This window comes from Bufo gargarizans, chromosome 4 (assembly GCF_014858855.1).
Source record: "Bufo gargarizans isolate SCDJY-AF-19 chromosome 4, ASM1485885v1, whole genome shotgun sequence".
Classification (NCBI taxonomy): domain Eukaryota; kingdom Metazoa; phylum Chordata; class Amphibia; order Anura; family Bufonidae; genus Bufo; species Bufo gargarizans.
This window is the reverse complement of record NC_058083.1, coordinates 189,540,838-189,685,016: the sequence shown is the minus strand read 5'-3', so window position 1 is coordinate 189,685,016 and position 144,179 is coordinate 189,540,838. Positions and strand designations below refer to the sequence as shown.

The 144,179-nt window shown below is 42.5% G+C and overlaps 2 protein-coding genes across 2 annotated transcripts in view; one reads left to right on the top strand and one right to left on the bottom strand.

The window, feature by feature from the left end:
* Positions 1-31,461: 31,461 nt before the first annotated feature.
* LOC122935305 (anosmin-1-like) lies at positions 31,462-79,290 on the bottom strand. The gene is made up of 12 exons (XM_044291070.1): positions 79,102-79,290; positions 63,382-63,589; positions 56,859-57,043; positions 55,759-55,888; positions 53,033-53,238; positions 52,807-52,942; positions 52,242-52,388; positions 40,297-40,391; positions 39,478-39,646; positions 34,177-34,379; positions 32,290-32,416; positions 31,462-31,653 (listed from the first exon to the last, which is right to left on the bottom strand). Exons 1-11 carry the CDS (start codon positions 79,288-79,290, stop codon positions 32,300-32,302), a joined length of 1,785 nt encoding a protein of 594 aa, XP_044147005.1. The 3' UTR covers positions 31,462-31,653; positions 32,290-32,299.
* A 59,824-nt stretch (positions 79,291-139,114) lies between these two features.
* Positions 139,115-144,179, top strand: part of AHSG (alpha 2-HS glycoprotein) — a 16,304-nt gene continuing 11,239 nt past the window's right edge. Inside the window, exons 1-3 of the mRNA XM_044291412.1 lie at positions 139,115-139,363; positions 139,769-139,876; positions 140,238-140,322. Of these exons, the coding sequence (XP_044147347.1) occupies positions 139,157-139,363; positions 139,769-139,876; positions 140,238-140,322 (400 nt within the window). The 5' untranslated portion in view covers positions 139,115-139,156. The remainder of the gene's footprint in view (positions 139,364-139,768; positions 139,877-140,237; positions 140,323-144,179) is intronic.

The following is a 144,179-nucleotide window of genomic DNA, read 5'->3' as shown; positions in this document are numbered from 1 at the left end:
CCTGATAAGGACGATCCCGTGTTCTGGAACCTCCTACTGGGTCCTGGATATACCCTATGATGTAGGTAACTACCTAAATCGGGACCTACTCTAGGTATACAGAACAAATAAAAAGGAAAATTACAGTATATTGAGTGATTGATCCCCCACAGTCGTAAATACTGCGTATTGTGGGTGGGCAATAACTCACAGAGATAATATTATGCCAGGTTCACAGAAGACCCCAGGTGTGGTTGCCTGTGAGTCTAAATATCATCAAAACAATAATATCAAAATTGCCGTACACATTTGTACATGCAAATGTACCATCAATATGAATACATGTACTGAACACCAGAAATACTGCCTCCTAAGTTGGTGGCGTAGGGTCAGGTGTCAGAGTCCCAACGCGTTTCACCCTAGTAGATTATCGGGTTCCTCAGGGGACATATTATAGTACAATGCTCTAATTTGGCATCGGTAAGAGGTGGCGAGACAGTCAGCAGGCCCCTCAATTGTGATGACACTGTTTGACCAAATTATTCACCAGTCAATTTAGTTCATTCATTAAATAGCTTGTAAAGGTCTGATATTGTGACCCTATGTACATGGATCATTGGAAAGCACAAGATAGGTGCATATAAAGTGGATGTATAACATGAAGTACGGGCTCCCAAATGGGTATATAGGTTCTTGTGAACATAGGAGGTTACCTCAAGATACAGTCTCATCTGTGCCATCACATGTGTAATAAACAGTGAGATACAAATAACAAGATACTACTTGCATGCCAGGATGAGACCAAGGAGGCCCCGAGCTATTGATGCGGTTCGCAGTGTGTTCACTCGCATATTCAGCAACAGCCCATGTACATGCTGTTGGGAGCAAAAGAGAAACAGATAATCAACCTATTGTGCCAGATGAGGCTATAGGTACTAACCTGATGTAAATGATCATCAAGGCCCCCAGTTCACAGAGACACTCACCGATAGTGGTGCCTCACTGATCCTGTGTGTGAGGACGCCATACTGAAACGCCTATCCAGTTTAAATTACCCACACTTCATTAATAGTGGGAGGGGCCATAGATATGCACCCTATCCCTGTCTAGGCCAGAGTTGGGCGTAGACCAGTGACGTAGTGAGCCCCATCACACCCACACTGGGTGTGTCCAGCTCACTGGACGACGCCGGATCAGTCCCCGACCCGCTGCACGTATATATCATATATCACACACGTCTCCCGTTCCCACCATAACATATGCCACCCATTCGAAAGGACATTAGTGTTGGTCACGTTGTGGCCGCCGGACGACTTCCGGGCGCTTGTTGATGACGTCACCCGGGATGTCCGATCACATGGCCAGGCTGACGTAGCATAATGAGCTCAGTGCCAGAGCCCAATCTAGTGACGTGGACGATCGTGTCCGATCATGTGACCAGGCGAGTGTACTAGAATACAACACGGTTACATGTAAGCAGCGCTCTTAATCGTGTCATGATGTCAATCTAATTATATCATGATATTAATCATGATGGCTAAGAAAGAACATATCTGCTTATAATATAAAAGGACCTATGTTGCATCTGATTTATATAGCAGAGGTGCAGTGATCATGATTATGAATACAAGTCGCTATATATCTGCGTCAACCACAGTGTGATGTTGTGGTGGAAAATGGATGAAGGAAACAATGGCATATCAGAGACAGTATAACTGATATATATTAATGGGAGTGATATGTGGGATAGGTACTGGAAGAGATGATCCGCATAGGATAGGTGTCCTGTAGACGTAAAGAGAGCTATTAATGAATTCTTAGTTATGTTATAGTGGATCAGAATACTAGCACGCATAAATATAAATTGATACGTGTGTGGGGTGAATATAAGCAAATCAGTGTCACAGGGGTGGCCACTAATCCCCCCTTTTATAGATAAACACTGTGCTCAAGATTATATATCCACCCCATGTATTATAATATCTGGCTGACTCAGAGAAAGCAGGAGTAGTCGATATTTTCATTCAATCCTGCAGGTGACATGGTATTCAATATATGTATCCATCTTGACTCCTTTTGTCTCAGGATGATGTCAATGTCACCTCCCCTGATAGAGTGTTTTATTGTTTCAACCATGGAAAAACTAACTACTTTTGGGTCTCCACCATGTTTTAGAACCACATGCCTGGACAGAGGTTTATCACGTTTGTGGCGAATATCGCCAATGTGTTCCAGAATCCTCTTTTTGAATGCTCTACAGGTCTTTCCAACATACCTGAGGCCACATACACACTGAGCCATATAAACTACGCCAGTTGTGTTACAGTTTGCGAAGCTGCGGGCCATATATGTACGATTTTGTGCGGCATTCATGAAGGACTGGCCAACTACTATAAAGGAACAGGCCTTACATTTCCCACATCTATGGGTCCCATTTCTCCTGTCTGTTAGCCAGGAAACTGGAGGGGGGGTTTGTTCAAAATGGATGTGTACCAGTTGATCCCCTATACTACGACCCCGCCTGAAGGTGATTGAGGGGTATTCCGGAAGGAGGTCTGCTAAGTCCGGGTCAGATTTAAGCAAAGACCAGTAGCGTCCAATGATCTGCCGGACTTGATTAGATCCTGTGTCATAAGTACCTATGATTCTAATGACATCGTTTGACGCTTTCTCTTTCACTGCAGAATGGACCAAAGTTGATCTGTCAAGGGACTCCGCATGACTCCAAGCCTCGTAAAGACAATTATCCGAGTATCCCCTCTGTTTGAACCGATGAAACAAGATATTGGCCTGTTTGTCAAACTCGGTTGAATCGGAGCAGTTTCTGCGTATCCGCAGAAACTGACCTTTAGGGATACCTTTCTTGAGAGGCTTGGGGTGGAAGCTCTCCCACCTTAATAAACTATTGGTAGACGTGGACTTAAGGAACAAGGTAGTTGTTAAAGTATTGTTCCTGTCCTTATTGATCTGTAGGTCGAGAAAGTTAATTGATTTAGACTGTAATTCATAGGTAAAGAACAGACCTATATGATTGATGTTGAGATCCTTCATAAATCCATCAAATTCTTCACGGGAGCCTGACCAAAATAGCAGAATATCATCAATGAACCTTGACCAAGATATTATATGGCAGGTCCATTTCTGCATGCCTTCTGTGAAAACAATGGTGTCCTCCCACCAGCCCAGGAGCAAATTAGCGTAGGTTGGCGCACATGGGCTTCCCATCGCCGTGCCCCTGAGGTGGTGGTAGAAACGACCATTGAACACAAAGTAGTTGTGTTTTAAGGCAAAGTCCATAAGTCTGATCACAAAGTGATTATGGTCCCTCATGTCAATTGATCTGGTGTCTAAAAAATATTTGATCGCTGCCAGACCCTTATTGTGTAGAATCGAGGTGTACAGAGCTTCCACGTCAATAGAGGCTAGCCAAACATCCGGATCCAATGAGATGCCATCAATACGTTTTAATAGATCACTGGTGTCACGGAGGTATGAAGGTAAAGATATCACAAATGGACGCAAGATCTTATCTATGTACGTGCCCACGTGTTCTGAGAGGCTACCTATCCCTGATACAATTGGACGACCCTTGAGGGGAACCGTGCCTTTATGGATTTTTGGAAGACAGTAGAACGTGGCCACCCGGGGATTAGATAACCCTAGGTAGTCAAATTCACGTCGGTCAATGAGTTTCCCCTCAAGGGCCTCCTGCAAAATCTGGGACAGTTCTTTAGCATAAATCTGAGTTGGATCCGTCCTCAGTATCTCATAGCTAGACCTATCAGAGAGGAGGGACATGCACATATCACAATACTGTTGACTGGACATAACAACAATGTTCCCCCCTTTGTCCGAGGGTTTAACTACTAGTTGTTTGTTAATGCCCAGATCACGTAGTGTCTCCATTTCCCTCTGAGTATAATTTTTGCCACCTGCTTGTGTAGGTGCCATCATCCCCAAGTCCCTAGTTACTGATTTAAGAAACAGATCTATGTGGGCCTCACCCAAAGTTTTGGGAGGCATCCTCGTGCTCTTATTTCTGAGGCCCGTAAAAGGGCCTTGACCTGGAGGGCGATCATTGTCGTCCAAAAGATCCATTAGGGCATCATAGCCCATAAGGTCACCCGGTTCCAGTCCGAGTTCAAGGCTCCTCTTTTTGTCGGAGGCGCAAAATAACTTGCACCACCTCAGTTTTCTCACAAACAGATTGAGATCCTTGATCCAATCAAATAGACAGAAACGGGTAGTTGGCACAAATGACAGTCCTTTACTTAGCAATTTTTGTTCGACCTCTGATAGATCTATCCCAGATAAATTAAGGATAATAGGTTGGGCCTCCAATCTAGTCAGTGTTTTCTCACTGGTTGGGACTGTATTTGTGTACGGTCCCTCAGAATATAAGTATTGGGCGGAGGTGGGCCTAAAAAAGAATTGTTTGCAGCAGGTGAGATACCAGATGAAGAGGCAATATCTGAGAGGATTGCCCCATTTGGGACCATCGTTTGCCTGTTTGTTGGTTCTAGATCGATAGTGTTCTCTGTCCTCGTGGTTTGAGAAGAGGAGGGCTGTGTCTCCCATGATGTCCCAGATCTTTGACCTGTAGGTGCGTAATTTCTTGTCTGAGGTCTCTGATTGTATTGTCCTCTCCCTCTACCGCGATTCCTACCTCTCCAGTTGCCTCGACGCCTGGAGTATTGATATTGTTGGGGCTGATACTCCAAGTCTGAACTCTCGGCCTCAGAGACCGACCCCTCACTGGCGGAGACTTTTTCAGTGGATTGTGCTACTACGTACGCTGTCTTATTTCTAAAGTCCGACAAGTCCTTAATAAACTGTCGGTGCTTGCGTTCCACCAGGTTGGACTTAAATCTCTCTATATTGGTTTGTAGCTCAGTTTCTTTTTTAAGGAAGTCTGGATAATCCTTGAAACCTAGAGCTACCTCCACCTGAGCATTCAAGGATTTTTCAACCGTTTCTAAGTTAGCCCGTTCTTGTTCCAACAACAGTCGCATGAGCCGTAGAGAACTGTCTATTATCTCACCCTCCCACTTAATCAATAGTTCTGGGGTGCAAATACGCGGTGCTGGCTTAAGGTAGATTCGTAGCCCTTTGGGTATAATTGAATTTCTGATGTAATTGTCCAGGGATTGGACCTCCCACCAGGATTTGTGATATTCCTTATGGATCTCGTAAAGGTCCTTAAAGGTGGTTTTAATTGATGGAGTAACGATATTAGTGCCCGTCAGCGTGCTAGTATTCTGATCCACTATAACATAACTAAGAATTCATTAATAGCTCTCTTTACGTCTACAGGACACCTATCCTATGCGGATCATCTCTTCCAGTACCTATCCCACATATCACTCCCATTAACCACTTCAGCCCCGCTAGGTGAAACCCCCTTCATGACCAGAGCACTTTTTACACTTCGGCACTACACTCCTTTCACCGTTTATCGCTCGGTCATGCAACTTACCACCCAAATGAATTTTACCTCCTTTTCTTCTCACTAATAGAGCTTCCATTTGGTGGTATTTTATTGCTGCTGACATTTTTACTTTTTTTGTTATTAATCAAAATGTAACGATTTTTTTGCAAAAAAATGACATTTTTCACTTTCAGCTGTAAAATTTTGCAAAAAAAACGACATCCATATATACATTTTTCACCAAATTTATTGTTCTACATGTCTTTGATAAAAAAAAAATGTTTGGGCAAAAAAAAAAAAAATGGTTTGGGTAAAAGTTATAGCATTTACAAACTATGGTACAAAAATGTGAATTTCCGCTTTTTGAAACAGCTCTGACTTTCTGAGCACCTGTCATGATTCCTGAGGTTCTACAATGCCCAAACAGTAGAAAACCCCCACAAATGACCCCATTTCGGAAAGTAGACACCCTAAGGTATTCGCTGATGGGCATAGTGAGTTCCTAGAATTTTTTATTTTTTGTCACAAGTTAGCGGAAAATGATGATTTTTTTTTTTTCTCTTTTTTCCTTACAAAGTCTCATATTCCACTAACTTGCGACAAAAAATAAAAAATTCTAGGAACTCGCCGTGCCCCTCACAGAATACCTTGGGGTGTCTTCTTTCCAAAATGGGGTCACTTGTGGCGTAGTTATACTGCCCTGGCAATTTAGGGGCCCAAATGTGTGAGAAGTACTTTGCAATCAAAATCTGTAAAAAAAATGACCGGTGAAATCCGAAAGGTGCACTTTGGAATATGTGCCCCTTTGCCCACCTTGGCATCAAAAAAGTGTCACACATCTGGTATCGCCGTACTCAGGAGAAGTTGGGGAATGTGTTTTGGGGTGTCATTTTACATATACCCATGCTGGGTGAGAGAAATATCTTGGCAAAAGACAACTTTTCCCATTTTTTTATACAAAGTTGGCATTTGACCAAGATATTTTTCTCACCCAGCATGGGTATATGTAAAATGACACCCCAAAACACATTGCCCAACTTCTCCTGAGTACGGCGATACCAGATGTGTCACACTTTTTTGCTGCCAAGGTGGGCAAAGGGGCACATATTCCAAAGTGCACCTTTTGGATTTTGCAGGGCATTTTTTACACATTTTGATTGCAAAGTTCTTCTCACACATTTGGGCCCCTAAATTGCCAGGGCAGTATAACTACGCCACAAGTGACCCCATTTTGGAAAGAAGACACCCCAAGGTATTCCGTGAGGGGCATGGCGAGTTCCTAGAATTTTTTATTTTTTGTCGCAAGTTAGTGGAATATGAGACTTTGTAAGGAAAAAAGAAAAAAAAAAGAAAAATCATCATTTTCCGCTAACTTGTGACAAAAAATAAAAAATTCTAGGAACTCGCCGTGCCCCTCACGGAATACCTTGGGGTGTCTTCTTTCCAAAACGGGGTCACTTGTGGCGTAGTTATACTGCCCTGGCAATTTAGGGGCCCAAATGTGTAAGAAGTACCTTGCAATCAAAATGTGTAAAAAATGGCCTGCGAAATCCGAAAGGTGCACTTTGGAATATGTGCCCCTTTGCCCACCTTGGCTGCAAAAAAGTGTCACACATGTGGTATCGCCGTACTCAGGAGAAGTTGGGCAATGTGTTTTGGGGTGTCATTTTACATATACCCATGCTGGGTGAGAGAAATATCTTGGCAAAAGACAACTTTTCCCATTTTTTTATACAAAGTTGGCATTTGACCAAGATATTTTTCTCACCCAGCATGGGTATATGTAAAATGACACCCCAAAACACATTCCCCAACTTCTCCTGAGTACGGCGATACCACATGTGTGACACTTTTTTGCAGCCTAGATGCGCAAAGGGGCCCAAATTCCTTTTAGGAGGGCATTTTTAGACATTTGGATCCCAGACTTCTTCTCACACTTTCGGGCCCCTAAAAAGCCAGGGCAGTATAAATACCCCACATGTGACCCCACTTTGGAAAGAAGACACCCCAAGGTATTCAATGAGGGGCATAGCGAGTTCCTAGAATTTTTTTTTTTTTTTGCATAAGTTAGCGGATATTGATTTTTTTTTTTTTGTTTTTTTCTCACAAAGTCTCACTTTCCGCTAACTTAGGACAAAAATTTCAATCTTTCATGGACTCAATATGCCCCTCACGGAATACCTTGGGGTGTCTTCTTTCCGAAATGGGGTCACATGTGGGGTATTTATACTGCCCTGGCTTTTTAGGGGCCCTAAAGCGTGAGAAGAAGTCTGGAATATAAATGTCTAAAAATGTTTACCCATTTGGATTCCGTGAGGGGTATGGTGCGTCCATGTGAGATTTTATTTTTTGACACAAGTTAGTGGAATATGAGACTTAGTAAGAAAAAACAAAAACAAAAACAAACAAAAAATTTCCGCTAACTTGTGCCAAAAAAAATGTCTGAATGGAGCCTTACCGGGGGGGGGCGGGGGGTGATCAATGACAGAGGGGTGATCACCCATATAGACTCCCTGATCACCCCCCTGTCATTGATCACCCCCCCTGTAAGGCTCCATTCAGACATCCGCATGATTTTTTACGGATCCATGGATACATGGATCGGATCCACAGAACGCATGCGGACGTCTGACTGGAGCCTTACTGGGGGGTTATCAATGACTGGGGGTGATCAGGGTAATCGGGGTGATCACCCCCCTGTCACTGATCACCCCCCCTGTAAGGCTCCATTCAGACATCCGCATGATTTTTTACGGATCCATGGATACATGGATCGGATCCACAAAACGCATGCGGACGTCTGAATGGAGCCTTACAGGGGGGTTATCAATGACAGGGGGTGATCAGGGTAATCAGGGTGATCACCCCCCTGTCACTGATCACCCCCCCTGTAAGGCTCCATTCAGACATCCGCATGATTTTTTACGGATCCATGGATACATGGATCGGATCCACAAAACGCATGCGGACGTCTGAATGGAGCCTTACAGGGGGGTTATCAATGACAGGGGGTGATCAGGGTAATCACCCCCCTGTCACTGATCACCCCCCCTGTAAGGCTCCATTCAGACATCCGCATGATTTTTTACGGATCCATGGATACATGGATCGGATCCACAAAACGCATGCGGACGTCTGAATGGAGCCTTACAGGGGGGTTATCAATGACAGGGGGGTGATCAGGGAGTGTATATGGGTGATCACCCGCCTGTCATTGATCACCCCCTGTAAGGCTCCATTCAGACGTCCGCATGTGTTTTGCGGATCCGATCCATGTATCCATGGATCCGTAAAAATCATGCGGACGTCTGAACGGAGCCTGACAGGGGGGTGATCAATGACAGGGCGGTGATCAATGACAGGGGGGTGATCAGGGAGTTTATATGGGGTGATCATGGGTGATCAGGGGTTTATAAGGGGTTAATAAGTGACGGGGGGGGGGGGGTGTAGTGTAGTGTAGTGTGGTGTTTGGTGCGACTGTACTGACCTACCTGAGTCCTCTGGTGGTCGATCCTAACAAAAGGGACCACCAGAGGACCAGGTAGGAGGTATATTAGACGCTGTTATGAAAACAGCGTCTAATATACCTGTTAGGGGTTAAAAAATTCGGATCTCCAGCCTGCCAGCGAGCGATCGCCGCTGGCAGGCTGGAGATCCACTCGCTTACCTTCCGTTCCTGTGAGCGCGCGCCTGTGTGCGCGCGTTCACAGGAAATCCCGGCCCTCGCGAGATGACGCGTATATGCGTCGTTGAGCGCAGGGCTGCGACCTCCGGACCGCACATCTGCGTTAGGCGGTCCGGAGGTGGTTAATATATATCAGTTATACTGTCTCTGATATGCCATTGTTTCCTTCATCCATTTTCCACCACAACATCACACTGTGGTTGACGCAGATATATAGCGACTTGTATTCATAATCATGATCACTGCACCTCTGCTATATAAATCAGATGCAACATAGGTCCTTTTATATTATAAGCAGATATGTTCTTTCTTAGCCATCATGATTAATATCATGATATAATTAGATTGACATCATGACACGATTAAGAGCGCTGCTTACATGTAACCGTGTTGTATTCTAGTACACTCGCCTGGTCACATGATCGGACACGATCGTCCACGTCACTAGATTGGGCTCTGGCACTGAGCTCATTATGCTACGTCAGCCTGGCCATGTGATCGGACATCCCGGGTGACGTCATCAACAAGCGCCCGGAAGTCGTCCGGCGGCCACAACGTGACCAACACTAATGTCCTTTCGAATGGGTGGCATATGTTATGGTGGGAACGGGAGACGTGTGTGATATATGATATATACGTGCAGCGGGTCGGGGACTGATCCGGCGTCGTCCAGTGAGCTGGACACACCCAGTGTGGGTGTGATGGGGCTCACTACGTCACTGGTCTACGCCCAACTCTGGCCTAGACAGGGATAGGGTGCATATCTATGGCCCCTCCCACTATTAATGAAGTGTGGGTAATTTAAACTGGATAGGCGTTTCAGTATGGCGTCCTCACACACAGGATCAGTGAGGCACCACTATCGGTGAGTGTCTCTGTGAACTGGGGGCCTTGATGATCATTTACATCAGGTTAGTACCTATAGCCTCATCTGGCACAATAGGTTGATTATCTGTTTCTCTTTTGCTCCCAACAGCATGTACATGGGCTGTTGCTGAATATGCGAGTGAACACACTGCGAACCGCATCAATAGCTCGGGGCCTCCTTGGTCTCATCCTGGCATGCAAGTAGTATCTTGTTATTTGTATCTCACTGTTTATTACACATGTGATGGCACAGATGAGACTGTATCTTGAGGTAACCTCCTATGTTCACAAGAACCTATATACCCATTTGGGAGCCCGTACTTCATGTTATACATCCACTTTATATGCACCTATCTTGTGCTTTCCAATGATCCATGTACATAGGGTCACAATATCAGACCTTTACAAGCTATTTAATGAATGAACTAAATTGACTGGTGAATAATTTGGTCAAACAGTGTCATCACAATTGAGGGGCCTGCTGACTGTCTCGCCACCTCTTACCGATGCCAAATTAGAGCATTGTACTATAATATGTCCCCTGAGGAACCCGATAATCTACTAGGGTGAAACGCGTTGGGACTCTGACACCTGACCCTACGCCACCAACTTAGGAGGCAGTATTTCTGGTGTTCAGTACATGTATTCATATTGATGGTACATTTGCATGTACAAATGTGTACGGCAATTTTGATATTATTGTTTTGATGATATTTAGACTCACAGGCAACCACACCTGGGGTCTTCTGTGAACCTGGCATAATATTATCTCTGTGAGTTATTGCCCACCCACAATACGCAGTATTTACGACTGTGGGGGATCAATCACTCAATATACTGTAATTTTCCTTTTTTTTTGTTCTGTATACCTAGAGTAGGTCCCGATTTAGGTAGTTACCTACATCATAGGGTATATCCAGGACCCAGTAGGAGGTTCCAGAAAACGGGATCGTCCTTATCAGGACGGCTATTCCGTTTATAGGCAGGGGCTTGAGCCTAGGGTTGAGCATAGGGACAGATCAGAATCTATGACTGTCCACCTCGTCCATCATTGAGCCTGCCATCTGGACACCACAGTATCATCCCATGCCATCAAGGTTATACTTTTTCTTTGTTCTTTTTCTATGTATGTTTGTGGGAGTTCGTTAGTTTATGTAAATTAGATTAAAGGCTACGTTTTAGAACAGGTTGTTCCCTGTGATTATTTGACATTTAGAAGCAATTTAGAAATTTTTAAAGAAAATTTCCAAACCCACTTTTTAAAGTACTAATTCAGTTACAATTTCACTTTGCTGGGCTTACATATTAGAAATCGCCCATAAATGACCCCATTTTAGAACCCACTCTCCTCAAATTATTTAAAACTGATTTTAAAAACTTTGTTAACCCTTTAAGTGTTCCCTAAGGATTAAAGAAAAATCAAGGTGAAATGCAGGTCATTAGGGACATAGCAATGCTTAATATATATATATATTTTTTTTTATTTCAGTTTTATACAATAAAAGCATTTCTTTAAAAAAAATCATGTTTTTTGTGTCACCATTTTCTGAAAGCAATATATTTTTTTATTTTTCTGCCGATCGTCTTGTGTAGGGGCTCATTTTTTGGTGGGAAGAGTTGATGTTTTTATACGTACCCTTTTTAGGGACATATGATTTTTTTTATCACTCAGTATTACACCTTATGTGGCATAGTGACCAAAAAATTTGTTTTTTTTGGTACAGTTTTTTTTTACAGAATTCACCTTAGGTGGTAGATAATGTGATTATTTTTATAGAGAAGGTTGTTACAGATGTGGCAATACCTAATATGTCAAATTTTTTTAATTTATAAAAGCATTTTTGAAAAAAAATCATGTTTTAACATCTCCATTTTCTGAAAGCCATCTTTTTTTTTTGGGGGGGGGGGGGGGCGATTGCCTTATGTAGGTGCTCATTTTTTTGCAGAATGAGATGATGGTTTGATTGGTACTATTTCATGGTACATATGTCTTTTAAAAAAGATTTGAATATGGGAAATAGCTCACCCTCTCACAGCCACAGAGAGGTGCTCTAGTCTAAAATGATTCACCCTTCACAATTACAAGAAAATATATAGTACTGGAGGACTGGCACTCTCAACACATGGAACCAGATGGTTTAGTGCAGATCACACTATTAATAAACAATTAGTAACACATTAACACTGAATAGCTATTAAAAGGTTTCACACAATATTGTGCTGATAATGGCAAGATGTCATAAATCGTATATTTAAATGCCCTGTGTCATATACCGATCCTTATGTTGATCTGATAATCGCTGCAAGAGAAAACACAAATGTTCGCAAATGAGTTCCTGTAAGGGAGAAATGAAAAAAGGAATAGAAACACAGGAAGATCCTCCTTATTTTTGTCCTTAGTGAAAAAAGAATGTCCACTAGGATAAAGTCAATATTCCGGTTATAGTTGGCTTCAAACGTGGTTATTTCTTTCTTATGCAAGCTTTGCTTGGCAATTGGTAGTTTGAATATGCCTAGTAAACACCCACTGTGTGGGCTTACCTTTCCTTAGTGCCGGTCATATGTCTTTTTGATCGCTTGGTCTTATAGCATTTTTTTGTTATTTATTTTTACGGCATTCACCTTAGGTGGTAGATCAAGTGATATTTTTATAGAGCTGGTCATTATGGAAGTGACAATACCTAATATCTACTTTTTTAAATTTATTTCAGTTTTACATTATAAAATCATTTTTGAAAAAAAATCATGTGTTAGTGTCTCCATTTTCTGAAAGCCATATTTTTTAATTTTTTTTGGGCAATTGTCTTATGTAGGGGCTAATTTTTTGCGAGATGAGGTGACATTTTATTGGTACTATTTTGGGGTACATATCTTTTTGATCGCTTGGTATTACACTTTTGTGATATAAGGTGATAAAAAATAAAAAATCACTTTTTTTTTTTTGCGACTTTCACCTGAGGTAGATCATGTGAAATTTTTATAGAGATAGTGGAGATACCTAATATGCCTGTGTTTTTTTTTTTTTGTTTTTTTTTAGCTATACCTAATATGTCTGTTTTTTTTATTATACACTATTTTATGGTGAAGGGGCATTTTTTTTCTTTACTTAAAACTTAAATTTTTTTGTTATTAAGAAATACGTTTCTTTCCCCCTTTTTTTTACTTTTTATATTTGTCCCACTGTGGGACTTCAACTTTTCAGGGTTTGATCCCTTTTTCAATACAGTACAAGTATTGCAGGTTTGATACCTTTTAATATCTAACAAAAATAGAAGTAATGATGTTACATAGTGAGCTTTCGAGACATCACTAGTCCTTTCATCACAAGAAGAACAGAGACATGAAGGACTCATTCTCAAGATCTTTGATACGTTGTTCTGTTATTTTTCAAATGTCCATTCATTCCCCCATGTCTCTGTTCTTATTGTATATATATTTTGCTGTTTCTTCATATATTCTTGTAGTACGCCTGATGAAAGGACTGGTGATGTCTCAAAAGCTTGCTATGTAACATCATTACTTCTATTTTTGTTAGCCATTAAAAGGTATCAAGCCTGCAATACTCTTATTTTGTTTCTCTTAATGAGAGCACTCAACTAGTTTTCTATTGGCTAACACGATTTAATACAGTACAATACATGCTGTATTGTACTGCATTAAACTGACAGTTGCCTAAGAGACCTGGGGGCTGGATCTCTTGGGCTTCTGTAGCTAGCAGGCCTAAATGCCTGTGTAAGGCATCAGGGCAGCCATAGCAATGGTGACGGGGCTGTGGTGACAGGGGGCTAACAGACATAGAGGGAGCCCCGTCCATCTGTAAACCCTGCACGTGCCACGGTCAGCTTTGACCGCAGCATGTGAAGGGTTAATCCGCTATCATCACCGGATACAGCGATTCAGGAGGATACAGCAGGATGTAGGCTGTAGGTAAACTGCGCCTGCCCGATCATATCACATTCATGCATGTGAGGATGCGGTAACAGACCGCATTCCCACACGTACATGTATGCATGCATGTGATAATGCTGGAAGGGGTTAAGCAGATATATTATTGGATCCCGCTAATTTTTACAGGATTTAAACTGATCTCATAATCCACCCATTCGGACATGACATACTGCAACTTTAAATACTACAAAAGCAAAGTTAGTTGCAGATCCGATTCTTCATAATCTGATTGTTTAACATCCGTTTCCCTTGACAATGACAGGTATCCAGCAGGTGGCGTCACCATAGAAACATAGAAACATAGAATGTGTCGGCAGATAAGAACCATTTGGCCCATCTAGTCTGCCCAATATACTGAATACTATGAATAGCCCCTGGCCCTATCTTATATGAAGGATGGCCTTATGCCTATCCCATACATGCTTAAACTCCTCCACTGTATTTGCAGCTACCACTTCTGCAGGAAGACTATTCCATGCATCCACTACTCTCTCAGTAAAGTAATACTTCCTGATATTACTTTTAAACCTTTGCCCCTCTAATTTAAAACTATGTCCTCTTGTAGCAGTTTTTCTTCTTTTAAATCTTCTCTCCTCTTTTACCTTGTTGATTACCTTCTATCATATCCCCTCTGTCTCGTCTTTCTTCCACGCTATACATGTTAAGGTCCTTTAATCTTTCCTGGTAAGTTTTATCCTGCAATCCATGTACCAGTTTAGTATCTCTTCTCTGAACTTTCTCCCAAGTATCAATATCCTTCTGGAGATATGGTCTCCAGTACTGCGCACAATACTCCAAATGAGGTCTCACTAGTGCTCTGTAGAGCGACATGAGCACCTCCCTCTTTCTACTGGTAATGCCTCTCCCTATACACCCAAGCATTCTGCTAGCATTTCCTGCTGCTCTATGACATTGTCTGCCTACCTTTTAAGTCTTCTGAAATAATGACCCCTAAATCCCTTTCCTCAGATACTGAGGTTAGGACTGTATCACTGATTTTATATTCTGCTCTTGGGTTTTTACGTCCCAGGTGCATTATCTTGCACTTATCAACATTAAATTTTCGTTTCCAGATTTTTGACCATTCCTCTAGTTTTCCTAAATCCTTTTCCATTCGGTGTATCCCTCCATGAACATCAACCCTGTTACAAATCTTTGTGTCATCAGCAAAAAAGACACACCTTACCATCGAGGCCTTCTGCAATTTTGCTGATTAAAGATATTAAACAATATGGGTCCCAGAACAGATCCCTGAGGTACCCCACTCGTAACAAGACCTTGGTCTGAATATACTCTATTGACTACAACCCTCTGTTGTCTGTCCCTCAGCCACTGCCTAATCCATTCAACAGTTTGAAAACAACAAACCCTGGCTCAGTTAGGGTTATACAAAGACATTTTATTGCTTGGCTAAACATCGCTTGAACATCAGTTTCCATAGAAAAACAATGTTACCAGCCTAGTAGCAATTACTATTTAAATTGCTTTGTATTTCAGAGTGCTGTAAAAGCTGAAGTAGGAGTTGTCAGGCAGCTTTCCTACAGTCCTGAATACAAATTAGCAATTTTGCAGCAGGAAAGTAACGTCAACCCCTCTGTGAGCTGTGAAGTGGCCATTAGTTTTTTCACCCTGCTTTCCATGAAATTAATACCATAAAAAATAGAATACAGGTCCTTCTAAAAAAAATTGCATATTGTGATAAAGTTCATTATTTTCTGTAATGTACTGATAAACATTAGACTTTCATATATTTTAGATTTATTACACACAACTGAAGTAGTTCAGTAGCCTTTTTATTGTTTTAATATTGATGATTTTGGCATACAGCTATGAAATTCCTATCTAAAAAAATTAGCATATCATGAAAAGGTTCTCTAAACGAGCTATTAACCTAATCATCTGAATCAACGAATTAACTCTAAACACCTGCAAAAGGCTTTTAAAAACTCCCAGCCTGGTTCATTACTCAAAACCGCAATCATGGGTAAGACTGCCGACCTGCCTGCTGTCCAGAAGGCCATCATTACACCCTCAAGCAAGAGGGTAAGACACAGAAAGACATTTCTGAACGAATAGGCTGTTCCCAGAGTGCTGTATCAAGGCACCTCAGTGGGAAGTCTGTGGGAAGGAAAAAGTGTGGCAGAAAACGCTGCACAACGAGAAGAGGTGACCGGACCCTGAGGAAGATTGTGGAGAAGGACCGATTCCAGACCTTGGGGGACCTGCGGAAGCAGTGGACTGAGTCTGGAGTAGAAACATCCAGAGCCACCGTGTACAGGCGTGTGCAGGAAATGGGCTACAGGTGCCGCATTCCCCAGGTCAAGCCACTTTTGAACCAGAAACGGCGGCAGAAGCGCCTGACCTGGGCTACAGAGAAGCAGCACTGGACTGTTGCTCAGTGGTCCAAAGTACTTTTTTCGGATGAAAGCAAATTTTGCATGTCATTCGGAAATCAAGGTGCCAGAGTCTGGAGGAAGACTGGGGAGAGGGAAATGCCAAAATGCCTGAAGTCCAGTGTCAAGTACCCACAGTCAGTGATGGTCTGGGGTGCCATGTCAGCTGCTGGTGTTGGTCCACTGTGTTTTATCAAGGGCAGGGTCAATGCAGCTAGCTATCAGGAGATTTTGGAGCACTTCATGCTTCCATCTGCTGAAAAGCTTTATGGAGATGAAGATTTCATTTTTCAGCACGACCTGGCACCTGCTCACAGTGCCAAAACCACTGGTAAATGGTTTACTGACCATGGTATTACTGTGCTCAATTGGCCTGCCAACTCTCCTGACCTGAACCCCATAGAGAATCTGTGGGATATTGGGAAGAGAAAGTTGAGAGACGCAAGACCCAACACTCTGGATGAGCTTAAGGCCGCTATCGAAGCATCCTGGGCCTCCATAACACCTCAGCAGTGCCACAGGCTGATTGCCTCCATGCCACGCCGCATTGAAGCAGTCATTTCTGCAAAAGGATTCCCGACCAAGTATTGAGTGCATAACTGAACATAATTATTTGAAGGTTGACTTTTTTTTGTATTAAAAACACTTTTCTTTTATTGGTCGGATGAAATATGCAAATTTTTTTAGATAGCAATTTTGGGTTTTCATGAGCTGTATACCAAAATCATCAATATTAAAACAATAAAAGGCTTGAACTACTTCAGTTGTGTGTAATGAATCTAAAATATATGAAAGTCTAATGTTTATCAGTACATTACAGAAAATAATGAACTTTATCACAATATGCTAATTGTTTTAGAAGGACCTGTAGATGCTTTTGAATAGCTTTTTCTTAACAATTTGGGGATGCCTGATTTTTATTTTTTATTTTTTTCTTGAAAAATCTAAATAAGCCATGGTTTTCATAAATGTGTCAATGCCTTTACATCACAGCTGTACAAATCCTGACATGACATAGAAATCACCTCTAGCAGGTTTTGCTCTTTGCAGTTTAGGCCTCATGCACACGACTGTATGTATTGTGCAGTCCGCATAAAACTGATCCGCCAAAAATATAGATGACGTCCATGTGCATTCCGTATTTTGCGGAACGGAACAGCTGGACCCTGATAGAACAGTACTACCCTTGTCCACAATGCGGACAATAATAGGACATATTCAATTTTTTTGCAGAATGGACATACGGAAGCGGAATTCACATGGAGTAACTTCAGTTTATTTTTTGAAAACCCATTGAAATGAATTGTTTCATATACGGTCCGGAAAAAAAAAAGGAACGGACACCGACAGAATTTCGTTCGTGTACATGAGTCCTAATAGAACAGTACGATCGTTGTCCGTGATGTGGACAATAATAGGACATGTTCTATCATTTTACGGAACGGACATACGGAAACAGAATGCAAACAGAGTAACTTTAGTTTTTTTTGCAGACCCATTAAAATGAATGGTTCAGCATACGGTCCGCAAAAAACCCCCAACGGAACGGACACGGAAAGAAAATACGTTCGTGTACATGAGCCCTTAAACGGGGTTTCCAGGCTTCTGATATTGATGACCTATGCTGAGGACAGGTCATTAATATCGGCTCATGAGTCTGACACTCCACTCCCCCACTGATCAGCTGTTCCCTGAAGACTCTGAAATCAGGAATTTGAATGAAACAGGAAGTGCAGTGTCGTTTAAAGTGTTGCCGTCATGCTGGGTTACTACAGTTCTGCTCCCATTTACTTTAGCGGGAGCTGAGGTGCAGTAGCCCAGCATGGCCACTATACTTTGATTGGAGCTGTGCCTCCAGCTCTGTGTAGTGCTTCTAATTGGTGGGGGTTGCAGGGTGTTGGACCCTCACCGTCCGGATATTATTGACCCATTCTGAGTATAGGTCATCAGGAGCCTGGAAACCCCTTGTTGTCTCACTTCAACAAATAGCTTTTATTATGTAGAGAAAGTTAAAGGGGTTCTCCAGGCTTTTACTAATAATGACAGCACGTACAGCTAACCAGTGGGGGCGCCAGGTGTCGAATCCCTGCCAATCTGATATTGATGACCTCTCTTGAGGATAGGTCATCAATAGTAAAAGCCCAGACAACCCTTTTAATAAAAGTCACTTACTAATGTATTGTTGTTATTCATAGTTTCCTTTGTTGGCTGGATTCATTTTTCCATCACATTATATACTGCTTGTTTCTATGGTTACGACCACCCTCCAATCCATCAGCGGTGGCCGTGCTTGCACACTATAGAAAAAAGCGCCAGCCTATGTGTGCTCCCGTGTTCCTGGCCACTAGAGAGGCTGGCTCTTTTTCCTATAGTGTGCAGGCACAGCCAATGCTGCTGGATTGGAGGGTGGTTGTAACAATTGAAACGAGCAGTGTATAATGTGATGGAAAAATGAATCCAGCCAGCAAAGGAGGCAATATGGATAATAACAATACATTAGTGTCTTGTATTAACTTTCTCTACATGATAAATGCCATTGCTGAAGTGACACAACCCCTTTAATGAGGACACATCTGTAAGAGAGTTGAAATGCTCTCACCTCCTCTTACAAGAAATGCTAGCCTTTTACAGTTAATGTTCTGTTGCTTGACTCTGTTATGGTGGCAGTGCCACCCACGTTGAACTGTTGTAATGTTAAGTAACTAATTACTGAAGAGAATGCGAGTAATGTAGCTGTTATGTGATATGCTGTCTCATATATATGTGTTGTGCTCTTAAGTGTGCCATGTATGATATGCAATATTGATGTGCTATTGACATACTGTTATTCCGCTGTGAGTTGCCCACATGATATTCAGTAATGTGTGCACCACCATTTGTTCAATACGGTAATACTGCCATGTATAAGGTGTATATTGTGAATGGTGAAGTCACAGGTCGTTAATGCAATCCTGGTATGTCATAAAAAGAGGTAGCCATAAGGATCTTGTGGGAGAAGCACACAGATGGTGGTGAGAAAGTGCTGGGAGACACAGCAGCCACTGTTAGGGCTCATGCACACGAGCCCCGTCCCCCTATTGTGTACTACAAACTTGAATGGGTGTGCACGTTTCAATATATGGAATAGTGGGGAGCGGAAGCATGGATTGGAAGCCCATAGAAGCACTACGAAGCGCTTCTGTGGGATTTCGGTTCATGTCTCTGCATCTAAAAAAAATAGAACATGTCCTATTTTTTTGCGATGCGGACCGTCTCTTGTGGATCACAGGCCCATTCAAGTCATGCACACGGACAGTGCCCATGCATTGCGGACCGCTATTTGTAGGGCATATATGCTCATGTGCATGAGACCTTACAGAGAGGACCATCCACACAATGTGTGGTAGCTAGCTAGCAAGTAGAGCTGAGTGGCACTCATTAATTGGCACACTACCTCTGGGCCTAGTTAGTATAAAGAACTAGTAACTCCTGCAGCAGTAGAGAGTTGAGCAGCAGTAGCTGACTTGTACTTCCTAGCCCTAGCACACATGAGAATCTTGTGGACTTTTGGAAAGCCAGGTCATAAAGAACGAATTAGCAAACTTTTTGTGGTGTAGAGACTGACATACCGTACTCACTACACTCTGTGCTCTGGCACTTTTATATACTACATATTGGTGAGTTTTCCTGTTAGGCTGCTCAGCCATGATTGCATATCATAGGCAGGACCACATTATTAACACCTATTGTAGAGCTGTGTAGTGTGTAGTGAGGAACAGTCCACTCACTCTCCGAGAAAGCTCTGCAAGTGGTGGCAACCAGTCCTTCTAATATTTTATCCATTTTAAATTATTCCAATCCTGAAGAACCCATTTAAATAGACACTATCATCAATTTGTGTCACAACATATTAAAATGATATTGTATATGTGATTTTACTTTTTTTTACAAATAGGTGTATGGACGGCAATACAATTGCATCTAATGCACTGGAAATGCTGAAGGACGTGTGGTGACATCACAGTCATGTGACCAGTAAAACAGGCAGTGGTTGAGAAGGACCTGCGATGATGTGACCATCATGTGACCAATGCAGTAGAGGATGGCAGTGAAGCCCTTAAGTCCTGGGGGAAGAAGCTGTGGTGATGTCTGCTAAATGAGGAAAGGTAAGTAAAGGGAGAGGCAGAGCAATGCTGGGAGTTGTGGTTATTTTACTGGGACTGTATGTTAGGGCTGAAGGGAGGGATGTTATTTACATGGAACTGTGTGTTGGAGGTGGCTGAGGAGGAAGTCATGTTATTTACATGGGACTGTATTTTGGAGGGGGCTGTAGATGGAGAGGGATATTATTTATATGGGACTGTATTTTGGAGGGGGCTGTAGATAGAGAGGGATAATATTTATATGGGACTGTATATTGGGGGGCTGAAGAGATTGTGAGATGTTATTTACATGGGGCTTTATGGGGGAGGGAGGGAAATAGTGTTATTTACATGGGACTGTATGTTGAAGGGGCTGAAGGGAGGGGAGTTATATTATTTACATAGGACTGTATTTTGGAGGGGACAGGAGAAATGGTGTGATGTTATTTACATGGGACTGTATGGTGGAGGGAGGAATATAGCTACAGGGGGCATTGCAAATATTGGCGTTCTTATTGCTACTGGGAGTTCTATAGGAGAGACTTATAGATCTGCTTTATTTCTACTAAGAGCACCATGGGGGGCATTATTACTACTGAGGGGTCTGTAGAGATCTTTATTACCACTAGGGGAACAATGGGGGTCTTATTTCTACTGGGGGATTTGTGAGGGTATTATTAAGGCTACTTTCACACTAGCGTTCGATCGGATCCGTTCTGAACGGATCCGCTCATATAATGCAGACGGTGGCTCAGTTCAGAACGGATCCGTCTGCATTATAACTTAGAAAAATTTTCTTAGTGTGAAAGTAGCCTGAACGGATCCGTTCAGACTTTACATTGAAAGTCAATGGGGGACGGATCCGCTTGAAGATTGAGCCATATGGTGTCATCTTCAAGCGGATCCGTCCCCATTGACTTCCACTATAAGTCGGAACGGATCCGCTCGCCTCCGCACGGCCAGGCGGACACCCGAACGCTGCTTGCAGCGTTCGGGTGTCCGCTCACTGAGCGGAGCGGAGGCTGAGCGCTGGCAGACGGATGCATTCTCAGTGGATCCGCCTCCACTGAGAATGCATTAGGGCCAGATGGCTGTGTTCAGGGCCGCTTGTGAGCCCCTTCAAACGGAGCTCACGAGCGGACACCTGAACGCAGGTGTGAAAGTAGCCTAAGACTGGAGGGCTCTTCTACTAATGGAGGCACTTTTGGGGGCACTGTAGGGGGCAGTATTACTAATGAGAGCATTCTAGAAGGGAATTACTATTGGTGGGACTATGAGGAGCACTATTACTATGGGGGCGGTAATTTTTCTTCAGGATAGTATTTGGGGTATTGGGGAGCACAGCGAGCAGCAGGATAACACTGTGGGGACTCCAGGTTGGGGGATGATGATAGAAACGTGAGGAAGCTAAGATGGCAAGTACAGCAAAATGCGATGTTTGGGGGGAGGGGTCGACCTAGAGAACTGGGCCATATTGACTGGGGCTTGGGCCTTTTGAGACCCTAGCAACACCCCTGCCTTTCTGACTGATATCTCTTTAAGCCAACTGTCCCTTGTGCAAACCCTGTAGCCACCAATCTTGCTGCCCCATGTTAGTGAAGACTGCTAGACAAGTTATAGCCATGTCATCCTGTTTCTTGAGTGGGGAACCACATACACCACTCACACATCAGTGTTTGGTCATTGATTTCCATCAGTAATTGGAGCCAAAACCTGGAGTATTATTAGATACAGTATTATTGAAAGAATCTCCCCTGTTCTGGGTTTCTGACCACACCAGGGTTTGGCTTACAGTCCCCGGTGGAAATCCCTGATCAAAACACTGTACAGTGGATATAAAAAGTCTGTACACCCCTGTTAAAATGTCAGGTTTCTGTGATGTCAAAAATTTGACAAATATAAATCATTTCAGAACTTTTTCCACTTTTAATGTGACCTATAAACTGTACAACTCAATTGAAAATCAAACTGATATCTTTTAGGTAGAGGGAAGAAAAAATATAAAAATAAAATAATATGGTTGCATAAACTAATACTTTGCTGAAGCACCTTTTGATTTTATTACAGCACAGCACTCAGTCTTTTTTGGTATGACTCTATCAGCATGGCACATTTTGACTTGGCAAGATTTGCCCATTCTTTACACTCCAAATCTTACAGATTGCGAGGGCATTTCCTGTGCACAGCCCTCTTCAGATCACCCCACAGATTTTCAATCAGATTCAGGTCTGGGCTCTGGCTGGGCCATTCCAAAACTTTAATCTTCTTCTGGTGAAGCCATTCCTTTGTTGATTTGGATGTATGCTTTGGGTCGTTGTCATGCTAAAAGATGAAGTTCCTCTTCATGTTCAGCTTTCTAGCAGAAGCCTGAAGGTTTGCTGCCACCACAATGCTTCACTGTGGGTATGGTGTTCTTTTAGTAATGTGCAGTGTTGTTTTTGCGCCAATATCTCTTTTGGAATTATGGCCAAAAAGTTCAACCTAGGTTTCATCAGATCATAACACCTTTTCCCACATGCTTTTGGGAGACTTCAGATGTGTTTTTGCAAAATGTAGCCTGGCTTGGATGTTTTTCTTCATAAGAAAGGGCTTTAGTCTTGCCACTCTACCCCATAGCCCAGACATATGAAGAATGCGGGAGATTGTTGTCACATGTACCACACAGCCAATACTTGCCGGATATTCCTGCAGCTCCTTTAATGTTGCTGTAGGCCTCTTGGTAGCCTCCCAGACCAGTTTTCTTCTCGTCTTTTCATCAATTTTGGAGGGACATCCAGTTCTTGGTAATGTCACTGTTGTGCCATATTTTCTCCACTTGATGATGAGTGGTCTTCACTGTGTTCCATGGTATATCTAATGCCTTGGAAATTCTTTTGTACCCTTCTCCACCCAAAAATGTATAGCAAACGGACGTCATCAGTGTGCTGCCCACATCCATGCAGCTATACCACAAATTATAGAACATATCCTATTCTTGTCCATTTTGCAGACAATAGCCATTTCTATTGATGGAAGTGAAAAAAATGTGGAATGTCCACTTCAATGATGCTAGACAACTTGCTAGCAGTTTTTTTCAGAACATTGTAGTAGCCCTAGAAACCTATGTCTGAACCTTTAGGCTAGGTCTACACGACGACATCTGTCACGCAACATTTTGTTTCACCAATGTCGCGTGACAAGTTTTATAATAGCAGTCTATGGTGTTGCACTGCGTCATGCTGCGACTGCGACGCGACAGTCGCAGAAAAATCCATCTCAAATGGATTTTCTGCGACTGTCGCATCGCAGTCGCAGCATGTCGCATGTTGCAGTGTGACACTATAGACCTCCATTATAAAAATTGTCACGCAACATTGGTGAAACAAAATGTCGCGCGACAAATGTCGTTGTGTAGACCTAGCCTTATACAGCAGATGGCAATAGGCTACTTGCATGTAGCTCCCTACATCAGAGGGCAGGTCATGAGAGAGTGCAATAGGCCTTGCTGTGACTACTAGAAGTTGAAATGGTCTGTTAGGAATTCTGCTGTGATTGCTAAGTGGGAGGTTTAGGAATGGTGAGATTGACTATGAGTACCGAGACGAGAGGCTGAAGGAAGTCCTGCTATGTTAACTGGAGAAATAGAAGGGCTGGTATGACTACTAATGAGGATGGTGCCATTACTACTGGGTAAGTATATAGGGGGTTACTGTGATTACTAGTGAAGGAATTAGGTGGAGGCTGCTGTGATTACTGTGAAAGTATGTGAGGGTGGAGTACCACTGTACATGTAACTATCATGGAGAGCTGTATTGTGACTATTTTTTAAATGAGGGGGTCAAATCCTCAAAAGTTTCACATCATTGTTTTGTTCTTGTTTTTTTTTTTTGTAGCTGAAAATTCATTTCGCCCCGAAGTGGGGTTATCTGGATTTGATTAAACAGAATTTAGTTGGGGCTCTTAAAGGGGTTTTCCAAGATATTCGTAAATTAGACAAACCCTAAAATGACTAAATCTCCCCCTCCATATTCAGCATGTTCTCCAGGGCCGTTCTCTGCAGTGCTGGATCGGTTTTCTGACCACTGTTTGTTTACAAACACCAGTGATGATGAGCCTGGATGCAGCGGCGGGCTGGCCATAGACCACACAGTGAAATTCCCCTGTGGGCTGATGCCCAAGGGGCCACCTGAGCCCTCCCCAATTTAAGACTGGCAGCATCGAGTACTCATGTACCTGCCCGGAGGCCACCTGGATACTCTGCTGACCCTTGGTTCAACTGTATTGCCATTCTGAGTGAATTGGAGTAGGGAGACAGAATGTGGCAGCTGATGTTGGCCATAACAAAGGGGCTGCTGGGGTATTATTTTGTGATGCAATCTGGTATTTTCTTCTGCTGGGGCAGTATATTGTGCTGTGGTCACTTTATATTCAATTTAAGGTCCCAATCCACCCCTACCTTCCTGGCATGTCACAATGTCGTTGACGTAAACAATGATATTCCGAGATACATCACGTGACTGCTGCTGTTTGTTGAACCGGTCCAGCACCACATAAAACAGCACTGGAGAACGGGCTGAGTATAACAAAAATTTACTCACCGAAATTTTCATTTCCTGTAGTCCGTAGGCAGCACAATAACAAATGGGATTAGTCCCCTAGATACAACCGAAGATTTATTAGCAATAACAATTAGTCAATTACTCAATTATGCCTCCTATAAAGGTCAGACTCAATGAACCACACATCTTATTTGTATGCAGCAATACAAGGTTTATTAAGGGTGGGAAAGCTGTCCTACGGCAGAACCATAACAAATGGGAGTTGTACAGCAATGAGATCAGGGAGGGAGAGAAGACGCCAGCTCTAACACTTTTTTGCCCAAAAACAGCCCCTTCTGCTTGTAGCATATCCAGTCTGTAGTGCTTCATGAATGTTGAACTTGAAGACGAGGTAGAGCTGCTGAACAGATTTGCTGGATAGATACTTGGCCCAATTCCGCCCAAGATGTGGCGGTAGAGCGAGAAGAGTGTGCCTTTATTTGTAGATTTGTAGAGGGCGCATAGGATCACTGAGAGCATAATATTTTTGGATGGTGGATCGTATCCATCGTGCTAAGGTTGCTTTGCTAGCTTTGCAAACAGACTCTCTGTGGATCTGAAGGGCTTAGTTTTTTTCCCACATACGTAAGAACTGCTCTTCTAACATCCAGAGTGTGCAGAGTCTCTTGCTCCATGTCCTGAGGATCAGGATATAGAAACGGGTAGAGCTATTTCCTGGTTAAGGTTGGCACTGGATGCCACCTTCGGAATAAAACCTGGCATTGTATAAAGTACCAGACAGTCCCTTTGATCTCTCAGATAAGGCTTTTTGTAAGATAATGCATGTACCTCACTAATTCTCCTGGCTGGGGTGATAGCTACTAAAAAGAAAGTTTTTAGAGAGAGCCAGTGTATTTGGGCCTCTTGCAAAGGTTCAAATGGAGGTTTGGTCAATGCTGTAACCACTACAGATATGTCCCAGGATGGAGGAGGAGGTTGGACTGTAGGATTTAGGATGTTCAAGGTTCTGAAGAAAGATCTAATTAGACTGTGATTAGAGAATCTTCCTTGCAGCTGTGCATTAATAGCGGTAAAATGTACCTTCAAGGTGTTTAGTTTGAGACCTTTTTTTACACCATCCTGTAGGAACTGAAGGACACTGTTAATAGTTTGTGTCTGCTGAATTGACCGAGCACCAGTGATTATAAATTTTCCAAAATCTGTTGTAAACTTTTACTGTACTAGGCTTTTTAGCTGATAAGATTGTATAGCTGACCTCTGTGGAGAGGCCTAAGTCGAGTAGTTTTTGCCTCCAGACCGTAAGATGTAATGTTTGCGGACACGCAACCAGACACTAATCAAATCTCAAACACCCAATTGAATATTACTTCATCATTTACCACAGCTGTGCCGACTGCTATGCTCTTGAAAAGGGATTTCAACAGGAGTGCCCCTCAGTAAGTCTACGGTGACAAGGATACAGGTACCAACAATGCACCCTTTTTACTAAGTAACCTGTACACAGTATTTTTTAGATAACGATATCAACTGTCCTTTTTTCCAACAAGGGGTGACAGCACCCTCTGCTAAACGAGAGTAAAATTGTGCATGCACGTATTTATTTATTTATGTATTTAGTCATTTTCAGTTTCATCCAGTCCAAATAATTATATATTTTAAATTATGTATATTGACCAGTTATTACATACACTCATACTTGCTAATATTTATGACATTTCTCATAACTAACACACCTCCAAAAGATAACATTTTTTATACCTATAGATTTTTTATTATACATATATTTTTTGTTTACCCTAAATCTTTTATTTATTGATCCGTTTACATATATAAAAATTTTTAGCCATCCCTCTCCAACTATTAGGGACCTCTCATTAATTATTCATATTATTGTATCAACCTTTGTGTTTTTTTAGACTTGATAAAGGGGTCCTGTGTAACCCGAAACGCGTCGTCTTTGCTAAATAAAAAATACTTTGTATCTACAATTAGGTTGTGAATTGCGCCTTGTGTCCATCCGCTCGCTGCACGAATCCAGTGCAGACAAGCTCTCTTTCATATATCACAATACGCAACAAAGTGGCGGCTTGGCTCCCGTCCATGGTCAACTTGGACAATATTCGGCTGCACCAACCCAGACGGCCCCAACTCTTTCATCTCCACCAGAGCTGCACTACACACAGTGCAACTAAATCAAGGTGAGTAGCAATCACTCACCCGGGTTAGGAGTAAGTAATAGTATCTTGTTCACCATTACCTATGAGCGCCTTCTCTTTTCTCTTTTTCAGCACTTTCATTATCATCATTAATGGGGGAAAAACATAGACCAGATCTTGTTTCCATCTATTCCCACCGACTGGTGAGATTTGTAGAGGGCACAGAACCTTTTTACCTTGCCATTGTGTTGTGTTGCCATAGCATCCAGGGTCGGCTGACCCATCTGCCTTACCACTTGTGTGAAAACCTTGGTGTTCAGACTCCACTCGCCCGGGTGGAGTTTCCCTCTGCTGAGGAAATCTGCCATTATGTTGAGAGTCCCTTTGATGTGTATGTCTGGTATGCCTGCCATATGAGTCTCTGCCCAATTCATCAATTGCCTGCACTCTGCTGTTAACTGGGGACTCCTGATACCGCCTTGTTTGTTGATATAATACACGGTTGTCAGATTGTCTGACTGGACTTGAATGTGTCAACTGCTTAGGTGATCTTGGAAATGTAAGAGAGCCAGTCTGACAGCTCTCATTTCCTTCATATTGGATGACATTGGCATGTCCTCTGCATTCCATCTCTTTTGAATCCACATGTCCTCTACATGGGCACCCCAACCCCAAGAGGAGGCATCTGTTCCACACTTGAGGAATCAGACTCTTCCCACTGGTTAAGTGAGATGGAATGAGCCACCACTTTAGATCTTGTTGAGTGGCTGGAGAGATGAGTAGAGCTTTGTCCAGAGTGTTTTGTGACTTGTTCCATACTGACAAAATATTGTTTTGTAGGGACCTGATATGAGCTTTGGCCCAAGGAACAGCATCTATTGACAGACATTCTTGACAGACATCTTTGGATGAGTAATGAGAAGAGAAATGTCCTGGATAATCTTTTGTATCCTTGGTGTGGACAATCTGATGTTCATCTTACAAGAATCTATCACAAAACCCAAAAAAGTTATTGTTTGAGTCGGCTCCAGGTGGGACTTTTTGTGATTTATCAGGAACCCGTTCTGTTGTATCAGAGAAGTGGTTGCTTGCAGGTCTTTCCTCAGCTGATCTCTGGAGGATGCTCTTATTAGCCAGTCGTCTAGATATGGAACTACTGAAATTCCCCTCAGTCTGAGCGCTGCTGACAGGACTACTGTAATCTTTGTAAACACACAAGGCGCTCATGATATCCCAAAGGGGAGACATGTAAACTGGAGGTGTCTTGTCCCTTTGGGTGAACATAATGCTACTCTCAGATACTTCCGATGCTTGGGGACTATAGGTACATGTAGGTAGGCATCCGTCAGGTCTATCGTTGGTAGGTAGTCTTTTTGTAGGAGGTCTATTACTCTCCAGATTGTCTCCATCTTGAACTTCTGTTTCACGAGGTATTTGTTGAGAAAGGTCAGATCTATGACTAATCTCCATTTGTTTCCTGGCTTCAGAACAGCAAATACTTTTGAGTAGACTCCTTTTCCTTTTTGCCAACTGGGAACATCTTCCAGAGCCCCCTTTGTTACAAATTCTTGAATTAGTATAGTAATAACAAGATCTGGTGTCCTGTTGAGGAAAAAACGATCTGGAGGAAACTTTCTGAATTCTAGAGAATATCCTCTCTGTATGATTGAAGTTACCCAGCCGTCTGATAAGGTTTTTGACCACTGCGGAAAAAACGTTTGTAGTTTTGCGCCTACTCGTACTGGTTTTCTTCTGGCGTCATAGGACAGCAGGTTTCTGGTCAGCACCCTTCTTTTTGAAGGAGGTTCCTTGATCTCTTTCTCTGAATCTTCTCTGATGATCAGCCTCTCCATTTCTTCTGAATCTCGGGGATCTTCTCCTTTGATTTCCCTTTGCTTAGAGATTCCAATATTTTTTCCAGCTGAGGTCTAAACAATGAACCGGACTGAAAAGGTTGGTTGCAGAAGTGATTTTTGGACAGGACATCCCCAGACTACTGTTTTATCCATAAGGCCCTTCTGGCCCCGTTAGACAAGGCCATAGATTTTGAGGCTAATTTTGACACATCTAACGGCGTATCGCACAGGAGACTGATTTGATTAATGGAATATTTGCTAAAATCTTTTCTCTAGAAACCCCTTCCTCCAAATCAAGATTAAGCTGACTGATCCAGATACAAAGTGCTCTGGCCACTGGGATAGAAGCTAATGCTGCTTTACAACTGGCGGCTGCGGAAGTGTAATTTTTTTTCAACATGGACTCTGCCTTTCTATCCATAGGATCTTTTAATAAAGATGCTTCTTCAAAAACTCTTTTTTTTTTTTTTTAAAGCCTTGAAACCGCAAGGTCTACTCTAGGGGTTTTAGCCCAATCCTCTGTGAATTTCTCATCCAATTTAGGCCTCGTGCACACAACTGTAGTTATTGTCCGCATCCGAGCCACAGTTTTTGTGGCTCGGATGTGGATCCATTTACTTCAATGGGGCCGCAAAAAATGCGGACAGCACTCCATGTGCTATCAGCATCTGTTGCTCCGTTCCGAGGCCCCACAAAAAAAAAAATAGCATGTCCTATTCTTGTCCGTTTTGCGGACAAGAATAGGCATGTCTACAATGTGCCACCATTCCGTTCCGCAAACTACGGAAGGCACATGGGCGGCTTCCTTTTTTTGCGGATCCACGGTTTGCGGACTGCAAAAAACAGCACGGTCGTGTGCATGAGGCCTTATACACATTTTTAAGTCTGGCGCCTGTGTCAGATTTCTTTTCAGGCCTATCCCAATCTTGCTGGAGCCATTCCTTCAGCACAGGGTGACTAGGGAAAAACTTGTTACGGCAGTGTGGAAAATAAAAGAGTTTTTCTCTTTTTGTCTTATTATGAACATTTTTGTCTGATTCTTCAGTCTCTTTGACAGCTTTTAATAGAGAATTAACTTTCTCTTTATGCAATAAATAATATTCCTCAGAGTCGTCACAATCCGAATCCTCTGAAACTATTTCCCCTTCAGAGACAGATGAAGGATCAGACTCAGAAACCACATGTGTGGGAGAAACTGCAGATTTTTTTTCTAGATTATTCAGATTTATGTGTACATTTAGCTTGTTCAAAAATGACAGCTAATTGGCCTTGAAACCAGGTGACAAAATCTCCAGCTTGAGACTGTAAAGATGATGATTGGCTTTTACAATCAGTGCATAAATCAGATGAATTATCATCAGGCAGGGGTTGCTGGCACTTTAAACATAGTCTGTGTCAGTTTTTGCTCTTTCTTTTCCTGCTGGCTTCATTAGGAGAAGACATCTGTGCAAGAAAACAGAGGTGAGAACCAGGTATGTAATAATATGCGCAGGAAAGAGCATAGGCAGCACATCACAGTAATGCACTTTACTTACCTCAGTAAGCAGAGGCGATGGCAGGCTGACAGAGTATGCTAGCGGTACAGCATTCAGCAGGCTTATAGCCTGGGAAACCCCAGTGGCATGCAGCGTCTCTCTGCGCACGGCTCCAGCTCTTCTGGCCGTAATGCGCGTGCGTCGGATCGTGTGATCCGTCCCGCCTCCTCCTTGGAGCGCTTGTACAAGCTGTTTACAGGTCGGTATTTTACCAGTAAACTGGAATATAACTACAGGCACAGCTATATTATGTGACCAGGGTGCAAAACAACCACTTGGTACACCTTCAGGTCGAGGGACAACCTGGGAAAAGTTTGAAAAATAAATCGGATGCAAGCACCCAGAGTCCTTGTCTCTTCAGTACCCAGAGAGAAAAACTAAATACAATGTGTGGTTCACTGAGTCTGACCTTTAAAGGAGGTATAATTGAGTAATTGACTAATTAAGTGTTATTGCTAATAAATCTGTCTCTTCGGTTTTATCTAGGGGACTAACATCCCATTTGTTATCGTGCTGCCGTAGGACGTCCAGGAAAACATGTTTTTTTATTATCTGGAAAAATTTCCTCGATTTTCATAGCTGGCTTCTAAACTTGTCAAGGCAATGTTTTACATATACCATATAAATTATGGGTAATGTTTTGAATATTCGCTGACTAATGACTTTTTGAGGTATATGGTATCCTCGTCCATATCATAACTCTTGCCTGTACATTTCATAGCATGAGTATTCGCCGTGTAGACATAAAGGAAATTTACGTACACAATGACAATGAATTCTGTTCTTTAAATATATTTTAATGAAAATAGTATAAATTAAAATGCAAAATGTATAAAGGGCTATATACAAAAAAAGATAATTAAAAAAAAAAAAGATCTGTACAAAAAACCCAGATTATTTGTATATAGTATGATAAACCTACTTACAAACAACTAGATTAGCACAGTTCTGGAGGTAGCTGTTTCATTTAGGCACACTATTATACATCACTTTAGAGATGAGTCTTTCTCCTTGTTTTCTTTGTGTGACTACCGTATAGCCAAATAGCCTATTTTCTATTTGCCTCGTGTGTATAGTGTTATTGCTCATTTCTAGCATGTAAGGTAGTCAATCTTTTTTTTATTAATTTTCTGAAAGGGCCATAAACCTGAAATAGAGAGAAAAATAACATGGATATAAAAGCAGCCGAAAGTATAATTACCTTTCACACATACAATTGTAACCATTATAGGGAGTTACTTTTAAAAGAGAACTAACAAAAAATATATTTATTTTTTTTATGCGTCATTCTCATTGCAAAAGAAAAAATGGCATGTCTACTTGTTCTTGTGATAATGCATTGAGCACATTGCTTTCTTTTGGCATGACAACTGGCTTTTATTCAGATAAGAAATAGGTTGAACCATAGACAGGACTTCACCATCTTCACAAGAATCCATAATGCCAAATCTTCCTACTTATGCACCAACAGAGCTGCAGTAAATGTATCCCAGTCATTGAAGTCATGTAGAAGCCATAATGGCAGCCATATTGGTCACCTAGGCTTTGTAGAAACAACTCTTAATGAAAAGATGAAAGATTTAAACCTGCCACCACAAAGTGCAGAACATTCTGAGGCAGCATGTTATAGACCAGGAGGAGCTGAGCAGATTTATTATATATAGTTTTTTTGGGCTAATTATTTAGTTAGTTATTTAATTATGTAGCCTTGCATCTTCTTTTCTGATTTTAAGGGAGAATTCAATGGAAAGGATTATTGTAGAAGACCCACTCTGTAGCTTACCTTACAGTCCCTATGCAGGAGTGAGGAAGATTTCCTCTGTAGATAAACCATTGAGGGTGACTATTTGGACTTTAACGTGGTAGAACGTTGAAGGCTTCAGGTCATCAATAATCACAAAGTTATGCGTCTTCAACACACATAGGAAGATGATTTAACATGTAGAAAGAAAACACAAGGTTATACAGTAATTATAGGAAATAAATGGAGTGGTGCTGTACTCAGCCTGCCGCTCCATTCAAACTCCTCCTCATCACTGTCATATAGTGAGGACAAATGAGGGCTAAGGACACCTGTTCTATTGAAAGAGCAAGGTCCCAGCAGTGGGGAACCAAGCAACTACATATGCTGTAGGTAGGCAATAAAAGTCAATTTTGACAAAAACCCCTTTAAAAGTTGGAAACTTATCATACCCTGTGCCCCAGAATTCTAGCTTCAAAAAGTCACAAAATAGGGCTTTGTGATTATTTTTTTATTTATTAATTTATTTTTTTTGGGCTCGCTTGTGCAAACATGTTGTGCTTTTTTGCATTTTTACATACTCGCTCCAATATTTTGAAAACGGTGTAGGAAAGTGGGTGTGGTTAGCTATGTTAATTAGTTTCACTCCATATTTATCAGGCCAACTTTAAAATAAATAAATAAAAAATCTTTCAAACTTGCTCCAGTAAGGGGGTGGAGTAAAAACACTGGGGTAGCATCGCTACATTAAGGGGGTCATTTACCAAGACCAGCATTTCACATGCTAGGCTTAGTAAAATCCCTTCTGAAAGAAAATCAGAAAAATGCATGAAGGTACATGCACCAGAAATGAAATCTACTGTCTACTGACAAGGAGGCCAAGGCAGAGAGCCGAGAGGTGACATCATCAGCAGAGGAGCGAAAGCCTCGTCATAAATTAGACACATAGCCAGCATTGCGTGTGCCTGGAGTAAAAACGACTCCAGCTCCTGACTGCTTTCCAGGCGTAAAAGATAGTAGATGTGTCAGGGCCAAAATCAGCCCCCACCACTGGCCCATTACTCCTTCACCACTCCCAAGTAAATGCCCCTGTGACAAAATATTGTTGCACAGGCATTCAAAAAAGGGTCTTGAGACTATTTTTACAGTAAAAGCTGGTGTAAAAATATTCATAAATATTCAAAATATTCATAAATGACCCCCATAGTTTTTCACAAAGCATAGCCAGATACAGATACTGAAAGTGCCCATTAAATCCTTATAATGGGATCCATTGGGTTCTGTAGTGTACTCTATCATTTTGATGGGAAGAATAGCTATTCTTCCTTCCGAATCAGCTGTTTTAAGAGGCTATATTGCTCCAGTGAGTGCTGCAGCCCCATCCTAGGCCAGTGACATCACATTCATCGGTCCCATGGCCTGGGCACAGCTCAGTCCTATTCAAGCCAATGGGCCTGAGCTACATTACCAAGTATATCTGCAATACAATGTACAGCGCTGTGCTTGGTAACCAGTGGTACCAATGCTCTTTGAAGCGCCATAGGCTCTTCAGACTGCTGACTGGCAGTGCCCACCAATCAGATATTGACTTACAGTAGGGTCATCAATATTCTACTCCTGGAAAACCCCTTGTGTATATATTTTATCCAGTTTCCTAAAATGTTAGTGAAATAAAAGTCACATTGTAATAAACCACTGTAAATACACAAAGATCTCGTGTATAATGGTCAGTATTCTGCATTGGTAATTGTCAGCCAAAAATCAGGGGAGGGCCCAAAACACAAAGAGGTGCTCATCTTTCTGTATATTCTGTTTTCACTGTTTATGTTCCACTCCTGGTTTTAGCTTACAAATACTGATGCAAGAAATATCACCAAAACACAAAATGCAACACGTTATTTTATTGCTTCTGGACCACGCTATACTTACAGCTGGAAGTGTGATTGTGTTGTACGATGCAGCAGTTTGTGACATCTCTGCCCAGCTGAACAGAAAGCTTTTGATGGAGAAGAAGTCATCAGTTTGCAAAACTTTCCAGTGAAATTCTCCTTTAATTTTCCCATTCACATTCTGGAAGACTGCTCTTAATTTTACCGATCTATGCATCAGACTTCTGGACAGACGGTGGCGCCCTGGAGTTGCAGATAAGCAGCATGTTTTATGACGGCTTACAAATGCTCTCCATACAGCGGCTTTGTATGTAAGCACACAAGCATTTAATCAGTGCACACTCTGTTCTCCTAATCGTTAAAGTACAATTATATCACCATTCCAAGACATTTATGGGCAAATGGTGAGGATATTCTTGTGACCTGATGTCCACACTTTACCACTGCTCTGGAGGTAATCACATTCTCTGCTAGTTCCTAAATATACTTTACGTTGCATATTTGCTCAAGTTTGAAATTGGAGAAGGGCAACCGATAACTCTAATTCACTGTGGTTGCTTCATTCCTATTAGATAAAATGTCAGGGCCCAGTCTTATAAGTGGGTTGAAAACAGCTTTGCCTCTCTACTCTTACAACCATTTTTCTCCCCCATGTTCTGTTTGTTTTAAAAATGGATGGCACATAGACCCATGCAATGGAAGTCAGTGGGGCTTCTGTTTCTTAAACTGATCTGTGTGCTTGATTCGAGAAACTCTGTGCATGTCCTATTCTGGTCTGCTTTTGTGAATCAGAATAGCAAATTCAAGTGTGGACGGCTTCCGTGCTATCCGTTTTTCATAAATCTGTTTTGTGCAGATGAAAAATCAGACATGACAGTATAAATAAGCCCTGACAAATCTCATACTGTGTCCACGGATTACAGCTGAACCTGTTGTGGTGGTAGCACCACCCAGGTTGAAGTGTTAGGGTACGGCCACATGGTCAGGTTTCTTGATGCAGCTTTGGAAGCCAAAATCAAGAGTGTACCATAAAAGGACAGAAAGTATAAAGGACAGATAGGACTTCTCTTTTTCCAATTCACTCCTGGTTTTGGCTTCCAAAACTGCATGCAGAAATCTGACAGTGTGGTCTTACCCTTACTCTGCTTGTCAATGGTGCCAGAACTACACTTATCTGATGTTATATTATTTATATATGCAAAATCATTATACAATCAGGTCCATCAATATTGGGACATTGACACAATTCTAACATTTTTGGCTCTATACACCACCACAATGGATTTGAAATGTAACAAACAAGATGTGCTTTAACTGCAGACTGTCGGCTTTAATTTGAGGGTATTTACATCCAAATCAAGTGAACGGTGTAGGAATTACAACAGTTGCATATGTGCCTCTCACTTGTTAGGGGACCAAAAGTAATGGGACATAATAATAATCATAAATTAAACTTTCACTTTTTAATACTTGGCTGCAAATCCTTTGAAGTCAATTACAGCCTGAAATCTGGAATGCATAGACATCATCAGACGCTGGCTTTCATCCCTGGTGATGCTCTGCCAGGCCTCTACTGCAACTGTCTTCAGTCCCTGCTTGGTGCATTTTCCCTTCAGATTTGTCTTCAGCAAGTGAAATGCATGTTCAATCAGATTCAGGTCAGGTGATTGACTTGGCCATTCCATAACATTCTACTTCTTTCCCTTAAACTGGTTGCTTTTGCAGTATGCTTTGGGTCATTGTCCATCTGCACTGTGAAGCGCCGTCCAATGAGTTCTGAAGCATTTGGCTGAATATGAGCAGATAATATTGCCCGAAACACTTCAGAATTCATCCTGCTGCTTTTGTCAGCAGTCACATCAATAAATACAAGAGAACCAGTTCTATTAGCAGCCATACATGCCCATGCCATGACACTACCACCACCATGCTTCACTGATGAGGTGGTATGCTTAGGATAATGAGCAGTTCCTTTCCTTCTCCATACTCCTCTCTTCTCATCACTCTGGTACAAGTTGATCTTGGTCTCATCTGTCCATAGGATGTTGTTCCAGAACTGTGAAGGCTTTTTTAGATGTTGTTTGGCAAACTGTAATCTGGCCTTCCTGTTTTTGAAGCTCACCAATGGTTTACATCTTGTGGTGAACCCTCTGTATTCACTCTGGTGAACTCTTCTCTTGATTGTTGACTTTGACACACATACACCTACCTCCTGGAGAGTGTTCTTGATCCACCCAACTGTTGTGAATGGTGTTTTCTTCACCAGGGAAAGAATTCTTCAGTCATCCACCACAGTTGTTTTCCATGGTCTTCCGGGTCTTTTGGTGTTGCTGAGCTCACCGGTGCGTTCTTTTTTTTTTTTTTTAAAGAATGTTCCAAACAGTTGTTTTGGCCACGCCTAATGTTTTTGCTATCTCTCTGATGAGTTTGTTTTGCTTTTTCAGCCTAATGATGGCTTTCTTCACTGATAGTGACAGCTCTTTGGATCTCATCTTGAGAGTTGACAGCAACAGATTCCAAATGCAAATAGCACACTTGAAATGAACTCTGGACCTTTTATCTGCTCATTGTGGGATAATGAGGGAATAACACACACCTGGCCATGGAACAGCTGAGAAGGCAATTGTCCCATTACTTTTGGCCCCTTAACATGTGGGAGGCATATATGCAAACTGTTGTAATTCCTACACCGTTCACCTGATTTGGATGTACATACCCTCAAATTAAAGCTGACAGTCTGCAGTTAAAGCACATCTTGTGCATTTCATTTCAAATCCATTGTGGTGGTGTATAGAGCCAAAAATGTTAGAATTGTGTTGATGTCCCAATATTTATGGACCTGACTGTATCTCCCCTCATTTCATTGTGCAATGTAGCCAGCATCATGTTTCATATGTCATGTGATATACTAGGTGATGTGACATTTGCGCCTTAAAATGACAGCAAGTAAAGGATAAAATGTAATTGCACTGCTGTGGAAGAAGAGCCCTAGGTATATTGTGGCCTTGTGCATGGTGGTATACTATACTGGTGATAAAAAAGGTTGCCTGGGATGTGGTGGTGACACTTTGGGGGTCATTTATCTTGGGCACGATATCAAAGTCACTGCATACTGATGCAGTTATACAGATATTATATAAACTGCACTGTTTATGTTCAGAAATGCATTGTATTATGAGATACTGCACTATAAAGTATTGCATTGGTTTACGGCTAGATACTCAGCAATGCTGGGGTGAGTCTGTGGTTGGTGTAGAGGTCACACGTGATGTGTACCTGCAGCGCAAAGCACACCTCTGTGGGAGGTAAATAGATGTGCCTAATGGGACCTTGTGGTCAGAGCATTCAGGCAGCCTTCACAGGGTATGCAGGAAGATGGGGAGCAAGATGACAAATGCATGATAATGAGTTAACAAGTGGAGGTGGGTGTCACTCAAAAATTGGCTCACTAGCTCAGGGGGTCTAGAGATGGTCAGACAGGTAAGCACCACAGTGGAGAAGGGGTAGCTAACTTGCACTGCCCAGTTCTCTTAGCAGCAGAGGATCTGTGGAGAAGCCAAGTCAGGAATAAAGTACCACCAGCATGCTGCAAGTATCGCTTGAATAGGTAGTGTCACATGGTAAAGGTTGAAAGGAAGGTGATGCTGTAACCTGATAGCGACTATACAGATTGTGCAGAAAAGCACCAGAAGGAGAAAGTGCCATGGCCTAGACAGCAACTACATTCATCCTTATTGCTGCCGTTGGAGAAGATTCGAGGGTGCCAGTACCTAGAAATGTGGGTGCAATGCTTTCCAAGGGAGACTTTTTCTTTGCAACAACATAACCACCTTAACCTTTCAAGTATGACTGCACATACAGAGATAGTTGTTCAGTCATTAGGACCACCCACTGGACTCCTAAGATCAGAGATGGCAGAGATATAATTCATAATATACTGAATCTTTTCACAGAGAACCACATATTAATCTGATCACCTCCTTCTGCCCTATAACATGCTGCCTGCAGAATGGACTACATTTTCAAAGAAATATGTTTCCTTTAACTAACCACCTAACTGTTTTCCCCGAGTCTAGCTTGGGCAGTGGGAAAAGTAGCTAACTGTTCCGCCGCAGCTGGGCTCGTGCAGAAAATGGAGAGGGGAGGGCTGCTTTAGATGCTGCTATCTCCTGAATGCTAGCAGCTGGAAACATGCAGCTGGTCTTGTTTGAAAGATAACATTCCAGGACCAAATTGACAGCATTAGTGAGAAATCACTTTTCGAAATTGAGTTGGGAATAATCGGCGGGTAAAATCTGCTTTTACTTTCACTTTCAGCTGCATTCACAGCATCCCGATTTGTATCAGTGATATATTCTCCTGTACAGAATGTATTGCTTTCATTCTGATATTGTCTGAAAACTTGGAATGCCAGCTTTCAAACAATACAAAATACAAAGCCCATATCTCTAGCTGCTACCAAACCAGAGCAATTAAAGCAGCCCCCCCCCCCTCATCTTCAGTCTAGAGGAGAATGAGGGAGCAGCTGCAGAGCTGACAGGCTGCAGGAGGAGACAAAAAAAAAAACCCTGTAAGAAATATATAGAAATGTGGTATTATCATCAATGTACTGACCAACATAATAAAGTTACATTATTTTTACCGCACAGTGAACACTGTAAAAAAAATTCCACAAAATAATGTCAAAATTGCTGTTTTTTTATCTTTCCCCCTAAAAGAAATAAATAATAAAAGTTATTTAATACACTATATAACCCAAAAAAGGTTCCTAAAAAAACCTAATCCCGCTGAAGAAAAAATCTAAAAGTTATGACTGCTAGAACACAAAGGGGGAAAATATGATTGGTCCTTAAGGCTAAAATTAATGATGTCACTAAGGGGTTAAACATTCAATAGTGTCCCCTGAGTTGTGCGCCAACAAGATTTACTGTAGACACATGTTTAAAATCTACAATAAAAAAGTGACATTTTTAGGAGGGTTTTTCCAATTTTAACGTGACTGTTAGGTTAAGAGTGATACTTGAATATTATATATAGGCTGGGGCTACATCTAGACTCTTTGTACCACTTTTAATTGATTTTAGCCATTGAGGGATAGCTGTAGTCCAAATGCGATCTTTGTGCCTACAGCTGTCATTTGAGTTATAGTTAGGGTGATCAATTGTGCTACAAGATATCTAGGTGTAGCCCCAGCCTAATAAATGAATACTATTACATCAATGTTTAAATGATTTCATTAAGGTTGAAATGCTTTTAGTAAAAGATGAGTCCATATTTTTCTGACAGAGTCGATATATTCTAACCAAACATTCAAACTGCACTTAGTTTGTAGGTCGCTCACCCAGTTTTGGACATCGTGCACCTTTCAGCCTTTTAACTTTCATGTTGTTGCACTTGGGTGTTTTTACAAATATCACCTCTTCAACCAATGGTCCCTGAAGGGTGAATGGCCGTGCTGTTACTTTATATGTGCATGCAAACTGGAGGTCAGTAATTATGTAACTCGGACCCTAGAGTAAAAATTCAGAAGTCCTTATTTAACACCAATAGAGGGAAACAATGCAAGTTGACTGCTCCATAATCATAACGGCAAACAGGATTTTGTAATGTCATCATCATACATTTTTGCCCTTGTTGCAGATTTGTATGCATTTAGTTGTTAGTATGCTTGAGCGAATCGAGCTTCAGTTGAAATGCTGTATCTGTACATTTAACGGTTCTGTTAATACATTGTATTAAAATGTATTGGCTCCATGGAGCCAAACGCCATGTTACCCGAACTCGTGCAAGACTTCGGTGAATTACAACCGTTTCATATGTGTGTATTCAAAAACATTTTAAAATAGGAATTTGAAGTTGGCTTTGGTACTGGCTGGTACCTCGGTACGAAAACCCACTTAGGATTCCTATTTTAAAATTTAGCTCCACAAAGCCAATACATTTTAATGCAGTACAGAAACTGCATTTCAAACTACATTTTTGAACGAACCAACTTCGGATCTATAATCCGAAGCTCGAATCGCTCAAACCTAGTTGTTAGCATCCAGTGAGCCTGGAGGTTGCCCTCAATTATCCAGAACTTGCATAGAGCAGCTCTTGTTCTGGAGGATGTTTCTTTTTCTAGTTGATATATCAATTACAAAATATAGACATTTCTCACCTTCACAACTGCTTTTCCCCCCAAGAAGGTGTCATTATTGTCACACATGACTGGTCTCCACTTTACTAGGTAAGTATAGGGTTTCACGTAACTGTCTGTAGACAAAAGATGATAGATTTAGAAACCCCCATGTAATTACTGTGTATGATTTCAGCTGTATGGTCATGTATCATAATTCTATATCATTATTATTAAAGGTATTTTCTCATGATAAAATTCCCTGTCTGGGAGATGAAATCTATTTAGTCACCCTATTATAATAAAACTTAGCCTTTCATAGTCAAATACTTCATAAAACAGAGCTTCTGGATACTTGCAATAGGGAATTACATAATTACTCTATGGTAGGAAGGAGCGTGCAAGCAATGCCAGTGTTACTTCACACTGTCTTATATACAGTACCCCCTAGGGTTCTGTAGCTGAAGGGTGCCCACCTGGGGGTTATTCCCACCTGGGGATAGGAGTGGTGATGTGGGCTATTAGAATTACCTAGTCCAGGGGTCGCACTAGATTTAATATCCCAGTTGCCTATGTGCTGCCCTAGTGTCTCATAGAAGGAGGGGGAGGGGAGGGAGAGCTATAGGACGGAGAGAGGAGGAGCATGCTATTTATCCTAATGCTATATAGTTGGCTGCTACATTTGTGTCGTCCTGCTTGAATGCAGGTTAAGGGCATATATCACACTCTGTGATAAATTTTCAATCCTCTTATTAGTCCCCAAATTAGTAGCATTTGCCTTTAAATCACTCTCCTGTAATTCATGCCTCCACTCTTAAAGGGAACCTGTCATCTGGATTTGGGGTACAGAGCTGAGGACATGCTTTGCTAGATCGCTGCTAGCACACCCGCAATACCCAGTCCCCATAGCTCTGTGTAAAAACTGATTTGATACATATGCAAATTACCCTGAGATGAGTCAGAGCTTGAAAATATGACTCTTCTCTGGTAACACAAGTAAGATATGACTCTTTTATGTTAATTTGCATATGTATCAAATAGTTTTTTTTTACACAATAAAAGCACACAGAGCTATGGGGACTGGGTATTGCGGATGTGCTAGCGGCCATCTAACAACCCATGTCCTCAGCTCTATACACAAAATACTGGTGACAGGTTCCCTTTAATGTCCTGGTACTCTTGTTCAGTCACTTCAAAGGGCTGTGCTGTACTGCGTCTGTATGAATATGCAAGTCTCACAAAGTACAGTATACATTCACATACCCCCAGGTTGTAATAATCAGCCACTTCGAGGGGCTTTGCTATTTGACTTCTAGCTAAGCAGGAAGTCATACACCATGCACACACTTACAGATCCCCTACTGTAAGTATCAATCACTTAAAGGGGTTGTCTCACTTCAGCAACTTGCATTCATTATGTAGAGAAAGTTAATACAAGGCACTTACTAATGTATGATTATATAGTATATAGTGGGCACTCAATACCTGTAGCTACATATAGGGTACAACACATTTATTTAATAACATTATACAATATTCATATATATAACTCAATAAAATTGTAGAAAAATGGCAATTGATATACTCATAAAAGTTGCAATTAATATACTCCTAAAAATTCATATCCTGTGTTGAAAGTTCATGAATCAAAATCCATATGCTGTGTTAAAAAATTCCTTTGAAAATTTGCCACATCAATTGGCGATGGAAAAAAGTATTAAATTGTTATGCAGTTCATTTGATCTCAATATTCAATGTGCTGTATACCAAAATTGGTACGGATATACGGGGTAATGTTAATAGTTCCAGGGATGATATAATGCAGTATATTGATGGTACTTACTGCGTTAGTCCACTCTTTTTGTATCCCTGACCGTAATGGCGTCCCACTACAGCCCTCTTCTTATGCGCTATGGCGTGTATCGCTCCACAGTTCGTCCCGATGTCAGTTTCCACGTTTATTTAATGGCGCTCTTCCTGCTTGAGTTCAGCGTCCCACGTGTAGTATCACGTGATCGGAGCTTTAAAAAGTTGTCACGTGATCTATGCTTTGTTCCAGAGGCGGTACCAACCTCTATACGGACAATCACTCGCAGGTGCTATGTGCAGTTTTTTTCGAGGCAGTCCTTGTGGAATACTGACAATGACTTTTGAGATGCTGTACAGTTTCTTCTTAACGCTGGGATCTCATCCGCTATCGCCATACGCGTTTCGGGGTTCCGTACCCCTTCATCAGTAGCTGGTTTATGAGATCCTTCTCCCTTCTTTATATACTGTTATAGGTTCCACCCCTTGTTCTAATTGAGGTTCTCTACAAAATCTGGTTAGGAGCCTCTAAGGTTCGGAATAGTTATATCTGCATTTTTTCGCATGTGTATATATTCGCATATAATTTTCCGTGCGATTTTTTTGAGAAATTTTTCGCAATTTTTTCTTTCATTTTAAAAAAAAACTTACTATAAAGGTTATTTAATTATACATGTTCACAGGATATTATTCGCAACATACTAATTTTCTCCAATGTTCATAGGTTTATAAGTATTTCCTATCCTAGTTCTTAATTATCATTTTCAATATCCTATATAATATTATTATACAATATTGAAAAACATCATAAAATAATCATATAAGGAAAATTAAAGGAGAATCCAGAAGATGTAACAATTTAAAACCACACGAAATTCAGGCAATTAAGATATTACAACAAAATGATAATATAACTATACGCCCTGCAGACAAGGGAGGAGCCATAGTTATTTTAGATACTTTTGAATACGACAATGAATGCAAAAAACAATTGGGAGATAAGGAGACATATAAGAAACTGAAAAAAGATACAATAAAGGAATTGAATGTATCTTTGGAAATATATGTAGAGGATGGCTATAAGAAGGGACTTCTTAGTGAGCAGGAGTCCAAATTTATCAAAGGAACACCACAACGTATGCCTGTCTTCTACACTATACCAAAGATACATAAAGACCCATCTGACCCCCCAGGAAGACCTATAATTTCAGGGATAGGATCATACACTTCTAACCTATCCCAATATTTGGATAGGCTATTACAACCAGTAGTCAGAAAAACACTCTCTTATATCAAGGACACAACTCAAATTGTACAGATTATTGAGAGTTTAAAATACAACCCTAAATGGATCCTTGGTACCCTTGACGTTACATCCTTATATACCATAATAAGACATGACCAAGGATTAGAAGCATTATCACAACAGTTAACAAAATATGGAAAGTACGCAACAGAACAAGTTGACTTTATAGCGGAAGGAGTTAACTATATCCTTAATCATAACTATTTTGCATATGACTCCGAATTTTATCTCCAGATCAGAGGAACCGCCATGGGCACCAGGTTCGCCCCCAGCTACGCTAATCTATTTATGGCACAGTGGGAAGATCAACATATAGTGCCAAAGCTGGGGACGACCCTGGTGCTCTGGCGTAGATTTATAGACGATGTGATCTTTATATGGCAGGAAACGGAAGAAGAACTATCATCGTTTCTCAATGAGATAGATACAAATGAAAATAACATAAGATTTAAGTCAAACATTAGTAAAAAGCAGATAGAATTTTTAGATCTAACTATTAAAGTGGAAAAAGAAAAACTAATATGCCACACATATCAAAAGGAGGTATCCAGAAATAGTTTTATTCTATATACGAGCTGCCACCTACCAAGGTGGTTGTTAAATATCCCTAAGGGGCAATTCAGAAGACTAAGGCGAAATTGCACAAATGAAGAAGACTACATTAGAGAAGCTACAGATATGAAAGATCAATTCCTTAACAAACAGTACCCTATTAAACAATTGGAAAAATCCCTTAAAGAAGTACGTGATATGGATAGGAGAATATTCTTTGAAGAAAAAGAACACATAGGGACAGATAAAGATATAGACAATAAAGAGGATGACCTAATTAGGATTATCCTGCCCTATAGTGTGCAACATAAAAGAATTGAAACCATTATAAAGAATCACTGGCATCATGTCATCAAAGATAGACTGATATGACCATATTTAACCAAGGGTCCCCAAATGGTTTATACTAAGGCTCCAAATTTATCCTTAAAGGTAGCACCAACAGTAAGGAATGGGAAGAAAAAGAATATTACGCATAATGTATTTGTCATGGTCTTACCTTCTTGCTGTTCTCCTTCGTTTGACATGTGCTGGCGGCCATCTTGGTTTCTGGGTTTCTTGTAGCCTCCCACCCTGCGGCTTCTCCTTCCCACTGGGAGGAGCTGGATGCCCAGCTCATATATATAGGAGGTCTGTGGCTTCAGTTCCTTGCTTGGTCCTCCTGTGTTCACATGCTTCTAAGACTGCTGCTGCTTCTGGTTCCTGATCCTGGCCTCGTCTGACTACCCCGCTGGTTCCTGATCCTGGCTTCGTCTGACTACCCTGCTGGTTCCTGATCCAGGCTTCGTCTGACTACCCTTCTGGTTCCTGACCTCTGGCTACGCAAGACCCTGCTTCGGTTTAGCCATCCGTTTGGACTTTTTGCTTACGGCTTGATTTTCAATAAAGCCTTCTATTTCCACTTATCTCTTGTTGTACGTCTGGTTCATGGTTCCTTGACATTAGGACCAAGCCATGAATTCTGACGGTACAGGGCCATCCTCGCTACCTACGCTGATTGCCAGACTTGATCAGCTGTGGCGTTGCAAACCCTGCTTGAACGCACGGCTCATTTCGCTTCCGTTGCCGATGGGTCGGTTGTCGCTCCTGGGCCCGCTCCTAGTGCCGCTCCGGTTGTTGCCCCAGAGTCTACCCCGACACCTGTTGCTGCGCCTGCGGTGTCTCGGGGTATGACCGGTTCTGCCCCCCTTCCACAGCGCTTTGGGGGAGAGCCAACTCAGTGCCGAGGTTTCCTTAACCAGGTGGGCATTTATTTCGAGTTGCTGCCACATGCCTTTCCTACTGAGAGATCAAAGGTGGGCTTCTTGATCTCGCTGCTCTCGGACAAGGCCTTGGCCTGGGCCAGCCCTTTATGGGAGAACAACAATCCGGTGGTTGCCGAGTTTTCCGGTTTTGTTGCTTCTCTTCGGAAGGTATTCGATGTGCCGGCTCGTGCTGCCTCTGCTGCGAAGCTCCTTATGTCCATCAGACAGGGTTCACGATCCGTAGCTGAATACGCCATTGAGTTTCGTACCCTGGCAGCAGAGGTGGGCTGGAATAATGAGGCTCTGGTCGCTGCTTTCTCTCATGGTCTCTCGGATGCCTTGAAGGATGAGGTTGCAGCTAAGGACCTACCAGTGGAGCTCGAGTCTCTTATTTCTTTCCTGATTTTGATTGACACCAGACTCAGGGAGAGACCTTCCTTTAAGGAGAGCCTGCGGAGGTCTTCTAACAGATTGGCGCCTACGTTTGCTGTCCCACCCGTGCCTCCCTCTCCTCCCACGCCTCCTGGGGATGACTTGTCTGGGGGTGAACCCATGCAGCTGGGGTTTGCTCGCCTGTCCGAGGGGGAGAGGGTACTCCGGAGACGCGAGGGCCGATGCATGTACTGTGGTCTCGGTGGGCATTTTCGGTTGGCATGTCCGAACCGTCCGGGAAACGCTCGCACCTGAGATCCTGTCGGGGGCAGATCTTGGGTGGAGTCTCCTCGTCCCCGGTTTCCCGTGTTGACAAACCACTGATCACTGTTGTCCTCTCCTGGGTCGGGGGCTCGGTGATGACCCAGGCATTGGTGGACTCTGGTGCTGGTGGTTTGTTCATTGATAGTGTGTTCGCTGCCGCCTATTCCATTCCTCTGCAGCCTCGAGGTTCCCCACTGGCTCTTGAGGCGATAGACGGCAGACCCCTTCTGCCGCCACACGTGACTCATGAGACCCTTCCAGTGGGGATAGCCATTGGTGCCGTTCACAGAGAGTCGGTCTGTCTCCAGGTGATTTCGTCTCCACACTACTCGGTGGTCTTGGGGTACCCCTGGCTCCAGAAGCATAATCCGACTTTCGATTGGAGATCGGCCGAGATCCTCTCGTGGTCACCGCAGTGTGGGGCTAGTTGCATCCATGGGCCTGTCAAGTTGCTGTGTACTTCCTCGGACTCTCTGTTGCCTCCTGAATACGAAGAGTAACGGGATGTATTCGATAAGGTGCGCGCGGTTGCCCTACCTCCGCACCTCCCATACGATTGTGCCATAGAGTTACAGTTACAATCTGGTGCCGTTCCTCCTCGTGGCAAAGTCTATCCACTGTCGGTAGCGGAGAATGAGGCCATGGAGGAGTACGTGAGGGAGGCGCTTTCACGCGGACACATTCGCAAATCCTCGTCCCCGGCAGGGGCTGGATTTTTCTTTGTGAAAAAGAAGGGCGGTGAGTTGAGGCCTTGCATCGATTACAGGGGTCTCAATCGCATCACGATCAAGAACGCTTACCCGATACCCTTGATTTCCGAGCTGTTCGATCGCCTCAAAGGGGTCACGGTCTTTACCAAACTCGACCTGAGGGCGGCATATAACCTGGTAAGGATCAAGGCGGGCGATGAGTGGAAGACCGCGTTTAACACCAGGACCGGTCATTATGAATCCTTGGTTATGCCCTTTGGGTTGTGCAATGCGCCCGCAGTCTTCCAGGAATTCATCAACGATGTTTTCCGTGACCTGTTGCAGCAGTGTGTGGTGGTCTATTTGGATGACATCTTGGTATATTCTGAATCCATGGAGGCCCACATTATGGATGTCAGACGAGTGTTGCAACGGTTACGAGAGAACAGGCTGTTCGGTAAGCTTGAGAAATGCGAATTTCACCGATCCCAGGTAACCTTCTTAGGTTACATCATTTCCGCTGAGGGGTTCTCCATGGATCCTGAGAAGGTTTCGGCTGTCTTACAGTGGCCCCAGCCCAGTGGTCTCCGTGCCCTGCAGCGCTTTTTGGGCTTCGCCAATTATTATCGGAAGTTCATCAGGGACTTTTCTATGCTAGCCAAGCCTCTCACGGATCTGACCAGGAAGGGCAGTAATTTCCAGGTCTGGCCGCTCGAGGCCATCCGAGCTTTTGAGGCTCTAAAGTCCGCCTTTGTGTCGGCTCCGATTCTGTCGCATCCCAACCCTGGGTTGCCCTTTGTCCTCGAGGTGGACGCGTCTGAGACGGGAGTAGGCGCCCTTCTGTCTCAGCGTAGAACACCAGAGGGTCCTCTGCTCCCTTGTGGGTTTTACTCCCGGAAACTGTCTTCCGCGGAGTGCAACTATCAGATTGGTGACAGGGAGTTATTGGCCATCGTGCAGGCCCTTAAAGAATGGAGGCACTTGCTCGAGGGTTCGGTGGTTCCGGTTCTCATCCTGACGGACCACAAGAATCTGACCTACCTTTCTGAGGCCAAGAGATTGACACCACGTCAGGCTAGATGGGCTCTGTTCTTGTCACGTTTTAATTACGTGGTCTCCTACCTACCCGGTTCCAAGAACATCAGAGCGGATGCCTTATCACGGCAGTACTCCGAGCTGTCCGGGGAGGAGTCGATTCCGACTTCGGTCATACCTCCGAATCAGATCCTGGCCGCCATTCGCACCAGCCTGACCTCTCCCCTGGGTGAGCAGATTTTGGCGGCTCAATCTGGTGCTCCCTCTGGGAGACCCAACGGCAGATGTTTTGTGCCTGAGGAGTTGCGCACTCGGTTGTTGCGAACCTACCATAACTCCAAGGCCGCGGGGCATCCTGGAAAGAATCAGCTGTCCTGGGCTGTTTCACGTCTGTTCTGGTGGCCTTCTCTACGTTCCGACATCGCCGCATATGTAGCGGCATGCTCCGTTTGTGCCCAGAGTAAGTCCCCTCGGCACCTTCCGTTGGGCCTTTTGCAACCCATAGCCACCGGGGAGCGCCCATGGTCACACCTGGGGATGGATTTCATTGTGGACCTCCCTGCATCCCGAGGCCATACGGTCATTCTCATGATTGTGGATCGGTTTTCCAAAATGTGCCACTGTGTTCCTCTCAAGAAGTTACCCTCTGCACAAGAGTTGGCCACGATTTTCGCCAGGGAGGTCTTCCGGTTGCACGGTTTGCCCAAGGAGATTGTGTCGGATCGGGGGAGTCAGTTTGTGTCTAGGTTCTGGCGCGCCTTTTGCTCCCAGTTGGGGATTCATCTCTCTTTCTCCTCGGCCTACCACCCTCAGTCCAATGGGGCCGCAGAACGATCCAATCAGGCCTTGGAGCAATTCCTTCGTTGCTATGTCTCCGATCACCAAGACAATTGGGTTGACCTCCTGCCTTGGGCTGAGTTTGCCAGGAACACGGCGGTGAACTCTTCCTCTGGGACGTCTCCCTTCATGGCCAATTATGGGTTCCAACCTGCCGTGTTACCGGAGGTATTCTCTCCCCAGGATATTCCGGCTGTGGAGGATCACCTTTCCGTCCTACGTGCTTCTTGGGTACAGATCCAGAGGTCCCTTGAGGTCTCTGCGCAGCGCCAGAGACTCCAGGCTGATCGCAGACGAGCGCCTGCTCCTTCCTACCAGGTCGGAGACCGTGTATGGTTGTCCACCCGCAACCTCAACCTTCGAGTGCCCACTCCCAAGCTGGCGCCTCGCTTTGTTGGTCCCTTCCTAGTGCTTCGCAGGGTAAACCCGGTAGCCTATGCCCTTGCGCTTCCTCCTGGCATGCGGATCTCCAACGTGTTTCATGTCTCCCTGTTGAAGCCATTGGTGTGTAATCGTTTCACTTCCTCGGTTCCTCGGCCCCGTCCGGTCCAAGTGGGCAATCGTGAGGAATATGAGGTGAGCAATATCCTGGACTCACGCCTGGTCCGCGGTCGGTTGCAGTTTTTGGTCCATTGGCGTGGTTATGGTCCAGAGGAGCGTTCCTGGGTTCCCTCCGCAGATGTCCATGCTCCTGCTTTGCTCCGAGCCTTCCACGCACGCTTCCCTCAGAAACCGTTCCTTACTCCGCAGAGGAGGGGCCCTTGAGGGGGAGGTACTGTCATGGTCTTACCTTCTTGCTGTTCTCCTTCGTTTGACATGTGCTGGCGGCCATCTTGGTTTCTGGGTTTCTTGTAGCCTCCCACCCTGCGGCTTCTCCTTCCCACTGGGAGGAGCTGGATGCCCAGCTCATATATATAGGAGGTCTGTGGCTTCAGTTCCTTGCTTGGTCCTCCTGTGTTCACATGCTTCTAAGACTGCTGCTGCTTCTGGTTCCTGATCCTGGCCTCGTTTGACTACCCCGCTGGTTCCTGATCCTGGCTTCGTCTGACTACCCTGCTGGTTCCTGATCCAGGCTTCGTCTGACTACCCTTCTGGTTCCTGACCTCTGGCTACGCAAGACCCTGCTTCGGTTTAGCCATCCGTTTGGACTTTTTGCTTACGGCTTGATTTTCAATAAAGCCTTCTATTTCCACTTATCTCTTGTTGTACGTCTGGTTCATGGTTCCTTGACAGTATTCAATTTAAAAGGATTTTATCGGTGCAACAAATGTAACAACTGCAAGAATACACAATTCCCTAAAAAGACCAATAAGGCTTCCTCTACCACTAATACATTTTCATACGAAATTGATACTTTTTTATCTTGCAATACATCTAACGTCCTATATCTAATCGAATGCCCCAGTAGGAAGCAGTATATAGGACGTACAAAAAGACTGCTAAAAACTAGAATTGGAGAACATATGACGAAAATTAGGTCTGGATATGAAAAACATTCACTGTCGAAACATTTTAAAATTTACCATAATAAGGATCCTTCGTTGTTGAAATTTATGGCATTTGAAAAGATTGATGTACATTGGAGAGGAGGGGACCATATCTCGAACATGTCGCGACAGGAAGCAAGGCGTATATATGATTTTAATACCTTGCAACCTGAAGGATTAAATGCGGACTTCGAGATATTTGGATTCTTATAAATTACTTGGTGCCCCACATTGATTGGATATCGGTGTTTGACTATTTATGGACGCTCCGGTCTCCTCTGGATGTCTTTACTCCCCCAGACATCATATCTCACAAAACAAATAATGAATCAATGCAATATGCATTAGAATATTTTAATAATATTTTAACATAATTTATTGTTTTATGATTATTTTATGATGTTTTTCAATATTGTATAATAATATTATATAGGATATTGAAAATGATAATTAAGAACTAGGATAGGAAATACTTATAAACCTATGAACATTGGATACTAATTATGTCTGTTAATAGAGAAAATTAGTATGTTGCGAATAATATCCTGTGAACATGTATAATTAAATAACCTTTATAGTAAGTTTTTTAAAAAAATGAAAGAAAAAATTGCGAAAAATTTCTCAAAAAATCGCACGGAAAATTATATGCGAATATATATACACATGCGAAAAAATGCAGATATAACTATTCCGAACCTTAGAGGCTCCTAACCAGATTTTGTAGAGAACCTCAATTAGAACAAGGGGTGGAACCTATAACAGAATATAAAGAAGGGAGAAGGATCTCATAAACCAGCTACTGATGAAGGGGTACGGAACCCCGAAACGCGTATAGCGATAGCGGATGAGATCCCAGCGTTAAGAAGAAACTGTACAGCATCTCAAAAGTCATTGTCAGTATTCCACAAGGACTGCCTCGAAAAAAACTGCACATAGCACCTGCGAGTGATTGTCCGTATAGAGGTTGGTACCGCCTTTGGAACAAAGCATAGATCACGTGACAACTTTTTAAAGCTCCGATCACGTGATACTACACGTGGGACGCTGAACTCAAGCAGGAAGAGCGCCATTGAATAAACGTGGAAACTGACATCGGGACGAACTGTGGAACGATACACGCCATAGCGCATAAGAAGAGGGCTGTAGTGGGACGCCATTACGGTCAGGGATACAAAAAGAGTGGACTAACGCAGTAAGTACCATCAATATACTGCATTATATCATCCCTGGAACTATTAACATTACCCCGTATATCCGTACCAATTTTGGTATACAGCACATTGAATATTGAGATCAAATGAACTGCATAACAATTTAATACTTTTTTCCATCGCCAATTGATGTGGCAAATTTTCAAAGGAATTTTTTAACACAGCATATGGATTTTGATTCATGAACTTTCAACACAGGATATGAATTTTTAGGAGTATATTAATTGCAACTTTTATGAGTATATCAATTGCCATTTTTCTACAATTTTATTGAGTTATATATATGAATATTGTATAATGTTATTAAATAAATGTGTTGTACCCTATATGTAGCTACAGGTATTGAGTGCCCACTATATACTATATAATCATTTAATTCTCTTGTGTGGTTGGGGTGAACCGCATTTAGTGTGAGCACCTGTTCATGATATCAGGAGGGGTGAGCTACTATATATATATACGGACTTACTAATGTATTGTTATTATCCATATTGCTTCCTTTACTGGATGGATTCATTTTCCCATCACATTATACACTGCTCATTTCCATGGTTAAGACCACCCTGCAATCCTTCAGCGTTGGTCATGTTTGCAGACCATAGGAAAAAGTACCAGCCTCTGTGCTCTCACTCCGTTCTAGCCACCAGAGAGGCTGACACTTTTTTCTATAGTGTGCAAGCACGGCCACCATTGATTGATTACAGGATGGTTGTAACCATGGAAACTAGCAATGTAAAATATGATGGAAAAATGAATCCAGCCAGCAAAGGAGGCAATATGGACAATCACACTACATTAGTAAGTGCCTTGTATGAACTTTCTCTACATGATAAATGCCACTTCCTGAAGTGACACAACCCCTTTAACAAAGGGTAATGATATATACAGTATTACTCTGCCTTATAGTCAGTAACCCCTAGGATTCCCTAGCTGGAGGGTGCTGCTAGGTGAGTTATTAAAAACAGAGGATATTTCCAAATGGGCATAGGGGTGGTGTCATGGGACTAATGATATTACCTAGGCCAGGGGTGTCACTGGATTTAACATCCCAGTTCCCTATGTACCGCCCTGGTACTTTCTCATTTTAGCTGTTCTATGCTACAAAGTGGTGCAATATATCTTACCTGACATTTGCTTCCAGAATAATTGTATTTTAAGCTGATTATTGTGGTAAAAAGTAAATGCTTGTAAAGCATGTTTACAACTTTTATAAGATTTGTCTTGGTTGTCACATGGATTCAAAGTAGGATTCATGCTCCCTGGTCTTAAATCTGTAAAATAATAAAACAAAATGCTAGCTCAAAATATGTTCATCAGAGCTAATCCTTATATTGAACATATACATAATCCTAAGGGCTCATGCACATGACCGTATGTATTTTTCACGGATCCACAGAAAATACGTCTGTGTGCATTCTGTATTTTGTGAAACGGAACAGCGGGCCCCTAATAGAACACTCCTATCCTTGTCTGTTATGTGGACAATAATAGACATGCTCTATTTTTTTCTGGAACAGACATGCGGACATATGGAAATGGAATGCACATAGAGTAACTTCAGTCCCCCCCCCCTCCCCCATTGAAATTAATAGTTCAGCATATGGTCTGCAAACAAAACGGACACGGAAAGAAAATATGTTTGTGTGCATGAGCCCTCAGTGTAAAACCAGTCTTGGGGGTCGCTATCACCTTGCTCTCCAGTACTGAACATGAACTGTGCCTTTGGGCTCTTCAATATTTTCTGTCCCCAATTTGATACAGCTTGAATTTTCATAACGTACTCAATGTCAGGTAGCAAGCCTTGCAGTGTAAATACAGTTTTTGCCTAAATTAAAAGATAACACAAAGGTGTTTGATATTACAAGAGAAGAAGTGGAATGTATGGAGTAAGGAACTGAAAACGAGCATTACATACCCCATCTGTTACAACCCAACTCTCTGCCTTCCTCTCTGAAAGCACCTGTCCAGGTTTCTTAATGCTCCAGCATATTCTGTAATGATGAATTTGTAGGTCATGTTCTGGTGGCACAGCCCAGGTAATGTTCACTCTGACAGTGCCATCAAGGGCAACCGTTAGGTTATGTTTTCTAAGACCAGTGGGAGCAGTTGGTGGCAATGGGTCTATAGAAAATCAAGAACGATGATATATTAAACTGTAATATGTAAAACAATATTCATATAGCAGCAGGGAATAGTGACACATACTTTATAGTAGAGATAACAGAGGACTAGCACAACATACAAGATGCACCAGAATTTTTATTTTATGGGTAATGCATGTCAGGACAGGATTGCTGATAGGCCCTGTTGAACCCCTTAATAACATGTATCCATAACTATGATCTCATGGGTGCTGGCCATGAGATCATATTACATATCATATTTAAATGTCATATTTCCTATCAAATTATTAATGTAGCATACTTCTGAGAGCCCATCTTTTAAAGTTGGGGTGAAATATCTAACTAAAGCTTGGGAACTAGTATCTTGGCCGCTCTTAACAGGTGCTTGATAGCAGTTTTTGTATCATACAGATTGAGTAAGATAAGCTTAGGAGTCAAATGAATATCAGTTGAAAAGATGATATTTAAGGCTTTGTGGATGGCTTTCCAGAGATAAGAAATAGAGCCAGTATTTTTATGGCATCTCCAGCAAAGAGGAGAAATATAGGGGTTGACCCTATGTAACAATACCAGGGTTCTGTACCGTCTGGTGATTACTTTGTAATTTAATTCTTGAATTCCAGTACACGTCGAATTTAAGTGAGAGGCAACAAGAATTGATTGAGTCTGCTTGTATCCAATCGAATTATATGTTATCAAACTTTATCCTCCCTTTGATAGAATATAATTAAATTAGATATATGCGCACACTTAGTTTATGGACAGGGCTCAATCACTTGAGGATACTATGCTAGCCTTTTTGGCTTTATTATATAATTGAGCTTCATGTATGTTAGTCTACGTTTAGAACTTACAAGTATGTTTGTATTTATTGATTTGGCCTTCTTAGCACATCCATTGTACCCAGACACTATGTATTAATATTATCATATGTTATACTTCATTATAGATTACGGTTGAGGAAGCTCCTGTTGGACCGAAACATCCGGTTTATGATATAGATTGTGGTATTCTCAAGCCCTATCATACAGATCTGGATCAGTTTTTGGATGTTGTTTTAAAAATAAAATAATACTTTAAATTCATGAAATATACAGGTGAAACTCGAAAAATTCTAATATTGTGCAAAGTTCATTTATTTCCGTAATCCAATTTAAAAGGTGAAATTAACATATGAGGTAGACTCATTACATGCAAAGCAAGATATTTCAAGCTTTTATTTGTTATAATTTGGATGATTATGGCTTACAGCTTATGAAACCCCAAAGTCACAATTTTAAGGTACCCTTTGTTCAGGGGGTATGGATTGGTTAGCTGACTAGTTAGTGTTAGTGTGACACTTTGAGCCTAGAATATTGAACCTTGAACCACAAAATTCTAATTTTAAGCTGCATTAATGCAATTTCTTTTAATTTGCATTACTGAAATAAATGGACTTTGGCACGATATTCTAATTTTTCAAGTTTCACCTGTACAGGGGTATTCTCAAGCATTGGGGATACCCTGACCCTCATTGTTATAGGGCTGGCTCCACATATGGAGACAGCTATAGAGCAGAGCAGGGACTCCTAAACTATATGTAGCGTCAGAGCAGGGACTCCTAAACTATATGTTGAGTCAGAGCAGGGACTCCTAAAGCAGTCCCAGCTTGTCAATGTGCCTAATCCCTGTCCCTCTTCTGAACTTCCTGTTGAGTGTGTGAGGTCCTGCCGACCATCTAACTGTTCTGTAGCCAAAGATGGAGAGGACTGGGAAAGGGAGAAAGTTCTTTTTTCTGCAAGATCTCTCCTAAAATGCTTATGGCAGCAGTTTGGGGAGCATTTTGTAGATCTAACTGTGTGTGCACTATAGATTACGGTAAATGTATTTGCGTGATTTATGTTTTCTTCAAGGTTTAGAGTCCCTTAAATCACATACAATGGTAATACACAATGTGGTATGTTGTGCAAGAAGGTCGAATGACCTGTGAATTTGATTTCTCCGTAGCTGAAGGCTGTGTCATGCCAGAAGTAACAATGTACACAGTGTCAGCACTGTCAATCTAATAATAAATTATAAAAGTAGACTATTTTAATGACGTTCATGATCCTTAATGAATTTGACATAATATGCAGCACTTGCAGATTAAAATAGCCAGTGTGCACATAGCTAAAGGCAACATGTCTGTGGTGTGTATAAATTAAGCAAATATATGAATTCACAATCCAGTTATTCTTTACCTAAAGCATTTATCGAATCGGGTATTGTCATTTAAAATAATAGTGGAATCTCATACAGCCCCAAATATCTTAAATTACTGTAGATAAATGGCAAGGATAAAGTATAGACATGAATGTTTTCAGTACTATGAAAACATAATGTTGCAAAATCTAAAGGTTAGTTTGTTCTTTACTTGTGGAGCAAGTTATAGATTTACTAATTTAGACTCTGGAGTTAGTTTCAGTTTATCATGTATTAAGCAAGCAAACTAGGGAAGCATTAGGTAACTTTACAATGCACATACGTATGTAGTTCTTACCTCTAGAGGAACAGACGTGCTTACTTGGTATGGTAAAACCTTGTGTTCCTTGCATATTGACTGCAGCCACCCGGAATTGGTACCATCGGCCTGGCCTTATGTCTCTCATAAGAAAATGGGAAGCTACTGTCTGATAAACACAGAAAATAAGGAATGACATATTAGGGATTAATGAGAAAATTATATTGTTTGTATATGAAATTATCACTTTAGTTTTTTTGTCGTAGTGCAGCAAGCTTTAGGTACTGTATACAATATGACTGTCACTCAACATTTGATATTGGACTCGAATTACACAAAAGTCACATCAAAGTCACAGCTTCTAACAGTAGATACGGCTAGTGGCATTTGAAGGATGATCTGAGCATATGTGTCCACCTCAGAGATATTACTGTGGTGGACGGACAAATAAGGAATAGAAGAAAGAGCAGCGCTATACAGATACATTTTATAGAAAATTTTAGTGGCTATACTACATTTTTAATTGCATGCATCTAGGTGCTGGTTTGAAAAACGTGGAATATTTTTTTATGGCACAGACCTTTAATGATAAAAATTCTGATATCACTGAAGCTAAATGGAAGGCACAGCGTGCGGAAGAGAGAGGCTTGTCTGGGCAGCAAGTCTTCATTGTGCATCAAGGATATGCTCTCTGAACATTTGCTCACTGCATTTTTGTTTTTTCTCCATGCCTCGCTGCCATAACTTTTTTATTTTTCCATTCACATAGCTATATGAGGGCTTGTTTTTAACGGGACAAGTTGTTCTTTCTAATGGCACCATAGTAGAAAACAAGATTTGGGTTCTCGTCCGTGGGCTCCTTATTTTAGAGAACTGTTCTCTACTTGCCACACTGAAATGGCATCAAAAAGTTGTCAAAAGCAGCCAAAAAGATTAGGTTTAATCCTGGAAAGCCACCATTTTGTTAGACAAAGAAATACACATGTGACTGTCCTGTTGTCTCCATTATAGCTCACCAGATACAAGATTAGTAGCTCTCTAGGGTGTCTGTTAAAATCACAGGTTTTGTGGCGAGTAAAAAAAACTAAACTTTGTTCTGTACATAGTAAGATGTTATGTTTTATGTATTCTGTACTGACCACAGTTATCGTCTGCCAGTTTGTGGACTGATCTTCACTAGGCTGGATGCCATAATTCCATCGTTTTTGCAGGATATATAATATGGGCTCTACAGATATGTTGCATCTAGATTTCCAAGTAATCTTCACAGTCCTGTTTAAGTACTCGTTAATTATGAATTCAGAATGAGGTTTCCAGGGGACACCTGTAAATTGGAGAACATGCACAATAACATTCCAAAATGTTTGCTCCCATATACTGGGAGCAGACACTATGACATAATAATACATAGGATAAATGGGAGACACCCCCCCCCCCCCCCCCCATGGCTTACAGCTTCTGTAAAAAGGGCAATAAATGACAAAAAGGGAAGGGATGCCCAACCTGCAGCCCCTGTATCTGTTGCAAAGCCACAACTCCCAGCATGTCCTAGGGGATGTAACACTGGGAGAGTCACTTATAGAGAAGGATTTGGGTGTCCTTGCAGGAAGAGCCTTACGATCCTCTGCAGCCTCAGTAGCCAAGCAGAAAACTTCTTACGTTTGCACTTCACTAGCAGACACTATAGTCAAGCAAGAAAAAGCCAGCACCTGTGCTTTTGACCCATCAGTACCAACATGCTGACCCATTCTAATTAGATGGGCGTTCACACTACAGCACACAGCAAAGAGCAGAAGACTGGATGTTGTCATGTGACCACATTGTGGATCGGGAGATAGCATACATTTAGGTAATTATAATACATTACAAAGTGAAAGATGGACAAACATTAGATTAAATAAAAGGAGATTGATAGAAATGTGAAAACCCGTTTAAAGGGGTTGTCCAATTAATTATTATTTTTTCCTTAAGGCATCATATTGTGATAAAATAATAAAAGAATGCATACTCACCTATTACATTCCTGCCCATTCCAGAACTGCCACTCTAATCTGAGAAGTAGTTCTATGGCATACTTACATACAGTATATATAAGTGTTTCTATTTACTGTAGAACCTTCTCCCTGCCTTCTATACTTACTGTCCATGAGCATTGACTGCAGGCTCTCCTGGATCTCCCTGGTGGCTTACTAGTTAGTTAGCTTGCCAGAAATACAGAGCTCACATAGTGCTCATCATTTACAGTATTTGAAGTATTTCTATGCCATGTAAGATCACTTATATGATATATCGCCACATAAGACAGAGGCAGAGAGGCCAGCAGTAGGATGGCTCTGCAGGTAAGTGTGAGCTGGGAGCTCTACAGCTTCAGTACTGAACTGACCTCTGAATACAGATTAGGGACGTCTGAGCCATTTTTTTAAAATAAAAATGTACAAAATGAAGTAAACTGCAAAAATAATGATATACACATAAAAAAGTGCATTTTTTTGAAGGATGGTCATGCAAACCAGAAAAACTCTTTAAAAGGTAACTGTCATGTTTTTATCAAAAAAACATTTTTAGCATATGCTACTGCTGTTGCAGCATTATGCATAAAGCAATCTTTAGTTTCTTCACATACCACTGTTTTCCTTGAGTTTTCCCTTAGTTACAACTGTTTAAACATTTACAATATGAGGACCTTCTCAAGATGGCTCCTCTGCCAGTTCTCTGAGGCCAAAACTGCTTTCCCTCACTTCCCATACACACTTGCTGTAGCCAGAAGCTCCCTGCCAGCCAATCAGATTGGATTACTGATAGACAGGCCTCCTCACTCTGAAGCCTAATGCAGGATGCAGTAAAATGGACCGCTCTGTCTTCTGTTTATACTAAAAGGAAGACAGACAAGCCCTAGCAACAGTCTTTTAACCACTTCAGCCCCGCTAGGTGAAACCCCCTTCATGACCAGAGCACTTTTTACACTTCGGCACTACACTCCTTTCACCGTTTATCGCTCGGTCATGCAACTTACCACCCAAATGAATTTTACCTCCTTTTCTTCTCACTAATAGAGCTTTCATTTGGTGGTATTTCATTGCTGCTGGCATTTTTACATTTTTTGTTATTAATCAAAATGTAACGATTTTTTTGCAAAAAAAATGACATTTTTCACTTTCAGCTGTAAAATTTTGCAAAAAAAACTACATCCATATATACATTTTTCGCCAAATTTATTGTTCTACATGTCTTTGATAAAAAAAAAATGTTTGGGCAAAAAAAAAAAATGGTTTGGGTAAAAGTTATAGCATTTACAAACTATGGTACAAAAATGTGAATTTCCGCTTTTTGAAACAGCTCTGACTTTCTGAGCACCTGTCATGATTCCTGAGGTTCTACAATGCCCAAACAGTAGAAAACCCCCACAAATGACCCCATTTCGGAAAGTAGACACCCTAAGGTATTCGCTGATGGGCATAGTGAGTTCATAGAACTTTTTATTTTTTGTCACAAGTTAGCGGAAAATGATGATGATTTTTATTTTATTTATTTTTCTTACAAAGTCTCATATTCCACTAACTTGCGACAAAAAATAAAAAATTCTAGGAACTCGCCATGCCCCTCACGGAATACCTTGGGGTGTCTTCTTTCCAAAATGGGGTCACTTGTGGGGTAGTTATACTGCCCTGGCAATTTAGGGGCCCAAATGTGTGAGAAGTACTTTGCAATCAAAATGTGTAAAAAATGACCGGTGAAATCCAAAAGGTGCACTTTGGAATATGTGCCCCTTTGCCCACCTTGGCAGCAAAAAAGTGTCACACATCTGGTATCGCCGTACTCAGGAGAAGTTGGGGAATGTGTTTTGGGGTGTCATTTTACATATACCCATGCTGGGTGAGAAAAATATCTTGGTCAAATGCCAACTTTGTATAAAAAAATGGGAAAAGTTGTCTTTTGCCAAGATATTTCTCTCACCCAGCATGGGTATATGTAAAATGGCACCCCAAAACACATTCCCCAACTTCTCCTGAGTACGGCGATACCAGATGTGTCACACTTTTTTGCTGCCAAGGTGGGCAAAGGGGCACATATTCCAAAGTGCACCTTTCAGATTTTGCAGGCCATTTTTTACACATTTTGATTGCAAGGTACTTCTCACACATTTGGGCCCCTAAATTGCCAGGGCAGTGTAACTACCCCACAAGTGACCCCATTTTGGAAAGAAGACACCCCAAGTTATTCCGTGAGGGGCATGGCGAGTTCCTAGAATCTTTTATTTTTTGTCGCAAGTTAGTGGAATATGAGACTTTGTAAGGAAAAAAGAAAAAAAAAAAAAGAAAAATCATCATTTTCCGCTAACTTGTGACAAAAAAAAAAAAATTCTAGGAACTCGCCGTGCCCCACACGGAATACCTTGGGGTGTCTTCTTTCCAAAATGGGGTCACTTGTGGCGTAGTTATACTGCCCTGGCAATTTAGGGGCCCAAATGTGTAAGAAGTACCTTGCAATCAAAATCTGTAAAAAATGGCCTGTGAAATCCGAAAGGTGCACTTTGGAATGTGTGCCCCTTTGCCCACCTTGGCTGCAAAAAAGTGTCACACATCTGGTATTGCCGTACTCAGGAGAAGTTGGGGAATGTGTTTTGGGGTGCCATTTTACATATAACCATGCTGGGTGAGAGAAATATCTTGGCAAAAGACAACTTTTCCTATTTTTTTTATACAAAGTTGGCATTTGACCAAGATATTTTTCTCACCCAGCATGGGTATATGTAAAATGACACCCCAAAACACATTCCCCAACTTCTCCTGAGTACGGCGATACCAGATGTGTGACACTTTTTTGCAGCCTAGATGCGCAAAGGGGCCCAAATTCCTTTTAGGAGGGCATTTTTAGACATTTGGATCCCAGACTTCTTCTCACACTTTCGGGCCCCTAAAAAGCCAGGGCAGTATAAATACCCCACATGTGACCCCACTTTGTAAAGAAGACACCCCAAGGTATTCAATGAGGGGCCTGGCGAGTTCCTAGAAATTTTTTATTTTTTGCATAAGTTAGCGGAAATTGATTTTTTTGGTTTTTTTCTCACAAAGTCTCACTTTCCGCTAACTTAGGACAAAAATTTCAATCTTTCATGGACTCAATATGCCCCTCAGCGAATACCTTGGGGTGTCTTCTTTCCGAAATGGGGTCACATGTGGGGTATTTATACTGCCCTGGCTTTTTAGGGGCCCTAAAGCGTGAGAAGAAGTCTGGAATATAAAGGTCTAAAAATGTTTACGCATTTGGATTCCGTGAGGGGTATGGTGAGTTCATGGGAGATTTTATTTTTTGACACAAGTTAGTAGAATATGAGACTTAGTAAGAAAAAACAAAAACAAAAACAAACAAAAAATTTCCGCTAACTTGTGCCAAAAAAAAAGTCTGAATGGAGCCTTACAGGGGGGGGGGGTGATCAATGACAGGGGGGGTGATCACCCATATAGACTCCCGGATCACCCCCCTGTCATTGATCACCCCCCTGTTAAGGCTCCATTCAGACGTCCGTATAATTTTTACGGATCCATGCATCGGATCCGCAAAACACATGCGGACGTCTGAATGGAGCCTTACAGGGGGGTTATCAATGACAGGGGGTGATCAGGGTGATCACCCCCCTGTCACTGATCACCCCCCCTGTAAGGCTCCATTCAGACATCCGCATGATTTTTTACGGATCCATGGATACATGGATCGGATCCACAAAACACATGCGGATGTCTGAATGGAGCCTTACAGGGGGGTTATCAATGACAGGGGGTGATCAGGGTGATCACCCCCCTGTCACTGATCACCCCCCCTGTAAGGCTCCATTCAGACATCCGCATGATTTTTTACGGATCCATGGATACATGGATCGGATCCACAAAACACATGCGGACGTCTGAATGGAGCCTTACAGGGGGGTGATCAATGACAGGGGGGTGATCAGGGAGTGTATATGGGTGATCACCCGCCTGTCATTGATCACCCCCCTGTAAGGCTCCATTCAGACGTCCGCATGTGTTTTGCGTATCCGATCCATGTATCCATGGATCCGTAAAAATCATGCGGACGTCTGAATGGAGCCTTACAGGGGGGTGATCAATGACAGGGGGGTGATCAATGACAGGGGGTGATCAGGGAGTGTATATGGGTGATCACCCGCCTGTCATTGATCACCCCCCTGTAAGGCTCCATTTAGACGTCCGTATGCGTTTTGCGGATCCGATCCATGTATCCGTGGATCCGTAAAAATCATACGGACGTCTGAACGGAGCCTGACAGGGGGGTGATCAATGACAGGGCGGTGATCAATGACAGGGGGGTGATCAGGGAGTTTATATGGGGTGATCATGGGTGATCATGGGTTTATAAGGGGTTAATAAGTGACGGGGGGGGGGGGGGGGTGTGTAGTGTAGTGTAGTGTGGTGTTTGGTGCGACTGTACTGACCTACCTGAGTCCTCTGGTGGTCGATCCTAACAAAAGGGACCACCAGAGGACCAGGTAGGAGGTATATTAGACGCTGTTATGAAAACAGCGTCTAATATACCTGTTAGGGGTTAAAAAATTCGGATCTCCAGCCTGCCAGCGAGCGATCGCCGCTGGCAGGCTGGAGATCCACTCGCTTACCTTCCGTTCCTGTGAGCGCGCGCGCCTGTGTGCGCGCGTTCACAGGAAATCTCGCGTCTCGCGAGATGACGCATATATGCGTGACTGTGCGCAGGGCTGCCACCTCCGGACCGCACATCTGCGTTAGGCGGTCCGGAGGTGGTTAAGGAAGCAGTGGAAAGGGACAGAGGACATTAATGAAAGCTGTTATTATAAGGTAATTACAGATCTTTTGACAATCATTGACAGACTAACTCAGGTATACATGCCTAGCTCTAATAAACTAGCAAATTTAATAAAAGTATGACAGTTACCCTTTAAGTAAACAAGCTAATTAGAAGTCACACCCAGTGAAAATAAAGATGTGTATGTCTAATGCTATGAGTATATAAAAGCTTATATACCTGGGGGAAGGGGGGGTGTTGATACCTTTATATTTTTAAGAGAGAATCTATCACCAGGAATTACACTGTTAAACAGACACAATATATTATGTGACTAGTTAGGCTGAATGTAATAGCTTTCATTTAGTGAAATCTTTAATAGAAGTGCACTAAGGGTGGGCCAAAACCACTGTATGCACCCTTCCCCTTCCACCCGCTTCCTCTCCTTGATTGACAGGGCCAGGTTCCTGCATAATCATCTTACCTGACCTTGTCAATGAAAAAAAGAGAAGGAAACCGGAGGTGCAAGGGTGCACACAGTGGCTTGGACCTGCCCTCTGTGCACTTACCTGCTCATTTGCACATGGATTAATTACATTACATTCAGCGTAGCTAGCCCTAAAAGGAATTGTGTCTGGTTTAATGGCGAATTTCCTGGTGACAGATTAAATTTAAGCCAGTCTAAGTCAGCTGCCTTCAACTTCTTTAATGCTGGAAATCCCCTTTAAAATGATAGCACAGCAGTACAATGAGGGCACACACATTATATTTGCTGGCCAATTACAAATATACTCTTTACGGGAGAATGTGTGGCAGCAAACCCTGTAATTAAAGGCCTGCACGTATTGTAATCCTATGCTAGTAAAGTTGAGTTAAACAATAATGTACCTTTATACGTATTGACTGGAACCTGGCAGGTGACCCCACATCCATTGGCACAACACTTCTTGGAACCAGGACAGTCTGTGTCTCCACTGCAGCTCAGTACACAGGCAGCTGCAAAGCCAGATGCTCTATGTGGTGGTGGACAGTGACCCTGCTTCATGGCTTGCAGAGCTTTCAGAAACTCACAGCTGGCTATGCACTCGTGTCTGTTCTGTAGAAGAACACAGTACTGGTCAGGAATTCTTTTATAAAATGATAACTAGAGACCTCTCTGCTTGGATTTGTTATCAACAGTGTGTCATATTTTAGGATCTATTCATTTTCCATGAATCCTTCTTCTTAATGGCATGATTAAAAGATCACTAACTTTTCAAAAACTTTTGATATGTCATAGAGACATTCAAAAGTTGATTAGTGGGGGTCTGAGTGCTGAGACCCCCCCCCCCCCCCAACCAATTGCTAAAATGCAGAGAAGCGCACGCTTTCTCTCTCTCTCCTGGCTTTAGTGACAGAATCTAGGTGGCCCTATAAACTTCTATGGAGCCTGTCTTGTGCAGTGAGAAGAGAGAGCCTGCTACGCACACGCTTCTCTCCCCTCATTCTAGGGATTGATATCTGATCGGTGGTGTTCCACCAATGATCAGCTGTTTGACCTAATTTTAGGGATTTATATCTGATCGGTGGTGTTTGAAAAGGCTGCGGCACTCTGGCGTTTACTGCAACCTCCTCACATCATACTATACACTGATATGTGCAGCTGAGGCTCATTCACTTGAAAAGGACTGAGCTGTGCCTAGCGATGTGACCAATGAACATGTTATCACTGGCCTAGGAAGATACCGTGGTGCTCAATGGCGGGCGTGCCTGGAGTCAGACCACCTCAAATCAGATATTTATGACCTATCCTCTGGATAGGTCATCAATTTCAGATTGGCAGGGGTCGGATACCTGGGACCCATCCTAATCAGCTGTGGAGGGAGTGGCTCTCCGGTTAGTGCCACGGCCTCTTATCACAGCTCAGCCCCATTCATTTGAATGGGACCAAGCTGCACCAAGGCCACATGACCGATGTATGTGACACCATTGGCTTAGGAAGAGGCCTCGGATAGTTGGCAATATCAAAATCCCGGAAACCCCTTTCGTGTATGCACATTTCAAATTCTGTTTTTCAGGAAACTTTTTATTTACTGGATCTATAATCTATAAGATTCTGGACCCTCCCTAACTATGAGAATTAGTTTCAAATCACAGTTAATTTGGATTATTTCCCAATTTTTACTTTATGGGTGTTCACTACAGAAGAAGCTGCTTCTATAAGGCTCACTAGTGTTTAAATTGGCACTCCATGTACTGTATATGTGTAAAATATAGATTTTCTGTTATGGTGGTCAAGGATAGCTCAACCTTTTTAGAAGTTCCTTTTGTATGTTAAAAACAGTGAGAAAAACTGTGCTGCTAATGGGTTAAAGTGTTTGTTCTAATTAATGACTTTTATAAAATATTAAATTGTCACATCATCATTTCAGGTAATTTTTCAGAACGAGTTGCAATGTGAACGTACATGAGCGAAAAACACTATTTCTCCCTGTTATATGACTTTCACACTAGCGTTTAAGTTTTCCGGTATTGAGATCCGTCATAGGGGCTCAATACTGTAAAAAAATGACAAAATGTAACTGAACAGAACGGAATGTTCCAAAATGCATTCTGTTACCTGTGTGAAGTTGGCACCCCATGTTCTTAAATTTCAAAAATAAATACACCATTCGTTTGTGCTGCGTTTGTGCTGGTTTGTGCCGCAAAAATGAACGTTTGTGCCGGTTCGGTTCCTGAGATATCGCGCGTTAGATTTTTATGAAGCCCCGCCCATTTTCCACCCCATGTTCTTAAATTTCTAAAATAAATACACCATTCGTTTGTGCTGCGTTTGTGCTGCAAAAATGAATGTTTGCGCCGCTTTGGTTTCCGAGATATTGCGCGCTTAATTTTCTGAAACCCCGCCCATTTTCCACCCCATGTTCTTAAATTTCAAAAATAAATACACCATTCGTTTGTGCTGCATTTGTGCTGCAAAAATAAACGTTTGCGCCGCTTTGGTTTCCGAGATATTGCGCACTTGATTTGCTGAAACCCCGCCCACTTTCCACCCCATGTTTTTAAATTTCAAAAAGAAATACATCATTCGTTTGTGCTGCGTTTGTGCTGGTTTGTGCCGCAAAAATGAACGTTTGTGCCGGTTCGGTTCCTGAGATATTGCGCGTTAGATTTTTATGAAGCCCCACCCAATTTCCACCCCATGTTCTTAAATTTCAAAAAGAAATACACCATTCGTTTGTGCTGCGTTTGTGCAGCAAAAATTAACATTTGCGTCGCTTTGGTTTCCGAGATATTGCGCGCTTGATTTGCTGAAGCCACGCCCACTTTCCACCCCATGTTTTTAAATTTCAAAAATAAATACACCATTCGTTTGTGCTGGTTTGTGCTGCAAAAATAAACGTTTGCGGCGCTTTGGTTTCCGAGATATTGCGCGCTTGATTTTCTGAAACCCCGCCCATTTTACACCCCATGTTCTTAAATTTCAAAAATAAATACACCATTCGTTTGTGCTGCATTTGTGCTGGTTTGTGCTGCAAAAATGAACGTTTGCGTCGCTTTGGTTTCCGAGATATTGCGCGCTTGATTTGCTGAAACCCCGCCCACTTTCCACCCCATGTTTTTAAATTTCAAAAAGAAATACACCATTCGTTTGTGCTGCATTTGTGCTGGTTTGTGCTGCAAAAATGAACGTTTGCGCCGCTATGCCCAGCTTGCCTCAGAGTCCAAGAGCCCCAGTGAGGACGAGGATGACCCCACTTTCCACGAACAGGTGGTAAGCCTTATCTAGCAGTGGGTGCATAAGGTCCCACACAAGTTTCCCGCTAACACCCAGAGTGGGGGGACATTCTGGGGGTTGAATACGGGAATCTCGCCCCTCGTACACACGAACCTTGTAAGTGCACCCTGAGGTACTCTCACAAAGTTTGTACAGCTTCACGCCATACCTCCCCTGCTTAGAGGGAACATACTGGCGGATAATGAGTCTCCCCTTGAAAGCAATGAGAGACTCATCAACCGTGACTTCCCTTCCAGGTACATAGACCTGCACAAATTTGGCCCCAAAGTGATCGATGACCGGCCTGATTTTGTACAGGCGGTCATAGGCAGGATCACCTTGGGGGGGACATGCTGCATTATCTGCATAATTGTAAAGTGGGGTCTGGTAGAGGACGTCCCCACTCCAGTAATGCCTGACACTAGGTTTCTTGACTAGGCCCATATGCAGCACGAGGCCCCAAAACGTCCTCATCTTGGCTGCACAGACCGGAGTCCAGCCACCGGGCCTAGCCAAAAAGGAGCCCGGATGTTGAGCAATGAACTGTGGGGCGTACAGGTTCGTCTGCTCCAACATCAGATTCACAAAGGGGTCACTGAAAAAAAGACTAAAGTAGTCGCATTCAGTGAAGCCCACTGTGGAAATCTGGATTCCTGGTTGGCCTACAAAATCAGGAATCACGGGCTCAAAACGCTCTGGGGTATACCAGACAAGTTCACCGGTAGGGGGCTCCGGTAGACTTAACTGGTGGGCCGGAAAACTAGTACGAGCCCCAGAGCTTCTCGTACTAGTGTGGGCCACAGGGTCCTTAGCATGGCGGTCTCCTTGCTCCACCTGGCGGCGTCTCCGCCGCCTTGGGGTCTCTTCATCATCGCTAGATGATGAGGAGGACGCGGATGACAAAAGGAAAGTGGGGTTATCCTCGTCCTCACTGGGGCTCTTGGACTCGGAGGCAAGCTGAGCATATGCCGCCTAGAACATCCGGCGGGCCATAGGGGAGTGTGTGTGTGTGATAAACTTTATTTGGTGTGCGTGTGTGTGGGGGGACGGGTGTTCGGGAACTTACCCTAAACCTAACAGACAAAAAAATTAAAAAAGGCCCAAAAATGTGATATTTTTTTTTTAAATTCAAACTCGCTGATCAACCTTCCGAAGTTGATCAGCGGTGGGGCGTGCGATGCGCTAACAGTCAGCGTACGCAGAAAAAAAAAATATAATATGCTTGTGCCCCCCAAAAAGTTGTGGGGGGGGGGGGCGGGAGGGGGGGCAAGCTGCAGCACACCTGGGGGGTCTAGAGTCAGGGTTAAAAACATGGGGTGGAAAGTGGGCGGGGTTTCATCAAATCAAGCACGCAATATCTCAGGAACCGAACCGGCACAAACGTTCATTTTTGCAGCACAAACCAGCACAAACGCAGCACAAACGAATGGTGTATTTCTTTTTGAAATTTAAAAACATGGGGTGGAAAGTGGGCGGGGTTTCAGCAAATCAAGTGCGCAATATCTCGGAAACCAAAGCGGCGCAAACGTTCATTTTTGCAGCACAAACCAGCACAAACGCAGCACAAACGAATGGTGTATTTATTTTAGAAATTTAAGAACATGGGGTGGAAAATGGGCGGGGCTTCATAAAAATCTAACGCGCGATATCTCAGGAACCGAACCGGCACAAACGTTCATTTTTGCGGCACAAACCAGCACAAACGCAGCACAAACGAATGGTGTATTTATTTTTGAAATTTAAGAACACGGGGTGCCAACTTCACACAGGTCATTCTGTTCCATTAAGTTGCGTTCCCAGACCGGAGAGCAAACCGCAACATGTTGTATTTTGCTTTCCGTCCTAGGAAACTGATCAAGACGGATTAGTCATGGCCCCCAATGCAAGTCAATGCGGACGGATCCATTTTCTCTGACACAATTTGCCACAATAGAAAACGGATCCGTCCTCCATTGACTTTCAATGGAGTTAATGACGGATCCGTCTTGGCAATGTTAAAGATAATACAACCGGATCAGTTCATAACGGATGCAGATGGTTGTATTATCAGTAACAGAAGCGTTTCTGCTGCATCCGGCAGTTAGTGTGAACTGCCGGATGCAGCTGTTTTTCCTGTCTAATCTGTCTATAATTCTCAGTTTTTTAGAGCTAGTGGGTAGAAATCAGGGGGATTATGTCTGTCCATACACCACACAATGAGGCAACATCAAATAATACCCTTTGTGAAAGAGTATATTGACATAAGCATAAATTGGAGGTGCTCAACCTATGCTGTGATCAGCCACAACAACTATAAAGGACAAGGACATTTTCTCTGGTAGGATATATTACACGCTTTCTTATATTCACCTGTACTATTCATTTAGGAGAAAAAATAAATAAAAAGTTACTCTTTAAAATTCTAATTGCTCTTGGATCCAGCTACTGGAACCCCAAAAATAGCAAGAAAAGGGCCAAGACCAGTACCAATTTCTGCCACAGGTCAATGAGAGCTATGGAAAATTATATTTATTATCATACAGTATACTGTACATGCATATACAGTGATATCTCTTTTTGATGAAAAATTATCTTCTAGGAGGTAGTAATTTTAAAGAAGACAATACAAACAGAAAAGGGGGGATTGAAAATCTTTCTCAGAAAAATCTTGATAGAATGGGAGTAGTCTTCTGAAAGGGCTGGTGTTTTACTTTTTTTAAATTAAGGCTACTTTCACACTAGCGTTAAAGTTTTCTGGTATTGAGTTCCGTCATAGGGGCTCAATACCGGAAAAAAACGCTTCAGTTATGTCCCAATGCATTCTGAATGGAAAGCAATCCATTCAGTATGCATCAGGATGTCTTCAGTTCAGTCCCTTTTACGGTATTTGGCAGGAGGAAATACTGCAGCATGCTGCGGTATTTTCTCCGGCCAAAATTCCGGAACACTTGCCAGATTGCCAGATCCGGCATTAATTTCAATTGAAATGTATTAATGCAGGATCCGGTACTAAGCTTTACAGAAAAACGGATATTGTATCCCAGTCTGCGCATAAATCTGGGAAAAAGATAAATACCGGGTCCGTTTTTCCCGAGACGGATCCGGTATTGCAATGCATTTGTCAGACAGATCCGCATCTGGAAACAAATTATATCCATTTGCATACGGATTTCCGGTTCCAGCAACAGAACTTCTTCTAACGCTAGTGTGAAAGTACCCTAAGATTAATTAAAGGGGTTGTCTCACTTCAGGAAATGGCATTTATCATGTAGACAAAGCTAATACAAGACACTAATGTATTGTGAATGTCTATAACCCCTGGAAACAAGCATTGTATAATGTGATGGTAAAATGAAGCCAGCAAAGGAAGCAATATAGATAATAACAATACATTAGTAAGTGCCTTGTATTAACTTTCTCTACTTGATAAATGCCATTTGCTGAAGTGACACAACCCCTTTAAGAAAACATGGAACATTAATCCATCACCACTGTCAACAACTACCTTCATGTAGCTACAGCTGTTATAAGTTGTCACAATAAATGTTCATTTTGCACACAAAAAATTTATTTTTACCTCACATTTCCTATGGCATTGTTTTGACATAACATCCCATTCACTCATACATGGTTGCATACACTGAAAAAAAAGAAATTTGCAGTAGTCAGAAGATGAAAAACAATATTTTAATCTGTTACTATTATAACTGAGACAGATTATTTCCTACGCTTCCTTAATATCCAGCCGTAGCTGAATGACTCTGAATGAGATCTTCAATTGAATAAGATGATTTTAATAAAGATGTAATGTAAATGAGTATTATCAAAGTTTTCCCCATCAATCTGCACTCAGTACCCCATAATAAAAATTTTAAATAGAATTTTAGAAATGTTTGCAAATGTATTAAAAAGAAAAAACTAAAATTTTGCATAGACATAAGTAGACAGATTCTTTGTTTTGACACTTGAAATTTAGCTTGGGGGCCTCCCATTTCTCATATTCATCTTTGAGATGTTTTTACACCTTGATTGGAGTCCACCTGTGGTAAATTCAGTTCATTGGACATGTTTTGGAAAGCTATATCTCTATATTCAGGGCCGTCTTTAATATTGATTGGACCTTGGGCAAGAATTTACTTGAGCCCCCTGGATCCCGCCTTCCCACACCCTAGCATGCAATCAGGCCCTCCACCACCACACACACACAAAAAAAAGTAATATATATATATATATATATAAAATATAGCTTACAGTGAATTACTATAAATACTTATAGTTCTGAAGACTCCAGCAGGCTCAGAATCAGTGTTCTGGGCACCTGTGCTCAGGGCTGGAAGTGGGCACCACTCTACAGTTTAGGAAGGAGACGAGGCTCGGCTCACCCTAGAGTTGCAGTGCCTCCACGTGACGTCACGGAGCGGCGTACGCAAAGGGCAGGGGAGGTCGGAAGGAGGAGCAAGCAAGTGCCATATTTTTCACCCTATAAGACGCACCGGCCCATAAGACGCACCTAAGTTTTAGAGGAGGACAATAAGAAATAAATATTTTCCATTACACCTCAAGTCAGACCAGCAATCCGACCCCCAATGTTAATCAGACCTCAGCTGACAGCCCCAATCAGACCCCCAATGTTAATAAGACCCTCATATCAGCCCCCCAATGCCATATATTAGCCCCCCAATGCCATATATCAGACCACCAGCGCCATGTATAAGCCCCCCAGCCTCATGTATCAGCCGCCCAGTCTCATGTATCAGCCCCCCAGTCTCATGTATCAGCCCCCCAGCCTTATGTATAAGCCCCCCAGCCTCATATATCAGCCCCCAGCCTCATGTATCAGCCCCAGCCTCATAGCCCCCCAGCCTCCTATATCAGCTTCCCAGCCTCCTATATCAGCTTCCCAGCCTCATGTATCAGCCCCCCCAGCCTCATGTATCAGCCCCCCAGCCTCATATATAAAATAAATAAACAACTTACCTCCTGCTCCTGGCCGCCGCTGCTCCTCTCTCTCTTATTCCTGGTCCTCAGCTGTCGGCTGGGAAGGCTGTGCACAGCATGAGGTCATGCTGTGCGCAGCCACTGCACAGTTGAGGACCAGGAAGCGGTGAGTACAGAGCTTTCACCGCTTTCGGGTCCTCCGGTACTAATCAGCGCTTCCATAATGGAAGTGCTGATTAGTATTCACCCCATAAGACGCAGGGGAATTTCCCCCCCCCCCTTTTGGGGGAAAAAATGCGTCTCAAGGGACGAAAAATGTATTTGTGGGCAGTGGCCAGCGGGGCTCAAGAGGCAGCTGCCTTGGGCCTCCCAGGAGCAACTGGGCCCGGGACAGCTGCTCCTTTTGCCCTGCGTAAAGACGGCCCTGTCTATATTAGGTCTCACAGCTGACAATGCATATCAGATCAAAAACAAAGCCAAGAGGAGGACAACGCAAGTGTGAAAGAGGCCTTAATTACTTTACACAGTTTAGTGTCTTTTTCAAAAATTGATATTTTACTGTGCAAGCCTTCTACATGGTCATTAATAAATATATTGAAGAGAATAGGGCCCAATACTGACCCCTGAGGTACCCCACTAGTGACAGTGACCCAATCTGAGTGTGTACCATTAATACCCACCCTCTGTTTTCTATCATTGAGCCAGTTACTTACCCACATACAGACATTTTCTCCCAGTCCGAGCATTCTCATTTTATATACTAACCTTTTATGTGGTACAGTGTCAAATGCTTTGGAGAAGTCCAGATATACATCCATTGATTCGCCGCTGTCAAGTCTAGAACTTACCTCCTCCAATAGCCTCTCTTAGTTGGCTAAATTAAGCTTTTTTGAAGTTTGGTATTTTTGTTCCTCCCTGAAGAAACATTCTTTTAAATGACAATTGAAATCTGTTGTTCTGTCAGATCTATTGGTTAGTACTAAGTTCAATATGGCTGTCCCTCTAGTCGGGTCCTGAACCAGTTGGGAAAGGTAATTGTCTTTGGTTATTGCCAAGAACCTGTTTCCTTTATGAGATGTACAGCTTTCAGTTTCCCAGTCTATATCTGGGTAGTTGAAGTTCCCCAAAATAACGATCTTATGATTTGCCGTCTCGTCTATCTCATTTAGAAGTAGATTTTCTGTGTACTCTGATATATTAGGTGGCTTATAATAAACTCCTATTAGTAATTTATTATTGTTTTTTCCTCCATGTATTTCTACCCACAGTGACTCCACATGTTCATGTCCCTCACTTATATCTTCCCAGAGTGTGGGCTTTAAACAGTACTTTACATAAAGGCAGACCCACTCCCCTCTCCAGTTTAGACGATCCTTTCAAAACAGACCATAACCCTGTATGTTCATCACCCAGTCATAGCTATCACCCAGCTTAATGAAAACTTGATCCAGAGTGCTCTAGACCTCAGACTGGGTTGAAAGTTTACCTTCAAACAAGACAATGATAAGCACACGGCGAAGACAACACAGGAGTAGCTTACGGACAACTTTGTGAGTGTTCGTGAATGGCCCAGCCAGATCCCTGACTTGAACCCAATCGAACATCTCTGGAGAGTCCTAAAAATAACTTTACACCGACGGGCCTCATCCAACCTGGCAGAGCTTAAGGGATCTGCACGGAATGGCATAAAATTGCCAAATCCAGGTGTGTATTAATCCTGTGGCATCATACCCAAGAAGACTGGAGGCTGTAATCACTGAAAAAGATGCCTCAACTAAGCACTGAGTAAGGGTTCTGAATACTTATGTCAATGCAAGATTTTCCTTTTTAATAAATTAGCATTTCAGATTATAAAAAATAGCTAAACACAAAAATTATTCAGCTGAAGTAGAGCCTAAAATAGAGTATTTAAAAAAAAATATATAGGATTCTCCTATTGTTCAATTCATGCACCACGACAAGTCTCTTTGATTCACTTTGTTGTGATAACCCTTTTACATGTCACTGGGGGTCTAAGAAAAGCTGTAGTCACTGAAGATAAAAAGAACACCTCAGGTAAAATTCTGAGCAAGTCAACCTCCAGTGGACTTTTGTATATAATGTCCATTAATACTCATTAGAGCAGATGCTTTTTTCATCCAGAATACATTACCCACATAACCAAAAATGATCTGGAGATTAAAAGCTGATTTTTCACTTTAAAGGAGGTTTCTAAGTGTTTAAAACCGATGACCTGTCCTCAGGATAGGTCATCAGGAACTGATTGGTGGGGGTTTGACTCCCAGCACCCCTGCCGGTCCGCTGCTTGCAGAAGCCACACTGCTATGGTGAGCACAGTGGTCTCCTTGCAGTTTGCCAAGCACAGCACCATACATTGGCTAGCAGCTATGCTTGTTATTGCAGCTCAGCCCCATTCACTTAGATGGGACTGAGCTGCACCTAGACCATGTGACCAATGAACATGACGTCACAGGCCTAGGAAGAGGCTGCAGCACTAACCAGAGCACCTCAGTCTATTCAAACATCTGATAGGTGAGGGTGTCAGGAGTCAGACTACCACAATCAGATATTGATGACCTGTCCTGAGGATAGCTCATCAGTATTAGGCACTTGGACAACTACTTTAATGTTTATGAGTACACATCTGGTCAGACTTGTAACGTCTGCACTAGGAGCAGCAATTACAGCCATTAATCAGTCCATCATGTGTCTCTCTTTACATTCAGCACATCTTGCCAAAGGACGTATTGACAATATAAAGCTTTCTGTGAGTTCCTCTTCATTCGAAGAGCTCTCCAATAGTGCTTGTACCAGAATATACATCATGTATATGTAGTGTCTCAAGGCCAGTGTTGACAGGCATCCAATCAAACATTATTAAAAAAAAAAACACCAACAAAAATGTTATTGCTGTAATGAACTTTGTGAGTTAATAGAGGTGGTTCCAAGTTCTGTGTTCCTCATCTCTTAGCCAGAGAGGAAGTGGTTACTGAAAGACCTGCCATGCCATGCATTACACAGAGAACCCAATGATTTCAATGGACTCTGTGTATGGGTTCATGCACACGACCGTTGTGCATTACGCATTTTGCAGAACAGAATCGCTGGACCATAGAACAGTCCTACACTTGTCCGTTATACGGACAATAATAGAACATGTTCTATTTTTATGCTGCATAGCCATGAAGACACAGAATGCACAGTCATTTCAGTTGTTTTTGTGGCCCAATTGAAAAGAATGGTTCTGCATACAGGCTGCAAAAAAAACCTGGAATAGACACAGAAAAAAATGCATTTGTGTGGATGAGCCTTAATGCTTAATCTCTCTTGTGGTGGTACTGCAGGGAAATTAAATACTTCCATACATTAGAGCTGATCACGGGGGAAGGGGGTCCCCAAGTAGGGATTTCCAATGTAGACCACAAAAATGTTTCTTTCTTGCCTCCCACATTCACAGTATCCTTATATACCTATCTGTATGTATATTACTTTTTTACAATTTTTTATTTGATACATTGCTTTAAAAATTTTAATTTATTGCCTTTTTGCACTTTTTTTTTGCAATCGATGCATTTAAAAAGTTTCTATTGTTTATATAATATACCATAGAATATAAAATAGACTTAATATAGGCCATCAATATTAGACTGGTCGGGGTCTAACTTATAGCATATCTGCTAATCAGCTGTTTGAAGGGGTCGCAGAGTTAATTTTTTCCATTGGTACGTAGATTGTTCATAGTACTAAATGCTGTACTTTTAGTACCTATTCACTTAAATTGGAAAAAGCTGCAGAACCCTGCACTGTTGTAATTATACATTTAGTTTACCTAATCATAGGTCATCAATATCTGATTGGTGGGGATCTGACTCCTGGTACCCCTGCCAATCTCTTGTTTAAAGATTCTATGATTCATTGTATAGCAGCTGTACTTGGTATTGCAGTTCAGCCTATTTACATAAAGTGGTTGTGTCACTTCAGCAAGTGGCATTTGTCATGTAGAGAAAGTTAATACAAGCCACTTACTAATGTATTGTTATTATCCATATTGCCTCCTTTGCCGGCTGGATTCATTTTTCCATCACATTATACACTGCTTGTTTCCATGGTTATGACCACACTGCAATCCATCAGTGGTGGTCATGCTTGCACACTATAGGAAAAAGCGCCAGCCTCTCTGGTGGCTGGGACCATGGGAACGCACATAGGCTAGTGCTTTTTCTTATATTGTGCAAGCACAACCACTGCTGATGGATTGGAAACGAGCCATGTGATGGAAAAATGAATCCAGCCAGCAAAGGAAGCAATATGGACAATCACAATACATTAGTAAGTGACTTGTATTAACTTTCTCTATAATAAATGCTATTTTCTGAAGTGACACAACCCCTTTAAAGAGGTTGTCTAATCTCAGAAAATGGGGCCAGCGGTGGGACCCGCACCTACATGGAGAACGGAACCCCGAATGTGGTGGAGGGCACACTGTGCATACAGCCGTCCTCCATTCATTTCTATGGGGCCACCGTAAATAGCCAAGCTCGGGCTCAGCTACTTCCATCAAGCCCATAGAAGTGAATGGGAGCTGTGGCTGGTCATGGGCAGTGCATTGCCATTCACTTCTATGGGGAGAGTGTCTGGTGATGGCTGGACGGAAGTCCTCCAGCCACCACTTTGCGGGTCTCCGTTTAGGAGGTAGGTGCAGGTCCCATCGGTGGGAACCGCACCTATCAGACAATATGAGCATATCCTAGCGATATGTCCCGATTATCTCAGACAATGGGACTGAACTGCTCCTGGGTCATGTGACCAATGAATGTGACCTTACTGGATCGGGGTAAGCTGCGAGGAGACCGTGGCACTCACTGGAGCGTCCATAGCCACATAAAACAGCTGATGGGCAGGGGTACTGGGACCCACACCAATCAGATACTGATTACCTATTCTGAAGACAGTTATCAGTATAAAACACTCAGAAAAGACCTTTAAACTGTAATCTAATGTCTTTATGCTTTATGACATTGCATTACTGCCTATCCATAAATAGTGGTCAGGTAGTCTGTTTGGGCATGTTTCGGCAGGATTACTGGCCTCTGTTAGACCCCTGTCTGGCATGGTTTAATTGCTGGCCCTGGCAAACAGAACGTCATAGAGCTGAGTGCACCAGCACTTCATTGTGCATACAACATGCACTGCATACCACTAATCTAAAAATGCCTAATATTGTATTGATAGTTGGAGGTACATACTTGTGAGCACCGCCGCTTATTCCCACACCATGTCAAGATGTCATCATTCTAGAAAAAAAAGAGCAGAGAGGATACATAACCATATATGAGCTTCATTTCATACAATAAGACTATAACCATTATAGTATTCACAGTGAGTTTGCAGGACCAGATACCTTGTATTCATAGCTCTTTGCCCTTTCCTAGCAAGTGTATCAGTTCGTGAGAGGAAGGTGACATGAATTCCACATTATTTCTAAACATTTACAGTAATCAGCCATAACATTAAAGCCATCAGCAGAGCAAGTGGCATGGATTTCACAATGCCACCTGTCAAGCGATGGGAATTATTTGTCAGCGAGCAGTCGGTTCTTGAAGCCGCGGTACTGAAAACAAGAAAAATGGGCAAGTTCACGCATCTGAGCGACAGATGAGGCCAAGATCTGATGGAGAGAGAGATGATTGGGTTAAGGAATCTCCAAAATGTCAGGTCTTGTAGGGAGGAGCCTGGCCTGATTAATAGCACTTTCTTTTACTCCATTTGGACGGCTGGGTCACGTACTTGAGGAGGAGCTGGTACAGGATGCATTGGTAGAAGACGAGCTGACAAAGGCAATATGATCCTCGGACAATGTTCTGCTAGAAAATCTTGGCTCCAGACAGTTAAAGAGGATTCATCATCATCGAAATGCAATTTAGTATGCAGAAAACATATTATAAAGCAGGAGGAGCTGAGCAGATTGATATATAGTTTTATTGGAAAAGATTCAGTAAAACTTGTAATTTATACATTTAGACCTGTGCTGTCTCCATGCTTAGGAGTCATGTGGGCAGTACTACGCACTGATTGACAGCCTTCCATGTACGCTTAGTCATGCAGAGCTGGCTATCAATCACTGAGTAGGATCGCCCACATGACTCCATGCTTAGGAGTCATGTGGGCAGTACTACACACTGATTGACAGCCTTCTATGTATGCTTAGTCATGCAGAGCTGGCTATCCATCACGGAGTAGGATCGCCCACATGTCTCCATGCTTAGGAGTCATGTGGGCAGTACTACGCACTGATTGACAGCCTTTCATGTATGCTTAGTCATGCAGAGCTGACTAGCAATCACGGAGTAGGATCGCCCACATGTCTCCATGCTTAAGAGTCATGTGGGCAGTACTACACACTGATTGACAGCCTTTCATGTACGCTTAGTCATGCAGAGCTGGCTATCAATCACTGAGTAGGATCGCCCACATGTCTCCATGCTTAGGAGTCATGTGGGCAGTACTACGCACTGATTGACAGCCTTTCATGTACGCTTAGTCATGCAGAGCTGGCTATCCATCACGGAGTAGGATCGCCCACATGACTCTGGAATATAATACAAGTTATATTGAATCTCTTCCCATAAAACTGCTCAGTAACGTGCCCCTGCTCTATAACATGCTGCCTGAAGATTACTCTGCATTTTCATGGTGACACATTTCCTTTAGTATGGATTTTACTTTGACTACCTGAACCCTACCTGGAGATTGTTGCAGACCAAGTACACCCCTTTTTGGCAACTGTATTCTCTAATGGCAGTGGCCTCTTTCAGCAAGATATTGCGGCTTGGCACTCTGCAAACATTGTTCAGGAATGGTTTAAGGAACTTAAAGGAGTTGTCTCACCTGAGACATTGGTCACATATCACTAGGATATGCCATCAATGTCAGATGAGACCCACACTTATCTCTAGAACTGAGCTCCTAAAGTGAACAAGAGAACAGTGCACATGTGCAGCCGCCCTCCTTTAATTTCTATGGGGGCGCCAATAATAACTGAGCGCGTGCTTGGCTATCTTCAGAAGTACCACAGAAATGAATGGAGAACATAACGCGCAAGCACAGCCAGCGCTCCATTTAATTCTATAACTGCTGGAAATAGCCGAGCCAGCACTTAGCTATTTTCAGCTCTCCCATAGAAATGAATGGAAGGTGGCTGCGCATGCGCGGCAAGCTCTTAATCACTTTGAGAGCTCTTTTCTAGATATAAGTGCAGGTTCCAGAGGTGGTACCCACACCTATCTGACATTGGTGGCATACCCCAGCTATGTGCGACCAATGTCTAAGAGGAGACAATCCCTTTAACAAGAGTTCAAGGTGTTGACTTGACCTCCAAATTTTCCAGATGTCAATTGGATTGAGGTCAGTTGACAGCACAGAAACTAAAGCATAGGCAGGGTGCAGGCCTACCACAGCAGCATAATATTTATGACCTATCCTCTGGATATGTCATCAATATCAGATAGGACAAGCACAAGCACCGCAAATGTTTCATACAGTTCATCAGCTGGGAATCGGACTCCTGCGAATCTGATATTGATAATATATGCTGAGGATAGGCATCAATATTATGCCACCGCAAAACCCCTTTAAAGATCTTTGCTGAGAAGGACCTGAGGAGCAACTAACAGAATTATGAATGGAATGGGGCATATTTTGATGAGACAAACTAGGATATATAGTGGTTTTACAACCACAACATTTCTAAACTGGGAGAGGAGAATGCCACTGCAATTATTCAAAATGAATAGGAAATATAAAGGAAGGACATGAACTTCTTCCTGATGGATCCACTTCTGTATTTGGCTGAAGGAACTCCATTAAACTTGCAGTGGCATGTAAAAAACTAAATTCTGTGTGTGAAACAATCATAAAGCACTTGATCCAGTTACCTGTAGGCTGGTGAAGGTGGCCGACATCTGTGTGGCATGCAGGGTCAGGCATCGTGATGTGCATCTGGCCAGTATTATTTTCTTATCAGTGTCTCCTCCATTCTTCTCCCCTTTCTTGCCTGCAGCTGCAACCATAATGCCAGAAAGCAGGAACAGTACAAAGTTACTGTTGAGTAAATTCTTGGCCATGGTCAGAGGTGAATTCAACTCCTTCCCAGTGCTATTCTGCGTTTGTATTATTCTGCAAGCAATGTTTCTGAGAGGGTGATCCTTTCCAAAAGGACACTCCCCCAGGAAGTCTCCCCCAACTTCAAACAAGACCCCACCGTGATCTACAGTGCAGAATTTGAGATGTATCCCCTGCTGATCTGTAATTGCTACATGTTGGATCTGCATTGCATGATGTCAGATGAGGTGACAGAGCATTTCTCCTGTTACATTGCTTTGTCTTACAAAGTGGTTATGCCAGGAGAGGTCATATAAGTGGCCGACAGGTAATGCACTTAAAACTTGAAGTCTTGTCTTTGTGGCTGGATCGAGAGGACCTACAAAGAGTCACAATAAAAAAAAATTTAAATGTGATCTTTGAAATTTTATTTTTTGCTTTGTATTTATTCACTTATTGGTGTTATCTTATATCGCTAGATGTTGAAGCGCATGGACATATTTATCAAACATTAGAAAAATAGATATATTTTTGCCCTTAACGACCAGTTGCTTTTCAGCTTTTTTATGCTTGTGCTGTTCTATAACTTAAAAAAAGGTATGCTATTAAAGTGATTTTTGCATTTTTTAGAACTGTAGCTCTAGTTTATGATTAGTTTGTGATCAGTGATGGCCAGTTGGCAGTGTTCGCCAGCGAACACATGCGGGCTGCTATCTTGACTCACAAGTCCGGCAATGCACAGGTAAGCCCTTACCTGTGCCGCGAGATGGTCTGAAATCAAATGCGGTCATCGGGCTGTTCTCGGAACTGCCTGCTCCCGCTGACCGCATTTGTTTCAGACCGGCTCCCGGCACAGGTAAGGGCTTACCTGTGCATCACCGGACTTGTGAGTCAAGATGGCAGCCCGCTGGCGAACACTGCGAACTGGCCATCACCATTTATGATTTTTTTTTTTTACTATTTTATTGTTTGTTTTCACCCCTTTATATTACTCAGAAAATATTTTAGTGGAGGATTATTTACTTATTTCCCTGTGACTGAATGTACAGTAGTACAGTATCACCAAGGACAAGACCAGGAAGTTAGCCTGCTCTACAGACTACGAGTGGGCAAGTGGGAAAAGAAAGAAAAATGTGTGCATTATGCCATCAGTTGTAGTGTTGAGCGCGAATATTGGAATAGCAAATTTTTATTGCGAATATCGCCACTTCGAGAATTGGCGAATATTTAGAATATAGTGCTATATATTCGTTATATCGAATATTCTGCATTTTTTTCCATCTGAACACATGATTTCTCTCTGCTTCTTGCTTGTGGGACAATGAGAAGGAAGCAATGTCAAGTTCACAATAATACTTAGTGCACCAATCAGTAATTTGTAGTCAGACCTGCTAAAATGTGAAGTTGCACCCAGTGCGAAAAAATATTCTAATCACTGCCGATGAGCGCAATCGCAAATATATTGGAGCACCTTATATAAAGCTATTGTAATGTTCTGCCATGCCAACCACTTTCTCCAGTCTCAGGAGACACTCATGAAACTTCTAGCAGCTTGAAAAATGTAGCCAAAGTGACCCACGCCTATATTTCACGTTACGAATTCGCATTACGCAATTTTTACATTGCTGATTTTTTGCATTCAATAAAATCTCAAATTTTCAAATTCGCGAATATATGACGAATATTCGACAAAATATTTGTGAAATATCGTGAATTCGAATATAGCCCCTGCCGCTCATCACTAATCAGTTGTACTAAATGTCCTATGTGATATGCACCCTCTTGATAAATTTAGAGCAAATTAAAGTGTATCTCCAATTTCTGAAAACTTTTGACATGTCATAGTGACATGTCAGAACTTTTGATTGGCAACAGTATCGGTGCTGAGAAAAGAAGCGACATAAGTGCACTGTGCGTGTGTGTGATCCTTGGAGAGGTGGGTTAGCGCTATAGCGGCTCATGGAAAGTAAAATCCTTACCCTGCTTTTCTTGCGCCTCTGAGAACGCATCTAAAGGGGCATGTCTCACTCTTTCTTTGTAAAGTTCATTTTTTTTTTAAATGTGCCCCAGTGTTTTGTTTTGTTTTAAAAAATACTGAATGCAGCAAAGACCCACCTCTGGAACCACCAACTATCAAGAGAGTATGGGTTCCTTGACCACTGAGTATTCCTTTGCATCCCTCTATATTTTATTGGCTTTGAATTTTTGGCTTACCCTTTACTATGTTGTATATCCATTAACATAAGACACTTACTACTATCACCTGTTTCTTCTTTCATGGCTGTCATTTCAGTTTATTAGTTCCGCAACAGAGAGATCATGGAGGACACAAAGCGGAAAAGAACAGATAATTTGTAAGAATATTCACCCTGTACGAGCTGCCTTTTTTGATCTGTTCATGGAAGAGAGATGGATGGAGATTTCCTAGCACACCCCAGAGCTGAGGCACAACAGAGGACTGTCTCCGTAGTCCTGCTCATGAACCAGTGACCTTTTTAACTGGCCCTCATCCCAAACATTATCATATGTGATTAATATCTCTTACCCACAAAAAAGGAGCTGTCCTCTCCTGGAAAACATCAAGTAGCAGATTCACACCATCAAACTCCATACTGACTAACAGCATTTTAATAGCAGTTAATAGACAAGGTGTCTTGATCCCTGACATCTTAAATAGATCTGAGGTTACTAAGTTCACTCTGGTAACACTTGTAATGGACGTTAACTATTTGTTGCCGGATGTTCCATGGTCATTTTGTGAAATCGGGCCACCAGAAACTCATCATAATTTAATGCATAGACATGGCATTTTTAACTCACCATTTAAGCTAACGGTGCCTGGTAAATGTCAGCAATAGAGTTGAGCGAACACCTGGATGTTCGGGTTCGAGAAGTTTGGCCGAACATCCCGGAAATGTTCGGGTTCGGGATCCGAACCCGATCCGAACTTCGTCCCGAACCCGAACCCCATTGAAGTCAATGGGGACCCGAACTTTTCGGCACTAAAAAGGCTGTAAAACAGCCCAGGAAAGAGCTAGAGGGCTGCAAAAGGCAGCAACATGTAGGTAAATCCCCTGCAAACAAATGTGGATAGGGAAATGAATTAAAATAAAAATTAAATAAATAAAAATTAACCAAAATCAATTGGAGAGAGGTTCCATAGCAGAGAATCTGGCTTCCCGTCACCCACCACTGGAACAGTCCATTCTCAGATATTTAGGCCCCGGCACCCAGGCAGAGGAGAGAGGTCCCGTAACAGAGAATCTGTCTTCATGTCAGCAGAGAATTTGTCTGCATGTCATAGCAGAGAATGAGGCTTCACGTCAGCCACCACTGCAACAGTCCATTGGCATATATTTAGGCCCAGCACCCAGGCAGAGGAGGGAGGTCCCGTAACAGAGAATCTGTCTTCATGTCAGCAGAGAATTAGTCTGCATGTCATAGCAGAGAATGAGGCTTCACGTCAGCCACCACTGCAACAGTCCATTGGCATATATTTAGGCCCAGCACACACACAGGCAGAGGAGAGAGGTCCCGTAACAGAGAATCTGGCTTCATGTCAGCAGAGAATCAGTCTGCATGTCATAGCAGAGAATGAGGCTTCACGTCAGCCACCACTGCAACAGTCCATTGGCATATATTTAGGCCCAGCACACACACAGGCAGAGGAGAGAGGTCCCGTAACAGAGGATCTGGCTTCATGTCAGCAGAGAATCAGTCTGCATGTCATAGCAGAGAATCAGGCTTCACGTCAGCCACCACTGCAACAGTCCATTGTCATAAATTTAGGCCCAGCACCCAGGCAGAGAGGTCCCGTAACAGACAATCTGGCTTCATGTCAGCAGAGAATTAGTCTGCATGTCATAGCAGAGAATGAGGCTTCACGTCAGCCACCACTGCAACAGTCCATTGGCATATATTTAGGCCTAGCACACAGGCAGAGGAGAGAGGTCCCGTAACAGACAATCTGGCTTCATGTCAGCAGAGAATCAGTCTGCATGTCATAGCAGAGAATGAGGCTTCACGTCACCCACCACTGCAACAGTCCATTGGCATATATTTAGGCCTAGCACACAGGCAGAGCAGAGAGGTCCCGTAACAGACAATCTGGCTTCATGACAGCAGAGAATCAGTCTGCATGTCATAGCAGAGAATGAGGCTTCACGTCACCCACCACTGCAACAGTCCATTGGCATATATTTAGGCCTAGCACACAGGCAGAGCAGAGAGGTCCCGTAACAGACGATCTGGCTTCATGTCAGCAGAGAATCAGTCTGCATGTCATAGCAGAGAATGAGGCTTCACGTCAGCCACCACTGCAACAGTCCATTGGCATATATTTAGGCCCAGCACCCAGGCAGAGGAGGGAGGTCCCGTAACAGAGAATCTGTCTTCATGTCAGCAGAGAATTAGTCTGCATGTCATAGCAGAGAATCAGGCTTCACGTCACCCACCACTGCAACAGTCCATTGGCATATATTTAGGCCCAGCACCCAGGCAGAGGAGGGAGGTCCCGTAACAGAGAATCTGTCTTCATGTCAGCAGAGAATTAGTCTGCATGTCATAGCAGAGAATGAGGCTTCACGTCAGCCACCACTGCAACAGTCCATTGGCATATATTTAGGCCCAGCACACACACAGGCAGAGGAGAGAGGTCCCGTAACAGAGAATCTGTCTTCATGTCAGCAGAGAATTAGTCTGCATGTCATAGCAGAGAATGAGGCTTCACGTCAGCCACCACTGCAACAGTCCATTGGCATATATTTAGGCCCAGCACACACACAGGCAGAGGAGAGAGGTCCCGTAACAGACAATCTGGCTTCATGTCAGCAGAGAATTAGTCTGCATGTCATAGCAGAGAATGAGGCTTCACGTCACCCACCACTGCAACAGTCCATTGGCATATATTTAGGCCCAGCACCCAGGCAGAGGAGGGAGGTCCCGTAACAGAGAATCTGTCTTCATGTCAGCAGAGAATTAGTCTGCATGTCATAGCAGAGAATGAGGCTTCACGTCAGCCACCACTGCAACAGTCCATTGGCATATATTTAGGCCCAGCACACACACAGGCAGAGGAGAGAGGTCCCGTAACAGAGAATCTGGCTTCATGTCAGCAGAGAATCAGTCTGCATGTCATAGCAGAGAATCAGGCTTCACGTCAGCCACCACTGCAACAGTCCATTGTCATAAATTTAGGCCCAGCACCCAGGCAGAGGAGAGAGGTCCCGTAACAGAGAATCTGGCTTCATGTCAGCAGAGAATCAGTCTTCATATCATAGCAGAGAATCAGGCTTCACGTCACCCACCACTGTAAGAGTCAATTTTCATAAATTTAGGCCCAGAACCCAGGCAGAGGAGAAAGGTCCCGTAACAGACAATCTGGCTTCATGTCAGCAGAGAATCAGTCTTCATATCATAGCAGAGAATCAGGCTTCACGTCACCCACCACTGTAAGAGTCAATTTTCATAAATTTAGGCCCAGAACCCAGGCAGAGGAGAAAGGTCCCGTAACAGACAATCTGGCTTCATGTCAGCAGAGAATCAGTCTTCATATCATAGCAGAGAATCAGGCTTCACGTCACCCACCACTGCAACAGTCCATTGGCATATATTTAGGCCTAGCACACAGGCAGAGCAGAGAGGTCCCGTAACAGACAATCTGGCTTCATGACAGCAGAGAATCAGTCTGCATGTCATAGCAGAGAATCAGGCTTCACGTCAGCCACCACTGCAACAGTCCATTGTCATAAATTTAGGCCCAGCACCCAGGCAGAGGAGAGAGGTCCCGTAACAGACAATCTGGCTTCATGACAGCAGAGAATCAGTCTGCATGTCATAGCAGAGAATCAGGCTTCACGTCAGCCACCACTGCAACAGTCCATTGTCATAAATTTAGGCCCAGCACCCAGGCAGAGGAGAGAGGTCCCGTAACAGAGGATCTGGCTTCATGTCAGCAGAGAATCAGTCTGCATGTCATAGCAGAGAATGAGGCTTCACGTCAGCCACCACTGCAACAGTCCATTGGCATATATTTAGGCCCAGCACACACACAGGCAGAGGAGAGAGGTCCCGTAACAGAGAATCTGTCTTCATGTCAGCAGAGAATTAGTCTGCATGTCATAGCAGAGAATCAGGCTTCACGTCAGCCACCACTGCAACAGTCCATTGGCATATATTTAGGCCCAGCACACACACAGGCAGAGGAGAGAGGTCCCGTAACAGACAATCTGGCTTCATGTCAGCAGAGAATTAGTCTGCATGTCATAGCAGAGAATGAGGCTTCACGTCACCCACCACTGCAACAGTCCATTGGCATATATTTAGGCCCAGCACCCAGGCAGAGGAGGGAGGTCCCGTAACAGAGAATCTGTCTTCATGTCAGCAGAGAATTAGTCTGCATGTCATAGCAGAGAATGAGGCTTCACGTCAGCCACCACTGCAACAGTCCATTGGCATATATTTAGGCCCAGCACACACACAGGCAGAGGAGAGAGGTCCCGTAACAGAGAATCTGGCTTCATGTCAGCAGAGAATCAGTCTGCATGTCATAGCAGAGAATCAGGCTTCACGTCAGCCACCACTGCAACAGTCCATTGTCATAAATTTAGGCCCAGCACCCAGGCAGAGGAGAGAGGTCCCGTAACAGAGAATCTGGCTTCATGTCAGCAGAGAATCAGTCTTCATATCATAGCAGAGAATCAGGCTTCACGTCACCCACCACTGTAAGAGTCAATTTTCATAAATTTAGGCCCAGAACCCAGGCAGAGGAGAAAGGTCCCGTAACAGACAATCTGGCTTCATGTCAGCAGAGAATCAGTCTTCATATCATAGCAGAGAATCAGGCTTCACGTCACCCACCACTGCAACAGTCCATTGGCATATATTTAGGCCTAGCACACAGGCAGAGCAGAGAGGTCCCGTAACAGACAATCTGGCTTCATGACAGCAGAGAATCAGTCTGCATGTCATAGCAGAGAATCAGGCTTCACGTCAGCCACCACTGCAACAGTCCATTGTCATAAATTTAGGCCCAGCACCCAGGCAGAGGAGAGAGGTCCCGTAACAGACAATATGGCTTCATGACAGCAGAGAATCAGTCTGCATGTCATAGCAGAGAATCAGGCTTCACGTCAGCCACCACTGCAACAGTCCATTGTCATAAATTTAGGCCCAGCACCCAGGCAGAGGAGAGAGGTCCCGTAACAGAGGATCTGGCTTCATGTCAGCAGAGAATCAGTCTGCATGTCATAGCAGAGAATGAGGCTTCACGTCAGCCACCACTGCAACAGTCCATTGTCATATATTTAGGCCCAGCACACACACAGGCAGAGGAGAGAGGTCCCGTAACAGACAATCTGGCTTCATGTCAGCAGAGAATCAGTCTGCATGTCATAGCAGAGAATCAGGCTTCACGTCAGCCACCACTGCAACAGTCCATTGTCATAAATTTAGGCCCAGCACCCAGGCAGAGGAGAGAGGTCCCGTAACAGAGGATCTGGCTTCATGTCAGCAGAGAATCAGTCTGCATGTCATAGCAGAGAATGAGGCTTCACGTCAGCCACCACTGCAACAGTCCATTGTCATAAATTTAGGCCCAGCACCCAGGCAGAGGAGAGAGGTCCCGTAACAGACAATCTGGCTTCATGTCAGCAGAGAATTAGTCTGCATGTCATAGCAGAGAATCAGGCTTCATGTCAGCCACCACTGCAACAGTCCATTGGCATATATTTAGGCCTAGCACACAGGCAGAGGAGAGGTTCATTCAACTTTGGGTAGCATCGCAATATAATGGTAAAATGAAAATAAAAATAGGATTGAATGAGGAAGTGCCCTGGAGTCCAATAATATATGGTTATGGGGAGGTAGTTAATGTCTAATCTGGACAAGGGACGGACAGGTCCTGTGGGATCCATGCCTGGTTCATTTTTATGAACGTCAGCTTGTCCACATTGGCTGTAGACAGGCGGCTGCGTTTGTCTGTAATGACGCCCCCTGCCGTGCTGAATACACGTTCAGACAAAACGCTGGCTGCCGGGCAGGCCAGCACCTCCAAGGCATAAAAGGCTAGCTCTGGCCACGTGGACAATTTAGAGACCCAGAAGTTGAATGGGGCCGAACCATCAGTCAGTACGTGGAGGGGTGTGCACACGTACTGTTCCACCATGTTAGTGAAATGTTGCCTCCTGCTAACACGTTGCGTATCAGGTGGTGGTGCAGTTAGCTGTGGCGTGTTGACAAAACTTTTCCACATCTCTGCCATGCTAACCCTGCCCTCAGAGGAGCTGGCCGTGACACAGCTGCCTTGGCGACCTCTTGCTCCTCCTCTGCCTTGGCCTTGGGCTTCCACTTGTTCCCCTGTGACATTTGGGAATGCTCTCAGTAGCGCGTCTACCAACGTGCGCTTGTACTCGCGCATCTTCCTATCACGCTCCAGTGCAGGAAGTAAGGTGGGCACATTGTCTTTGTAGCGTGGATCCAGCAGGGTGGCAACCCAGTAGTCCGCACAGGTTAAAATGTGGGCAACTCTGCTGTCGTTGCGCAGGCACTGCAGCATGTAGTCGCTCATGTGTGCCAGGCTGCCCAGGGATAAGGACAAGCTGTCCTCTGTGGGAGGCGTATCGTCATCGTCCTGCCTTTCCCCCCAGCCACGCACCAGTGATGGACCCGAGCTGCGTTGGGTGCCACCCCGCTGTGACCATGCTTCATCCTCATCCTCCTCCACCTCCTCCTCATCCTCGTCCTCCTCGTCCTCCAGTAGTGGGCCCTGGCTGGCCACATTTGTACCTGGCCTCTGCTGTTGCCAAAAACCTCCCTCTGAGTCACTTCGAAGAGACTGGCCTGAAAGTGCTAAAAATGACCCCTCTTCCTCCTCCTCCTCCTCCTCCTCCTGGGCCACCTCCTCTTCCATCATCGCCCTAAGTGTTTTCTCAAGGAGACATAGAAGTGGTATTGTAACGCTGATAACGGTGTCATCGCCACTGGCCATGTTGGTGGAGTACTCGAAACAGCGCAACAGGGCACACAGGTCTCGCATGGAGGCCCAGTCATTGGTGGTGAAGTGGTGCTGTTCTGTAGTGCGACTGACCCGTGCGTGCTGCAGCTGAAACTCCACTATGGCCTGCTGCTGCTCGCACAGTCTGTCCAGCATGTGCAAGGTGGAGTTCCACCTGGTGGGCACGTCGCATATGAGGCGGTGAGCGGGAAGGCCGAAGTTACGCTGTAGCGCAGACAGGCGAGCAGCAGCAGGATGTGAACGCCGGAAGCGCGAACAGACGGCCCGCACTTTATGCAGCAGCTCTGACATGTCGGGGTAGTTGTGAATGAACTTCTGCACCACCAAATTCAGCACATGCGCCAAGCAAGGGATGTGCGTCAAATTGGCTAGTCCCAGAGCTGCAACGAGATTTCGCCCATTATCACACACCACCAGGCCGGGCTTGAGGCTCACCGGCAGCAACCACTCGTCGGTCTGTTGTTCTATACCCCGCCACAACTCCTGTGCGGTGTGGGGCCTGTCCCCCAAACATATGAGTTTCAGAATGGCCTGCTGACGTTTACCCCGGGCTGTGCTGAAGTTGGTGGTGAAGGTGTGTGGCTGACTGGATGAGCAGGTGGAAGAAGAGGAGGAGGAAGCCGAGAAGGAGGAGGTGGCAACAGGAGGCAAAGAATGTTGCCCTGCGATCCTTGGCGGCGGAAGGACGTGCGCCAAACAGCTCTCCGCCTGGGGCCCAGCTGCCACTACATTTACCCAGTGTGCAGTTAGGGAGATATAGCGTCCCTGGCCGTGCTTACTGGTCCACGTATCTGTGGTTAGGTGGACCTTGCCACAGATGGCGTTGCGCAGTGCACACTTGATTTTATCGGATACTTGGTTGTGCAGGGAAGGCACGGCTCTCTTGGAGAAGTAGTGCCGGCTGGGAACAACATACTGTGGGACAGCAAGCGACATGAGCTGTTTGAAGCTGTCTGTGTCCACCAGCCTAAATGACAGCATTTCATAGGCCAGTAGTTTAGAAATGCTGGCATTCAGGGCCAGGGATCGAGGGTGGCTAGGTGGGAATTTACGCTTTCTATCAAATGTTTGTGAGATGGAGAGCTGAACGCTGGCGTGTGACATGGTTGAGACGCTTGGTGACGGAGGTGGTGTTGGTGGTACATCCCCTGTTTGCTGGGCGGCAGGTGCCAACGTTCCTCCAGAGGCGGAGGAAGAGGCCGAGGCGGCAGCAGCAGAATAGGCCGAGGCGGCAGCAGCAGAAGAGGTAGCAGGGGGAGCCTGAGTGACTTCCTTGGTTTTAAGGTGTTTACTCCACTGCAGTTCATGCTTTGCATGCAGGTGCCTGGTCATGCAGGTTGTGCTCAGGTTCAGAACGTTAATGCCTCGCTTCAGGCTCTGATGGCACAGCGTGCAAACCACTCGGGTCTTGTCGTCAGCACATTGTTTGAAGAAGTGCCATGCCAGGGAACTCCTTGAAGCTGCCTTTGGGGTGCTCGGTCCCAGATGGCGGCGGTCAGTAGCAGGCGGAGTCTCTTGGCGGCGGGTGTTCTGCTTTTGCCCACTGCTCCCTCTTTTGCTACGCTGTTGGCTCGGTCTCACCACTGCCTCTTCCTCCGAACTGTGAAAGTCAGTGGCACGACCTTCATTCCATGTGGGGTCTAGGACCTCATCGTCCCCTGCATCGTCTTCCACCCAGTCTTGATCCCTGACCTCCTGTTCAGTCTGCACACTGCAGAAAGACGCAGCAGTTGGCACCTGTGTTTCGTCATCATCAGAGACATGCTGAGGTGGTATTCCCATGTCCTCATCATCAGGAAACATAAGTGGTTGTGCGTCAGTGCATTCTATGTCTTTCACCGCTGGGGAAGGGCTAGGTGGATGCCCTTGGGAAACCCTGCCAGCGGAGTCTTCAAACAGCATAAGAGACTGCTGCATAACTTGAGGCTGAGACAGTTTCCCTGGTATGCATGGGGGTGATGTGACAGACTGATGGGGTTGGTTTTCAGGCGCCATCTGTGCGCTTTCTGCAGAAGACTGGGTGGGAGATAATGTGAACGTGCTGGATCCACTGTCGGCCACCCAATTGACTAATGCCTGTACCTGCTCAGGCCTTACCATCCTTAGAACGGCATTGGGCCCCACCATATATCGCTGTAAATTCTGGCGGCTACTGGGACCTGAGGTAGTTGGTACACTAGGACGTGTGGATGTGGCAGAACGGCCACGTCCTCTCCCAGCACCAGAGGGTCCACTAACACCACCACGACCATGTCCACGTCCGCGTCCCTTACTAGATGTTTTTCTCATTGTTATGGTTCACCACAACAACAAATATATTATTTGGCCCAATGTATTGTATTCAAATTCAGCGGGATATAAATTTGAGGCCTAGTATTTAGGCGCTGGGTGACCGGTATGGATTTAGTGACAGAATTAGACTTGGAAATGCACAGAAGCGTGTGTGTGAAGTTATTCTGAATGACCCTATGTGCACCTTCAATATGATCTACCCTTTTAGGGATAGATTTCAAATAGCTCTGATATAGCAGAAACGACTAAATTATGAAATTGCTAAATTGGGAATTGTATTTCAACCCAGAACAAAAAATGTGCTTTGACGGACACTAAATAACTTTCCCAGCCACAACAGGACAGCGGTAACGAGAGATTTAGCGGGATATAAATTTGAGGCCTAGTATTTAGGCGCTGGGTGACAGGTATGGGTTTAGTGCCAGAATTAGACTTGGAAATACACAGTAGCGGGTGTGTGTGAAGTTATTCTGAATGACCCAATGTGCACCTTGAATATTATATACCCTTTTAGGGATAGATTTCAAATAGCTCTGATATAGCAGAAACCACTAAATTATGAAATTGCTAAATTGGGAATTGTATTTCAACCCAGAACAAGAAATGTGCTTGAACGGACACTAAATAACTCGCCCAGCTACAGCACTAGGGACAGATTTAGCTGGATATAAATTTGAGGCCTAGTATTTAGGCGCTGGGTGACCGGTATGGATTTAGTGACAGAATTAGACTTGGAAATGCACAGAAGCGTGTGTGTGAAGTTATTCTGAATGACCCTATGTGCACCTTGAATATTATATACCCTTTTAGGGATAGATTTCAAATAGCTCTGATATAGCAGAAACCACTAAATTATGAAATTGCTAAATTGGGAATTGTATTTCAACCCAGAACAAGAAATGTGCTTGAACGGACACTAAATAACTCGCCCAGCTACAGCACTAAGGACAGATTTAGCGGGATATAAATTTGAGGCCTAGTATTTAGGCGCTGGGTGACAGGTATGGGTTTAGTGCCAGAATTAGACTTGGAAATACACAGTAGCGGGTGTGTGTGAAGTTATTCTGAATGACCCAATGTGCACCTTGAATATTATATACCCTTTTAGGGATAGATTTCAAATAGCTCTGATATAGCAGAAACCACTAAATTATGAAATTGCTAAATTGGGAATTGTATTTCAACCCAGAACAAGAAATGTGCTTGAACGGACACTAAATAACTCGCCAAGCTACAGCACTAGGGACAGATTTAGCTGGATATAAATTTGAGGCCTAGTATTTAGGCGCTGGGTGACCGGTATGGATTTAGTGACAGAATTAGACTTGGAAATGCACAGAAGCGTGTGTGTGAAGTTATTCTGAATGACCCTATGTGCACCTTGAATATTATATACCCTTTTAGGGATAGATTTCAAATAGCTCTGATATAGCAGAAACCACTAAATTATGAAATTGCTAAATTGGGAATTGTATTTCAACCCAGAACAAGAAATGTGCTTGAACGGACACTAAATAACTCGCCCAGCTACAGCACTAAGGACAGATTTAGCGGGATATAAATTTGAGGCCTAGTATTTAGGCGCTGGGTGACAGGTATGGGTTTAGTGCCAGAATTAGACTTGGAAATACACAGTAGCGGGTGTGTGTGAAGTTATTCTGAATGACCCAATGTGCACCTTGAATATTATATACCCTTTTAGGGATAGATTTCAAATAGCTCTGATATAGCAGAAACCACTAAATTATGAAATTGCTAAATTGGGAATTGTATTTCAACCCAGAACAAGAAATGTGCTTGAACGGACACTAAATAACTCGCCCAGCTACAGCACTAAGGACAGATTTAGCGGGATATAAATTTGAGGCCTAGTATTTAGGCGCTGGGTGACAGGTATGGGTTTAGTGACAGAATTAGATTTGGAAATGCACAGTAGCGGGTGTGTGAAGTTATTCTGAATGACCCTATGTGCACCTTGAATATTATATACCCTTTTAGGGATAGATTTCAAATAGCTCTGATATAGCAGAAACCACTAAATTATGAAATTGCTAAATTGGGAATTGTATTTCAACCCAGAACAAGAAATGTGCTTGAACGGACACTAAATAACTCGCCCAGCTACAGCACTAGGGACAGATTTAGCTGGATATAAATTTGAGGCCTAGTATTTAGGCGCTGGGTGACCGGTATGGATTTAGTGACAGAATTAGACTTGGAAATGCACAGAAGCGTGTGTGTGAAGTTATTCTGAATGACCCTATGTGCACCTTGAATATTATATACCCTTTTAGGGATAGATTTCAAATAGCTCTGATATAGCAGAAACCACTAAATTATGAAATTGCTAAATTGGGAATTGTATTTCAACCCAGAACAAGAAATGTGCTTGAACGGACACTAAATAACTCGCCCAGCTACAGCACTAAGGACAGATTTAGCGGGATATAAATTTGAGGCCTAGTATTTAGGCGCTGGGTGACAGGTATGGGTTTAGTGCCAGAATTAGACTTGGAAATACACAGTAGCGGGTGTGTGTGAAGTTATTCTGAATGACCCAATGTGCACCTTGAATATTATATACCCTTTTAGGGATAGATTTCAAATAGCTCTGATATAGCAGAAACCACTAAATTATGAAATTGCTAAATTGGGAATTGTATTTCAACCCAGAACAAGAAATGTGCTTGAACGGACACTAAATAACTCGCCCAGCTACAGCACTAAGGACAGATTTAGCGGGATATAAATTTGAGGCCTAGTATTTAGGCGCTGGGTGACAGGTATGGGTTTAGTGCCAGAATTAGACTTGGAAATACACAGTAGCGGGTGTGTGTGAAGTTATTCTGAATGACCCAATGTGCACCTTGAATATTATATACCCTTTTAGGGATAGATTTCAAATAGCTCTGATATAGCAGAAACCACTAAATTATGAAATTGCTAAATTGGGAATTGTATTTCAACCCAGAACAAGAAATGTGCTTGAACGGACACTAAATAACTCGCCCAGCTACAGCACTAGGGACAGATTTAGCTGGATATAAATTTGAGGCCTAGTATTTAGGCGCTGCGTGACAGGTATGGGTTTAGTGACAGAATTAGACTTGGAAATACACAGTAGCGGGTGTGTGTGAAGTTATTCTGAATGACCCTATGTGCACCTTGAATATTATATACCCTTTTAGGGATAGATTTCAAATAGCTCTGATATAGCAGAAACCACTAAATTATGAAATTGCTAAATTGGGAATTGTATTTCAACCCAGAACAAGAAATGTGCTTGAACGGACACTAAATAACTCGCCCAGCTACAGCACTAAGGACAGATTTAGCGGGATATAAATTTGAGGCCTAGTATTTAGGCGCTGGGTGACAGGTATGGGTTTAGTGCCAGAATTAGACTTGGAAATACACAGTAGCGGGTGTGTGTGAAGTTATTCTGAATGACCCAATGTGCACCTTGAATATTATATACCCTTTTAGGGATAGATTTCAAATAGCTCTGATATAGCAGAAACCACTAAATTATGAAATTGCTAAATTGGGAATTGTATTTCAACCCAGAACAAGAAATGTGCTTGAACGGACACTAAATAACTCGCCCAGCTACAGCACTAAGGACAGATTTAGCGGGATATAAATTTGAGGCCTAGTATTTAGGCGCTGGGTGACAGGTATGGGTTTAGTGCCAGAATTAGACTTGGAAATACACAGTAGCGGGTGTGTGTGAAGTTATTCTGAATGACCCAATGTGCACCTTGAATATTATATACCCTTTTAGGGATAGATTTCAAATAGCTCTGATATAGCAGAAACCACTAAATTATGAAATTGCTAAATTGGGAATTGTATTTCAACCCAGAACAAGAAATGTGCTTGAACGGACACTAAATAACTCGCCCAGCTACAGCACTAGGGACAGATTTAGCTGGATATAAATTTGAGGCCTAGTATTTAGGCGCTGCGTGACAGGTATGGGTTTAGTGACAGAATTAGACTTGGAAATACACAGTAGCGGGTGTGTGTGAAGTTATTCTGAATGACCCAATGTGCACCTTGAATATTATATACCCTTTTAGGGATAGATTTCAAATAGCTCTGATATAGCAGAAACCACTAAATTATGAAATTGCTAAATTGGGAATTGTATTTCAACCCAGAACAAGAAATGTGCTTGAACGGACACTAAATAACTCGCCCAGCTACAGCACTAGGGACAGATTTAGCTGGATATAAATTTGAGGCCTAGTATTTAGGCGCTGGGTGACCGGTATGGATTTAGTGACAGAATTAGACTGGGATATGGCCAAAAAATAAACAGACTATTGCTGGTTAAATGCACTTGGTGTGACAGCTTCACCCTGATGTAGGCTTTAGCCAAAAAACAACCACACCATTGAGGGTTAAATGCACTTGGTGACAGGCGCAGCTTGCCCCTGATTTAGTATATTGCCAAAAAATGAACAGACTATTGCTGGTTAAATGCACTTGGTGTGACAGCTTCACCCTGATGTAGGCTTTAGCCAAAAAACAACCACACCATTGAGGGTTAAATGCACTTGGTCGCAGCTTGTGCTGGCGCACCACAAGACACAAAATGGCCGCCGATCACCCCAGAAAAATGTGACTGACAAACGGTCTGGGCAGCCTAAAAACAGTGAGCAATTGAGGATCAGCAGCTCAATGATCCACAGCTGCAGATCGATCAGTTAATCAAGTCCTTTGGAGGAGTTAATCTGCCTAATCTCGCCCTACTGTCGCAGCCGCAACCTCTCCCTACGCTAATCAGAGCAGAGTGACGGGCGGCGCTATGTGACTCCAGCTTAAATAGAGGCTGGGTCACATGGTGCTCTGGCCAATCACAGCCATGCCAATAGTAGGCATGGCTGTGATGGCCTCTTGGGGCAAGTAGTATGACGCTTGTTGATTGGCTGCTTTGCAGCCTTTCAAAAAGCGCCAAGAAAGCGTCACAAAAGCGCGAAGAAAGCGACGAACACCGAACCCGAACCCGGACTTTTACGAAAATGTCCGGGTTCGGGTCCGTGTCACGGACACCCCAAAATTCGGTACGAACCCGAACTATACAGTTCGAGTTCGCTCATCCCTAGTCAGCAATTTCAATTTGCTACATACCATTAGTGATTTTCTCATAATTGTACCAGGTATTTCCTAATACAAAAAGTGATTTATTTTCCAAATTTGCTTAATGGATATTAATAGAATTTTACTTTGAAAAGAAAAAAATAAAGTAATGAATATATTTAACATAACTATTAAGTACAAGGTAGCAGTAATAATAGTATTTTCAGTGTTGTCTGATCACAGATAATAAATCAGTAAGGTTAATAACAGTCCATAAAAGTTGAACCTATTATCTCACTTTAATCTGGAAAAATACCATTTTAAATTCCTTCCAAATTCTCAATATGACAATCTGAATAATCTCCAGGAGAATCAAGTATGTGCCGCTTGTAGTATCATATCCAAACCCATCATCTGCAAAATAAGGCACACGACTGTATCCATTTTTGGGATCCACAAAACACTGATACGGCTGTGTGCATCCTGCCTTTTTCTTTCCGTAAGTCCTGTAGTATGTTACAAATGCCTATACTTGTCCACAAACAGACAAGAAGGGACATGTTCGATTATCTTCTTTGCAGAACGGACATAAGGATACGGACAGCACACAGTGTGCGACCCCATTGAAATGAATAGGTCCACATCCGACCTGCAAAAAATGCAGATCATATGTAGACAAAAACGACAGTCTTGTGCATGAGCACTGAATAGCCAATCCATTTGTAACGAGCTAAAAAGATACCACCAATGCTTGCCTGGCCGTATGGTTCTCAGCCACATGGCAACCGCATCACACTGTCTGGCCGTGCCCTCAAGATAAATGTCAAATTCATGATTAAAGGGATATATCTATCAGCTCTGCACATAGACCTCCTTTAATTGGCGTGATTAATCATTTGCAAGAATGCGACATGCTATTTCAGGGGTTAGGATGGATAGGATAAGTGTGTGTGGACACTGGGTTCTGCTCATTAAATGTGGAGATTTACATTGTGTGATCATTTGGGCCTAATTCTTTTCAGATGTCTGTGTCCTTCCTGAGAGGACGTGATTGATGGATACTAGGCCGCATATGAGAATGACATCTGAACCTAAGAATACTGTAATAGAGCTCATATATACTTGTATGCAGAATTAACTCATTCTATAGTGCAAGGCTTAATTCATATTACGCTACAAAACTAAGGACTAACTACATAGTTTATATGCATTCATTGCCAACTAGACCATTAAATCCAGTTCTACCCTAGAACATTAAAAGGGAGTCCTGCCACATCATTTTCACCACATTCAGCATTACCTTACAGAAGATTGCAAACCCATTCCAGACATACCTGTGTGCGCTTTGTGTCTTTATTCCATGTCCAGGAAAAGCACTTTTATTCTGCTGAAGAGCAGCTCCCAAGTACCAGCTAGGTGGACTTTTCTTTGGGCACTTGGAACAGCAAATGCCTTCCAGCTGGGCACTGGGAGCTGGTTTTCAGCAGAATAAAAGTGAATTAATTGAATAAAGACCTAAATACACACAGGTACAGTGGATATAAAAAGACTACACACCCGTTAAAATGTCAGGTTTCTGTGAACTTTTTCCACCTTTAATGTGACCTATAAACTGTACAACTCAATTGAAAAACAAACTGAAATCTTTTAGGTGGAGGGAAGAAAAAATATAAAAATAAAATAATATGGTTGCATAAGTATGCACAAACAGAGGTAATACAAGAACACGTTTAGGTACAGCAGACACTAGCAGATCGCTAGTGTCAGACAGCTAAATAGGTTAAAATCTGGTGGTAAAAACCCTTTAAATAGGAGTCAGCATACACCTACCATAATTTAAACTGCCTCTGATTAACCCCAAATAAAGTTCTGCTGCTCTAGTTGGTCTTTCCTGAAATTTTCTTAGTCGCATCCCACAGCAAAAGCCATGGTCCACAGAGATCTTCCAAAGCATCAGAGGGATCTCATTGTTAAAAGGTATCAGTCAGGAGAAGGGTACAAAAGAATTTCCAAGGCATTAGATATACCATGGGACACAGTGAAGACAGTCATCATCAAGTGGAGAAAATATGGCACAACAGTGACATTACCAAGAACTGGACGTCCCTCCAAAATTGATGAAAAGACGAGAAGAAAACTGGTCTGGGAGGCTACCAAGAGGCCTACAGCAACATTAAAGGAGCTGCAGGAGAATATGGCAAGTACTGGCTGTGTGGTGCATGTGACAACAATCTCCCGTATTCTTCATATGTCTGGGCTATGGGGTAGAGTGGCCCCGAAAGACGAAAGCCTTTTCTTATGAAGAAAAACATCCTACCTAGGCTACATTTTGTAAAAACACATCTGAAGTCTCCCAAAAGCACGTGGGAAAAGGTGTTATTGTCTGATGAAACCAAGGTTGAACTTTTTGGCCATAATTCCAAAAGATATGTTTGGCGCAAAAACTATACTGCACATCACCAAAAAAACACCATACCCACAGTGAAGCATGGTGGTGGCAGCATCATGCTTTGGGGCTGTTTTTCTTCAGCTGGAACTGGGGCCTTAGTTAAGCTAGAGGGAATTATGAACAGTTCCAAATACCAGTCAATATTGGCACAAAATCTTCAGGCTTCTGCTAGAAAGCTGAACATGAAGAGTAACTTCATCTTTCAGCATGACAACAACCCAAAGCATACATCCCAATCAACAAAGGAATGGCTTCACCAGAAGAAGATTAAAGTTTTGGAATGGCCCAGCCAGATCCCACACCTGAATCTGATTAAAAATCTGTGGGGTAATCTGAAGAGGGCTGTGGACAGGAGATGTCCCTGCAATCTGACAGATTTGTGGTTTTGCAAAGAAAAGTGGGCAAATCTTGCCAAGTCAAAATGTGCCATGGTGATAGACCCATACCCAAAAAGACTGCTGTAATAAAATCAAAAGGTACTTCAACAAAGTGTTAGTTTAGGGGTGTGCACACTTATACAACCATATTACTTTATTTTTATATTTTTTTTCCCCTCTACCTAAAAGATTTCAGTTTGTTTTTTAATTGAGTTGTACAGTTTATAAGTCACATTAAAGGTAGAAAAAGTTCTGAAATTATTTATGTTTGTCTCATTTTTTTACATCACAGAAACCTGACATTTTAACAAGGGTGTGTAGACTTTTTATATCCACTGTATGTCTGGAATGGGTTTGCAATTTTATTGGTGAATATGATATGACAGACACCCTTTAAGGGCGTATTCAGATTGTGTGGTTGTTTTGTGCTTTTTGCAACATGGCAATAAAACATACAATTTTATTATAAATTTGCCTGGTTTCACAGTTCTGATGAACTTTAACTGTTCCCCATCTATAATTACCCTAGGGCCACTTTCACATGGTTAGTATTTGGTCAGAGTTTTGCATCAGTATTTATAAGCCAAAACCAAGAGTGGACATTACAGAGAAAAGTTGTGCCTTTTGGATCCCTTCTGGTTTTGGCTTAAAAATACTGACCAATTACTGACCCTGTGACAGGGGCCTAAGGGCGAGTTCAAACAGAGTTTATTCAGTTTGGATTTCTGAGCTAAAAACCATGTGGAATCTGCGGCCGCTGTTTTTGCCATTTGAATGCAGCTTGCTGCTTGGGGCTTATCTGTGGATGGACACCCGCCATAGTTCTGGCAGCGTCTGTGAGGAAACCACACAAAGAAAGGACATGTACTGCATCCTGAAATGCCGCTCAGATAGAAACAACAGCCTCATAAACGTCAATTTGGACTCCCATTTAAAAAAATGGGAAGGGGTTTCCATGCAGATTCTGCACAGAATCTGTGCCAAAATCCATGCCGAAAAAATTCACCCTTTCACAGCTACATTTTGAAATGCAAGAGAATTATTTCCAAAAAGCTAAAATCCTTCTCACAAGCATGCTACCCAGATGATCAGCTGACATTGCTGCAGAATCATTGGTGACCATTCAAATATTATGTAGTACACCTAAACCTCCTTGAGCTGACCAACCAAATTGGAACAGATTTGTATTTTATGGGGGATAGTATTGTCAAAGTAAAAAGTATACAGAAAGAAGGTTAACATATTTAATGGAGTCATGGTCACATGTACAGCACACAAATAAACACAATTAACCCCTTCAGTATCGAGCCACGTTTCACCTTAAATCCCAGGCCAATTCTTGCAAATCTGACATGTCACTTTATGTGCTAATAACTTTGGAGCGCTTGTACTTATCCAAGCCATTCTGAGACTGTTTTCTCATGACACATTGTACTTCATGACAGTGGAAAATTCACATCTTTCTTAATTTTCATTTCTCTACTTTTAAAACAGATAGTAATGCCTCATAAAATAGTTATCAATCAACATTCCCCATATGTCTGATTTATGTTGGCATCATTTTATAAATGTCATTTAATTTTTTTAGGAAGTTGGAAGGCTTAGAATTTTAGAAGCAATTTTTCAGTTTTTCAACAATATTTTCAAAACTATTTTTTTAAGCACCAATTCAGTTATAAAGTGATTTTGAGGTGCTTACATAATGGAAACCACCCATAAATGCCCCCATTTTAGAAACTATACCCCTCAAATTATTCAAAACTGATGTTACAGACTTTGTTAACCCTTGAGGTGTTTCACAAGAATTAAAGGTAAATGGAGGTGAAATTTAATAATTTTACTATTTTTTTGGTAGATTTGTTATGTTAATCAATTTTTCAGCAAAATAAACTTCAATATACATTACTCTGATTCTGCAGTTTACAGAAATACCCCATATGTTTTGGTAAACTGCTCTATGGGCACGTGGCATGGGTCAGAAAGAAAGGAGTGCCATATGGATTTTGGAGGCAGATTTTGCTAGAATGGTTTTTAAACACCATTTTGTATTTGAAGAGACCCTGACGTACGCCTAGAGTGGAAACCCTCAAAAAGTGACCCCATTTTGTAAACCACACCCCTCAAAGAATATATTAAGGGGTGTACTGGGAGCACTTTGATTCCCTAAGCATTTTTCGTATTTAACACTTGGCTGTAAAAATTAAAAGTTTCATTTCTTCCAATAAAATGTTGCTTTAGCCCCAAATTTTTCATTTTCACAAGGGGTAACAGGAGAAAAAGCACCCCATAATTTGTTACACAGTTTCTCCCAAATACGGCAACACCCCATATGTGGTGGTAAATTGCTGTGGAGGCACATGGCAGGACTCAAAAAGCAAGGAGCGCCATATGGCTTTTGCAGCACAGATTTTGATGGATTGGTTTACGGGGTCCAATGGTTTTTATTTTTTAAGTGATTGAGTCTTATGTGGCGATTAACTTTTTTGCGGGATGAGGTGACGTTTTCAATTGGTACCATTTTGGGGTATATATGACTTTTTGATCACTCAATTATGTAAGGAGAGGTGACAAAAAATGACTGCCATAGTTTTTATTTATTTTATTTTTATAGTGTTCACCTGACAGAGTATATCATGTAATATTTTTATAGAGAAAGTTGTTACGGACTTGCCGATACCTAATGTGTCTATTATTTTTATTTTTGTTAAGTTTTACACAGTGAAAGCCTTTTTAAATAGCATAAAATCTTTTTCTTGTGTTGCCATGTTCTGAGAGCCATATTGTTAAAAAAAAATTCTAGCAATTGTCTTAGGTAGAGTCTCGATTTTTTTCGGTTTGATTGGTACCCTTTTAGGATACATAGGACTTTGTGATCGCTTGGTATTACACTTTTTGTGAGGCAAGATGACAAAAAAAAAATCGCTGGTTTGGCATATATATATACATTTTTTTTTTATTTTTTTTTTTACAGCAGTCACCTGAGGGGACATATTATGTGATCTTTTTATAGAGCCAGTCGATACAGATGCGGCGATACCTAATATGTCTTTTTTCCCAATTTTTCCCCCAATTTTTTTTAACTTAAAGGGAACCTTTCACCGCCCAAAACCATCCCAAGCCGCCAGCAGTACCTACGTGTAGCCAGCAGTGTGTTTCTGATGATGCCTTTTTTCCTGAAGGCAGATGCAGCAAAAGTACTGAAAACGTTGTTTTATCCGCTGTCCGGCACGCTTCACCACACATCAGCTGCCTCCTTGCTTCAAGGGACGGTAACCACGCCCCCTTCCCTGCCCCTTCGCTGTGACTGACAGCACTTATATAGAGAGTTCGGCTAAGCCATCCGTACTGCCAGCTGTCAGTCACAGCGAAGGGGGCGTGGTTATTGTGACTTGAAGCAAGGAGGCTTCTGCCTCCTTCACTTCAAGCATGTGTGGAGAAGCGCGCCGGGCAGCGTAAAAAAACAAAGTTTTAGTACTCTTGCTACATCTGCCTTCAGGAAGAAAGGCATCATCAGAACCACACTGCTGGCTACACGCAGCTACTGCTGGCGGCTTGGGATGGTTTGGGGAGGTGACAGGTTCCCTTTAATTTGGGGAAAAGGACACTTGTTTTTTTTACTTGAAACTTTACATTTTTTATTATGCAAAACATTTTTTTAGCTTTTTCTTTTAACTTATTTATTGTCCCATTATGGGACTTCTACTTTTTGGGGGTCTGATCCCCTGTACAATGCATTACAATACATCTGTATTGTAATGCATTGGTTGTGAGATCTAGGGGGGTGGATCTCACCAGCTTACATGGAAAGCAGCACAATGCTTATGGAAGGCATCGGGCTACCTTCCCAGCCATCAGGTCCCCATTACCGCAGCACGGGGACCTGATGGACACGGGGACCCGACAGAGATACCATACATTGCGAGGGTTAATGCGCTAGCATCAGTGTTTTCACCAATACTGGCGCATACAGCAGGGGCCTGGCTATCAGTGACTGCCGAGCCCCTGCCGCTGATAAGCGTGCTGTAGCTGTATGGCGCTGGGATTTAAGACACAGTTCCCAGCACTGTACAGTTATGCCGCTGGTATCCTATGGGTTAATGATGGACCTCAAAATCATGTTGTTTATGCTTGGCATTATATCAGCATATCACAAAAAAACAGGCTGAGGACTAATGGAAGTTTTCATTCTAAGTCCTCAGCATTGTCCCCACTCTCATTATTGGCCCTCAGCATGGCTCTCATTTACTCTCATCCCACCCAGGGTGCGCTCGTTTGTTTTCCAATTCTGTGCAGTAAACTCCCAGACTCCACAGCAATATGTAACTGCAGTGTCTGCGACTGAACCATCTTGGAGAAAGAAAGAGGGACGCTCTGACCTGCACCTTATAGCCGACTGCCTTGGCTACAATCCGGCTTACTAGGAACATCTAACAGCGCTACACTGCCTGATCTGGTGAGATCTGGACTTTGCCAGAATCTTCCTCCAGGCTTTATTGTTTTAATTGTTTTCAGTAATCTAGAGCAGCCTGCAAGCCTCCTGAATGTCTATGCCTCCGACGTCCATACATGGTGAAGACATGACATTAGAGGCTAAATGGTGGAGGCCCTAGGTCGAGGTCTGCCTGTGTGAAATACCAACAGTGTTTCATGTTGTGTGGTGTCGAAGCCAATTCTTTCTCCTCTGTCCAAAATTCCAGGCCGTTTGGGAATTAACAGAGCCTTAGGCCTATTTCAGACAAGCGCGACGGATAAGGTCCGGATGCGTTTAGGGTGCATTCAATAAAACTCGCACTGTTTTGCATTCAGTTGTTCATTTTTTTTCTGCGTGAGTGCAATGCGTTTTGATGCGTTTTTCACACACGCGATAAAAAACTGAAGGTTTACAAACATCTCCTAGCTTCCGGATACAATGCATTTTTCACTGAAGCCCCATTCACTTCTATATGGCCAGGGCTGTGTGAAAAAACGCAGAATATAGAACATGCAGCGTTTTGTACGCAACGCAGAACTGATGCGTGAAAAAAAAAATTGAAATGAATAGGTCAGGATTAAGTGCGGTTGCTATGCGTTCACGTCTCGCATCGCACCCGCGCGGAAAACTCGCTCGTCTGAAAGGAGCCCAAGGGTGTATTAGACACCTGGATGCTGCTAGTGATTGTCGGAAGGAAATTGTTCCCGCCAAGCAATCGTCAGCTGGCTGGCAGAAGACACCACTGCTATTACATGCAGCAATGTCCTCTGCAACATGAGGAGGAGCGATCGATGTGCCATCGCTCATCACCATGCAGGACAGCAGAGTGCCGGCAGCAGATCGCTATTAGACAGCGCGATATGCAGCCAGCAAATCCAAATCTTTCAGCATGCTGAAGAATCTGGACTGCCCGATGAACGAACGGGCATTTGGAGGCAGTGTTAGACTGCCAGATGAGCAGTAACGAGCGTTCATAGGAACGCTCATTACCAATCATCTGGCATAAAATCTGTCAGTCTAATAAACCCTTTACACATTCTCAGCATTTAACAATTATTTACTAAGTGTTATTTAGACCTATGTTTACAGGTTTAAAATGCAGTTTGGTACATAATACCTTAATTCCTTACAACGCTCACTGAGCTAAGCGCCTATGCATGTAAACAGTGGAGCAGTGCTCAGCAGTGATGGCCAGTTCGCAGTGTTCGCCGACAAACACATGCGATCTGCCATCTTCACTCCCAAGTACGGCGATGTTCTCGGAACTGCCTGCTCCTGGTGACCGCATGTGTTTCATAGCGGCTCGTGGCGCAGGCACAGGTAAGGACTTACCTCTGCATCGCCGGACTTGGGAGTGAAGATGGCAGATCACATGTGTTTGTCGGCGAACACTGCGAACTGGCCATCACTGGTGCTCAGGTTGGTAAAAGGTTCCCCCTCACATAATACGGCATGTTCCTTTAACATAAGGAGCTAATTACATGTATGAATGTCAATTGTTTTCATTTAGGTTATGTATAAATATTGTATTCAGTGAAGATGAGGTCTCACATGGCTGTATTAAAGATCTGTGTTATATGGATTTGTAATATTTCATTTAAAGACTTCCTTTCAGATATAAATGATGGAGTATGGGTGCCCGTTCACTGGGCGGCCGAGCTGATATAACCACATATGGATTAGCGTTAATTCCTGTGGTTTGGTTGCAAGTAGAGTAGAAGCACATGGTTTATATGGTTTATATGTGCTTTAACTGTACTTGCAGCAAAGCCACAGTAATTAGTGATATTATTATTATTATTATTTAAGCGCCATTCATTCCATAGCGCTGTACATATGATAAGCGGTGCACATACATAACAGACAATTGTACTAATCATAAACAAGATGAGTTACAAACTGGTACAGAAGGAGAGAGGGCCCTGCCCGTGAGGGCTTACAATCTACATGGTATGGGAGAAGGACACAGTAGGTGCGGGTTGAGTTGGTCATGGCGGTATAGAGGCAGCAGGGTCATTGGTTGTAGGCTTGTCTGAAGAGGTGGGTTTTCAGGTTTCTTTTGAAGGATTCCACTGTAGGTGAGAGTCTGATATTTTGGGGTAGCGAGTTCCAGAGTATGGGGGATGCACGGGAGAAATCTTGGAGTCGATTGTGGGAAGAGGCGATAAGGAGAGGAGAGAAGGAGGTCTTGTGAGGATCGGAGAGTGCGTGTGGGGCTGTATCGGGAAAGTAGCTCAGAGATGTAGGGAGGGGACAGGTTATGGACGGCCTTGTATGTGTTTGTCAGTACTTTGAAGTGGATTCGTTGGGCAATGGGGAGCCAGTGAAGGGATTGGCAGAGGGGAGAGGCAGAGGAGTAATAAGGTGAGAGGTGGATTAGTCGGGCAGCGGAGTTGAGGATAGATTGGAGGGGTGCGAGGGTGCTAGATGGAAGGCCACAGAGGAGAATGTTGCAGTAGTCTAGGCGGGAGATAATGAGGGCATGTACGAGCATTTTCGCAGATTCAAAGTTAAGGAAAGGACGGATGCGGGAGATGTTTTTGAGTTGGAGGCGGCAGGTGGTGGAAAGGGCTTGGATGTGCGGTCGGAAGGAAAGGGCAGAATCTAAGGTCACTCCAAGGCAGCGGGCTTTTTTGACTGGGGATAATGTGCAGCCATTGATCGTGATAGATAGGTCTGTTGGGGGGGTTGAACAAGATGGGGGAAAGATTATGAATTCTGTCTTATCCATGTTAAGTTTAAGAAAGCGAGAGGCGAAAAAGGATGATATAGAAGATAGACATTGTGGGATTCTTGATAGTAAGGTGGTGATGTCTGGACCAGAAAGGTAGATTTGTGTGTCATCAGCATAGGAGTGATACTGAAAGCCATGGGACTCTATGAGCTGTCCCAGGCCAAAAGTGTAGATTGAGAAGAGCAGGGGTCCTAGGACAGATCCTTGCGGGACACCAACAGAGAGGGCATGAGACGAGGAGGTGGTGCGGGAGTGGGAGACGCTAAACGTCCGGTCTGTGAGGTATGATGTGATCCAAGAGAGAGCCAGGTCAGTGATGCCAAGAGATGAGAGAGTTTGCAACAGAAGGGTGCAACCATATTCTGCATATGGTTGCAGCAGCTCAGGCAGCAAGGTCGGACTGGCCCACCAGAGTACCAGAGAATCCTCCAGAGAAAGTTTTGACAATAATGGACCTCTAATAAAACCTGTATACAAAGAAGGTGGGCCCAAGGGACTTCAGTCTGATGCTGTTGGGCAACATAATACAAAAGCATTGTAAAGTAATAATGAGGACATGAGATACCTGCAGCAAAAATAAATAGTAGAAGAGGAGACGTTCTAATACATTTCCATCTAGTATCTGACAAGGACACTGGCTGATTCTGTAGTATCATGAAGTACAAAGCAAATGTCACTCTTCCTCTCCTGTTTTATAACAGACTCGCGGTACAGTGATAACCATGGCAGGGAGAAAAGCCCTTTATAGATTGATTGTGCTTAGTGTTTTCCGGTACTTTAGTTAAATGGTCCTTAAAGTCTTGGAACTGATTAATAAAGTAATACCTAGCACCTGGACCTTACATTCAGTACTTACTTATGGACGGTGGATGAACAAAAGAAAGGGAGAGAGACATGCTCAAGATCTCTCAGTGCAACATCTGATTAAGTAAGAAGGGATCAAAACCCTCTCCATTACATGGCAGTAATACATTACATGCAAGGCTCTCTGCTCCGGATGTGTACAGAGTCTTTGTAGTTAATGTTATTTCTTATGTTCTGTGAGGTCTGGATCTAGAACTGTAGGATGGAAGTCTGAAGGGAAGTGTGAGGAAGTATTTCCTTATTAAAATTTTCTGTAAGCAGTGAGAAATATGCATGCTTGCACAAGGCGTTTCATTTTTAATTTCATTACATTTATACTGTTGCTGTTTATTGTAATTCAGTTTGCGTGAGGCAACTTTTTAAGCACACTGCTATTTGTGCAACTAGACATTTGCTTGGAATGCTGAGTAGTGGCAAATAGGTTTAATTATGGACATGGAAATCAGTGTTAGGCTGGGTTCACACGGGTGAGTTTTCCGCGCGGGTGCAATGTGTGAGATGAACGCATTGCACCCGCACTGAATCCGGACCCATTCACTTCTATGGGGCTGTGCACATGAGCGGTGATTATCACGCATCACTTGTGCATTGCGTGAAAATCGCAGCATGCTCTATATTGTGCGGTTTTTTTTACGCAACGCAGGCCCCATAGAAGTGAAAGGGGCTGCGTGAAAATCACAATCGTCCGCAAGCAAGTGCGGATGCTGTGCGATTTTTACACATAGTTGCTAGGATGGAAGTCTATTCACTGTATTATTTTCCCTTATAACATGGTTATAAGGGAAAATAATAGCATTCTTTAATACAGAATGCTTAGTCGAAGGTCAATTGAGGGTTAAAAAATAAATAAAAAATTAACTCACCTCCTCCAATTGATCGTGTAGCTGCCGGTCTCCTGTTCTTTCTTCAGGACCTGTCAAAGGACCTGTGGTGACATCACTGTGCTCATCACATGATACATCACATGATCCATCACCATGGTGATGGACCATGTGATGAGCTCAGGGATGTCACCACAGGTCCTTTGACAGGTCCTGAAGAAAGAACAGGAAGCCGGCAGCTACGCAATCAATTGGAGGCGGTAAGTTAATTTTTTATTAATTTTTTAACCCTCAATTGACCTTCTACTTAGCATTCTGTATTAACCCCTTCAAGACCAAGCTAGTTTTCACCATAAGAACCAAGCCACATTTTGCAAATCTGACATGTTTCACTTTATATGGTAAAAACTCTGGAACGCTTTTACTTATATAAGCGATTCTGAGATTGTTTTCTCGTGACATATTGTACTTCATGTTAGTGGTAAATTTGAGTCAATATGTTTCCACTTTCTTTATAAAAAATTCTAAAATTTACAGAAAATTAGCAATTTTCTAAATTTGAATTTCTCTGGTTCTCTGACAGACAGTAGTAACTTACAAAATAGTTATTACTTTACATTTACCATATGTCTACTTCATGCTTGCATCATTTTGTAAATGTTATCTTTTTTGGGGGATGTTAGAAGGCTTAGAAGTTTAGAAGCAAATTTAAAAAAAATTCAGAACATTTCCAAAACCCACTTTTTAAGGACCAGTTCATGTCTGAAGTCACTTTGTAATGCTTATATAATAAAAACCACCCCTCAAGGTATTAAAAACAGATTTTACAAACGTTGTTAACCCTTTAAGTGTTCCACCAGAATTAATGGAAAATGGAAATTAATGGTGAATTTTTAAAATTTCACTTTTTTGCACATTTTTCCTTTTAGATCTATTTCTCCTGCAACCCAGCATATGTGGTCATAAAATGCTATATGGGGGCACAGCGGGGCTCAGAATAAGAGGAACACTGTGTGGCTTTTGGTAGGCAGATTTCGCTGGAATAATTTTTTAAGCACCATGTCGAATTTGAAGACACCGTGAGGCACCCCAACGGTGAAAAAAAAACTAAAGTGACCCCATTATGGAAAATACACCCCCAAGGAATTTTTAAAGGGGTGCACTGAGCACTTTTGCCCAATAGCCATTTCATAGAATTTAGAAAGACTTGGCAGTGAAAATGAAAAATTTCATATTTTACAAGAATATCTCGCTTTAGGCCCAAATTTTTCATTTTAACAAGGGGTATCAGGAGAAAATACACCCTATAATCTGTTACCCATTTTCTCCCGAGTACGTAAACACCCCATATGTGGTTGTAAAGTGCTGTATGAGCACACAGCGGGGCTCAGAATGGGAGGAACACCGTGTGGCTTTTGGAAGGCAGATTTTGCCGGAATCCTTTTAAGGTACCATGTCGCATTAGAAGACACCCTAAGGCACCCCAACAGTGAAAAAAAAAACAATGTGAGCCCATGATGGAAAATACACCCCCCAAGGAATTTTCCAAGGGGTGCACTGAGCACTTTGTCCCAATAGCCATTTCATAGAATTTAGAAAGACTTGGCAGTGAAAATGAAAATTTTCATATTTTACAAGAATATCTCTCTTTAGGCCCAAATTTTTCATTTTAACAAATAATTTTTAAGCACCATGTCACATTTGAAGATACTCCGAGGCACCCCAACAGTGAAAAATGCAAAAATGAGGCTCTAAGGCAGGGGTGCACAACCTTTTTTGGTCTGGGGGCCGCATTGTCACATCGCTCTATTTCAAGGGGCCGCAAATAAAAAAATGTTGATTGGCGCTCATCTGCCTATTACACAAACCAGTGCAAAGTGACTGGGGAGGACTGGTTACTACCATCTCCTGCCAATCCAGGTATAGGCGCCCTGCAGTAACCAGTAAGCACATTGCCTTGCTAGTGGGGAAGATGCCTATTGGTTAACGCTTGAATGACCAGGCCCAAAAAGGCCTTAAGGACCAGACAATTTTTTGTGATTTAGCGCGCGTGGTGGTTCAAATGGTTGTAACCATCTTATTTGTTGGACTACCAAAATCATTTTTGCAACTATTTTTATTTAGGGGAAACTGTACAAAACATTTTTAAAAAGTATATATTTTTTTAAACTATAGCTCCTTATTCTTTAAATATGCAAACTGACACCAAAAGCAATTATTATAATTAGTTCTCTATTTTGTGTAGGCCGTTTTGCTATATAACATGAAAAGTTTCACGTGAATGGGGCTGTAATGGTGACGGTTTTGATTGGTGTGGGTGTTTTTTCTTTTATGTATATATATTTTTTTTACTTAATATATTTCTGCTACATAATATGTTCCCCAAGAGGTCATAAAAAGACCTTGGGGCACACTGTCACTTTTTAACATTTTCCACTTTTTCATAAAAAGACTGTGGTGGGACACTGAACACTCTTTTATTAAGCACTTTTTCCTTTTTATTTTATTTTTTAATTTATTTAGTTTCCACATTTTTTGGAATAATTTTTTTTTAACTTTTTTATATATTTTTACCACATAATTTGTCCCCAAGAGGTCACTGAAAGACCTTTGGGAGACAATAAGTGACTTTTTTTTGTACTATTACCACTGTAACTGGAGCATCCAAAGGAGCCCCAGTTACAGGGAAACCAGCCTCACATGATCGCTGGGTCTACACTTCAGAGCGCTCATAGAGGAGAAGGCAGAAGCGCTAATAAAGCGCTTCTGTCTTCTCCTCGGCTTCCCCGCTCTCACTAATAGCCGGGGACCCTTTCTGCTCCTGCTACAGTGCAAAAATGAAGATGAAAATCCATCTGCTGTGCTGCGCTCTGTGCAGAAACACAGCTGATTGCAGGATCAGCTGTGTTTCTGCCCAGTAGGGAGGGGGCCGCAAACCATGGCTCTGGGGGCCGCATGCGGCCCGCGGGCCGCAGGTTGTGCACCCCTGCTCTAAGGGGTGCCAGAACATAAAAGAAAACTGAAGAAATGCCTCATTTAATAAAATGACACCTTTCAATGTATTCATCTAGGGCAGGCATGTCCAAACTGCGGCCCTCCAGCTGTTGCAAAACTACAACTCCCAGCATGCCCTAATAGCTGTAAGCTATCCAGGCATGTTGGGAGTTGTAGTTTTGGAACAGCTGGAGGCCCGCAGTTTGGACATGCCTGATCTAGGGGTATAATGGGAATTTTTAAGTTTTTTTTTTTTTGGGGGGGGGGGGGGCTATTATTGGATTGCCAAATGGAAAAATGCTCAACTGAAAATGTCTTGCCATGGATTAATTAAGAAGTTAGTGAAATGGACTTAATAGATATTAGTGGAGGTGTGATAAACTTGAAAGCACTCTCCAATGCAGAGGGGCAGTTCTGACAGTATTGAGTGGTGTCTTTCCTAATCCCTTTAACCGAGCAAACTCGACACCTTTTTTGGAGTCGCCTTTTTTTTCTGTGGGGGAAGTACTCCAGGGAAATGCTGCCCACGTATTATTCTTGATACCCCAGAAGCACTGCTGGATGAAAAACTGCCCTCTCCTTCCTGAAGGCCAAAAATCTATTTTTTTATTATCTTTTCCCGAAGTTCCAAGAAGGCCCCTCATGACCAGCTATTCTGTGAATGACAAAGGCATAATATAGTGACACTTGGGTTAGGTACACAGCTATTTTTTTGTACCACACCTTAGATTTTCTTAAGGCACTGTAGGGCTGTAGTACCTGGTCTGAAAGATCCACTCCACCCATGAACTTGTTGTAATCCTGGATACACAAAGGCTTGATGTTCTGCTCTGTGGTTCCTTGGACTGGGACTGGGGTGGACTGATCTGCATGGATGGTAGTCAACACAAGAACATCCTTTTTGTCCTTGTATTTTAGCAGCATCAAATTTTCTGAGCAAACAGCCCTACTTTCCCATAAAGGATTTAGGGAGCCCTTTTTGATTTCTTCTAATTGTGCCACATGTGCCTATGCCTCTGTCAGCAAGGCACTTCAGGAGAGGGACACTATTGTAAAAGTTGTCCAAATACAGATGGTATCCGTGGTCCAGCAGGGGGTGGACTAAATCCCATACTATCTTCCCACTTATACAAACCGGATTCCCAAAAAGTTGGGACACTAAACAAATTGTGAATAAAAACTGAATGCAGTGATGTGGAGATGGCAAATGTCAATATTTTATTTGTAATAGAACGTAGATGACAAACGTTTAATCCGAGTAAATGTATCATTTTAAATGAAAAATACGTTGATTCAAATTTTCACGGTGTCAACAAATCCCCAAAAAGTTGGGACAAGTAGCAATAAGAGGCTGGAAAAAGTAAATTTTGAGCATAACGAAGAGCTGGAAGACCAATTAACACTAATTAGGTCAATTGGCAACATGATTGGGTATAAAAAGAGCTTCTCAGAGTGGCAGTGTCTCTCAGAAGCCAAGATGGGTAGAGGATCACCAATTCCCACAATGTTGCGCAGAAAGATAGGGGAGCAATATCAGAAAGGTGTTACCCAACGAAAAATTGCAAAGACTTTGCATCTATCATCATCAACTGTGTATAACATCATCCGAAGATTCAGAGAATCTGGAACAATCTCTGTGCGTAAGGGTCAAGGCCGTAAAACCATACTGGATGCCCATGATCTCTGGGCCCTTAAACGACACTGCACCACAAACAGGAATGCTACTGTAAAGGAAATCACAGAATGGGCTCAGGAATACTTCCAGAAACCATTGTCAGTGAACACAATCCACCGTGCCATCCGCCTGTTGCCAGCTGAAACTCTACAGTGCAAAGAAGAAGCCATTTCTAAGCAAGATCCACAAGCTCAGGCGTTTTCACTGGGCCAGGGATCATTTAAAATGGAGTGTGGCAAAATGGAAGACTGTTCTGTGGTCAGACGAGTCACGATTCAAAGTACTTTTTGGAAATCTGGGACGCCATGTCATCCGGACCAAAGAGGACAAGGACAACCCAAGTTGTTATCAGCGCTCAGTTCAGAAGCCTGCATCTCTGATGGTATGGGGTTGCATGAGTGCATGTGGCATGGGCAGCTTGCATGTCTGGAAAGGCACCATCAATGCAGAAAAATATATTCAGGTTCTAGAACAACATATGCTCCCATCCAGACGTCATCTCTTTCAGGGAAGACCCTGCATTTTTCAACAAGATAATGCCAGACCTCATTCTGCATCAGTCACAACATCAAGGCTGCGTAGGAGAAGGATCCGGGTACTGAAATGGCCAGTCTGCAGTCCAGATCTTTCACCTATAGAGAACATTTGGCGCATCATAAAGAGGAAGGTGCAACAAAGAAGGCCCAAGACGATTGAACAGTTGGAGGCCTGTATTAGACAAGAATAGGAGAGTATTCCTATTTCTAAACTTGAGAAACTGGTCTCCTCGGTCCCCAGACGTCCGTTGAGTGTTGTAAGAAGAAGGGGAGATGGCACACAGTGGTGAAAATGGCCTTGTCCCAACTTTTGTTGACACCATTAAATTCTGATTCAACATATTTTTCCCTTAAAATTGTACATTTTCTCAGTTTAAACTTTTGTTCCGTGATTTATGTTCTATTCTAAATAAAATATTAGAAGTTGGCACCTCCACATCATTGCATTCAGTTTTTATTCACGATTTGTATAGTGTCCCAACTTTTTGGGATTCCTGTTTGTATGTATATAAACACACACACACACACACACACACATTTCCCCTTTAAAATTCTCCTGCAGTCACATGTACACACAGTCACACACGTCTGCTAAGGAGAAGAAGCGGGCAACCAGACAAATGTGTCCAGTTGCGGGCACATCAAAGACAGAGGATGAAAAGATCCTCTGCCTGGAGACAATCGCCATGCAACAGAATGCCGGACACCTCATCACTGCATAATGCAGCGCAGGAGATGTGTCAGCACCTGTATACTAGCGCATATGCAGGCTGGTTCTGTGACGTCATATTGCAGCGCCAGCCCTCGTTCACTGCCTGCAGGCGTGCTCACACGAATGCATGTAGGACTGCTCGGGAGCACTCCCCTAGCCCATGATGGAGCGCTCACCAATTTCTCTGAGTGGCCCCACAAGCAAGACATTCCCTGGACAATAAGCAGAGAAAGCAAGAGTCATCCCCTGGGACAAGCAAGACACCCTCCACACCTGGACATTGAGCATATTAATTGGCTAAGTAACCCTTTCCCTGCTGCCTCTTCATTATTCCCTGAAATAAAATACATAATTAACCCTTTCCCTGCCAAATTAGGTAGCAGGATTTAACCCTTTCCTTGCACACAGATTTGGCTGTTAACCCATTCCCTGACTACTTCCCCCTAGACCCTGTATTTAGTCCTGCACCAAGAATTAACCCTTTCCCTGCCTGATTCCTTGCCTCTTTGCAGATTATTTAACCCTTGTGTCCCCCCTGAGCAGTTAGTGCTAGGAGGATGAGGGGCCACTACGTGTGTGTGTGTGTGTGTGTGTGTGTGTGTGTGTGTGTGTGTAGGAAATTGTACATGAATTGTGCACTACAGCAAGTCAATAAATATATAAATATATTTTATTAGAATACAGTGTGTAGAGTCCCAGTCTTAGTACATATGCATGCCAGGATGCAAGGGTACAGAACTATAATAGGGAGGCAGAGCCAAGCACACCTCCATAACCCTTTTACAGTTCCCACAATGAACACAGCAAAATGCCCTTCCAGTTTTCCTGCTTTGCCAATTTATGCATGTACTAGATCATTTTGTTTTTACATGGGGTGGTTTCTGATAGTATTCCTGGAAATAGCCCTTGTGGTACAGAGATTTTGTTAATACCTAACATGGTGGGCAAGGGGTTAGAGTGTTAAAGGTAATAGTTACAATGTTTAAGGTGGTTTGTGGTTAATATCTAATTTCTCTGGGTATCTAGAGTGGCTTAGGGTTAATTCCTGATGGTTTAGGGTGGTGAAGAGGTTAATAGCATTTTATGAGCATTTTAGAAGACTCCTTCTATTAAGCAACACGGAATACTGAAATGCCCGTTTTGTAATTTTGCTACATTTGTGTGATTTTATTTTTGTAACAAAAAGTGCAATCGGTCCATAGGCTGTGAACAGAAGGTTCTTCCCTACATTTTGCGGAACGGAATTGCGGACCCATTCATTCCCCGTGGGGCAGCACAATGTGCTGCCCGGACAAGGAATTGCGGATCCGCACTTCTGGGTCCGCACTTCCGTTCCGCACAAAAATAGAACATGTCCTATTCTTGTCCGCAATTGTGGACAAGAACAGGAATATTCTATTAGTGCCGGCAATGTGCGGTCCGCAAAATGCAGAACGCACATTGCCGCTTTCTGTGTTTTGCGGATCCGTGGCTCCGTAAAACACGTTATGGACGTGTGAATGGAGCCTTAGGGAACTTTCACATTAGCGTTAAAGTTTTGCGATATTGAGTTCCGTCATAGGGGCTTAATACCGGAAAAAACGCATCAGTTTTGTCCTAATGCATTCTGAATGGAAAACAATCCGTTCAGTATGCATCAGGATGTCTTCTGTTCTGTCCCTTTTACGGTATTTGGCCGGAGAAAATACCTCAGCATGCTGCTGTATTTTCTCCGGCCAAAGTTCCGGAACACTTGCCGGAATGCCGGATCCGGGATTAATTTCCATTGAAATGTATTATTGCTGGATTCGGTACCAAGTGTCTAGGAAATTGCCGCATTGATGGATCCGGTTTTCCGGTCTGCGCATGCGCAGACCCAGAGGCGTAACTAGAACTGACTGGGCCCCACAGCAAATTTTTGTACTGGACCCCCCACACACACTTACACACTTCTTCACAAACCGCCTCCTCCTATGCAAACCCCTCTAAGGGCCCTTTCACACTTGCGTTGTCCGGATCCGGCATAGAGTTCCGTCGTCGGGGCTCTATGCCGGAAGAATCCTGATCAGGATTATCCTAATGCATTCTGAATGGAGAGAAATCCGTTCAGGATGCATCAGGATGTCTTCAGTTCCGGAACGGAAAGTTTTTTGGCCGGCCAAAAATCCTGAACACTTGCCGCAAGGCCAGATCCGGAATTAATGCCCATTGAAAGGCATTGATCCGGATCCAGCCTTAAGCTAAACGTCGTTTCGGCGCATTGCCGGACCCGACGTTTAGCTTTTTCTGAATGGTTACCATGGCTGCCAGGACGCTAAAGTCCTGGCAGCCATGGTAAAGTGTAGCGGGGAGCGGGGGAGCAGCATACTTACCATCGGTGCGGCTCCCGGGGCGCTCCAGAGTGACGTCAGGGCGCCCCAAGCGCATGGATCACGTGATCACATGGAACACATCATCCATGCGCACGGGGCGCTCTGACGTCATTCTGGAGCGCCCCGGGAGCCACACGGACTGTAAGTATACCGCTCCCCCGCTCCTACTATGGCAACCAGGACTTTAATAGCGTCCTGGGTGCCATAGTAACACTGAACGCATTTTGAAGACGGATCTGTCTTCAAATGCTTTCAGTACACTTGCGTTTTTCCGGATCCGGCGTGTAATTCCGGCAAGTGGAGTACACGCCGGATCCGGACAACGCAAGTGTGAAAGGGCCCTTATATGGCTATTTTGTGACTTTTTATTTACTGTCATTTTTAGCACGACTTTGTTTTTTTAACATTTACAGTTGCTGACGGAGTTTATATTTAACTCAACCCCTTTAAAACCTGCGCTGCAATTGTAATAGACATGTCTGATTTACCTTTACATATCCACAAGTATTTTAGCCTCTGTACCTTTCATACTGCAGCCATGGATGCAGTCATACACGCACACTCCACATACATGGACACAGTCATACACACACTCTCCACATACATGGATGCAGTCATACACACACTCTCCACATACATGCACACACTCTCCACATACATGGATGCAGTCATACACGCACTCTCCACATACAGTACAGACCAAAAGTTTGGACACACCATCTCATTCAAAGAGTTTTCTTTATATTCATGACTATGAAGGCATCAAAACTATGAATTAACACATGTGGAATTATATACATAACAAACAAGTGTGAAACAACTGAAAATATGTCATATTCTAGGTTCTTCAAAGTAGCCACCTTTTGCATTAATTACTGCTTTGCAGACTTGGCATTCATTTGATGAGCTTCAAGAGGTAGTCACCTGAATTGGTCTTCCAACAGTCTTGAAGGAGTTCCCAGAGATGCTTAGCACTTGTTGGCCCTTTTGCCTTCACTCTGCGGTCCAGCTCACCCCAAACCATCTCGATTGGGTTCAGGTCCGGTGACTGTGGAGGCCAGGTCATCTGGCGCAGAACCCCATCACTCTCCTTCATGGTCAAATAGCCCTTACTTTCAAAGTTTTCCCAATTTTTTGGCTGACTGACTGACCTTCATTTCTTAAAGTAATGATGGCAACTCGTTTTTCTTTACTTAGCTGCTTTTTTCTTGCCATAATACAAATTCTAACAGTCTATTCAGTAGGACTATCAGCTGTGTATCCACCTGACTTCTCCACAACGCAACTGATGGTCCCAACCCCATTTATAAGGCAAGAAATCCCACTTATTAAACCTGACAGGGCACACCTGTGAAGTGAAAACCATTTCAGGTGACTACCTCTTGAAGCTCATCAAGAGAATCCCAAGAGTGTGTAAAGCAGTAATCAAAGCTAAAGGTGGCTACTTTGAAGAACCTAGAATATGACATATTTTCAGTTGTTTCACACTTTTTTGTTATGTATATAATTCCACATGTGTTAATTCATAGTTTTGATGCCTTCAGTGAGAATCTACAATTTTCATAGTCATGAAAATAAAGAAAACTCTTTGAATGAGAAGGTGTGTCCAAACTTTTGGTCTGTACTGTACATGGACACAGTCATACACGCACTCTCCACATACATGGACACAGTCATACACACACTCTCCACATACATGGACACAGTCATACACACACTCTCCACATACATGGACACAGTCATACACACACTCTCCACATACATGGACACAGTCATACACACACTCTCCACATACATGGACACACTCATACACGCACTCAACATATACATGGACACACTCATACACACACTCTCCACATACATGGACGCAGTCATACATGCACTCTCCACATACATGGACGCAGTCCTACACGCACTCTCCACATACATGGACGCAGTCCTACACACACTCTCCACATACATGGACGCACACATATACAATACACATATATAGACACCCAGCTTTCCTGCTGTGCCTCTCCCCCATCCTCTAATGCCTCTGCACTTGTGCCATGCAGGATAGCAGGGAAGCTGGATGACATTTCATGATATAATTCACCCAGCTTTACTACTGTACTGCAGGTCACATGTGCACAGTCTGGGAAAGCTGAATATAACTGCAGTTACCCTGCCACTCACATCACTGGTGCAGTTGTGGCAATCCAACTGGTGCTCAGCAGCTGGGCAGGGAAGGTTCAGGCAGCAGGAATCATATGTAGAAAGGGGCGTGGCTATCATAGCTCCGCCCACACCAGGACGTCCTGTTGCTGGTCACTGTCAATCATAAGAACTAAGGAGGAGAGAGGCGGAGCAATGTCACTGATGTCAGGTCAGTGACAGAGGTGCAAGTGCAGGACTCTGGACCCGGTGCAGGAGAAGTTAGCTGCTCTGACAGGGGCCCGGGGTGACGAAGTACAGTGACTGCTCCCGGGCCCCTTCTGAGCTCGGGCCCCAAAGCAGCTGCTTCCCCTGCTTCCCTGATAGTTACGCCACTGCGCAGACCTTTAAAGATGTGAAAAAAATAATTACCGGATCTGTTTTTCCGGATGACACCGGAGAGACGGATCTGGTACTTCAATGCATTTGTCAGACGGATCCGGATCAGGAAACAAATGATCTCTATTTGCATACTGATTGGAACTGAATGCCGGATTCTTCTAACACTAGTGTGAAAGTACCCTAAATTAAAAAATGTAATTGCCCCGGTCCTCTGCAGTCCAATCCCTGTACTTCCTGCAGAGTGTTAGTCAGTCTTCTTCTTTCTTGTAGAGAAGTGTCTTTTTCTGCCCTTCTTCACACCATGCCATGCTCCAATTAGCATTCGCCTCACTATGCATGCAGACGCTCTCACACCTGCCTACTGCTATTCCTCAAAAGACTTAAAACCCTGCCCCAGGTCCCGCTAAGCCACGCCCCTGATCTGTTTAGGCCACCCCCCTTCCACTCCTGAGCCAACAGGGATTGAAAAAATGAAGGTAAAAATCAACTTCTGTCAACTGCAGGGGTGGGAGGGAGGGTGACTTTCTCCCTGTATCTAACATTCAGACAGCACAGTGCTGCTGTCTTACAGTGAACTGTTTTAAAGGACACGCCCTGATCTGGTTAGCCCACGCCCCCTCCCACTCTTCAGCCGACTGAGATTGAAAAAATAAATTTAAAAATCAACTTCTAGTTCCCGCTAAGCCATGCCCGGATCTGGTTAGGCCACACCCCCTCCCACTCCTCAGCCGACAGGTATTGAAAAAATTAAGGTAAAAATCAACTTCTGTCAGCTGCAGAGGTGGGAGGGAGGGTGACTTTCTCCTTGCAGCTCACACTCAGACAGTATAGTGCTGCTGTCTTAGAGTGAGCTGTTCAAAAGAACACGCCCCGCCCCGATCCAGTAAAGGGGGGCAGGCAGGCCCCTGTGGAGGTCACTGTCAAGGGGGTGGTATGCTGTGAAAGTCACTGTTAAAGTGGGAAGGCTTCTGTAAAGGTCGAAGTTAAGGGGGTGGGCTGCTGTGGAGGTCCAATTTAAAGGAACAGGGCACTGTGGGGGGGTCAGTGTTAAGGGGTGCGGGGTGGGGAGCTGTAGAGGTCACTGTTTTGGGGGTGGGGTGCTGTAGATGTCACTTTACTGTCTTCAAAGGAGCAGTAAAAAGGGACAGGAGACATCAAGGTATCATAAGTGTATACAGTCCTGATGAAGAGGGCAATCCAGCCCTCGAAACGCGTTGACTACCCTGCAAATAAAAAAGTTAATCCCTTATCTGTCCGATGATTTGGGTCTGAATCCTTCCAAGCAAGAGCCGGAAAAAGTGGTCAAAGTACGTTTTTTACCGGTTTTCTTTTCAATACTTCCGCTGTGTATACCTCATCCACTGGGGCACCACAGAGCGACTGCGGCTGCAGCCTGGAACAAGCCGGTGTGCTGCTCGGCGAACTACAATTACCAGCAAGGCTCTCTACAGTGGTTGTGACGCCTCACAACCACAGACTGTAAGCGTACCCTAACTTTTAGGACCAACTCCAGGTTTTGGCTTTCAAATACTGATTCAATATACCAACCAAAATACACAATTGTTTGAAGGAAGTGTTCACTAATATTTGTCATACTTGTAGCAGAAGTTCTGATTTCTTCTCTATTTGCTTGGCACATTAGTGCTGCTCTGTATGGTCTTTATAGCAATGTTCTTTTCTTATACTAAGGCATCATGCACACGACCGTGACTTTTTTGCGGTCTGCAAACAGCGGATACGCAAAAAAAACGGCCGGGGGAAATGGGCGGCCCATTGTAGAAATGCCTATTCTTGTCCCAGCCTCGGACCACACACAGAACCACTCTACGCTTCTGTACAACACAACATACAACCGCCTCTCACTCTGAGGATTCCTTTATCCCCAGGTGATTACTGCACCTAGTCTTGCTGTAGACCTGGTAATTGTGGGGAAGAGACAGCAAATCCTGCCATATATCTCCCCTAACAACCATGAGGCCTGTCACTGACTCACAATAGATATAGAAATGAAAAATTCCACAGCACTTCCAAAAATAAATAGTGTGTTTATTACACCACTCTATTTATTTTTGGAAGTGCTGTGGAATTTTTCATTTTTATATTTATCTGGATGTTGGATCGCTTCCGCAGCTGTTGGCCCTCCTCTTCTCTGCCTTGTTTGCAGTGCTGCCCAGTATACCATTTTTTGTCTAGATAGATAGATTTACACCAAGGCCTCTTTCACACGGGCGTCCCTAATTTGCTCTGGATGCGTCACGCGTGCATTGTGGGAAAACCGCGTGAGTAAGCACGCAATTTCGATGAGTTTTGACTGCGATTGCGTTCTGCTGTTCAGTTTTTATCGTGCGGGTGCAATGCGTTTTGCACGTGCCTGAGAAAAAACTGAAGGTGGTACCCAGACCCGAACCAAGACTTCTTCACTGAAGTTCGGGTTTGGGTTAGGTCTTCTATTCATTTTATTATTTTCCCTTATAACATGGTTATAAGGGAAAATAATAGCATTCTAAATGCTTAGTAAAATGTGGCTTGAGGGGTTAAAAAAAATAAATAAAATTAACTCACCTCATCCTGTTGTTCGCGCAGCCGGCATCGTCTTCTTTCTTCTTCTTTCAGGACCTGCAAAAGGACCTTTGCTGGCATAATCGCTCTCACCACGTGGTGAACTTGGTGACGTCAGAGCAGGTCCTGCTGAATGAAGATAGAAATCAAAGACGATGCCACCTGCGCGATCAATTGCATGAGGTGAGTTAATTTTTTTTATTCTTAACCCTTCAATCCACATTTTAGTAAGCATTCTGTATTACGAATGCTATTATCTTCCCTTATAACAATGTTATAATGGAAAATAATACAGTAAATACACTTTAATGGTGTCCGGGGTTGGTTTCATCCCTATCATCTCCTAGCAACCATGTGTGAAAATCGCACCGCATCCGCACTTGCTTGCGGATGCTTGCGATTTTCACGCAGACCCATTCATTTCTATGGGGCCTACATTGCGTGAAAAACGCAGAATATAAAACATGCTGCGATTTTCACGCAACGCACAAGTGATGCGTGAAAATCACAGCTCATCTACATGGCCCCATTGAAGTAAAAGGGTCCGGATTCAGTGCAGGTGCAATGCGTTCACCTCACGCATTGCACCCGCACGGAATTGTCGCTTGTGTTAAAGGGGCCCAAACCTTTGTACACCGTTACTTATTTGGAATATTGCACACATTCAAAAACATCTGAGCAATTTTCACAAATTTTCGCAAATTTCAAGACTACAATTTATGTAACTGTAACCATTTTATATTGATCACCTCCTTTGACAGATGTTTCCATGTAGCCAGTCATCTTGCCATATATACTGTAGAGTATTCTAATTATAGCTTTAACTTTGTTCTCAACAGATTAAAAGGTTAATTATGTGCAGAGGAAATGTAATTTGCATCAATATAGGATCATCCAGCAGTCTGTGTTGGAAACCTGGTAGCAATTAGGCCAGTTTTAAGGTATAGCGGACACATTAGTGATTGATCTGCTCTAGTTGGCCTGAACTTTGTCCTGTACCCTAATTACAGCCACTAATGGAAGCTATCAGCTTGAACACAAGGGGACCTACGACAGTGAGATCCTACTGAAGAGAGATTCTTATATCAAAAAGTCTCACTTCTCTTTCCTCAGAAAAATATTCAGATGTGAAATATAATGATTTGTCTTCTGCTCAAATATTTTGTATAATTATCTCATAATTATGCCTTAACCCGTAGAGGACCCGCACTGTACATGTACGCCGGGTTCTGGGAGAGGATTGCGGGGGAATCGGGGCGGGATGGCTGCTCTTACTGGCAGGCATCCATGCTGGCTAAGGGCAGCATGATGTATTTCCGCCCCCCTGCACCTCCAAGCACTGCGATTTGCGATGCTCCAGTGTTTGGCTTCCCCTGCCAGCGCTGCAATTGTCTGGAACAACGATCCAGCCAATGGTAGCACTACAGCAGCAGAGGGAACAGAAAGAATCCCTCTGCATGCAGAGTGGACCGGTGCCCCTCTGTGCTATAAATCTGCCCTGCTGGGACTTGTGGTGAACCACCACAGCTTACTTCAACCTGTGAAAAGAAGAAAAAGAAAGAAGGTTTACACATTTCACACGTCATACCCCAATAAAATTTAAATGGCCTGTCCGTCCCAACGAGTATACTCAGTTGAAGAGGCATATGCCATGCTTGCCTCAGATACTGAGTCTGCTAGTGAGGGAGAAGAGGATGCCACATTCCTCTACTCCTCTAACCCCTCATCATCATCATCCACTGATGAAGGACCCGCTAGAAGGTGCCCCAGGGTAGAAGCAGAGGCAGCCCCCCCAGAGTGAACCCTTAGACCTGTTTCACACGGGTGAGTTTTCCGCGCGGGTGAGATGCGTGAGGTGAGCGCATTGCACCCGCACTGAATCTGGACCCATTCATTTCTAGTGGGCTGTGCACATGAGCGGTGATTTTCACGCATCACTTGTGCGTTTCGCAGCATGCTCTATATTGTGCGTTTTTCACACAACACAGGCCTCATAGAAGAGAATGGGGCTGTGTAAAAATCGCAAGCATCCGCAGTCAAGTGCGGATGCGGTGCGATTTTCAAGCATGGTTGCTAGGTGACAATCGGGATGGGGTCCGATCTTTATTATTTTCCCTTATAACATGGTTATAAGGGAAAATAATAGCATTCTTAATACAGAATGCTAATTAAATTAGGGATGGAGGGGTTAAAAATAATAAACAAATGTATCCACTTGGTCACGTTACAGATCTCCTCTTCTTTCTTCAGGACCTGACTAAAGGACATGGTCCATCACATGATCAAAGGTCCTTTACCCAGGTCCTGAAGAAAGAAAAAAGAAGAAAGAAGAGGAGATCTATGTGATCAAGTGGGTGGGGTGAGTTACATTTTTTTTTAATTATTTTTTTAACCCCTCCATCTCTAATTTACTTAGCATTCTGTATTAAGAACACCTAACCCAAACCCGAACTTCTGTGAAGAAGTCCGGGTTCGGGTCTGGGTACCAAACATGCCGATTTTTCTCACGCGCGTGTAAAACACATTAAAACGCTTTGCACTGGTGTGGAAAAATCATGCATTTTTCAGCGACGCACCCGCATCCTATCCGGCTCTCACACACGACGTCCGTGTGCAAGAGGCCTTATGGACCCTACCCCCAGAGGATTATCAGGCCCAAATTCCAGATTTTGAGGGCAGCTCCGGAATATAGAAAGATTGTACGGGCTTTACTGAACTAGATTTTTTCAAAATTTTCTCTGAAGAATTTGTAAATTTTATGGTGACCCAAACCAATTTATACGCCAAACAATTCATTGCTCAGAACCCAACGCCATATGCTAGACCCCTAGGTTGGACCCCAGTAAATGCAGCAGAGATGATGAAGTTTTGGGGACTTGTGCAGCATCTTGTTAAGCCAAATTTTAGACAATATTGGAGTTTGGATATTTTCTACCAGACTCCAATTTACAGTAACACCATGACCCAGAAGCAATTTAAGTCAATTTGGAAATTTTATATTTCCATTCATATAGCTTTATGAGGGCTTATTTTTTTGCGGGACAAGTTGTACTTTTTAATGCCACCATTAATTATGGCATAAAATTTAGTGGGAAGCAGTAAAAAAATTCCAAATGGAGTGGAATTAGAAAAATAAACCAATTCCACCACTGTTTTACCGGTTTTGTTCCTATGGCGTTTTGTTTGCTGCAAAACTGACCCATGCCCTTCATACTCTGGGTAAGTACGATTACAATGGTACCCCATATGTATAGGTTTTTTATGTCTAAATAGTGTAAAAATAAATGTAAACTTTATTAAAACTTTTTTTTTTTACATCACCATATTCTGACCCCCATAACTTTTTTATACTTATGTCTACTGAGCTGTTTAGGGGCTTATTTTTGGCGGGACAATCTGTAGATTTTATTGATACCATTTTGGAGTGTGCGTGACTTTTTGATCACATTTTATTAAAAAAATTTGGGTAAGAGAAGCAATGAAAAAAATGGAAAATCAGGCATTTTAACCCTTTTTTTCGTTACGCCATTTGTCGTATTGGAATTAAAAAAATATATTTTATAGTATGGGAATTTTTGGTCGTGGTGATTCCGTGGTTTATATTTATTGTTATTTAGTTTTTTTTTTTTTTTTTTTATTATACGGAAAGGGGGTGATTTAAACTTTTATATGTTTTTTTTTATTTTGTAACATTTTTTTATTTTTTGATGATTTTTAAGCTCAAATATGAGCCTATAAATTATGTTTTTAAATTTTTCATTTTGTACTATAAGGGATTTTTTAAATGGGGTTTGGACTGACAATTGCAAATTTTTTATCCTGGCCTGCAGATAGGCTCAGGATAGGCTCATATTTGAGCTTAAAAATCATCAAAAAAAAAAATATTTTACAAAATAAAAAAAACATATAAAAGTTTAAATCACCCCCTTTCCGTATAATTAAAAAATAAATAAATAAATAACAATAAATATAAACCACGGAATCACCACGACCAAAAATTCCCATACTATAAAATATAGAATTGGCCAAAATAAGAATTGCAGCATGAAGACTATGAGCCTCGTCAGCGAGGCTCATAGTGTTCAGTGCAACTACCGATGCCCTCATTGGCCGCAGGGGGTGTCGGTAGGAAGCCCAGATGCGCAAGTTTCTGGGTTTTTGTGCATTTAGATGTCGTGACCTCACTTGATTGGCATTATTGCTGGTCATGGTAATTAGCCGGAGGTTTCTGCTGTTTGAAACAGCAAAGACTTGCTGGCTATGACGCCCGCTTCACGTGCAAGCGGGCGCCATGTTCCCACATTGCTCCAGAGCCTTACATGTACGGCGCTGATGGCGAAAGGGTTAAAATGTTTGTACATGGGTGCACTTTCCAAAATGGGGTCACTTCTTGTTTTTTTTTATTTCTGGGAACCTCAGAAATTTTTTGAATGCAACATCCTAAAATCCATGTCTGCCAATGCAGGCCTGCCTGCAAAATCCATATTTTGCAGTTTGCCTGCTGTGCACCCATACATCAGTTTTTGAGCATATATGGGGTGTTGCCGTATTCAGGGGGAAATTGGTAACAAAATGTGGAGTGTAATTTGACCTGTTACCCTTTGGAAAAGTGAAAAATGTGGGTGTAAAGCAACTTTTTCTGGAATTTTTCATTTTTCACTGCCAAGTGTTTCTAGGGTCAAAGTGCTCACTACACACCACTTTGAGGTCAAAGTGCTCACTACACACCTTGAAAGATTCCTTGAGGTGTGTAGTTTCCAAAATTGGCTCACTTTTTGGGGGTTTCCACTGCAGGGCCACCTCATGGTGTCTTCATATACGACATAGCTCCCAATTACCATTCTAGCTAAATCCACTCTCCAAAAGCCATATAGTGCTCCTTCCACTCTGAACCCTGCTGTGCACCCATACATCAATTTCTGACCACATATGGGGTGTTTCTGTAAACTACAGAATCAGGGTAATAAAGATTGAGTTTTGTTTGGCTGTTAAACCTTGATGTGTTACAGGAAAAATGGATTAAAGTTGAACATCGGCAAAAAAAAGTGCAATTTTGGGACACCTAAAGGGTTAACTAAGTTTGTAAAATCAGTATTGAATAACTTGTGGGGTGTAGTTTTTAAAATAGGGTGATTTATGGGTGCTTTCTAATATATATAAGCCCTACAAAGTGACTATATAACTGAACTGGTCCTTGAAAAATTACATTTTGAAAATGTTCTTAAAAATGTTAAGATTTGCTTCTAAAGTGTAAATGAAAGTAATACCTATTTTGGAGTTATTACTATATATTTTGAAAGTTGAGAAATTGAAATTTTGTATTTTTTTAATAAATAAAAATGAAATATTTTGACTCAAATTTACCATTGTCATGAAGTACAATATGTGATGAGAAAACAGAATGGCTTGGATAAGTAAAAGCGTTTTAAAGTTATCACCACGTAAAGTGACACATGTCAGATTTGCAAAAAATAGCCTGGTCCTTAAAGTGAAAAATGGCAGGGTCCTGAAGAGGTTAAAATTAACTAAAATTCTAAACCAAAGTAGAGCTTGGCCTGACATGAGTCACTTTATACCTTATTTCCTGCGAAAATGTACATGAAAAACATGCGCACAGAACTCAATATTAAAGGATTTTTGGTCAGAAAGGCTTAAAAATATCAAAGAAGCATTACTCACGTCCACTGATCCTGTACCCCTGCTGTTCCAACACTGTTCCAGTCACTGCTGCTCACTGCGGAAATGACAGCCTTGGCCTATTCAGCTAATCACTGACTGAGGCGGATCACCCATGTTTTACTTCTTAAAGGGAGCCCTATCAATGAGGCAAGAGACTTGGAGGGTGGGCAAAGGCTGAGGCTGGGGAGGAGTAAAGTGAGAAGAAGGCAGAGCAGCCTGGGCACTTACACACTTACACACTTGCGAGTGTCCATTTGCATATGAATTAAACTCCGTTTTTCCTGCTTATGCAAGTCTAAAGACAAAGACAAAGGTACTGTTACAATCCTGTATAGGTGTGCTACAGAGCCATGTAAGCGCTGTATATGGCCATATGGAGGTGACAGACTCCCTTTAAACAAAAAGAAAATATCCAGAGCAGTAGAGTAACTATAGGGGATGTCAGAGACTGCAATTTCACTTAGAATTGGGCTTGAGAGGGTCCAATGGCCACTTTTCTACATTTGGCCTTACCAGTGTTTAGTCTACTGCAGTGATGGCCAACCTTTTAGAGACCGAGTGCCCAAACTGCAACCCTACCACCCACTTATTTATCGCAAAGTGCCAAGACTGCAATGGCAATAAATACCAATATAGTATATCTTCAATGTAATTTATCATTTAGCTATAATATCCTGCCTACACTCAATGTGCTGCCTGTGCTGTTCATAGTGCGCCCTGCGCTGATGAATGGCAGGAAAAGTCTAAGGCATATTGGTACACCATAGACTTTTTCCAGGGTGCGAGTGCCTACAGAGAGGGCTCTGAGTGCCGTCTTTGGCACCCGTGCCATAAGTTCGCCACCACTGGTCTACTGTATGTACCTAGACATAACTGTGTGTATGATGTTAAAACTGCATTATCAAAGGTTGCCTCGGGTGGTGCAACAGGTTTTCTGCCACATAAAAGAATGCTATTACCACAAATAGGTTGTAAAGTTGGTGTTCCTGTTGCAGATTTTGCACTGGGGGCCAGTAACTTCAAGTTATGCTTCTGGCCGTGTGTTATTTTTGAGGCTGTAAAGCAACTCCAGTAACAGTACACCTGCAGTATATATTACTTTTTTATTTTCTAGTCATTTGTAATTGTATATTATGTCCATGTATCTGTATACTAATATACTAATACTAATAATATCTGTTATAGATAAACATTTTTATATCCTGGGGTTGGACCTTTTCAAGGAAGTGACACTGTATACTGTACATAAACCAAGTAAGTAATCTGTAATGAGACCAGGTCAAGTTAGGGTACTTTCACACTAGCGTTAAAGTTTTCCGGTATGGAGTTCCGTCACAGGGGCTCAATGCAGAAAAAAATGCCTCAGTTTTATCCTAATGCATTCTGAATGGAAAGCATTCCGTTCAGTATGCATCAGCATGTCTTCAGTTCAGTTCCTCTTACGGTATTTGGCCAGAGAAAATACCGCAGCATGCTGCAGTATTTTCTCCGGCCAAAATTCCGGCATTAATTTCCATTGAAATGCATTAATGTCGGATCCGGTACCAAGTGTTCCTGAAAAACAGATCCGGTTTCCCGGTCTTCCCGAACCTTTAAAAATGTGGGGAAAAAAATACCGGATCGGTTTTTTCCGGATGACACCGGAGAGACGTATCCCGTATTTCAATGCATTTGTCAGACTGATCCGCATCTGGATACGGAAACAAAGGCTATCCGTTTGCACACGGATTTAAGGATCTGGCAGGCAGTTCCGACAACGCAAGTGTGCAAGTACCCTTATTGTATACTTCTTTCTTTTGGAACTTCTATTTTTTTTCTATATATTTTTAGATCTTCCTCTATAATTCTGTGTAATAAACAAATAATTGAGAATAGTATATGTATATGTCAGTGTACAATGAGACTTCGGTATAGGGTTTAGCGAAGTTTTTGCTTTGGCAGGAGACCTATTGGTTTAATTGCGCAATGTTATTTAAAAGCAGTGTTGGATTGACAAAAGTCATAATGGGTCATTTGTTTCTTTTGTTTAATCCATCTGATGCAGGGGAGGGGAAAAGTAAATGATACGTTTTTTATCTTACTTTACCCCATCGACAGCTCAAGCAGGGTTAAGAGACTGTGCTAGACAAAAGTCATGAAGACTGGACTTTGAGTAAGAGCCGCTGAAAACCAGGAAAGTTATATCCACCATGCAGTGTACAGAGCACCAAGAAACTGAGAATTGACTTTGATACTTGTGAGTATTGGGAGAACCTTTTAATTTGGATAGGCTGATGCCATTGCCTCTAATGAATAGAAAACAAGAAGAGGATTCTAAGGTCAAGATCAAGAAATGGCACAAGAATTTGAGCATTTAAGATCAAAAGCAAAGAAGATCCTTACTAAAGAAACTCTTATTAGTCCAACATACATTTTTTTTTTTTTTTTTGAGAAGACCAGTGGTGCCAAGGTGGTTTTCTGTTAAACAGTTAGGGGCAGTATTCTTTAATGTATAGCGGTGATAGATTATGGAATTTGCTTCAAAGCGAAGGAGTACCACGGTGTCTGAGCCGTTGCAAACATTTATACATATTTTAATTTGTTTTTTATTTATTTATTTTGAGATGGGTTGAAATGAAGAAAACCAGGGTTGAATGTAACACAAGATTTTTAATTGGTTCTTCCCCTTTAATTCTTTGTAATGAAAATGGTTAGAGATGTCCAATGCTTGGCCGCATTTCTGCAGTATGAGGTAACTTTATATGCATACTAACCTTTAGGTGGGGCTAGGAGGGACCAGGAGAATAGAAAACACTTAGTTATGGAAGAGAGAGGGCAGCTCCATTGAAAACATCCTCAGGGTAAAATGGGAGTCAGCCAAGTACCATGTTGGGCACGGGTCAATTGAGCTGGCCCATTTGTTCATGACTCTCGGTGACTGTTACTTTACCTAATCTTTGTAAATCTTTGTATATATCTTTTATCATAGTTTTGTATATTCTTTAAACAACTAGTCTATTTTTTCCAAACTTCTAATCTCATGATAATACAAACCCTCCTGATTAGAACAGTAGTCCTGTACCCACGTGGCAGAATGAATGGATGAGCAGGTTGAGCATGTATGCGGCTGCTCCCCTTCATCTCTGTCCCCCCCCCCCCCCCCGACACCGGATGTTTTCATCCATATACAGGGAGAAGCAGTGGCGGCGGTGTGGGGACCAGGAGCAGTGCCGGTAGCAGGGTAAGTATATTACCTGTGAGGGGCTGTTGGAGGCGTTGGATAACCCCTTTAAAGAGGTTATCCTGGAAAAATAAAGATAGGTTATTACTATCACCTCAGTGGAGGTCCGTGTTCTGGCATCCCTGACGATCAACTGTTTCAGGGAGCAGCTGTGCTTACCGGAGCTTTGGTGCTTGATGCAGGCTCCTGGCAGCCTTCCCAGGACACCGCCATACATCGTATAGTGGCAGTGCTTGGTATTTTAGCTCAGTGTCATTGACTTGAATGGGGCTGAGATGCAACTAGGCCATGTGACTGAGACTGCCGCACTCAAGGCCTCTTTTAACAGCTGATCACGTGGGGGTCCCTGGTGTAGCATCCTGAGGATAAGTCATAAACATATTTTCCTGTATAAACCTTTTAATAGAATTGCTAAATGCCATTACTGCTTAGTGGTTGCTGGATGCTGTCTGCAAAAAATCTAAAATGAGTGGTCTTCCTTTATGAGATTTCAGATATGTATTAAGTTAGATACTATTTTATTGATCTTGTAGTTAAAGTGATACATATATTTATTAGACAAGGCAGGTTCCACATCTGTATTATATTGTACTTGTCTCTCATTCTCAGATAGAAAATAGAATGATGTCCTGAGGCACAGCTTACATTATACAAAGGAAAGTAGAAACATATGATATACACCACAAGGCATGTACAAAGGAGACAAACATCTCTGCCACCACAGTGTCAATATCACCCCAACCTTAAAAAGGTTTTCTGGTTTGCAGAAACTTACTCTAATCATTTTTGAAGGTAGCTATAATTTTGTAGTGTATAGTGTTCAGTGTACAGTACTGTACAAAACCTTTAGGCAGGCGTGGAAAAGATTCTGCAAAATAAGAATGCTTTCAAAAATAGATGTTTTAATAGTTTATTTTTATAAGTTAATAAAATGCAAAATGGACAAAAGAGAAATCTAAATCAAATCAATATTTGGTGTGACTTCCCTTTGTCTTCAGAGCAGTATCGGTTCTTCTAGGTACACTTGCTCATAGCTTTTGGAGAATGATTCCCTTTTACAGATCTGGCTACAAGGGGGTTTGCCAAAGACACCCCAAAAGGTGGCCAGCCCTATTAATAATGATACCATTCATGTGAGTGTCTTAGACACAAAGTTGTTTTATAGCTGAGCTCATTACCACATGGCTATTCCCACTGAAGAGAAGGGCTGATCGGATAGGTAATCAGTAAAAAAAAAAAAAAGCCTGAAAAAAGCCCATAAATCTTCAATAGATGTATGCTAAACACTTGTTCTGCCAACAGCTATTTATCACAACCCAACCAAAAAAAACAATAAAGAGGTTGTGCAGTTTCAGGATGCAATGAAGAATATACTTACCTGCCAGATCTTGCGCCACCAGTCTGTTTCTTCTGGCCAGGCTCAGTTTACCCATTGTTATTTAAAGGGAAATGTATAATCAGAAAATGTCCTATTGTTTAAATCACATTGGAAGCGCACCCTGTGAATAACTGAGATGGTTGTTAATGTATTTTCTTTAGCTTCCGTAGCAGGGACAAATCCCGCCTGTTCTTTATGAATGACATCAGGAATAAATGTTTGGAGTCTTTGGGCAAGCAATTTAGAAAACGTAAGTATTAGATATCTCTTCATAAGATAGATAGGGCAAAAGTTACAACAATTGGAGATATCTTTGTTTAGTTTCAGTATAGCTGTAATGTGTGCTAAAAGGGGCAGAGGAGGAATGAGAGAACCCTGGGCTATGGAACTGAAGGACTCATGCAAGGAGGATACCAATTCATCTGCAAAGACCCGTCAGGGTCTGGGTTCTTTCTGTTTTTCAAATCCTTAATCACTTCCTTGAGGTCACCCATTGAAAAGCCCACCTCCAGGCTCTAGGCTCCCAAAGTTGGTAAAGATGGAGGGGTATGATCTGCTAAATATTTATGCATGGTTAATGAAACCAAAGGGGGAGATTGTATGTTATAAAGGTGTTGATAGTATAAACAGAAGTCCTCTGGAATTTCTGAAGGTCTGTGAAGCAAGCTTTTAGCAGGGGAGTTAATAGACTTAACATGAGTGGACAGGATTCTAGAGTTCAAAGCCCCGGACAGCCAATAATCATATATATTACAAAACTCAAAATACCCACTCTGGAATATATCCCTGACGCAGGGGGTGAATAAGTCAAGTAGCCAAAAGATTTGTTAAGGTACTATGTACTATTGCTAGTTCTAGGTATACACATAACAGTATAGTGGAGCGCCAGTTACATGTGACCGGTGTTACAAGGGTGGCAGTAGAGAAATATATGTATATATAACCATATACAGATTATCTACAACCGCTCAAATGGCAGATCTATTGATGTTATATCAGAGCTATATACAGGTCCTTCTCAAAAAATTAGCATATTGTGATAAAGTTCATTATTTTCTGTAATGTACTGATAAACATTAGACTTTCATATATTTTAGATTCATTACACACCAACTGAAGTAGTTCAAGCCTTTTATTGTTTTAATATTGATGATTTTGGCATACAGCTCATGAAAACCCAAATTTCCTATCTCAAAAAATTAGCATATTTCATCCGACCAATAAAAGAAAAGTGTTTTTAATACAAAAAAAGTCAACCTTCAAATAATTATGTTCAGTTCTGCACTCAATACTTGGTCGGGAATCCTTTTGCAGAAATGACTGCTTCAATGCGGCGTGGCATGGAGGCAATCAGCCTGTGGCACTGCTGAGGTGTTATGGAGGCCCAGGATGCTTCGATAGCGGCCTTAAGCTCATCCAGAGTGTTGGGTCTTGCGTCTCTCAACTTTCTCTTCCCAATATCCCACAGATTCTCTATGGGGTCCAGGTCAGGAGAGTTGGCAGGCCAATTGAGCACAGTAATACCATGGTCAGTAAACCATTTACCAGTGGTTTTGGCACTGTGAGCAGGTGCCAGGTCGTGCTGAAAAATGAAATCTTCATCTCCATAAAGCTTTTCAGCAGATGGAAGCACGAAGTGCTCCAAAATCTCCTGATAGCTAGCTGCATTGACCCTGCCCTTGATAAAACACAGTGGACCAACACCAGCAGCTGACATGGCACCCCAGACCATCACTGACTGTGGGTACTTGACACTGGACTTCAGGCATTTTGGCATTTCCCTCTCCCCAGTCTTCCTCCAGACTCTGGCACCTTGATTTCCGAATGACATGCAACAGTCCAGTGCTGCTTCTCTGTAGCCCAGGTCAGGCGCTTCTGCCGTTGTTTCTGGTTCAAAAGTGTCTTGACCTGGGGAATGCAGCACCTGTAGCCCATTTCCTGCACACGCCTGTACACGGTGGCTCTGGATGTTTCTACTCCAAACTCAGTCCACTGCTTCCGCAGGTCCCCCAAGGTCTGGAATCGGTCCTTCTCCACAATCTTCCTCAGGGTACGGTCACCTCTTCTCGTTGTGCAGCGTTTTCTGCCACACTTTTTCCTTCCCACAGACTTCCCACTGAGGTGCCTTGATACAGCACTCTGGGAACAGCCTATTCGTTCAGAAATTTCTTTCTGTGTCTTACCCTCTTGCTTGAGGGTGTTAATGATGGCCTTCTGGACAGCAGTCAGGTCGGCAGTCTTACCCATGATTGCGGTTTTGAGTAATGAACCAGGCTGGGAGTTTTTAAAAGCCTCAGGATTCTTTTGCAGGTGTTTAGAGTTAATTAGTTGATTCAGATGATTAGGTTAATAGCTTGTTTAGAGAACCTTTTCATGATATGCTAATTTTTTGAGATAGGAATTTTGGGTTTTCATGAGCTGTATGCCAAAATCATCAATATTAAAACAATAAAAGGCTTGAACTACTTCAGTTGGTGTGTAATGAGTCTAAAATATATGAAAGTCTAATGTTTATCAGTACATTACAGAAAATAATGAACTTTATCACAATATGCTAATTTTTTGAGAAGGACCTGTAGAAAGGTATGCCATAACCATAGTGGAATAATATTAAAATAAGAAATAAGTTGAGTCAAGGGACTTACTTCACCAGGGAGGAGGATGAACAGGATAAACTTAAGACACCTGTCCTCCTTACCTCCCTCGCCGAGGTCGCCTGTAAGATGGCTACACACCCCGTCCTCGTGATGGAAGAAAATTTGAGGGCTTCAAACCAAGGATGCTTGTTTTATTCCAATAAAAAGCTTGACGTGAGCACAAATATAAGCATAAATATAAGCATAACATAACACTGAAAAGACTCACATTTAAATAGGGAGGATGCATATCATTCGTTTGGTTGGTTCCATGTGGCATCTCATTGTGGGCAGTAACTTCCTGGTCACATGACCTCCAGGGCCGGAACAGGAAGTGAGTTGGTGGGGAACTCTAACTGAATCTTGTTGTATTGCAGGGATTTAATAGCTATATTTAGTAATAACATAGCATTTAGCCATAAGAAACTATATTACAGCCAGGGGTCTGCACCCTCTGATTATAATACTAGGGCCCCGTTTTCGCTGTGCGTTCCACCATGGAACGCACCTACAGCCTGCCTGCTGGGTAATATCCTCTATATTGGTGCGCTCCAGCCTGGAGCGCACCACACTGAATCTACTTCCTGTGTGGCCGGCTGTCATCTGATGCGCTCCAAGCTGGAACGCACCGCTCTGGTTTCCTGTCAGGGGGAGCGGCCACGGTTCTTTGGATATATTGGATATATGATGCGTTCCAGCCTGGAGCGCACAACATCGGCTTCCTGCAGAGGGGAGTGGCTATGCTTCTTTAACCGAGTGATGCGCTCCAAACAGGAGCGCACCGCTGTATGCAGGAAGGGGGAAAAAAAAAAATATAAACTCATGGACTTGAATCATGCACTACATATTAAAACATAAGGGGACAGATGACTGAAATTAAATATTATACGTTTTTTTTTTTTTTATATATATCAATGAAGAGACTTTGAATGATATGCCTAGTCCCTTAAAAATCACAACAAGAGGTGTATAAACTACCGATTGGTAAGTTGCCTTGGGGCATATTTAAATAGCATACCCCAAGCATCTATATCAAAAATAGAGAATACAGTAAAACTAATATAACAATAAATATAAGTATAAATATTAGTATATAAATATGTAGATATGTAAAAAAATAAAATAAAAATAAAAAATATATATATATATAAAAATATATAGCAAGTCTATTAGCAAAGACAATAATATACATTTAAAAATCAAGGATGCATTGATATATTAAGAAGAAGCTTCATAGGTTAATATAAAAGGTAAAAATATCCCATGTTTTTTGATCAGATGAATATCCAAAGTCATAATTGATTGATTACATTGCTCATTTTTAGTGTAGAATTAATTCGTTGATCTATTGATTTCATGTATAGTTTCCTGTTTCATGTATCTAGGTACTGAAAGGGATAAAAGATTGGATAATTAAGATCCCAATTTTAATATATATACACAGACTTAGTTCTAGGTATACAGAGAGCATAGAAGCCACCTGAGTTTTTTGGATCTTTCTTAAGTTGGGACCTGTGTGAGATAGAAATATCCCTCAATACAATTTTTAAGGATTTCTATTTAAAGGGAGTGCTAGTGGGTAGTGTCGAGTGAATCAAAGTCCACAAAGTGGACTTCGATCCGAATTTCAGGAAAAATTCCATTCGCCTAGAAGTAGAATTTTCTCATGCTTCATGGTAATGAATCAATTTTCCCTGAATGGCGGTAAAAAAAATGTTAAAAAATCATCATTGCACCCACTACTTACAAAGAAATGCGCTTCATGATAAAGTCATCATTCCAAAGCAATTTTTTTAAAATAAAATTTGTCAAAGCGTTCGAATTTAATTTTTCAATACTTCACTCATCTTTTCTAGTGGGGGTAGAGACATGGACCTGGATAAGGATGAAATGAGACAGGTATAAGAGAAAAAAAAATGTAGAGGGTTAATCACAAAACTTACTTGGAACCAAATCCAAGGAGTCTATATATTTAGTTGCAGGGCGCCAGAGGAGGTGAGAATAGGATAAAGTAGGTCAAAGAATAAAGTCAGGTATTTGATAGGCAGCCAGATGTGGTCAATGGTGTGAACAAGTTCAACACATACATGAGGTATAGAAGAAAAAAAGGAAGCTGAAAAAACCACAATGTTCGGCGCCAGTGAAAAGGTAAAGGAGACAATAGCTATATTTGTGAGGTGTATATATATTCAACCCGTGCGGATCAGTGATAAGAAATAAATAAAAGTCACACTGGAAATCTAGAGGTATTAGGACCAGTTTTTTGGATCGTGGTAATAGCAGTAAATAGGATAGATAGTGGAATAACACCCTAAACACTCAGATGCTGAGTGAATATCTTGCACAGAAATCAGAAAGTGCAAAAATCAATAATAATAATAGTATTCTCCACTCACTTCACTCGGTACTTGCAAGAAGTACAGAGTTTGGAACTGCTGCCTCTTCCTAAGACCATTGAAGCGATCCAGGATCGGGAGGAAACTTTTTTGGGTGTCTTGAGCTTTATCCCTCAAAATTTCCTCCCCGTGAAGTGAGTGGAGAATACTATTATTATTATTATTATTATTGATTTTACCAAGTATATGCAATTTTATTAATTATATACTGTTTTATCCACTTATATGTATAGGCCCTTACGGGTTCAAAACCTGGTAGTACCAGTTTATACCTGCACTTTCTGATTTCTGTGCAAGATATTCACTCAGGATCTGAGTGTTTAGGGTGTTATTCCGCTATCTATCCTATTTACTGCTATTACCACGATCCAGTAAACAAAAAACTGGTCCTAATACCTCTAGATTTCCAGTGCGACTTTTATTTATTTCTTATCACTGATCCGCACGGGTTGAATATATATACCTCACAAATATAGCTATTGTCTCCTTTCCCTTTTCACTGGCGCCGTACATTGTGGTTTTTTCAGCTTCCTTTTTTTCTTCTATACCTTAAGGATGAAATGGCCATCTTGATATTTCCCATGCATGCTGCTTCAAGAATATTAAGATTGAGGCGCCAGGAACAACACCTTCAAGCGGCCCAGGACAGATTAATAGCACCTAAAATAGGAACAGACCGTTCAATGAGATCTATAGAGCAAGTAGGGTATGGCTCAAGGAGGCATCAGAAATAAAGAGGAAGTCTATATTGCTATATGAGTTATGAATAGTAGAATTATGGCTAAAGTCTTTCAGGCCTGTTTAAAAAGGAAGGATTTTACTCTATGGATTGCTAAAGAAAACGGGAGAAATTACCTACTCTTTGACGAGTCAGATACCAGATCGAATAACATATGCTAAAGGAGACTGAAACAAAACTATCCAAATCTCGGAAAGCCTCAAAGACAAAGTTTGCCACACCTAACTTAGGGAAATATAGGTTACCAACAGTAAACACCTAGTTGTTGTAATGCCTATTAGAACATTTTGTATGGCCCCCATCTTAAAGTGTGTTTACATAGGGACATAGTAACATAGTTTATAAGGCTGAAAAAACACATCTATGCTGGAAGGAATGGTGGCTCACCTGGCTAAATCTATGGAAATAGGTGCTCTAATCTAGGACTGACACCCTGACAGAATAGAGAAAATGAATATAAGAAATAAGATTGGCACACTAATATCTGGAAGTAGAAGAGGTGTGATTTAATTGGTACGTATTGATAAAAAATGGTAATAAGAGAGTATCATAAAAATATATATAAAATAAATATATATATATATATATATATATAAAGGGGGTAGTAGAATGGTCTTTAATGTTGATCAGGGGAAAAGAAAATGTATATAAAAAATGTAAAAAGTCAAATGTCAATAGATCGCAGATAATGAGGTGAGGATGGTCCGGTTTAATCTTGCTTCATGTGAGCGATACAAATGATTCAATTAAGATGCACGTTCATCAGGCGTGGAGAAAATTAAGTAAATATGACTCCAGTCAGGATGTGGATAATTCAAAAGAATGTCATATATTGTCATACAGTATGTCTCCAAACAAGATGTATGCAGTTCATTTAAATGTCATATAGATGTGAATTCGTAGCCTGTAGCCAGTAACAGTGGCTTAAATAGATAGTATTATTGTGAGATCCCGTATATAATTCTATCCAGGTAAATACAAGTAAAGTATTTTTACTCTCTAGTAGCTACCATTGTTTTAGCTTTATTCTCACATACAGTTGAGCTCCCAATAATTGCATGGCTGATTCTCTATTATGTTCCTTTAAAGTATCTAGCACACATTGAACCATCAATGTATTTTAGCTCATGTGGGAGTCCCTCCATCCCTCTAACAGTCTGACTTTTATACCACCTGATTTACTTCATCAGATCTATGCTGGGCACATTCCTCCAAAAATGTTGTGACATTTTGCATTTTTAATTGGTGTGTTTCACTGAGTTAATGACTTTCACTCCAGATTTATCACTAAAACTTTTTTTTAAAGTTACAAAATTACTCATTTACTAACATTTCTAGACAAAAGTGTTTAAAGATGCACCAAACGGATTTGATATATTTGGTGCAAAGTACTCCAACACAGTCTACTGCAAAACTGACCTCAAATATTACCATCATAATACATTCCCCTCGTTTTGTTGATATGTTCCACATAAGGCCACATCAAATCTTTAGGTGCCCTCTAGTCTTCTGTAGCCAAAGCCTTAATTTGATGTTGGAGAGGGTCAGTTGATTAGATGAATACTGTGAAGACCTACTGTGTACGCTACATAAATGTTCCTCTAGAACCAAACATGTGAGCTATTATATCTGAGGTAATGGGCAACAGTAAAAAAAAAAAAAAGAGCAGATGTACAAAACAGCAGTTTGTGGATGGTCAATTTATCTTGCTCATAATATGAAAGGCAAGTTAAACATGGAATTGAGTGGCAGGGAACAAACATTTATTTGTCATTCTGCAAGTTTTTTTTATTTTATCCCTTTTTGTCCCTTTTATCACCAGCTTGGCACACATGACTGGTGACGTTTAGGTGCACAAGCAGGGTTTTAATTTGTCTGATCTTCCTCGCAGGCATAGTATTTCTCGTGCAGCAACTGCCTACCATGCAAACTTTTGTGAACTAGTATTGGAGGTTGGAGATGATAGATGGGATACCCTCTTTTACCTATGCAGAAATGTGAATATATGATCCAGGTTCATCCGCTTATCAGTGGCGAAAGATGGCGTCAGGCCGCGTCCTAGACAAAAAGCTGATACTACGTGGTTATAGATGGTAGATTGCCACAAACTCTGCTATTTCTTAGGTTACGAGAAATTATTGAGGAGACCAGGAGCACATTGAATATCTGTATATTGTAACAGACATTTAGGTAACAGTTGAGCTAGACAAATTGATTTCCCAAATGTTGATTCTTCTGTTTCATGTGAAATGCCAGAGCAAATATTTTTCCTGGCAAGACCATGACTTATCTGCTTTATATAAGGAAGATGCAAAGTACAGCACTATTTCCCTCTAACTGTCTCCAGAGGCAATCCAGACACGCTGTAACATGATGAAGATACTGATCATTTTGGCATCACTACTCCTTTGCCAGGCTGTGGTACTACCTTTAACACAGCCTGGTCGTGTTGTAAACTGTGATGATCCAGAAGTGCATGAAGGAGCTAATTTAGCCGTTAAACACATTAATAGTCAGCACAGAACTGGATATAAGTTTGCCTTAGATCGGGTTGAAAATGTCAACGTGCAGTCTTCGGTAAGCCAAAACGTAAAAAACGGATGAGATCTTTCTGTGGCTACTTTATTTGATATGCTTCTTGGTAAAGATATAAAACATGGACTTACATGTCCATGGAACATTTATATTTTTACATTTTTAGCAGTATGATTAATGTGTTACTACTAGAGATGTAAGAATTGGTCATCACCAGATTCAAGACATGCAAAATATTAGGCAGAACCATGTGTTAGAAAATGAATAGCAATGACCTATTAATGGTTGTTACAGGTGATGCTCAGCTGCATTTCCAAAGTTAATTTGGGGTTCTGGGAATTCTCAGTAGGGCATATGGGTGGCTCCTAAATTAATCATATTAATTATATTTCCCTCTGAACAACATAATACATCCAAATTAATTTAACTGTTTGCTTTTGTTTTAAGGCATTTGGAGAATTTTTTTACCTAGAGTTAGATCTCTTGGAGACTCTATGTCCATCTCTGAGTCCAGTACCAGTAGAGAATTGTTCTATGAGGCCGATAACTGAACAGGTATTTAAAGTACATGAACTTGTAGACTAACAATATGTACAGTATCTAACAATATGCAGTTACACATGTTACGTTGTGCATCGGGCAGAAAATAAGTAAAGAACATGTAAAAGTTGTATAGCCCAGCAGTTATGGATTGTAAGCTAAGTCACTCAAATACATCTGGATATTAGGGCTCTGCTTATATAGCAGTCCCCTACTATAGTGGTAGTACCAGTATCATACCAGTCTAATATTGCAATAAGCTAAAAAGAAGTCTGTAGGGTCTGTACTGCAGACATGGCTCTTTGCCGCCAGTATGTGGGTACTACTACAAACTTTTCAAAATATATTTAATTAGACGTGTCCATTTTAATTGCAGGCAGTGGAAGGTGACTGTGATGTCAAACTTCAGAAGCAAAATGGCACCTTTACAGTCCTTAGAACCAAGTGCAAATCTGAATTAGGTAATTTGTTTTCATGTTTTAAATTCTGTTTAAATAATGTATAGTAAAATCAGAGAAGTCATTAACCTTTTATAATAAAATGTATTAGTACCCTGCCATGTGAGGACTGAGTGAGTGTGTTCTGAATTGTGTCTCAAAGATGGCACACTTTAAAGGGGTCTTTAAATGGGTTGTCCAACATATATAAAAAAAAATAATACTAAGTCCCTAAACATAATAAAGCAAAATAAGAAAAAGATTGTATACTCACCAATTAATCCTGTTTCCAGTGCCACCACTCTGGTCCTAACCTCCAGTTTGTGTTTACCGTACATGACCACTGCAGCCAATCACTGGCCTCTGCAGTCTCGTTGTGGAGCCCAGTAATTGGCTATGGCGGTCATGTGAGGTGTAAGGCACGTTATCGCTGCAGTCGAGTAAACAAATCCTAGTGAGGAGGAATAGTGGAGCTGTAAAAGGTGAGGGGGTAATGTGGTCAGTATGGGATTTTTTTTTTTTCACATTTATGGGCTAGGTGAAGATTTGTAAGTCAGACAAGCCCTCTAAAAAAAATACCTTGCTAGACACAAAATGCCATTCATGAACTTTGACAGCTTGCGTGAGAGGGTATAGCTACTGAGCTGGGAGTATGAGTAAAGAAAAATCCATGTTTCCTGTGATTATGCACAGAAGTTTGGAAATAAAGATCCTGCAGTACACTAGTTGCATACATTTGAACACTCTATAAAACCCTTGAAAAGAGAAGGAATCCAGAAAGTCCTCTAGATGAAAACTAACTAAAGCATATGATGAAAGAATTTCTTGCAGATGGGTCAAGACAATGGAATGAAATGGTAAAATAGTAACGACATGTTAATGTGAAGGCAGGAATGTAGTTTTTTAAAGCACAGGGTAAAATTTAAAAAAAACAAGTAGATGCATGAATAGTCTTGTCTAAAAAAAACTCTTAGATCAAGGCATTTCTGCGTGAAATATATAGGATATATGATTTTGCATGAGAGTGTATAGTGCATGGACGTAGCAGTCCAGAGCTCTCCATTTAGATGCCAATTTCTTATTTTTTACATAGTTATTACCTTAATTTTAAGCACAGCCAGCAACTGTATTCAGTTTGCTACAGCACATATAGCATATAGTGTGCAAGAGCTACTGGGCATCGGAATGAAAGGTCCTGTTCTACCACCACCCTCTAATATCCCGGATGAGATTCTAAGATTCCGGATCCCGGAGATCCCGGATGATTATACCGTCGAAGCGACGGCACAGGAGGAGACGGGAGAGGAAGCAGAATCAGGGCAAGAGGGGCGGCATCAATATTCGATTAAAGAACCCCCCAAACAAGGAAGCTCTACCCAGACTATTCGTCGCAAATACCCAGTCTACAGTGAACAGGATCGATGAGCTGAGACTGAGGATCTCGTCTGATAGGACGAACACTTGCGACAAATTTTTCACTGAAACCTGGCTAAATACTAACGTCCCGGATGAGGCTATTGATCTTGTGGATCGGACTGTTTAACGAATGGATCGAACTGATGAGTCCGGTAAGAAGAAGGGAGGTGGAGTGTGTATTTATGTCAATAATGCTTGGTGTACCTCCACAGTCATTGCTGAATAATGTTGCGCCACTGATTTAGAACTTATGACACTTAAATGTAGACCATTCTACTTACAGAGGGAATTCACAGTCGTGTATCTCACCGTAGTCTATATTCCTCCACAAGCTAATATTAAGCTGGCATTGTCCAAATTGCATGACATTACGAACAGTCTGCAAAATATCCATCCAGATGGAGTGTTTATCTTAGGCTCCTTTCACACTAGCATTCGCTGGTCCGCTCGTGAGCTCCGTTTGAAGGAGCTCACGAGCGGACCCGAACGCCTCCGTCCAGCCCTGATGCAGTCTGAATGGAGCGGATCCGCTCAGACTGCATCAGTCTGGCGGCGTTCAGCCTCCGCTCCGCTCGCCTCCGCACGGACAGGCGGACAGCTGAACGCTGCTTGCAGCGTTCGGGTGTCCGCCTGGCCGTGCGGAGGCGAGCGGATCCGTTCAGACTTACAATGTAAGTCAATGAGAACGGATCCGCTTGAAGATGTCACCCTGTGGCTCAATCTTCAAGCGGATCCGTCCCCCATTGACTTTACATTGAAAGTCTGAACGGATCCGCTCAGGCTGCTTTCACACTTAGATTTTTTTCTAAGTTATTAATGCAGACGGATCCGTACTGAACGGAGCCTCCGTCTGCATTAATATGATCGGATACGTTCAGAACGGATCCGATCAAGCGCTAGTGTGAAAGTAGCCTTAGCAGGTTGATTTTAAGCAAGCCAATCTCAAAACTGTGCTCCCCAAATTTTACCAGTTTGTTAAATTCCCAACTAGAGGGAGAAATACATTAGATCGTGTTTATTGCAACATAGCAAATGCTTATACAGCATCTTGGCAAGTCGGATCACACTTCTTTGTTTTTGGGTCCAGCATAAAAACCTCTTATCAGGATTAAGCCTACTTTGCATACAATCAAAGTTTGGCCTGAAGAAGCCACAATGAGACTACAGGATTGTTTTGAGGACAGAGATTGGGATTTGTTTAAACAGGCAGCTATAAAAGAAGGTCACACAGACTTAAAACATATATGCCTCCTCTGTCCTATTCTATATGAAATTTTGCATGGACAATGTCACTGATACCAAAATCATCTGGATCTTCCCAAATAGGAAACCATGGATAAACAGAAATGTCCAAAACCTTTTGAAGGCATGTGACATTCCTTTCCAAAAGGGAGAACCAGAGCAGTACAAAACAGCCAGGTCCAATCTGAAGAGGGGCATTAAGGAGGCAAAGCACTGCTACAAAACTAAAATAGATCATTTTACAAGCTCTGACTTCTGACGCATGTGGCAGGGTATCAAGTCCACTACAAATTATAAGAGCAACACCTGTTCTATCAACACTGGAAATTTTCTATCTTGATGACCTAAATCATTTTTTTGCACGATTTGACAAAGACAATGAGCTGCCTATCATCAAATTAGCCCAGCAAAAGGCTCCATCATGTTCCCTGATGTTGAGAGCACATGAAGTAAAATGGGCCTTAAGCCACATTGATCTCCAAAAAACAGCTGGCCCTGATGAAATTCCTGGAAAGGTCCTAAAAAAACAGTGCTAAACAGCTGAAAACAGTGTTTACCAGTATATTTAACATCGCACTAGAGCAGGCCATTGTCCCCACTTGCATGAAATCCTCCACAATTGTCCCAATTCCAAAACAGGCCGGGGTGAAGACCTTAAGTGAATATCGCCCGGTGGCTCTCACTCCTATTGTTATGAAGTGCTTTAAACAACTTGTCCTCAAGCACATGAAGAGCAAGATCTGCACCTCCATGCAACAATATCAGTTTGCTTACAGAGCACATAGGTCAACTGAAGATGCTGTTTAACTTTCCCTTCACACCGCACTGTCACACCTGGAGCAGAGAGACAGCTATGTGCGGATGCTGTTCATTGATTACAGCTTCGCCTTTAACACCATCGCTCCCAACAAGTTGGCAACGAAACTGAATAACTTGGGTCTCAGCTCACACCTGTGCAACTGGATACTTGATTTTCTTACAAAAAGACCACAAATCGTACGCATGGGCAAGCACTTCTCTTCATCCTTAACTCTAGAAACTGTGGTACCGCAAGGCTGTGTGTTGAGCCCTCTCCTTTACTTCCTCTTTACAAATGACTGCAAACCTATTCACAATACCAATACCACTACCGTGATAGGCCTAATCTCCAACAATGATGAAACAGCCTATAGGAAAGAGGTTGAGAACCTAGAGAGACGGAGTAAGAACAACAACCTTATACT

Bases quoted from the DNA above. Each gene is read 5' to 3' on its own strand.
- LOC122935305 (XM_044291070.1), bottom strand. From the start codon at position 79,290: ATGGCCAAGAATTTACTCAACAGTAACTTTGTACTGTTCCTGCTTTCT. The intron at 52,943-53,032 runs GTATGTAATGCT...CTTTTAATTTAG, and splicing joins GTTGGGTTGTAACAGATGGG to GCAAAAACTGTATTTACACT. The intron at 39,647-40,296 runs GTGAGAAATGTC...TTTTTACTCTAG, and splicing joins GGGGAAAAGCAGTTGTGAAG to GGTCCGAGTTACATAATTAC.